We start from the raw sequence: 123472 nt of genomic DNA on the forward strand, positions 1-123472 counted from the left end.
GGAATGAAACACAGGCTTTTAAACAAGGTTTGTAAAGAATATGGCATTACATCCATGACCTTGATTGGAACATTGAATTAAAATGAATCTTGTTTTTAAAATAGACGACACAAGTTCTTAACGTCCTAGGAGGGAAAAAAAAAAAGAAGACTGTTTAGCTGAGCAAGCAGTTCCTTCTATCATAATATTTCACAGTATAAAAAGACAAAAGGGCACCTGGATGAAGTGTGTTCTTGAACAAAACCATTTATGGTAGAAGGGAAAGATTTATGGCACTGACTGCTGCAAAAACACTGAAATCACCTCCCACAACCTGTCATAATTGCATTTGCTTTGCTGCCTCTTAGATAATTTCTTATAAGTGATCTTTATGGCTTATTTACGTTTCTTATTGGCTTCAAAAATGTAAGTTCACTGTAACTTTTTGAATGTGATGTTCTTGAGCAGATTGTAAACCTTGGAGTCTGAACCCAAGAAAATAATCCAATCTAAAAAATAAAATTCAGTTTTCACTAAGTCAGTAGCAGAATCACTGCTGTAGTGAAGTAATATTTTGCCTAAGGGGGACAAAAAATTGCTGTTAACCTTATATTCAACTTCTACCTACAGATATTGTTTATTGCTTTTTATCATTGATAGCGATGTTTGTATCCTTTTTGTCACTCTTGCCCCTGTTTTCCTCAAGTAGAAGCAAAACTCAAAAATACAGACACAGCTGGAAAACATACTCGTGAAGTTTTCTATGTATCTTTCTTCCCTACATACCTCTTTTCCACTATCTCGAAAGAGAATAAAAAGATATTAGTTTTTGCTTTTCTAATATAATTAATTTGGATCATGCTGAGATGCCTTTGCACCACATGTTGCTCCATGGAGAAGTGGGGCAGCTGTTCAAGGTAACATTTTGTAAAATTAAAGTCTGTTTTCAACAGAGACTACCACCAGCATAAGGTCTCCAGGAGGCTCTTCTAAGTATCTTTGCTAAACTGATTCCTGATGACTTATATAAAGTCAGTTTTAAGAAGATGTATGCATTTATTTCTTAAATTGTCCATACTAGTAGTTTTTTCTCGCCCCACCTTAAGGGGAAATTTCCATGGAAAGGTGGACCAGATACTTTTTAGATCCAGATCAGAATTATGTGTTTTATTTCAACAATTTTTTTTTTTTTGCATTACATGCAAAACTAAAATGGAGAAAGTTGTTTTTTTATTCAACTATAGGAGAACACATAGTAATTTATTTATTTTTTACCTGTAAGTCATTCCCTTGACAGCAAGTGCTTGCGAAGGCATGACTTAAAAAGTGCAGATGTTACTAGGGGTGTACTAAACATCTGAGCATTTTAAGAGTGGGTTTTTTTCAGTGCTTTGTTTGTGAAAAAGCCTAGCCTTACCATGGGACAGAGTTCAGAGCTGCCCACTGCGGTGGTGACCGCTTGGTCCAAAAGCATCACAGACACATAACCATGCTGTTGACAAATGGGTTGGGGAGCTGACCTGGGGATGTTGTGTCACAGCCCTGGGGATGTGATTCAGGAACACCAAAGAGCTCAGCCATCAGCAATGGTATACTCGTGGTAGGTGCAGGGATGCCGATGTGGGTTTTCAAAAGTCTGTTAGATTTTAATAAAGACTGTGCTTCCATATATAGGTATTTATAAAACCGCTGCTTGTTGCAATGAAAAGGCCAGCATGATTGCCTGTCTCAGGAATCAAGCTTGATTAGTTCTTACATACAATGAATAATATCATATAATGTAATTGGACACCAGTAATTAAAGAAAGAAACTGAGCTATGGTGTGTGCTGGAATAATTTGCAGAAATGTAGGGAGATCTGAACCTAGAAAAATCTTCAGTAGGCCTAATTTGATGATTTGAGTTATGAAAACAGGCAAAATAATAATTAAGGCAGGGATAACTGTACATCTACTATTCTTTCTAAGCCAGAAGCAGAATCTTAATCGGCTTCCAGAAATTAGCAAACTTTCCCCTGCATTGCAGGTTACCCACCTCGTAATCTCAGTCTCTTATGCGGCATGGTGCTTTGCATAATTACTGTTAATGAAGAAGTCCCTGGTGCAATGAGTTGCATTATGAATGGTTCTGTCTAGATATTATAAAAGAGAATTTGTTTTGATGACCTGCCTCAAAGACAGGTGACAGATGCATGCTAATCTGATTGGTGGCTAAGGAGGTACAGTTAAAAAAAAAATTGTCACTACTGCTTGAATTAGCTTTTTAGATAAAGTCCCATGGCAGAGCTCTTTGACAAAGGGTGTTGAGACAAAGTTTTGTTGCTGTCTGAATATGATAAATATGCAGTTCTTGTTTTATGGATTGGAAATAAGGAGAAGCAGTAGCTTACCCAAGACTCTCTGGGAAAAACCCTGTTTTAGTCAATATCTTCATGTTGTGATATATCTCTTTGTGGGGACTGACAGACAGGCACTTGAGGTATTCATTGTGACTGGATAGGCTTAATTTAATTCAGACCAGTCAATATGAACTATTCAAAGCAAATGATCCTGTTTTCTGAAAAGTGTTTGTTCAGGTATTTTGTGAAGCATGTCAAAGCAGTAAATATTGCCTATTTTAAAAAAGGCACAATGAAACAACAGTTTGATCTCTAGTCACAAGAAATCTGCATGCATTCCAGGGGCTCTGAAAATGATGGCACTCCTTTTGAGAAATAGCACTTAATAGTGTATTGAACAGTCTAACTGCTTTGGTATAGGAAATTATTTGTCACCGTGTAGGCAGCTGCCTGATTGGGAAGAGGTGACTTTCTACATTGCTTCCACCTCCTAAACTGAAGCAGTTTAGCATGGGGGGGTTGCAGTAATAAAGGTAGCTTGTCAGGACCTAATTCCAGCCATGACAGCCAAAGCTCTGAACTTGTAAGAAAAGTTGACAAAGGTGGGAAAAGAAACACGGGTGGTTATGAAATATTCCTTACAGTTACTGCCTGCTTTGTAGTTCATCAAGTATATTTTTTAATTTCAGGCAGTCCCATAGTCTAACAGAACTATGAGCAGGGTTCCAGATTTTGTTCTAGGCCTTAATTACAAAAATAAGTGATTCTGTCTAGGAGATGCAGGAAACATTTCAGGGTATATGCTCTTGTTATTTCCAATCAGTCTGTTTTACTGGCTTGCCAAGGTTAAAAAGAAGTAAGCATGTTTTTTGTCACCAATGATTGTATGTAAATTTGAGTGTTGGTGTCAGGCAGAGGCAAACTAAGAGTAAAAATATCCTACAATGATAGATATGTAGAATTGCCCTTCCACTGTGACTTTGCCCTTATCCTTTTTCAAGGTCTTTAAATGAAACTTTAGTGGCTCTTGTATTCTGTGCAGTAATCTGACACTGAGTCCAATATGTTTGTCAGGCAATAAGATTGTAAATTCCTTGCCTGTGTGTGTAATTCAGGAGCCTTTTATATTTGGGTAGATACAGACTGTCAAGACAGATGAAAATTTGAAGGGAATCATATCTGTGCTGGAAGGAACAGGAGTTTGTCCTCTGTTCTGCCTCACGGAGCTTCTGTTTTGCACCCTAGTTTCCTTGTTTTAAATTCAGTTGAAACTACATTTAACCAGTATGGTCTAGTTTTAAACTAAATATTCTGCAGCTTGCATAGAAAAATGTGTCATGAACTAAGTTCAAAACTAGTGTATGGCTCTACAGGACTCAGTAGATATTTATCTTGACTATTACATCACTATTTTGCAAATATTCAATCTTGGTTTTGTGGAGAATGCCACCATTTTCTCCCACACTAGAAAGTACTCGGGATACATCACCCTTATGGAAGTGTAATCTGAGCTGAATTTAGCTTTTCAGCAAAAGCCCCACTACCTGTTGTTGGATTTGTAGACAGCAGATTTAACTGATCTTATCCGACTTAGTCTTGTATGTGATTCCACATGTATACAACAATAACTAAACAGATCAAAACTCAGAAATACTCAGAATACATCTATTCACACATAAGCATCCCTGTGAGCTTTGATGTCAATGAAAGGGAGAATGAATGCATTTGATGCAAGTGTTGCTTCACAGAAATGACCTGGGAAATTAAAAAATTTAAAAAAATCCACCAGAATCTAAATAATTTAATCATCTGTTTAATCATACAATAAGCTGAGTATGTGCGTTTTGATGGAATATGGCAAATTCCTGTACTACAATTAAGTATATGCAGGAAACATATGCAAATGTTTGACATATAGTCACAGAATGAAAATAGAAAACTAACATAAAACCCATAGGTAAGCAGATTTGCAAAACCAAGTCTGTTTCTTTCCAAATGGTACTCTCTAACAAAGTCATGCACTGTGACAGGAGACTTTGTTAACTATGAAGAAGTGCATAGGTTCCTCCTGATGGGAATTATTGTGTACACATACTTTCAAGTGTGAAGAAACAAAACTGGGCTATTGCATGCTTCCCTTGCTATCTTCATGTATAGAATAACAGCAGCTTATATAACAGAATAGGTAAAATATCATATTCATTTGATGTAACCAAATGGATACTACAGATTATATAATCCCTGTGACAAAAAAATTTTTACATGTGATAATTGGAAATCATTACCTCTTGTTAAGTAACATCATAGAATATGCTGAGTTGGAAGACACCTATCAGGATTATTGAGTCCAACTCCTGGCCCTGCACAGGACACCCCAAAAGCCAGACCATGTGCCTGAGAGCGTTGTCTGAATGCTTCTTGAACTCTGCCAGGGTTGATGCTGTGACCACTTCCCTGAGGAGCCTGTTCCAGTGCCCAAACATCCTCTGGGTGACAAACCTTTTTCTGACATCCAACCTAAACCTCTCCTGACTCAGCTTTGTGCTGACCCTTGGGTCCTGTCACTGGTCATGAGAATGAAGAGATTGGTGCCTGCCCCTTTGCTTCCCCTCGTGAAAGTGTTGTAGATGACAATGTAGTAAATAGAAATTGATATTGGCTACTTGTCTTCCCATCTGTTCTTTTTCACATTTGCCTTTGGGAAGTCCTGGATTATATCTATTTTTTTTATTATCACATAAAATCATAGCAGTTAGGTTCGAAAAGACCTTTAACATCATCAAATTCAACCATTAATATAGAAGCATGTCCCCCACTGAAGCATATCCCTAAGCACCTTATCTACACATCTTTTAGATACTTCTGGGGCTTGTGACTCAACCATTATCCTGGGCAGTCCATTCCAGAACTTGACAACCCTTTTGAAGAAATTTTCCCCTAATATTCAACTTAAACCCCCACCCACTTCCCCCAGTGCATCTAGAGGTAATTTCCTCTCTGCGGTGGTTTGTGTCACAGGAAGAATGCAGAGGGGTATTCTGGGAGTTGTAGTTCCTGATATACCATTGCACCTGCTGTGTGGAGTACTTGGATGTGATTGGTTGAGGATCGTTTATTACTGTTCAAACTGCATATATAAGATGCTGTTGTTCTCAATAAACTTGATTCAGTTGCCTGGAACCCCAAGCAACTGGGTCCATGCCCTCAGTGTCATCACCTCTCCTCCTATTACGTGTAAAGAGAAGACTGATCCCGCCGTTGCTGTAACCTCCTTTCAAGTAGTTTTACCGAGTGATAAGGTATCCCTTGACTCTCCTTTTCTCCATGCTAAACAACTCCAGCTCCCTCAGCCTCTCCTCATTAGACTTGTGCTCCAGATTCTTCCCCACCTCCTTCTCTGGACTCACTTCAGCATCATAATGCCTTTCTTGTTGTGAGGGGTCCAAAACAGCATTTGAGGTGTGGCCTCACCATTGCTGAGTACAGGGTGACGATCCCTATCCTAGTCCTGCTGGCCACACTATTTCTGATACAAGCCAGGATGCCACTGGCCTTCTTGGCCACCCGGGCACAGTGGTGGCTCACGTTCAGATGGCTGCTAACCAGCAACTCTATGTCTTTTTCCTCTGGGCAGCTTTCCAGCCACTCTTCCCCAAGCCTGTAGCATCGTGTAGGGATGTTATGACCCAAGAGCAGGACTCAGAACTATGCTTGTTGAACTTCATACAGTTGACCCCAGAAGATAGATCCAGTTTGTCCAGATTCCTCTCCAGAGCCTCTAGCAGATCAACACTCCTACCCAACTGCAGATGGACTGAGGGTGCATTTGATTCCCATGCCCAGATCAATAATAAAGTTATTATGCAGGACTGACAACAGATATTCTAGAAAAAAATATGGATGACCTCACTACCTTGCATGTCATGCTACCTCTTATATTTATTATGGTAAGTAGTACACTTAAGACTTCTAGAAGATTTGTGTTTAAATGTTTCATATACAAAAGGTTTATTTTAATGTTGTAGATGATCCCCTGGTGTATTATAGTAATTCATAATTGTTGGTGCACTTTTTTGTACACCCGGTTAAAGCAGAAATGAGAGATGTGTGATGAAAAAATCTAAGACAGCATAACTCAAAAAAAAGATCAATCCTTCTTCCTTCTTTCATCACTTCTTACTTTATTATAATGACATTTTTTTTTGTTAGTTGATTCTTTAAACTTAAAACCACTCTGTATTTTTTTTATCACTAGTCACTGCATCTCTGTCTTTAGTGCTGAATAGCTCAGAATAAGTTTAACAGTCAAGAGATGCTTTGTAGAAACCTTTCTGTCATTGTTCTGATGGTTTCAATGAGATTGAAAAAAAGGAGTGCGAGAAGAAAGCTCCCTTCGATGCTTCTCTATAAAGTCAGTGGAAACTCCTGTTGCTTCTGAGTGTTTCATAGATACAGAACAGCATGCGAAACATGGGGGTCCTCTCCTGAATCTCATTGCTCTTGACTTCAACATTGAGTCTTCTTTTGTGTGTCTGTATATATTAGAGCAATGAAAAGTAAAAGGTTGTGCAAGCGTCTGCTGTGGCTCACTGTTTTTGTCAGAAATCTTCCCTGTAGTTGCTTACTGTCTTTTGCTATATTTCCATTACTTCTGACCTTTACGGATCTTCTGAATGCAGTTAAATAATACTTCAGCTAGCTGATATGCAAATGGTAGAAAGATCAATCCTACCCTGCAGTGTGCAAGTCATCAGTCCTCTTTACTTGGACTAGTTTACCTATCTGGTTTTTTTTGCTTAATATGTCATGAGAGATGGGAAACAAATCTGCTGGAAGAGCCTTACCGAAGCCCAAAACAAACTGGAAAAATATTTTTCAATTTCTTCAGCAATCTGAAATGCTGTCTCCCCTTTGATTTAAGGGTCAGCCTGCTGGTACAGTAGCTCTAAATCTGTTGAATATATGTGAATTAAAATGTGTTAGTATAGAATATCCAATGTGCTAAATGTCATGTGAATCAGATGTAACATGGAACTTAATGTATCTCATTAAATACAAGAGACACTTAGACAGGTGCCAGTGTTAAGGAAACTTCCCAGTCTGACCATTCAGGACCAGTCTGGCAGTCACACTCCCACCACCAGAAACTGTCACTGCTGAGACTGAGTCCTTTCACAATGAGTGGTTCCAGTGAGCCCACAAGGGCCCCACTCGACTCCCCACACATCCCACTCACACAGTCAGACCAGGTTTCCTTACCAGTTTGAGCCCAGGTTTCCCATAGCAGAGTCTCAGATGTTTCATTCATAAAGGAATTTATTCATGGCTCAGTAACACTGAAACAGCCTGAGCTGGTGTCTCTGAGGAGAAACCCCGAGCAAAAGAACCCCTGGGCTTTTATACCCTCACAGTCCAAATGAGCTCAAGTCTTGCTCTTCCTCTGGAGTCTTTGGCTCCTGCTGTGTCTCTCAGTGTCCAATCCCTTGGCTTGGCACCCAGTCTTTTTGCCCTTTTTTATGCAAAGGGTTGGCAGTTCATGGCCTCTTGTCTTGGGCTCTTACCCAGAGCTTAACCCGAGGCTTACAGTGCAGCTGCACACTGAGCTACCTGCACCAGATGTATGCCTCAACGCTAGAGGAAAACTTAGTGAGTTGTACTGGTATTTTTGAGTTGAACCCAAGTGATATGGTTTGAAGATGGCTCCCTGCCAAATCTCCAAACTTTACCAGAGGAAGTCCCCCCCCTGCCCAAACCTCAAGGAGAAGAGGGAGAAAAACAACCAAGAAAACCCGAAATGAGAGAGAGAGCTAAAGCAATATATATATAAATATATTTACACTTATGTTACAGGTATATATGATCTTTTGCGACTCATTTTCAACATTATTATATAAAACTATGAAACAAATTATTTGCCAAGCTGAGCTGCTTTTATCAAGCTGCTGGAAGTCAGAATAGGGTTGGCTGCAGGACCCCTCTTTTATCTGCCTTTTGAGTACCAAGAATGAAGACAAGTTTGTGTTGTCCTCCGTATGTAAAGGATGGTACCCTGTCATCTACAGATTCTTCATTTTGCCATTCCCACTGTTCTCCTCTCATCTTAAATGATGGAGCATAGCTGATATCTGGGGCACCGGTACAGTGATGTTCCAAGGTACTGCAATTGTTTGAAGTATTGTATTCTCATAGGAAATCTATGCCAGTTTGGAGCAAAATGCACGCAACCCTTAACAGGTGCACATTAGGTTTTGACATGCTTCTTCAGCACATGGTGAAGTTAGAATTACTAGAGGGGAAAACATATTCACCCTGCACCTAGTAAGCTCTTAGCACTGCCTAAGTAATTGACAGATTGACTTTACTTTCATTCCTCCAACTGCCATATACCAAGAGACCCAGTATCACTTCCCTTCTGTTCAATAGGACTTCTCTAAAATAATGAGTGCCTTAACCACACTTTTCTGCCTCTCTTTTTTCTCATTCTCATCCCTCAGGAGAGACAGAAACAAGTTAGTTTAAGCCAAGTGAAAAGCTGAGATGCTTAACTTATGCAAAAGAGTGCATTTCTCTTGAGTTTCTCAGTTTTTAAACTTTGCATGGTTTCAGTGATAATAGGTAAGAGGAGAATGGGGAATAATGTGTTTAAATTTTACATTTTTGAAATGATTATGTTAGTTCTTCTTTCACAAAACATTGAGAAAAATTATTTTGAAATTTACAGCTTTTTTTATCTGTACCTAATTTTGGTTAGTATGTACTTCAAAATTAAAGAGAAAAGGGGGAAGAGACAGTGGAAGAAAAGGATTTTAGAGTCAACTCAAATTAACTTTTGCTCTTGGGAGAAGATTATGAGGGGACTTAGTAAATTTCAACATGAGTTTCTCTCACAGTCTGGTCTGCATAAGGAAGAGGGCATCCTGGGGACTGGTGACTTACTCAAAATCACAGCAGGCTCTTCAGATAGCTTATCCTGCTGTTCAGATCAGCAAAATCTCAGACAAATGCTACCATTGCAAGACCTTTCCTTCTCTTCCTTCTTGCTGCCTTGGCTTTGAACTTCCTCTTTTTTCCTGCTACAGCCCTGTTGTAGAAGCCTAAAGCAGTAACCCTCAGCAGCAGATTTGCAGAGGAGTGCTGCAATGCTCTTGGAGGAGTGCCTGCTGAAGGCCAGGTGAGCAGAGAGGTGCATCCATCCAAAAATGTTTTGCTAATTTAGAGACGTGTCTGAATTTTCCAGGCTTTATCTCTCAGCCTTTCCAGTCCCTAGAGGTCTGAAAGCAGTTCTGACCGGGCCCTCCTTCCTCTGTACTCAACGTACTCCCACTTTGAAAATCATGCTGAAAGAGAAAAACTTGATTGTAATAAAATGCTTGGGAAAATGATTGCTGTTAAACACCTTGGAGGGAGCAATTCATTCTGCCACCATACAGAATAATATCACCTGCTGTACTGCTCCTGAAATAATTGAGCTATTTTTACTGCATGGTGGGAGAACAGGAAGGTAATATAAAGCATAGCAGACACTGATTAGTAAATTGATGTCTCAGCACCACTGAGCCTAGATCAATATATGAATCCATGGATAGGCTGGTTGCTTCATAAGCACATAAAAAATAGAAAATATAGTGCAAAATGTGTCAGAATTGGTGGGGCGAAAGATAGTCCTTCGGGTACTTTGTGCCAAACTCATATGAAATTAACTAGGGTAGTGCATGGTTTCCACGAGGGGCACTGAAGAATTACTGCTGATACTGAGTCTTTTATTTTTATTTTTTTAACACTCTTTCCTGCTTTGCCATTAGAATAGTTTAGTTGAGAAGAGGGATTTCATTTTACTAATAGACTGGAAGACTTAATGTTCACAACAGCCTCCAATCTGACACAAAGTTGCTCTCAATTTAGCAGGTTATGATTTTGTGTTTACCCTTACTTCAGATAGAGTACTATTAGCATTTTTATCTGGGTTTCTTTGGTTATTCTTTCACATAATACTTTTTAAGAGAGGGAGCAAAGGTTTAACAAGACACAAGGCAGCACAACAAAATGGTTTGACATAGACAATATAAGAGTTTATTCGCCTTCTAGTGACATTTTTGCCTAAAAAATAACAGAATGGATCACTTGAAGATTTCACAGATGAGATGAGAAAAGATGCTGAAGAATAGTACCATTGCTCCTTGATGGATGCAATTTATAAGTGGGACTGCTGACAGCAGGTTGATCAGTGTAGACTTACCTCTTTCTCTCAGAGCAGTCTTCTTACCCTTCCTTCTAGAAAGGCCAGCAGTTTCATTGTGGCCCAGTCAGAAATAACTCTCTTGACTGCAAACCTGATGTGCTTTTGAGTAATGCTATAACTTGTCTGCTGGAAGCCTGAAGTCTTGTGAAGAATGGGAAGGTCTGACTGCTGCAGTTGGTAGCCATGCCTGGGAAACTCTTTGCTAAGCTAAAATTGTGCTGTGCTGTGCTCTGGAAAATGAGAGCAAACAGATAACTACTATCCTGTTTGGTGGCACAATCTTTTTGTGACATGAAAGAGGTAGAGTATATTGCACTACATCTGTGAGCTGCAGAGAATGCAACCTGTGAGAAAATTTCAACCAACTAAAGAAGCTGAATATTACCAACAATAAACAGAAAACTCCAGAGGTTCAAATCAAACTTGAAAGCATAAGCTTTTGTATGAAAACAATTTCCGAGAGCCTCTTTAAAAGGATATTACCTCATATGTTAGGCTTACAGGGGCTTACAAAGTTTTATTTTAGATCTTATCTGTAGCAGAATGACCATGCACCTCTTCCCCAACTACTACATTTTCCACTTGGATACACATTAGAAAGGCAGTACCTTGTGCAAGGTAAAGTTGTATGAATTTGTTTAGCTCATCAATTTGAAGTTCATAAGAAATGAAGCAATTCTCAGTGTGAATAAACTATGAAATACAATTCAAAGAACTTATAAGAATTACAATTGACCTTTTGAAGAATAATTGAGACTGAAGGCCTCGTGCTATAAGAAATGTGAAGACAAACAATGTAAGTTGAAAAGTGAAAATATTTAGTCTGTTAGAATTAGGAAAATGGGTTTTCCCTTCAAAGGCTATTTGACTCTATATGAAAGTGTTATATTGGAAGAAGCAGCTGTCTATTTAAAACAGCCAATGAGATTGGCTGAAATTCTCAGCCCAGTAATCCAGCAGATCTCACTTGTACCAAGGAAACCTGGCAGAAGAGTAGCTATGGTTTTAATTATTGAAAGGTAGAGTTGTGCTTTTTATATTGGTACCAGAGCAATTGAAGAGTTAAGTCCTGAGGCCTGAATTTGTCCTTCTACAGATCAGAAATTAGATCAGTCTGCTGTAATTAAAACAATCCCCCAAAGAATCCAAGTTTTACAAAAAGGAACAAGGATTTTTTTTCCACCATGTCTCCCTCAGAAGGCAAATCTTGCCATTCTTGGCTTCAGAGGATTGAATTTACCTTGCCAACTATGAGACAGCTGCACATAGTCCTCTACAGCAATGGTAGTAACTGTATTATGTGTCTTGCTGACAGGGAATGGCATATGCAGTGATAATTCACTACATGCTAAAAAAATACCTCAAATAGACAAGATGCATCATACCATAGAAGTGCCTAATTCTCTTAATTACATGTAAAGAAAGACAAATTGGACATATGTAGATGTCAGTATTGTAAATACCTAAAGTAAGGGGAGATGTATCACCTTTGGACTGTCTGTTACAGACTCAAATTGATTTTACAATTTCGTCCAGTATTTTAATCATTCATTCAGCTGAATTATTCTCATTTTTACTTTCCAAGGATGCGGATCTATTTCCGAGACTCACTGGTTGTTCTCCCATAACCCTTTCACTCTCCAGAAGTCTGGAGAAGTATTTTTTTGTCTTGTCCATTCCAGCAGTGATAGAGTAAACATTTGCTTTGCTCCTTGTTGCTCAGCTCCTTCTTTTCTTCCTATTGTTTATCATATCCCTTCAGAAGGTGATTCCCTTCTGAACTAAGGGCCCTGTATGCTGACCAGACTCATCCTACAGGGAAGTCTGCTGCCCTTCTGGGGTCAGGGTGAGGGATTTTAGCAGGAGACTCCCTGAGCTAATTAATCCCTCTGATTATTACCCACTGTTGGTAATACAGGTTGACAGTGATGAGATTGATAAAAGAGGTACCAGGGCAATTAAAAAGGACTTTAAGGCTTTGGGTTGATTAGTTGATACGACAGGAGCATAGGTGGTGTTAGCTTCAATTCCTGCAGTAGCAGGGAGGAACAAGGGGAGGAATAGGAAAACCCATTTTATCAATAAGTGGCTAAGGATTGGTGCCACCAGTGGAATTTTTTTAATCATGGGGCAAAATTTATGGTACCAAGCCTACTGGAGTCAGAGGGGCTTCATCTATCAAGCAAGGGCAAAAGAACCCTAGCATATAAGTTTGCAGGGCTGATCAAGAGGGCTTTAAACTAGTTTTGAAGGGGGAAGAGGTTGAAGCCAGGCTCTCCAGAGAAGAGCCTAAGGGTGGAAAGCCAGGGTTAGGAGTGATATGAGCAGCCCAACTGAAGTACATGTACACTAATGCATGCAGTTTGGGAAACACGAAAGAGGAGCTGGAAGCCATCGTGCAGCAGGAAAGCTGTGATGTGAGCACCATCATGGAAACATGGTGGGATGACTCACATGACTGGAATGCTGCAATGGGTGACTACGTGCTCTTCAGAAGAGATAAGCGAGGTAGGAGAGGTGGAAAAGTGTCTCTGTATGTTAGAGAGTCTCTTGACTCTGTAGAACTTGAGGTCGGAGACGGTAAGGTGGAGTTCTTATGGGTCAGAATCAGGAGCGAGGCCAAAAAGGCCAACAGGGATGAAGGGGGTGATGAATTATTATGCAAGCAGCTGGCAGAGGTTTCAAAATCATCAATGCTTGTTCTTGTGGGTGACTTTAACCTGCCGGATGTCTGCTGGGAACTCAACACAGCGGAGAAGAGACAATCTAGGAGATTTCTAGAGTGTATAGAGGATAATTTCCTGTTGCAGCTTGTAAATAAAACTGCCAGGGCTGGGGCCCCATTAGACCTACTGTTTACAAACAGAAGGGGGCTGATGGGAGATGTGGTAGTTGGAGACCATCTGGGGTACAGTGACCACAAAATGATAGAGTTTTCAATACTCCGTAAAGGTAAGGAACAAACAACAAAACCTCTACCCTGGAGTTCCAGAGGGCAGACTTTGGCATATTCAGGAAGCTGTTTTGGAGAGTGTCTTGGAAACAGCCCTTAAAAACAAAGGGATCCAGGAAGGATGGGCATACTTCAAGAAAGGAATCTTGAAGGCGCAGGAGCAGACTGTCACAGTGTGCCAAAAGGTAAGCTGGTGGGTGAGACAACCGGCCTGGCTGAACAGGGAGATTTTGCAGGAAATTAGGGCAAAAAAGAGAATCTATCGCCTTTGGAAAAAAGGGTGGACAACTCATGAAGAGTTTAGGAATTTAGTTAGGTCACGTAGAAAGAAAATTAGAGAGGCAAAAGCATAATTTGAACCGCCATTGGCGGCTCGGCCGTGCCACTCAGCACCGCCGGGGCGTGGGCGGCGGCGGCGGCGCGGGGCCGGGGGGAGCCGCGGGGCCGGGGGGAGCCGCGGGGCCGGGAGCGGGGTAGGCTGCGCCCGTACTTAAGCGCGCTGCCCGAGCCGCTGACGTCTTTCGAATTGGAGACGGGCTGTCCCCCTCCCGCCCCGCGCTCCCGCGGACACGGCCGGGGACGGAGAGGTACAAGTATCTGTCTAGATGTCCAGGCATGCACAAAAGCTTAGAGATCACGGTATAAATCCATGTGTAGCGGAAACAGATGCCACTACAAAATGTCTGAATGAAAACAACTATAAGAAGGATATGTGTACTGCTTATTTTTTGAAGTACAAAAACTGCAGAAAATTCTGGCATGCCATTATGATGCAAAGGAGAAGAAATGGTGTGAAACCAGAGATGCCCTCAGCAGACGAGAGAAAGAAAATCTTGGAATCAGTGGGGAAGCCCTACTGACTAGAAACTTGTTTTTCATTTTTTTTGAGGATGGTGCTATCGTCAAAATTTTGGGTTTTTTGATCATGGGGCAAACTCCATGTTGCCTAGTCTTGTTAAACCAGATGGGCTTCATCTATCTGGGAAGGGCAAAAGAACTGTAGCCCGTAAGTTGGCAGGGTTAGTTAGGAGGGCTTTAAACTAGGTTTGAAGGGGGAAGGGGCGGCAACTGGGCTCTCCAGAAATAAGCCTAAGGGTGTAGAGCCTGAGTTGAGAATAAAATCAATGGCCCAGCTGAAGTGCGTGTACACCAATGCACGCAGTATGGGAAACAAACAAGAGGAGCTGGAAGCCATAGTGCAGCAGGAAAACTGTGACATAGTTGCTGTCACAGAAACGTGGTGGGGTGACTCACATGACTGGAGTGCTGCTATGGGGGGCTACAAGCTCTTCAGAAAGGACAGGCAGGGTAGGAGAGGTGGAGGGGTGGCTTTATATGTTAGAGAGTCTCTTGACTCTGTTGAAGTTGAGGTCAGCAGTGACAAGGTTGAGTGCCTGTGGACCAGAATCAGGGGGAAGGCCAACAAGGCTGACATCCTCGTGGGTGTCTGTTACAGACCGCCCAACCAGGATGATGAAGGAGATGAATTATTCTACAAGCAGCTGGCAGATGTCTCAAAATCGCCAGCCCTTGTGCTCATGGGTGACTTTAACCTGCCGGATATCTGCTGGGAGCTTCATACTGCAGAGAAGAGGCAGTCAAGGAGGTTCCTGGAGTGTATAGAGGATAATTTCCTTCATCAACTGGTAAATGAGCCTACCAGGGGTAAGGACCCACTAGACCTGCTGTTTACAAACAGAGAGGGGCTGGTGGATGATGTAGTGGTTGGAGGCCGCCTGGGAAATAGTGACCACGAAATAATAGAATTTTCAATCCTCAGGGATGTAAGGAGAGCCATCATTAAAACCTCTACTCTGGACTTCCGGAGGGCAGATTTTGGCCTATTCAAAAAACTAATTCAGGGCATACCCTGGGAAACACCCCTTAAAGGCAAGGGGGTCCAGGAGGGATGGACATGCTTCAAACAGGCAATTTTGAGCGCACAGGAACAGGCTATTCCAGTGTGCCGAAAGGCCAGCCGGAGGGGAAGACGGCTGGCTTGGTTAAATAGGGAGGTTCTGAAAGAAATCAGGGATAAAAAGAAAGTTTACAGACTGTGGAAAAAAGGGCTGGCTACTTAGGAAGAATTTACGAAGAGAGCTAGGTCATGCAGGAAAAAAATTAGGGAAAGAAAAGTGGAATTTGAAGTTAATTTGGCTAATTCAGTTAGGGATAACAAAAAGTCCTTTTATAAATACATTAATAGCAAAAGAAGGGGCAAGGAAAACCTCAATTCGCTGTTGGACTTGGAGGGAAATATAGTTAACAAAGATAAGGAGAAGGCTGAGGTACTTAACACCTACTTTGCCTCAGTTTTTAGCAGTAAGACAGGTGGCCCTCAGCACAACTGGCCTCTAGAGCAGATAGACAGAGACAGAGAGCTGAATAGCCCTCCTGTATTCCAGGAGGATGTAGTTAGCGACTTACTGAGCCAGCTGGATCCTAACAAGTCTATGGGACCAGACGGGATCCATCCCAGGGTGATGAGGGAGCTGGCAGAAGAGCTTGCCAAACCGCTCTTCATCATCTTCCAACAGTCCTGGCTCTCTGGGAAGGTCCCAGATGATTGGAGGTTGGCGAATGTCACCCCAATCCACAAAAAAGGCTGCAAGCAGGACCCTGGCAACTCCAGGCCTGTCAGCCTGACCTCGGTGCCTGGCAGGGTTATGGAGCAGATCATCCTCAGTGCAATCACACAGCACCTTCAGGATGGACAAGGGATCAGACCCAGCCAGCACGGGTTTAGGAGGGGCAGGTCCTGTCTGACCAACCTGATACCCTTTTATGATCAGGTGACCCGCCTGGTGGATGAGGGGAAGGCTTTGGATGTGCCTATCTGGACTTCAGCAAAGCCTTTGACACCGTCTCCCACAGCACACTCCTGGAAAAGCTGGTAGCCCATGGCTTGGACAAGTGTACCCTCTCCTGGATTAGGAGCTGGCTGGAGGGTTGGGCCCAGAGAGTGCTGGTGAATGGAGCTGCATCCAGCTGGCAGCCGGTCACCAGTGGTGTTTCCCAGGGGTCTGTGTTGGGTCCAGTCCTGTTTAACATCTTTATTGATGATTTAGATGAGGGGATTGAGTCCATCATCAGCAAATTTGCTGATGACACCAAACTGAGAGGGAGTGTCGACCTGCTGGAAGGCAGGAGGGCTCTGCAGAGGGATCTGGATAGACTTGAGAGATGGGCTGATTCCAATGGGATGAAGTTCAATAAAGCCAAGTACCGGGTCCTGCACTTTGGCCACAACAACCCCCTGCAGCGCTACAGGCTGGGCACAGAGTGGCTGGAAAGCAGCCAGGCAGAAAGGGACCTGGGGGTACTAATTGACAGGAAGCTCAACATGAGCCAACTGTGTGCCCAGGTGGCCAAGAAGGCCAATGGGATCTTGTCCTGTATCAAAAATAGCGTGGCCAGCAGGAGCAGGGAAGTGATCCTTCCCCTGGACTCTGCGTTGGTGAGGCCACACCTTGAGTATTGTGTTCAGTTCTGGGCCCCTCAGTTCAGAAAGGATATTGAGGTGCTGGAGCGGGTCCAGAGAAGAGCAACAAGGCTGGTGGAGGGACTGGAGCATAAGTCCTATGGGGAGAGGCTGAGGGAGCTGGGGTTGTTTAGCCTGGAGAAGAGGAGGCTCAGAGGTGACCTCATCACCGTCTATAACTACCTGAAGGGAAGTTCTAGCCAGGTGGGGGTTGGGCTCTTCTCTCAGGCACTCAGCAATAGGACAAGGGGGCACGGGCTTAAGCTCCGCCAGGGGAAATTTAAGTTGGATATCAGGAGAAAATTCTTTACAGAGAGAGTAATCAGGCATTGGAATGGGCTGCCCAGAGAGGTGGTGGATTCACCATCCCTGGAGATTTTTAAACGCAGATTGGACATGGCACTGAGTGCCATGATCTAGTAAATGGACTGGATTTGGACCAAGGGTTGGACTCGATGATCTCGGAGGTCTTTTCCAACCCAACTGATTCTATGATTCTATGATTCTATGATTCTATGATTCTATGAACTTAATCTGGCCAATTCTGTTAAGGACAACAAAAAGTGTTTTTATAAATACATCAATAGCAAAAGGAGGGGCAAGGAAAACCTCCATTCTTTGTCAGACACAGAGAGGAACATAGTCACTAAAGATGAGAATAAGACTGAGGTACTTAACACTTTGCCTCAGTTTTCAACAAGATGAAAGGTTGCCCTCAGGACAGCTGGATTCCTGGGCTGGTAGACAGCAACAGGGAGCTGAATAATGTGATGTCAATCTACAAGAAGGGCCGGAAGCAAGATCCAGGAAACTACAGGCCTGTCAGCCTGACCCCAGTGCCTGGTAAGGTTATGGAGCAGATCATCCTAAGTGCAATCACACAGCACCTACAGGATGGAAAAGGGATCAGACCCAGCCAGCGCAGGTTCAGGAAGGGCAGGTCCTGTCTGACCAACCTGATACCCTTTTATGATCAGGTGACCCGCCTGGTGGATGAGGGGAAGGCTTTGGATGTGCCTATCTGGACTTCAGCAAAGCCTTTGACACCGTCTCCCACAGCACACTCCTGGAAAAGCTGGCAGCCCACGGCTTGGACAGGGGCACTCTGTGCTGGGTTAGGAACTGGCTGGAGGGCCGGGCCCAGAGAGTGGTGGGGAACGGGGCTGCATCCAGTTGGGATCCAGTCAATGATGGTGTCTCCTAGGGATCAGTGTTGGGCCCAGTTCTCTTTAATATTTTTATTGATGATCTGGACAAGGGAATTGAGTCCACCATCAGAAAATTTGCAGATGACACCAAGTTGGGGGAGAGTGTCAGTCTGCTGGAGGGTAGGAAGGCTCTGCAGAGGGACCTGGACAAGCTGGATAAATGGGCTGAATCCAGTGGTATGATGTTTAACAAGACCAAATGCCGGGTCCTGCACTTTGGCCACTACAACCCCCTGCAGTGCTACAGGCTGGGGACAGAGTGGCTGGAGAGCAGCCAGACAGAGAGGGACCTGGGGGTTCTAATCAACAGGAAGCAGAAATGAGCCAGCAGTGTGCCCAGGTGACCAAGAAGGCCAATGGCACCCTGGCCTGGATCAGGAACAGTGTGGCCAGCAGGTCCAGGGAAGTGATTCTTGCCCTGTACTCAACGCTGATAAGGCCACACCTGGAGTGCTGTATCCGGTTCTGGGCTCCTCGGTTTAGGAAGGACACTGAGGTGCTGGAGACTGTCCAAAGAAGGGCAAAACAAGGCTAGTGAAGGGATTGGAGGCCCTATGAGGAGCAGCTGAGGGAACTCATGCTGTTTAGCCTGGAGACGAGAAGGCTCAGGGGAGACCTCCTCACTCTCTACAACTCCCTGAAAGGAGGTTGTAGCCAGGTGGGGGTTGGTCTCTTCTCCCAGGCAACCAGCAGTAGGACAAGAGGGCATGGTCTTAAGCTCTGCCAGATGAGGTCTAGGTTAGACATTAGGAAGAAATTCTTTACAGAGAGAGTAATCAGGCATTGGAATGGGCTGCCCAGGGAGGTGGTGGAATCACCATCCCTGGTGGTATTTAAGAAGAGTCTGGATGTGGCACTCAAATGCCATGGTTGAGTTGACATGGTGGTGTTGGGTCATGGGTTGGACTCGATGATCTCAGAGGTCTTTTTCAACCGGGTTTATTCTGTGATTCTGTGATTGTGTGAAACAAGGCAGATGATATTTCATTTCCCATTCATATAATTCATATTATTCCAACTGCACTACAGGTCTTACAAGAGTTCTGTTGACTGTTGATACTTCCTTAAGGTAAAAATAGAACATATTTTCTAATCTGTACTAAGTGTTGTTGTAAGGGGCAAAAAAGCAACTTTTGGAATAAATCACAAGAGCGTGCCAAGATGGGGCACTCCGTACTATTGAAGTTACAACTGTGATATGAGAATGAAGTTCAAGTTTGAATGATAGTTACAGCTGTGGTGTATCTGTGTACCAAGGCTCTACCTGTGTCCCTGCTACATGCAGTTAGTCCTCACTTCCTTCTCTCTGTGTAGTTTGCACACCAGGCTGGTTCAAGATGATGGGCCAACATGAGGCAAAGTGGTTATTCACAGCAGAGGAACTGATCAACTGGTAAAGGAGCTTGTGGGGAGCAATCCTGGACCACTCCCCACACCGTGGAGCCCCACTGTGCTCAGGGTCCCTGTTAGGCACTTTTTGTATGCTGAGGTGCATTAATTAGCCTTCTAAGTGGGAATATTTGGGATGGTCTACAGCAGGGATATCCCCAGGCTGATCCTACTGTGGAAGAAGATTGTGAACAAGTCATATGGAGATTTTAAGTACTCACTAGAAACTGTCTGTGCTTATGCAGACAGGGTCCCATAAGACAGTCTTCTACGTGAAAGTGGAGATAATAAATTTCAAAGGTCATGTGTATGCCAGAGGAGTTGCATAGGGCCATAGGGTGAGCTGGGTCATAAAAATTGACCAGAGTGACAGTTTGGCACATACTGTTTAATTCTTCTGAAGATGCTGCCACTTGGATGCTTGTGATGGAGTTTCCTGTCAGCATCTGGGCAGCAAACAGTCCATGTATTTGAGAGCTTCAGTTTACCATGTAAATATTACCCTATAAAAATGACCTTACTAAATTAATTTTTTTTTTTACAACGGTTCTGTCTATGTGTATCTGTCCAGCACAGGAGAGATACAATAAGGCCCAGTCTGACCCTGCATTTTCCTCAGGAAAGTCAGTATAAAACAGTAAGAACCTTATGATTTTTTTTTCTATTTTTTCCTCTTGCGATAATTTGATTTGGTTGCAAAATGGTGAACATCATAGAGGAAGAGTGGTCCACATGTTAAGGTGTTAGCACAGAAGCTGTTGTCAGTTGTTGACTGCTTTATCAAATTTATCTTTTTGACCTTGAGCATATTCTTCTGTTTCTTGGATAATGGGGGCTGGATAAGTACCATCAATAGAGAAGTACCTCTACAAGGGGAAGATAAATAATATTGAGGACACTTTAATTTCTCAGACAAAAGCAAAATGAAATCTAGTGGCTGGAAAAGTTCAAAGTATGAAAGAATGATGGAATTATTGGGAAGTTTTTGTACTGTCTCAAATGATACATGTGATTAACCAACAAAAAAGTCTGTACATATTATTTTTTCTTTCCTTTCTTTTTCTTCCTTTTTTTTTTTTTTTTTTTTTTTTTTTTTTTCGTCCCCCAAGGAATATATTCTACTCTCATAAGAACTCATACTACCATTTATTTAAGTATTTTAGTGAAAGGCTTCTTTAATACTGGATTTTTCTAAAGCCGATGTTGTAGCCACTGGAAACTTTCAACCACTTTAAGAATAGCTTTGTTAAAAAATCCATCTAAAGTGACACAATGAAGTCAATTTTGCTGAAAGTAGCAAAAGACCATTTAAATCCTTTTTTCTACTTACATATTCCTGCTCAACAGTTCCAGTTAGGCCTAAGTTTTAAATAAACACAAGTGCCTTCCCACTGGCACTCTGCAGAGCATAACTTTAGACCTGTTCTTATGCAAATTCTGCCTTTTATAAGTTAGGAAGGGGGACATCTGAGAATGGATCTTGATAACACACAGGAGTGTGTATTTGTGCTCATAAAAGATACAGCATAAGCTGTTAATCTTATTCAATTTAAATAAAACCCTATACATTTCTGGTTTATTCTAGCATAAACAAAGTAATTTAAAACAGGTGGCTTAGAATGTGAGGTGTATGGACAAAATAAGATTATTACTATATAAATGTAGCTTTTGGGTGTTTGACAAATTAAAGGGCCTGGCTTATGTAATCATAGGCAAAATAACTATACATGTAAGTGTTTACTCTTATTAATAAATGCATCACATCTAGTTAACTCTAATTTTCATGCAGCAAAATGTAGCAATGATACAGATGAAGGTGGGATAGGGACAATGCATACTGTGTTGAGGCTCAGAAATTAATTTGATAAACAAAGTAAAAGGGGAGAAAGAGTGAGATTTGCATGTTGAATATTTTCAGTTTAAGGCATAGAATTTTTCAAGAAATTAATGCAGACATTGGTTAGCGAGTAGCATGCATGAAATTCTTCTGACATCCAAAAGATGTTGACCTAGGGTTACTAGCTTGAACAGAAAAAAATGCCCACAAGGAGTCACCTTCTCGACATATACATGCAAATCAGTGAAAGATATCTATATATACGCATATGGAAAGAGAAGGCTACCTAAGGCCACTGTATTGTCAGGTACATGGGAGGGAGACAACAGCATAGTTAAAGGAGAGATGGCTGGCAAGACGAAACTGACCACACAAATAGTCACTGTAAATTTGCATCTTAGTAACTTAGTTCAAATTTCTAGTCATGAAAGATTGAGAGCACTTCATAGTGGGCTACCTTTCCTTATCTTGAAATTTACTCAAGAGGAGAGAACTCTTTGTAAACAAAAAATATTTTTCTGCATTGTCTTCCTCATATGTTTTGATGGTCTGCAGCTTCCTCTTCCATGGCCTCATGGATTTGTTTTACTGTACTACAGTGCTGGTGTGTGGTGGGTCACGTTCTCAGAGGTTGGGCTGAAATTTTGTGGACGTAGAGAAGAAAGGAGATGCACAGGAAAGGTGTGACAGATTGTGAGCTGGCATATTCTGCAGTGAACTGTCTTCACTGAGAAGGCTTCAATCCAAGTACAATAATGAATTTGGGGGCTGGGTTTGCATTTATGTAAAATCAACTGTCATCATTCCAGAAGGTTAAAGGAGCCTTGAAGGGAGTACAAATGTAATTTATGCCCAACTAAAAACCGTAGAGTATGCAGGAGCTTTTAAAAATGGTATCTACATAACTGGAAAACCTGGCCCTTGGTATATAACTGCTAATTTAATCTGTGAAGTTGTACTTTAGTTGGTGAAAAAAGCAAAACAATCTACACCTTCTGTCTGTAAGTGTTCCTGAGTATCTAAACAGGAGGATTTAATTGAAATTGACTATTCTGCACAAAAATAACCCTTTTTGGTGCCATAAGCAAAAAATCTGCAAAACCAAAAAAACACTAACAGAAGAGATCCTGGGGTTTGGGGCTTCCAAATGGCCTTATTTAGACCCTCTTCTTTATTGTTCTGGAGTTTTCTGTACTATGACTGCTACATACTTTGAGGATATAATCATGATCTTTCAGCTGGATAGATTTATTTGTCTTTTCCTCACGATAGAAAAAACATATCTATAAAAGATATATCAAACCTTCTTCTGAAAAGTAGACTTTTCAAAGCAGTTTCTGTGTTAGATGATTTATAATTGTAGAGTAATGGAACAATATCATAACAAGAGCTTTATGACTGTCCCTTTCTTTTTGCCCAGCCCCTTCAATAATGGGTTCTCTTTGGGCCATCTTGGGCAGCAAAAAAGAGGAGAGCTAAATATTTTGAACGTTTTCATCCTTGCTGAAATCTGCAATCTATAAATAAGCCAAGCTTCTGCCTTCAATCTGAGAGCTCTCAGTGCATGGTTTTGAAAGTTTTTAATGTGGTGGGTCTGGGAAACAGCATAACAGAGTCTTGAAGCCTTTCACACATGCATTTTGCTGTGAGTCTGATTCAGTCAATTTTGCATCAGCTTCATGTGTCGTAGTAATATTCAAAACAATACTGTACATGTTTTCAGACAATTTCAAACTTTGATAATCCTCCTTTTTATTTAACTCCTTATGCAGATTAATGGCAGTTTTCTTTGGGAAAAAAGGCACTCGAGTATTACATACCTTTCCCAGGTGTTCCTGCTTTTGTTTAATTTTGTATCAAAAGTTCTGTGAGAGAGGAAGTACTAGAAAAAGCTTTTGGCAGTAAGAAAGCACTTTGTGATTTTTTTGTGTTGTTTTCCTCTCTTCTCTTATAACTGCAAAGTATATAAATCACATTTCCTCTACAGGCAATTCAACTGGCTATTTTCTTTTATTCAATTGCATATTTCTGAAATGCTGAGTTACACAAAGCTATGCCAGAGTACTAGAAAACATTCTGTGGACCAAGGTAACATTGTGCTTTATTTGTCACTGAAGAAATTAAGTATGAACATGATTTTCTCTCGTAGAATCATACCACAGAATCATAGAATGGCCTGGATTGAATGTGACTTTAAAGATCATTTAGCACCAATCCCACCGGTGTAGATGGGGACACCTTTCACTACACCAGACTGTGCAAAACCTCATCTTATCTTGCTTAGAACATTTTCAGGAATGGGGCATCCACAACTTCTCTGAGCAACCTTTTCCAGTGCCTCACCACCTCACAGATGTGATATTTCTTCCTGATATTTAACTTAAATCTACTCTCTTTCAGTTTAAAGCCATTTGCCCTCGTCCTATCACCACATGCCCTTATAAAAAGTCTCTGTCTTTCTTGTAGGCTTCCTTCATGTACTGGAAGTCTACAATTAGGTCACCCTGAATACTTCTCATTTCCAAGCTGAACAATACCAATTCCCTCAGCCTTTCCTCATAAGAGAGGTGTTCCATCCCTCTAATGATCTTCATGGCTCTTCCCTGGAATCTCTTCAACAGGTCGATGTCCTCCCTGTGTGGAGTACCCAAGAACTAGACCCCAGAGTGTTTCAGGTAGGGTCTCACCAGAGCAGAGAAGAAGGGCATAACCACCTCTCTTGCCCTGTGGGCCACACTGCTTCTGATGCAGCCCAGGATACAATTGGCTTTCTGGGCTGCAAGTGCACATTGTTGGCTTATGTCCAGTCTCTCACCCACCAGCACCCCCAAGTCCTGATATGGGGGATTTCCCCCACCCAGGTGCAGCACTGTGCACTTGGTCTTGTGAATCCTCATGAGGTTCCCATAGGCCCACTTCTGGAGCTTGTCTGGGTCCCTCTGGATGCCATCCCATCATTCAGGTGTGTCAACTCAACTGCACCACTCAGTGTGGTGTCATCTGCAAATTTTCTGGGAGCGCGCTCTATCCCTTTGTCTATGTCATTAATGAAGGGACAATATATGTCCCTGAGGGACAGCACTTGTCAGTGATGTCTGTGGGGACTCTCAGCTGTTGGCCATTACCCTCAATGTGACTGTCCAGCCAATTCCTTATCCACCTAACAGTCCACCAATCAAATTCTTCATTCTCCAGTTTAGAGAGAAGAATGTTGTAAAGGACTGTCAAAAACTTTACAGAAAGTCAGATAAAGGACATCTGGATCCCTTCCCTTGTCCACTGATGCAGTCACTCCATCACAGAAGGCCACCAGGCTGGTCAGGCAGGACTTGCCCTTGGTGAAGCCCTGCTGGCTGTCCCAAATCACCTCTCTGTCCTCCCTCTGCCTTAGTATAGCTTCTAGGAGGATGTGTTCCATGATCTTCCCAGGCGCAAAGGTGAAGCTGACAGGTCAGTAGATCTCAGGGTCCTCCTTTTTACCTTTTTTAAAGATGAGTACAGTGTTTCCCCTTTTCCAGTCACCCAGAACTTCACCTGACTGCCAGAAGTTTTCAAATATCATGCATTTGTACAATTGCTACCATAATCAATATAAGTTTAAATTGTTTCAATTTATAATAAAATTCAGTAAAAATTAGAATGTATTTAGCATATATATGTTAAAAAGCACATTATTAAGCCTTTAATATCAAAGCAGTGCATTTCTCTGTTAGAATTTAGGGAGATGCAGGTATTTATATATTCCATTCTTAACAAAAATACGTTTTTGAAAAATAATTTTTAATACATTTTTTCACTGAGAGTTATGCAACTTGAAACATTATATTTTATGATTTTTTAAAATTCCACAACAAATAAAACATTATTTCAATGTCTTGTTCCAAAGAAACCCAGGAATAGCAAAAAAAATTAATTAGAAATCCTCTAAAATAATTTTGTCAAATATTTCAACTAGTTTGCACAGAGTTTACTGCAGAGTTTAGTAACATTATCATGGCACTGTAGGCAGGTGGAAATTCTGATCTTGGACTCATCAGGGTCAGAAGTGCTTTTCAGATTATCAAACTTTACCACAGATGACTTTCTGTTCAGGTGCCAGGTAATCATCCCTTGTCCTCTCTGAGTGCACACATGTTCGTAAACACATACATTCATCACCTTATGTTTATGTGAAGTTAATAAAAGTTTGGGGTAGTTCCTTTATGGTAACCCTGCATGAAATATTACTTGTAATAGAGTCTGACACAAAGAATAAAATAAGTCTGTATTTGGGACTATTAATTCTAACATAAAGAGTGAATTGATTCTAGTTTCCTTAAGAATAGTTGTAGTCAATCTTTCAGTTTTAAACTGAAACTAAGAGAAACATGTCTCTCTGTGTCCTCAAAATCTCACCATAGATGCAATATACACAGGAAATAGAAGGAAAAATAATTTGGAATGAATAAAAAAATGCAGTTCTTTTTCCAAGAATTTCAAGAATCATAAAGAGATTGAGTTCATCTTATTAAAATGCATTGCCACAGACTTGGCAGGCTGCCTCTTATTTTTGTGTCTCATTCAGTCTTCAAAGCATGCTTTGTGGTTTTTGCTATTTTGTGATGAGCTGTTATATGCAGGTCCGTGGTGATAAACCCTATAAGTATTGCCTGATGGATTACAGTTTGCAAACAATTTCCCCTGTTAAAGTCCATTTGGCTTGACTAAAGATAAGACATCAGTGTCTCAGGGTATATTTTCTCCAAGATATGTTGCTATTTAATTAAATCTTTTTCAACTTCTTTCACATGTGAAATATGAGCTTCCTGGTATTAAAAAGGAGAGATAGCAGAGAGAGAAAGCATCTTCCTGTAATTACAGGGCATAAACCCTGTCAGAGAAAAGACAGAGGCTTCTTATTACATCGCTTTTCCTTTCCTGCATAACTATCTTTTTGCAGTCTTTTTCTGTCTTACTGATAGCTATCAAATATCATGGACACATTTTTTCTACCTGCATAGCGTTCAAGTAAAATGTGGGTCCCATAAGATAGGTTTAAATGATTCAGGAGGCATGTCATGTTGAGCAAGAGATCACAGGTGAGATAAGGCAGTCAATGCATGTACAATAAAGCCAAAGTATTAGTCTTGCTGGACAGATGAAGGTCAACTACACAACATCTGATGCCAAACCTACTATGTGCTTGCAGCTGGGAACCAAGTGTGTGCTTAAGTGACTTTGAGCCCAGGTGTGGGCTGCACTAGTATTAAAGACACCCTTACGTGGCAGTGAATATAAACGAGACCCTCTTGGGATGCTGGAAAATGGAGAGTCCTTTATTAATGGCTGAACAAGTTCTTATATTTGAAAAAGGCGCAGTAACAAAACGTGGGGGGGCCAGTGCAGTCCTGTCCAATCACTTTGAACTTCCTGCTGGGACACTTCTAGTTGGTCATCTTTTCGTGGGCTTCCATCAGAACTTCAGCTCCCAGCGTACACCGTGACCATTACGCAAACAAGCATCCCGTATTAACTCGCTCGTAACCCCACACCCTTACATGGTAATTTGAACATCCTTTTGTTTGAACTTCATCCTGCTCAGCCTTCAAAACTTTTCTTTCAATAGGAATGTGGGGGATTTTTGAAACTCAATGGCCTTTGTTCCAGTCTGACTCATGTGGGAATGTGCACACTCTACTCTGCACTGGTGCAGCCTCACCTTGAACATTATGTGCAGTTTTGGGCACCTCAATATAAGAAAGATATTAAGCTGTTAGAGAGTGTCCGAAGGAGGGCAAGGAAGATGGTGAAGGGCCTCAAGGGGAAGCCGTGTGATGAGTGGCTGAGGTCACTTGGTCTGTTCAGCCTGGAGAAGAAGAGACTGAGGGGAGACCTCATTGCAGTTACAACTTCCTTGTGAGGGGAAGAGGAGGGACAGGCATTGATCTCTTCTGTGTGGTGAGCAGTGACAGTACCCAGGGGAATGGCCTGAAGCTGAGTCAGCGGAGATTTAGTTTGTATCTTAGAAAGAGGTTCTTCCCCCAGAGGGTGTTTGAGCACTGTAAGAGGTTCCCCCAAGGAAGTTGTCCCAGGACCAAACCTGAGGGAGTTCACAAAGTGTTTGGACAACACTCTCAGGTACATGGTGTGACTGGACTCAGTGATACTTGTGGGTCCCGTCCAAGTTAGCATATTCTGTGGTTCTGTGGCTCTGTGGTTCTATGTTCAATACTCTTGAAGTAGTTGCTGCCAAGATATGTACATGTGGGTGAAAAGACTGGAAGAAGAGAGTATTAGTGAGGAAAGAAGAAGGGTATTCCATTTGAATAAGAAATTGAATATAACATCCTTTACCTTGTGCTGTTTTATAACTTTTTTGATGAATGAAAAAGAGTACCTCTGAGACGTATTTTTTCTTCAAGGAGGATTAAAACCTGCAGACACTTTTTTCCTGCTTTCTAAAATCTTTTTTTAATGGGAAATTGATATTCTTGAAATACAGATTTAAATTGTAAATAGCAAATTGTGATTTTGCAAACCTTTTGTTCATTCTATCTTCTGTAATGTCACATAAGCTTACACTGATCTTCAGCAGGACTCTGTAGGAAGATTTGCTGAAATGTTGTATAGGCTTACATGACTATGTAGGTATTGCCTATGCTTCAAGAAAGGTACATCTGGCTAGATGTGTATGTGCATTACTTCAGGGTATGAATCCATTTAGGTACCTCTTACCATGCTTATTTTTCTTACTGACCTGTACTTTAGCTTTTCATAAATTGTTTTATCTTCCCTGAAGATGACTGGAAAATAGATTTACCAGAGATCCAGAACCTAAGAGTTACAAGCCTCAGTGTCATAAACCAGAAGTTTTCCCGGGTCGCATGGGATGTGATAGTTACTGAGGGTCTGACCTAAAAAGGTGCTGAATGAGGTACATGCTTTAGGACTAGGAAGTTGTGCTCTATGATGAAAATCTCTGCCAGGCATCCTCACATGGATGGGCTGCCTGACTTTCCTGGAGATTCCTAGGCCATCCTACAACTCTGTGGATGCCCCTTCCCAGCAGGTATGTTGGCATCTTGCTGCACGCTGTCATCATGAAGCAGGCTAGCCTCCTGAGAGCATACACATTCTTTGCAGGTTGGAAACATCTGTAAAACACAGTGAACCTGTATTGTTATTTTTCTTCACTAGTGTTGTTGCTCTGTGATCCCGTTGAAATAAGGATACCCACTGTGCTTAAAGCAGACTGTTCTTATGCTGTAAACAGGAAACACAAGTAAATGGAAAGTTTTGATTTGGAGAGATTCATACACCTGTCCAAGGCAAATGAATGAATGTCCTGATACTACTTACAGCTTGATGTCTTTTACTTTTGGTGGACACGCACTGAATCCTAGCAGTTGATTTCAGTACCCAACCAGCTAAAGCTGGATTTCTTTCTTACCAATATATAAACAACTTCACAGTGCTACAAATATAGTATAAAAAATGTACTTACATGTCTATATATGCAGCTATACATACAGATAGATACATATAGTGATTACAGTGAATATTTAAAGAACCAAAATATTCCTGGTCACAGAATGGAAAATTTATCGTAGTCTAAGCCTTGGAACATGCCAGACTTGATATTTTCAGAAGCATTTCTAAGCGCTGAGAAACTTTCTTAACTCAGTGGATTTTTTCCTGCCAGTCAGCTGCTAAGACACTGGATTGTTGTCTCTTTCTGACCTGTTCTTTTAGTTCTTTTCCTCTTGTCCTGTCATACTTTGACATTCATAAAAAGGAAACTCTCTGTCTAAACCAGTGATTATACATAAAAAAAGAATCATGGCCTGTCAAGAAAATGACATTCTCTTTTCCTTATCCCACTTTATATATGAAGAGGGTTTTTTCAGGCCTATTTCACATATTAGTTTTTTTTATTATATTGAAAGATATTTTGCACTTAGTGGTTTTCACCTGAAGATTGTATAGTGGTTTGGAAGCATATAGAAATTCATAATACCTGTTATGTAACATCTGAGACAAATGGGCTAGAAATAATTTAAGCCAAGAGGAGGGGCAAATTTCCAAGTATTTTGTTCAGTAGCAGAAGGGACTTGATAGAAGGGTATTCAGAAATACATGAGCTGTTTTTGACAGAAGAATTCAGGCAGATGCTTCGAAGCATCCAGATCTGAGTAATGAATGTGTTATCCCGACACCTTCCCTTCCTGTCTCCTCCTGTGCATCCCTCATGTGCACCTTAATCTCTCAAAAGAGGAAACCGATAATTCCTGACCTTTCCAAGCTCCCCTGTATTTCCTGGACTGTTGATATGAGGCAAGAGCGTCAAACACCCATCCCACGGTTCGAATGATAATGTCAGTCAATGTGAAATGGTTCTATCAGAGCCAGGTGTTTCACCATCCTCTGTGAGTTAAAAAAAAAAAAAAGTGATTTTTCCTTCCTCTCTTTCCATCTAACAGCTAAAGCTTTGACTATGCATCAACAATAGGTTTGTGAGCCTGTTAGCACTGTTTAGTTACCAAGTAAACACAAGGACCATGCTCACACTGAGCTACCACGTGTGCATGGCTCAACGCTGTACACAGATGTAACTTCCTGCAGAAAACTGAAGCCTGAAAGAGAAAAAGAATGGGTAAACACTGCAAGTGGCTGGCTGATGAATTTTCAGATTTATTCGTGGATCTTAAGAGTCTGAAGCAGAGGCCAGGACAGTCTCCCAGTTGCACAGTTGAAAATAATAGTGAACCAGCTTGGTCTGATGTATAGCCCTTGATGGTGACTCTATATGTAGCTAGGGCCCTTGAGATCTCATCCAGGTTTTTGCCCTATTGATTTTAATGCAAGTGATGACCCTAAAAGAAGGACAAAATGTACAGACACAACCATATTTTAAAAATTCTTCCTCTATAAACACCTACACAAATACATAAATAATTTTCTTAAACGTGTCTTCTGTGCCTTTGTCCTGCTCACTCAGGGGTCTGGTTAATAATACTGTGTAAATACAAGACTGTGATTCTTTGATATTGAAAGGATGTTATGGTTTTCTTTCACTGGATTTTTTTTTTCAGTGTCTTAATTACAGTAAATTAGAATAATTAGAGTGAAACAATTTGAACCCTACAACTCCTTATGGTTTTATGCCACTTTTCAGAATGATAATGAATATTAATGTAAATCATTGATATATTCTTACTACCTTTTACTCCTTATAGACAACTTTCCATGTCACAATTTTGCTCTACATAGAATTCTGTGCAGTCATTACTAAGAACAATAAATGTAATATTCCAGCTGAGCAAAGAAAATTAAGCTTTTGGTGAACCATATTACAGATAAAAATTAGCAACGGGCAATTTCCTAATAATGAGTATCTATGATAACATAAAATGAATTTTGCTTCTGTAAAACCTCTCACACATAAATGTATAGTTTTTTAGTCACAGATCAATAAACCAAAATAAACTAAAGCAAAATGGAGTGTGCTCAAAGTATAATGACCATACAAAGGAGCTACACATTGCAAGAGTTATCATAGGAGCTGATCTTTTTTGTCCTTTTTCTGTTTAGGATTTGATTTTATTTCTTTCAATTAAAAGCATATGCACTGTCTGCAATAGTTCTTTTCTAGTTTCATTACCGGATCATTATTGTTGCTGAATGTCCTCTAGAATATGTAATGTGACTAACAATCTGTCACCTGAGATCAGCTTTCTATCTTGCTCTTTCCTGAAGGAGAGTAATTGTGTTCATAATACTGTTATATTGATAAGATTTCCTCCCTCACCATCTCTATTAGCACACACATTTTTCTGCATGTTTGTGTTAAAAGAGTTGTGTGTAATTTTGCTACTGCAACAAAATGTGGGAGGTTATGTGGTAGCTCTGTGGCTATTTGTAGAAGATGTTGGCATGGTCTTTTATCCCTCATTTAAAGGGAGTTTTTTCCCAGTGAATGTCCCAATCATACTTCAGTCATACTTTTGCCCAAGAGGTAAATAAGTAAAATAAAAATATGAAAGGGGAGTTGTAATAACCCCTTATAAAGGATAAAGGGAAAAGAAAGAAGCCCAAGAAGCTGGTTTATTTCCCCAGTGCACTTCAGTAACAGTCCCTTAAAAGCGCAGAGATGTGTCTGTTCCAGGGGAACTTTAATGGTATTTCTCAGATGTCATAAAAAATTGCAGGAACACAGTGCCAAATTCTTATATGTAGGCCATTAAACTATGACTGAGTCCAAACAAGTACCTCAGAAACCTCTAAGCCACATAATTTGCTTACAGCCTCATAAGAAGAAATTGCAAAAGAAAAGGATATAATATGTCAAAAATTTTCCTTTTCATGCCTTATCATTAACAGAACAGCAAGAAGATACCAAAAGTAAAAATCTGATGACCTGTTTAAATCTAGATTTAAATCTAGCTTTGGAACTCATTCCATAAGCTTTGCTGCCAGATAAATCACAAGTGGATTCTAAAAGTAGACAATCACGTAATAGTGAAAACCTGTCTGATAAAATAAGGAAAGGAAGGGAAATATAAGCTGAACTTCTTTGTAGAATAAGCCTGTCACTAAGTGACTGGGCTTAGCAACAAATGCCATTTGAACCACTATTATTTTGTATTGGGTATGGCACCATTTTTTCAGACACCTATTATTTGGACTGCTGTGGAAAAAAACATGTGAATGAATGGATAATCACTATATCTCCATAGAGCTGATATGTTTTGTTATTTTCTGTGCAAGCAAAAAAAAAGTCCTAAATTTAAGCTGGAATGTGAGGGAAGACTGTTTTAGTCTTCTGTTGTAGATGAATTTGGACTTCTTTCTTTGTATTCATGATAACGTTTGTTAACTCGACACAGAATTTTATTGGAAAGCTCACGGACTTTATGTAAGATCTAGTCACAAAGTAGGAAGAGGTCAATGGATTTGCAAGGTTAAAAATAGTTTTTCCTTTGTATGTTGGATAGATGAGAGAGGTCTTTCTTTTTAGTATGTGAAATATTACTGGAAATGCACTCAGCTGAAAGAGCAAACACATTTCAGTTGGAAAGTGGGGAACGGAAGGTTAAATACAGAGTTGGTTTCTGAGTCAATGTCCAGAAGACTGTGGGCTCTAACATGGCATTTTTAGAGCCATGAGAAACTTTGCAAGCCCTGTGGAGTACAGTAATAGGGATTTGTAGATTGGGTTTATGTTTTTGAACAGCTGCCTGGTATGCTTTGACTTCAGATGGTAAATGCTATCATGGCAGGAGATCCAGGAAAGAATGGCAAAGGTTGGCCTACTCTAAATTTAATCTGTGACTACTTGAGCCAGGATTTTGAGACATTTGTGTTAACTATTCTCAGGGCTCTTGTCAGTCAGGAACTAATAAGGGTATGAAGAACTAGTGCCCTCCAATGAGAAATCTCAGTATGGCAGTTCAAATCAATTTTGGGGCCATATAAAGAGCATATGGATACTTTATGTACTATAGCAGATGGTAATTATGATTGGCATCACTCTTGCCCTTTAAACAACATCAAAACAATGACTGCTCTCCTTACTCCCTGCTCATTTGCAGAACATCTGTTCCAATAAAATATGCTGTTGCTTCAGCTACAATGGCTAGTTTTAACATAATAGGCTACCTTCTATTAGTCAAGTGGTGTTACAAGACTTAAAGAAAAGAGTTTCTAGACATAAAACCATAATCCATGTAACAGTTACTCATATTTTAAATAAGCATAATCTCACTATCTATTTTGGTGTCAGTCTTCAGACCTCACTACCCGAAGACACTTCTGAGCATGGGAAGGCCGAAAATGTGCAACATGTGAATTCAAAAAAAGCACCAAATTCTAGGACTCCTACAATAAGGTAGGTTTGGGCTTAGTTTATGCAGATGTTCAAGAATAAAATGAGCTTGAAAAGCTTAAAAAGAATAGGCGGGACATGGGTATGGGCAATGCAGTGTTCCACCACTGCATGTATCTCTGGTTAACCACAAGTCTTGAGGAGATGATCTGTGCACCCTTTTTCTCACTTGTGTGAGCTTTATTTATATACCATTGTGATATTAGACTGAGTGTAGATAGTCATTACTGTATAAACAGAAGTGCCAGCAGAGATTTTCTAGAAGCAGTAGGTTTGGGGCATGAATGCTGGTGTTATACATTCTTGAATGTGCTTTTAATCCTGCCTGGATGTTTAGGCTGGGCACTACTGTCTGGGCTGCGTTTTGTAAAGGTTGCCTGGGTCTCATCAGGATGAGAGACATCTGATGCAGGAAGGCATGAAAAGCCAGTACAACAAAAAATCCATGTGCACAGACATGTAGTTCTGCTGAGAATTACTATCCAGTGAGTGCATGTGACATGGTAAGAGGAGGCTATGCTATTTCCTGAGACTTTGTTTCTGCCTCTCTTTACTTCCAAAGTTGCCTTATGTATGCCTTGTTGTACAAAATGATCACTGTTATTCCATCATGCCAGACAACTGGTGTTCCTGACCAATTATATCTTATAACCCATTTTAATCCTTAGCCAATACTGTTTTGTGATGCCCTACTGTGCAGTGTTTGTAAATCCTGAGTAGGTCTATAAGTATTGATGTCTGCTCAGATATAAGAATTACTTGGGCTATGCTCTTTCCTAAGCTCCTGATTTTGTCTTCTGATGGATGAAAAGGAGAATTTAAAACTGCATTCTATTTTGCCGCAGAGAACAATACGCCATGAAGAGATATTATCAGTTCTGACTTGTGTGCTCACTGCCTGAAGTGTGATTGATCACCAGGAAATCAAGGTATCATCCCTATACTTGCTCAGATGCGATGCCTAAGAAATACCCAGATTAAAACACTGGACCCTACCCCGCCCCAACTTCTTCTCCATCTCCCCCTAGCCTTTTCTGTAAGTGTCCATGATTAAAGAATGTAAGTTTAAGCAGATTCAGTGACAAAACTCTGCAATAGGAAATGCAGAGATAAGCTGTGCAAAAAAACCCCAACCCAAAACCCAACCCAAAACCCCCAAACCAAAACAACAACAGTGTTTGTAAATGTTTCCCAGATGAAAAGGGACATAATCTGGGTTTGGATCAGGGTCTGGAAAGGCACTGCTTCAAGCAGCATGTACCTGTCCATTTGTGTAAGTGTGGCCACTGAAGTACAAGCTGCCGAAACCTGGAGCTGGTTTTGCAAAAATGGGGCATGTGGTCCTGAAATTTTTAGATAAAATTTTAACCCATAAATCTGAGCCAGAATTCACTGCTTGACTGCAGGTATTTTGTTGTTTTGTGACCCTGGATACTATTAAAGGCAATGTTTCACACGGAAGCTATTAACTTTCTACCTCATGAAGCATATTCTTCCAAGCCCTTCTGGAAATCCATAGCATCAGTTAATTCTTAAGCCTTTAATCTTTGTATATTCTAGGTACAGAAACCTATTACTTATATATTATTTTTAGCTCTATCTTTGTACTAGGCCTCATCCTTCAGTAATGACTCTCCATTGTGAACTTTATTATTGTTATTGTTATTTTTGTTGTTGTTATTATTATTATTTCCATGGTTACAGTACCACTAGTCAGGTTCTTGGTTTTATTTGGTTTTAATGAATTAATTAATTTCATGTAAAGATTTTTTCCATTAAACTAGTGTAGTTATATTTGATCAACTGTGGATAATTGTAGATATTAATTAAATTCACACCACTCTTGGGCCTCTGAAATGTTGCATAAATTATGAAACCAGGCGGTGGTCTCTAGGTAGACCAAAACCTGTGTATTCCTGACCAAGAAGAAATCAGGTAGTAGAACGAAAAGTCAGAACTTGTTTTATTATTTCACAGAATCACAGAGTATGCTGAATTGGAAGGGACCACAGGGATCATCAAGTCCAGCTCTTAGCCCTGTACAAGACCATCCCTGAGAGTCACACAATGTGCCTGAGAGATCACCCAAACACTTCCTGAACTGTCAGGCTTGGTGCTGTGACCACTGCCCTGAGGAGCCTGTTCCAGTGCCCAACCACCCTCTAGGGGAAGAAGCTCTTTCTAATATCCGACCTAAACCTCCCCTGACACAACTTCAGGCCATTCCCTCCGGTTCTGTCCCTTGTCACCACAGAGAAGAGATCAGTGTCTGCCCCTCCTCCTTCCCTCATGAGGAAGTTGTAGATTGTGATATCTCCTCTCAGTCTCCTCCAGGCTGAACAGAGCAAGTGACCTCAGTCACCTCTCAAGGCCCTTCACCATCTCCGCTGCCCTCCTTTGGACACTCTCTAACAGCTTAATATCTTTCTTATATTGTGGCACCCAAAACTGCATACAATATTCAGGGTGAGGCAGCTCCAGGTCAGAGCAGAGGGGGACAATCCCCTCCCTTCACTGGCTGGTGATGCTTTGCCTGATGCCCCCCAGGACAGGGTTGGCCCTCCTGGCTGCCGGGGCATTGCTGACGCAGATTCAACTTATCAACCAGAACCCCCTTTCCTGTCACTGCTTTCCAGCATATCATTCCCCAGTCTGTATGAACAGCAAGGGTTGCCTCATTTGAGGGCACTTTTCAAGCCAAGTTCAGGAGGTATTCCTGAGATGTGAGAGTCTGGCCTGTCAGACCATCACATGACAAAACTGGGCAGTGCCTGCTTCTGGATCTGAAAACCTTTGAGGCAAGGAGCAGAACAGCATAATGGGAAGGGCTGTCTTCTTCTCCTGATGCTCGAGTGGATTCATGGACTTGAGCACTGAGGAAAAAAGGGCTTCATAATGTCACAATGTGGATAAAAATGATGAGTAAGAAAGGAAGCATGTCTTTAACAGAAACATGAGTGCTCTGGGAGCTTGAGTCAGTTAATGAGTGCAGGACTGTACATTATCAAAGAAAGAGTTATTTATGAGCAAAGAGAGGTGAGGAAGGAAACGTCTCCTGCATCACACATTTTCTTTTCCCATCTCTCTTGCAGTCTGCAACATCATGGCCAAGAAATATACCTTTGAGCCCCAGATGTTGCAAATTTTTCCCACTGCATTCATAGAAGCTGGCAGGAAGCATGTTCTCATGCTTACACTGAAGCAAAATAATAGCACTACTAATAAGAACAAACAAAAAGAATTCCCTCAACCAAAAAGTTGAAACTCAAACTTGTAATAACATAAAACCAACCCAGGCATATGGGAAGCATTAAACACAGCAGTTTCAGTGATTGTGAGAGATGAAACCAAGTGGTTTAGGTCAAGGGGAGTACTCAGTTGACAGAAGACAGATGTGGGGATGATGATGTTTAAATCCTCACATTTCCTTGGTACATCTCCAGATGTAGACAAGGTGTAAATCATGAATGCAGCCATTGATGGCTTGCCAGAGGTATGGCACAGAGAATAAGCAATAAGAAAACAGAAGGCTAATGCTTAGAAAGGGTTTTTTAACACCTATTGCTCACTGTGATCTTTTTTCTCAAAGACAAATGATTGGTTTTGAGGGGAAATTTTACTTTTTATCATCTGACATACTTCAGTTATGCATGGAAGATGTGAACCAAAGAGTGAAATGCCAGGCACAAAGACAGATGTGGAATGTTCATCCACGTTAGACTGTCCAGTGTGACTTTTCCACAGGACAGCTTTCTCAGGCAGCTCTCACTCCTCACCTCTGCTCCCCACCCTGTGCATATTCTCGGGCCTGAATAGCTAAGTTAAAAAAGAGGGAATCCTCTGGTTCCCTGGAATACTGTAATTTTCACCAGGAGAATAGAAAAGAAAAAACCTTAGACCCTGGAAGGCAGACAGCTCAGTCTTCTTTCCCTGAAGTCAAAAGCCTCTGATGAACACTTGCCATTTCCAGCTGCATAATGTGATTGTTGCATGCTCAAGAAGGTTCTGTTTGATCATTGTTCCTTAGAAAATATATCTCCCTCATGAAGGACAGGTTCCTGTGTTCATTCTCCCTGTTGCTGAACTCTGAAGAGAGCAGGGATTACAAGTGTGCTGCACCTTCCTCTCAAGGGCCAGTCTTTGTCAGGCTGTTCCCTCGTGGTGGACTGACAAATTCTTCACAGGCCTAAATGAATGTCTAGAATTAGATTCTGCTCATAAAACCACATTTTGACAAATATCTGGACAGATGGGAGGAACAGAAAATACCTCTCACCAATCTGCTGGGATGCTACAGCAGGATGCGAACACTCAGTATGCTTGTGTCTCTGTGAACCGGAAGAAAGGTACCTTAAACCCCCATTTTCCTTGCAAAGAATTCAGATAGTCACTTGTTTGGAGCTTCTCCTGTGTTTCCCATATTTAGATTCCTATGATTCTCAACATGTTGATCCTGCACTCAGCTGTGATTTTTTCTCATTCCCAGGTTTCTGTGTTTCAGTGGTTAGAAATTCACTTTTTAGGAAAAGAAGTAAACTTTGGGCAGCAAACTAGCTCATGGTTTATTTTAAAGGAGATCAATAACACTACATAGAATTAGAAAGCGATTGTTCTTTAAGAATGCTTTATTATGTATTGTTTTTCCCCAGAGAAAAAAAAAAAGGTGAGATTGGAATCACTATTTCCAATCACATTGCCAAATCACTACCTTTTTGAGAAGCATTTTACAATCTGTACTGTGTCTGTACTCTGTGAAGCTACTTAGAAAATACTGTATTGACAGTAAATTATGGTCAGCAAAGAAAGCCCATACAAAATAAATCCTCCTGTAGTAACTCATATCACAGTGCACTTCTGTTTCACTCAGTCATACATAGTCAGGTAGAGTTATTAGTCTCTTATTTCTTTAACTTTTCATATATTACTCCAAGGTTCTCCATGAAAAACTGTGGATTATTCATTATCCTGTTCTCTACTTGTTAAAGCAAGTCTCTTTCCATGTTGATAAGGGAAAGACCGTCTGATTAAAGCACTCAGATAACCCTTCTCTGATTTTGAGTTCTTATAACTTCTGCCACCTTCAATAAAACTGAAGGTATGCTCTTGTTCTATAATTTTAGGCTGGTTTTATTCAGAATTTTCCTTGTCTGTTGATGTTTTAGGTTGCATCTTAATGCCATAAGTATAACTTTGTGTCACAATCTACAGTTCTGTGACCAGTCACATCAATACTCTAATAGCATGTATAAATACATTTATATTATTGTACAGTATTTTCTCTTATACCAGCTCTAATGACATTTTTTAATAATTCTGAATACTTGACCTAATTTCTTTTGAGGTGAGCTTAAATGATAAAAAAATTAACTTTAATTCAGTAGACAAAGAAGAGGTTTTATGTCCTTATCTTACTTCAGTGGAAAAGTGTGTTGTTTCCTGTTTGTCTTTGAGGGCAGACTTTGCTCTCCAGAGTTGGAATAATGGCTCTGAATGCACCCTAATGAATGAGCTTTACTGCAAACATTTATCACCATACTATCTGAATCTTTCACCAATATTAATTAATCTATCCATTATTTATGGGTTGTGTTGAGACCTCCAAAGACTGAAAGCAAAAGCTCAAGTTTTCTTGCTCCACTCTCTTCCATAATGATGAATCTAGCCCAGCAGGGGAATAAGAGATCAGATGATAAAGCTGTGAGACTTTTTATTTCTGTAGAAAGCGCAGGAGACACAAAGCTAAGTCTTACTGCCCCTACTACTCTGGAAAGTGACAACGAAGGGTAGTGGGCAGAGCAGAAGATGTGACAGGAAATTGGGGCACACAGGAAATCAGGAAACACAGATCAGTGGGATAAGAATATATGCAATGGAGAAGAGGTAAGTTTAATTTTTGGGTTTATGCTTGGTAGTTTTACACTTTCACAATGAAGGGAAGAACTTACAAGCAGATTTGCATGTTCCCATCCCACAGAGACTTTTCCCCAACCTTTCACAGGAAAAATATCATAACCTTCAAAGATATTTTTTTTCTGAAGATCAGTTGATGTTTAACCAAGGAGATTTAAAGACTAAGAGATCAGAGTGCACTCCTTTAGCAAAGGACATTCGGGTGCTATTCTCTTCTCTTGGTTTGTGTTGATGCATCTCATGTAGCATGAAAATGACTCACTTATTCTAACAAATTTTATCCTCACAGACATTTTAATCAAAATCTGTATTTCTAGAAAAAAAATTGTATAAACAAACTTCATTTTTATCTGCATTTTTAAAGAAAAATTTATCAAATGTTTCCAGAACAACTGTATTAAAAAGAATCGGGAAGTTTAGGTACCCAAATATCATCCTGCCCAAAACTTTGTGTTTTTCCCAGAAGAAAAAGGAGGAGAAAATCTAAACTAAAAATCTAAAATCTAAACAGACTGTATGGAACCACTAGACTAGATCCACTAATCTGCTTTTTTATTTTGTATCCTAGTATGCCCACATTTCTAGTGCACCATCTGGTCTTTCAGAAACTGATCTCTCTTTTTTATGCTGTACCTGTGAATTCAATCATGTTTTGACCACTAACTGTGATAGAAACACAAATGCTTGTCTTCAAACTTATATAGTATCATTTACTTTTAAACTTTTTTTTCATTATTTCAAAATACCTTTTTGCAATATGTACCTTAAAGCTCATAGCCCATACATGGAATTTTTCCTGACTGAGGAGCAATTATAAAACTGGGATTTCAGAAATACTAAAACAGTGCAGTTCGTGTTTTTGACATTGGAGAACACTGTCACAGAATCAAGAATCACAGAAATAGTAAGGTTGGAAGGGATCACCGTGGGTCATTTGGTCCAACCATCGTGCTCAAGCAGGTTCATCCCAGAGCACATGGCACAGGATTGTGTCGAGACAGTTCTTGAATATCTCCAGGGAGGAAAACTCCACAGCTGCTCTGGTCAAGCTGTTCTGGTGTACGGTCACTCACACAGTAATGAAGTTCTTCCTCATATTCAGGTGGAACTTACAGTGCATCGGTTTCTGCCCATTACCTCTTGTCCAATTGCTTGGCACCACCAGGAAGAGCCTGGCTCCATCCTCCTGACACCCTCCCTTCAGACACTTTCAGGCATTGATGATGTCCCTTCTCAGTCGTCTGTTGTCAAGGCTGAACAGGCCCAGCTTCCTCACCCTTTCCTCGTAGGAGGGATGCCCCGGTCCCCTAATTAGCTTTATTGTCCTCCATTGGACTTTCTGCAGGAGCTCCAGAATTGAGGATCCCAGAATCGGATCACAGCACTCGAGATCTGCTTCACCAGAGCTGAGTAGAGGGGCAGGATCACCCTCCTCGACCTGCCAGCAGTGCTCCTCCTAAGGCACTCCAGGATACTTTTGGCCTTCTTAGCCACAAGGGCACACTGCTGGCTCATGGACAGCTTGTTGTCCACCAGAACCCCCAAGTCCTTCTCTCCAAAGCTGCTTTCCAGCAGACCAGCCTTCAGCCTATACTTGTGCCTGGGGTTATTCCTCCCCAAGTGCAGGACACTGAATTTGCCTTGGTTGAATTTCAGAATATTCTTCTCTGCTGTCATTCCATCATAATTTTGGTTGCAACCATTAAAACGCAGTCATCATAGCTAAAATGTAACTGTTAATGGTGTCGTGTTTTACTTGTTTTACTTTGTTCTCCCTAATAGTAACCAAATGTACCTGTCTTTAATCAGCTTAGACTCTTGCTGAAAATTACACTGTTGTTGAAAAAAACTAATAAGCATACCAGGAACCATATTCTTATTATTTTACAGACTTCATACAGAAACAAAGGAATATATCTGAAAAGTGTGTGTGGAGTAGCCATTACTAACTCTCAGGAACTTTTCTCAAACTTTTAGAGATTAGATTTCTTCCTGGCAGATGAACAAAAGTAGATATTAACAATTCATAGCACCTACCTGTATTTTTCTCAGTAGCTCCTCTATTCATACTTAACATGCAGAAGGTATATATTGTCTGAAGAGCAAAGCCAATATTAGAAGGAAATATAATGTCATTCTATACAATTGTTCTTCTTCAAAATGGTGCTATTACAGGTCCTGTTACAGCTGGTCGTTGAGGTATTTTTGTCTTTGTATTATCTGAGATCACTTTCTTTTCATGTCAGTTGCAATGTGTTACGATGGGTATAGAAAATATTTTAATAAGAATAGCATTTTATAGGTAGCTTTGGAGATGGAAGAACAGTGCTGGCTTTTTGTTCATTGTAATGTCAGTTCACTTGAATTCCTGACTGGCCAATTATTCCAGCTCTGCTGGAAAGCAGAGCAGGTGTTAGGGTAAAACTTTAGAAGTTATGTCCCCATCTGTCTGTAGTTCTCCATGGTGCCCTGAGGCTATACTGTCCCTTCATATCCACTCCTTACTTCCTCAGTGGGGACCAGTAAATGAATAAGACTCAGAGCATAGATAAGAACATAAGAAAGTTGAAAATATGCTGTATATTCATAGCTGCTATGGACTCAGGTAGCTTCTCCAAAGTCAAAGAAAAAATAGCTATTCTGTGAACAGAATACCTGATGTGTCTCCTCTTCTACTCAGACTTGTGTTTTTTGTATCTCTGGGAAAAAACCTAAAACAAACAAAAAAACCCAATCAAACAAAACTTCTAAACTTTTAAATTCTAAACTTTTTGCTCTTCAGAGAACATTTTTTGGTGGCAAGTCTGAGAAAAGCTCAGCAAATTCTCTTTCACTTCAGTGTTTGCAAGAAGGCTATTCTTATTCTTACTTAAAAGACATGAGTCAGGCTCCTCCTGCCCCTTATCTGGAAGATTTTTTAGTATCTAGATTCATAGAATAACAGAATTGTTTAGGATGGAAAAGACCTTTAAGATCATTGAGCTCAATATGTTAAGGAAACTTCCCAGTCTGACCATTCAGGACCAGTCTGGCAGTCACACTCCCACCACCAGAGACTGTCACTGCTGAGACTGAGTCCTTTCACAATGGGTGGTTCCAGTGAGACCATGGGTGCCCCTCTCGACTCCCCACACATCCCACTCACAAAGTCAGACCAGGTTTCCTTACTGTTCGGTCCCAGGTTTCCCATAGCAGAGTCTCAGATACCTTGTTCCATAAAGGAATTTATTCATGATGCAGTAACCCAGAAACAGCCTGAGCTGGTGCCTCTGAGGAGTGACCTCCAACAAAAGAACCCCTGGGCTTTTATACCCTCATAGTCCAAATGAGCTCAAGTCTTGCTCTTCCTCTGGAGTCTTTGGCTCCTGCTGTGTCTCTCAGTGTCCAATCCCTTGGCTTTGCACCCGGTCTTTGTGCCCTTTGTTATGCAAAGGGTCGGCAGGTTGTCTTGTCTCTTGTCTTGTCTTGGGCTTTAACCCAGAACTCAGCCTGAGGCTTGCAGTGCAGCTGCACACTGAGCTACCTGCACCAGATATAGTCCCCCATAGATCATTACCAGAACACTACCAAGTCCACCAATGAGGCATGCCACATCTACACTTCCTGGGATTTCAATTCTGTAGAAATTTGCGAAGTACCTTTTTCATCCATTGATTCTGTACTTGTTTTGCCTTTCATATCTTAACTGTGTTAGGCCAGAAGCTACATATTTACTTTTTATAATTTTGGGCTTTGAGTAAGCTTAAGTCTTGGGACAGTTACAAAGTGGATTATGCCTCCACAGAGCATAAGAAAAGTTAAATCTTTCTGAAGACTTTTTCTTGTGCTTCCTTCATGGAATTATTCTTCCAGGGACCAAACCTTCTCTTTACGAAGCCCTTCTGTGATCCTGTGATTCTGAACTGGCTAGGGAAGAAAAGGTTAGTGCAGGTTAGGCTGAGTTACAGTGCAGTCTCTGGATGATTAAAGAAATCCTTGTGGAACACATGTATTTTTATGAGGGGCAGACCACTGAAACTGCCCGTTTAATGTAAAAGTCTTCATAAATTAACTCACTGAATTTATCTATGCTTTTTTTACTCTGAACCTAAGCTTCACCACAGTTTTTATTTAAGGATCATACAGTTTTTTAGAAAGTCCTTTTGAAAATGACTGAGTGCAGTGTATACTTGGATATAGCAGTGTTCCTGAAATGGACTCTTGTCTGAACAGTGGCACCCCAAATCTGCTTCTTGACAGCTCTATCTCTGTTGAACTTAGTTACTGTATGCAATCGAATAAAGACCTAAGAGCTCTTTTCCAAGTAATTCGTTTCCTATCAAATACTCTTACATTAAATGTATGTATATGCATATATATATACATTTATACACACACATATATATATATATATATATACATATATACACACACACATACACTGGAAAAAAACCATAGTCCATTGTCTCCAATTAGCCTGGTCAATCTGAGTTCTTGTTTTGTGAAATGACATGTTAGTGCTTTCACTTACTGAGATAAAATATCAAAATCCTTTTGGTAATTCTTACGAAGCGAATTAGGTCTGCTGTTTTTAAACAAAACAAATTGATTACTTACTGCAGAAGGGATTTCTAGTCATAATCTCTCTTAGCATTCTCCCTTTCTGGAATCCAGACCCTGAACACCACAAATATTGCTAATGTTGACTAGAAAAATTTTACAGCTGTGCCACTTCCACTCCTTAGCAAAATCTTTATACTGCTTCTTTGCAACCATTATTTCGTTGGTAGAACTGATTGCTCTTCCTGACTGTTTCCAAAGAGGAAACAAAACTTAAAGAAAAAAAAAATTCTTTCTTCATACCAGGAAATAAAGGTAAAAGGGAAAACAGTAAAGATGAGAACTGGAAAGAGACAGCAGAAGAGGGAGAACTGAGAATTCAGTGTTTGGCTTGGTGGTGCTTCCTGCAGTCCTTAGTTGTTCATGCTAGTGTTATTGTCCTTCCTGTTCATTTTTGGTTTTGAAGAGTTTATTTTCTCCAGTGGTTTATCTTGTGAAGGCAACTCATCTGTTGGCCAAACTGAGAAACAAGGAGGGGACGGTAATGTACAGGCAGCAGAGGGGAAAGCAAAGGTCGTGGCTGCTGGCAACATCCTGGGTCAGTAGAAACTCTGGTGGCACTTCATACAACAAGAGCAGGAGAACACTGTCTTGGGTGGGTTGTGTTGCTGAGTTGTGTGCTAAGATCTGATATTTAATGAACGTAATTAGATAAATAATTCAGGTCAATCAATTAAATAGATCAATTAATTAACCAATGAATTAGATCAATCAATAATCAATCACAATTAGATGCCGCTTGCCAAACTGCAGAGGAACATTCTCTATTGCAATATGGCATGTAGTAATAAAGAAAGAGTGAAGGCCAAGAAGGTTACATACACCTCCTGGTGCACACAACCACGAACTAGTGACACAACCATGCACTGCAGCAGAGCTGCAAGTGGACACCATTTGCAAGAGGTTCAGGAGAGTTTAACACAATCTCAGTAGTCCTGACAGACTATTCTGTGTCAGACAGCAGAAACATTGGGGCTGATGGTAATCCTCTTGAGCAGTCTCAGTTATACATTTTACTACTCTAGGGAGATTGTCTAGGTTTGGAAAAGGTCATTGCCAGGGAAAGGTGACCTTGGGTCCAAGAGGAAAAAGTTGAGCCTGTCCAGACAAGGGGAATTTCTAGGGTGTTACAGGCTATGGTGGACAAGAAGAGGGTTAAAAGCAGACCTTGGAGGTCTCAACCAGGAAAGGTAGGGACTTCCCAGGCACCAGAGTGAAGAGTCCATTGTGATTGGGCTCAAACCTGCAATAGATCTACTGAAGAAAAAGGATCTGTTCACAGGGACAATGCTGGCAGAAGAGCTGCATGTGAACACTTCGTATTTCTACTGTCTGACTTAATAATTTTGAATTTCCTTGGAAAAGGAATTTTCCTAAATCATATTTTAACATAATCTGTCTGAAGTGAAAATCCTTTTGTACCTTAGGGGGAGTAGGTCGTGATGGGTAGTTTAGCTAGACCAGTCTCAAGGCCCAGGCTGATCTGGCATGCTAACATGATCCCAAATGATAGACAAGAACCAGAAACTCAGAGTTTGTACTAATTTTTACTTATGTTGTAATGCACCTTCAGGTCTAGTTTTCCAGTGATTCAGACCAAAGATTCACTAAAGCATGTACAGGTTCCCAGGCAGCCTGCATATCTTTTCCATACAAACCAGTAGTATACAGCATCAGGGTGTTTCCACCTAACATCTGGGAGACAGGTGAAGCATTCTTCTGGATTTGGGCTCTGGAAACCTGCATCTCCTTGTCTGGATACAGCCAGTGCCATCAGCAACACCTCCAGCTTGAGCAAAGAGGTGCAGTGGGGTGTGCACATGGTGCACTTCACATTACAATCACAAAGGCTCTTCTCTGGAAGAGCAGGACAGAACACTTCTGCGTTACTCAGGATTTTGGGGAGAAATTTTCCGCAACACAAAACCTGTGGGATATCTTACTTCTACAGCAAAGTTAAAAAAGCACACAAGCCAGAATTTTGCCAGAGGTTATGCATGTGGGGCAATTTCCCACGAGAAAAAAAGGAATCTGGTAGGTTGGCATGTGTAATACATAATACATGTTTCCAAGCTGAATGTTTTGCTCCAGCACTAAACAGTTTGCACAAGAAAAGGGATCATTTTAATGATACTGTTTTGCTCTGACCATCAAGAGGTTCTTTTGAGTTTAAAGAAAAACTGGGCCAGATGGTGGTTTTCTTCTTAAATTAAAAATAAATACACAGAAAAATAAATAAATAATCATTCTCTTGTATATAATTATCAAATAACTTCAATGGCCTTTTAAGGGTAGTTCAGAGTCTTTAGGCCTAAGACAATTTCAAACTACAAAATTCAATCTGGACAAATCAGACTATGAAAACAATGCTGTTATTTGCTGATGACATAGGAAAGTGAGCACTTTGAAATCTTATTTAAAAAAGAAGCCAGTATGCTTAAGAAAGGGAAGTTTAACAGAAAAGGAAGCCTTAGCCAAACAAAGAAAAACCTGTCCATCCTGCTTTTACAGTAAAGGAAGCCTATAAACACTAGTAGTTCATTGATGAGCTACTGGTCCAAGGAAAACTTGAAATACCTGGTGGAAGAAAGACTGATTTGGTAATCTCTTTTGCGAGAAAAGAAAAAAATCCTGTTATGTGAACAGATTTCAAAGCGAAAAAATTATCTTCAGTCTTTCAAGATAACCTTCACCTCCTGGAAAGCCCCTGAGTTTGGCTTGGAGAAGATGGCAATTAAGATGTGAGTTAGGTGCATTATTATTGTGCCCACACTGATTAGCAGTCAAAAAGAAATAAAGAAATAAAGGAAGTTTTTATTCTTACTAGCAGTGATTGAAAAGTGTGCTTAGGTTGTTGCCTCTTTTTAAGGCTGAGGGGTTATTGCTGCTGCAGCTAACCCAGCCTGTGGCAATGAACTTGCCATATACAGTATGGGAAAAGTCCTGTCAGAGATGGACTAGTGAGGAAAACAGCTCAAACCTTATGGAAACAGAAGGTTTTACTGTAGTTTAAACATGTCTCAACATGTTTGTGTATTTTCTGCAGTGTCACTGTCTCCCAGACACCCCCTGTGAAGCTATTGTCTCCCACACAGGGTGTCCTGAGGTGTTTCTCATTGGTCCCTTGTTAACCCCTTCCTATTGGCTGTTGACCCCTTACCTGATGGTTTTTTCTGTGTGACCCTGAACTTGTGATTGGTTCCCCTTCGACCCTCCTAAAAGCCTTATAAACCCCTTCCCAACAATAAACTCCCTCTTGCCTCCTCTCCACGCCCGGTGTGCTGTCTCTGTGCCTGCCATGGAGCCACGTGGGTTCTGGGGGGAGGGGAGGGCACCTCTCCCCTCCAGGCTTGGGGCCTGAAAAACCCTGTCGCTGGAGTTCCCTTCCCCGTCCACCAAGACGTCGGAAATGGTTCTTCAGATGGAGAAGGAACTAGAGCTGGGCTCCCCCACGTCGTGGGTGGGGAAAGGGATCCAGAACTGGTGCCTCGTGTGACGCCTGAGCTTGGACCAGGCTATCTGCTAATTTGTCATTAGGGCTAATATCTTTGCAAGCCTTTACCATATCCATGGGGGTAGGGTCACGAAGGTTTCTGAGTATTTGTTGACACTGTGCATTTGAATTGGAGATAGCTAGCTTCAAGAACAGAGCATCTTGTGCGTCTTTCACCTTTATTTGTTTTTCTATAGATTCTTTTAATCGTTCTGCAAAGTCAATAAAAGATTCATCAGGCTTTTGAATTATATTATGGAAAGGTGGAGTTGTTTCAGAAGCTTCAGCTACTGATTGTAGTGCCTGTAATGCCATATTTTTAGTAGCAATTAGGTCTTGTTTTGGAATTTGGGCCTGATCTGTATTTGCAGAATAAGGACCTTCACCAAAAAGCATTTGTATGGTAGTTTTTATAGGTCTACATGTAGTAGAGCTAGTTTCATGAGCATATTTTCTAATTAAAGCTTGCCATTCATCTAAAAACAATGATACCTGTACTTTATTTAGCAAAGCTCTCATGATATCTTTTAAATCACCAGCCCAAACTTGTGTCCCATGGGACACGCAGCTGCACAGCAGCCGAGGTCCTACCAAGGACCAGGGCAGATGTGTGCCCAGGGCAGAAGTGTGAAAACCAAGTTGCTCTGGTGCCCTCATATGTAAACAATTGGTGCATACGGTGAGAACCTGCTCGTGCATAGTAGGAGCTGAGGCAGGGGAATCAGAGCTGAAGTAAAGTGTTCAGTAACTGAACGAGGTGAACAAAACTTGAGATGGACAATGATGGGAGACCTTTGAGCACAAATACACTCATAGTGAAGTAATCTCCTTCATGTGGTTAGCATTGGCTAGGGAAAGGCATTGCTTTTGGTAGTGTAGCAAAACTGGAGGAAATAAGGAAAAGGCAAATAGGAATAAGCTGTTGGGAGGAGCTTGGAGGAAGACCAAGGGTGGAAGGATGGCAAAAATGTGAGTCTGAATTCAGAGAGCGTAGAGAATAAATTTTAAAATCATGAGGGAAAAAAAGTAAAAGAATGGATCCTTAACTGGCAGGAGTGTGGATGCCAACCGACAGCAGTGATGCCGACTTGCATGCCCAAGATCATCAGAATTCTGAAGGGTCATCCTGCCCTACAGACATGCTGTCCAGATTTGGTGTAAAGGGAAATAGATTTGCACTTCCATACTTAGAGAACTGTAATTCAGTAGTGCTCAGGTATGTGATTCATTAGACTTAAGAGCTGTAATTAATAACTTTATTGTCAAGCGTAATAGTCTGCATTATTATATAATTGTTATGATTGCCAAGATAATGTATTCTTTTGCTTCTCTACCAATTTCCTCGTGGTTTGCTCATTAATCAATAAACATCTTAATCAGTTGGCATCAGTTGCAGTGCAGTCTCTGAATTAGCTGTGGCAGTGTGATACTGTGGCTGCAAAGTACTGTTGGAAGGGATGTTGTCTTTCAAAGGCTAAATGTGTATCTGGGGGATCATAAGAGTCTCACAGAGCAACCATCTTCTGATGAGGTCCATCTTCACTATGGTGCCTCCCACTTGTCTTCTGCAGTCAGGAGCAAGTATAACCTCATATATATATATATATATACAAGCGAAGTAAGACTAAGCCTTCATCTCACTGTTTTAAAAATTTGTGCTGCTCTTAAAATGAAGATGTCTTTTTGCCATGAGCAAACTTCAGCTAATGATGCATTTGGGAGTGAACGTAAGCTGTCATGCAAGGCAACACACAAACAAACCCCCAGTCGTTTCTTGTTCCTCAGGCAACATTTAGCAGCATTTCATTCAACATCAGATGCTACATTATTCTAGAGACTCTTTTATCAACTGCTGTAATGATGATTGCCCCATGGACATTCATAATAGTGCCTAGAGAGGGGCACTCTGTTGTTGGGACATGAAGTGGCTCAATTGACTTCATCTGGCTTTTTCTCATTTGTGTTAGCCAGGAGATGACCTGTTCTGTCTTTACATATTTTCTTACACTCCTTACAGTCTCAATTATGCAGCCTTTGAGTTAAAATTATGCCACAAATACAAATTTGTGGTATCTGTGCTAAATGCTTCAGTTAGGTTTTAGTTTTCCGCTTTTAAGGACCGTGTTTTTTTTTTTAAAGTGAAGAATAATTTCAAATATTAAAAAAATATTTATAGTCTTTTAAAAACTTCAATATAGTCTTAAAGACTTACAATTTTTAAGAGATTGATAAAGACCACAAAAAATGACGCAATGACAAGGAAGAGAGGTTCATGAGAATTACCTGAGCAAGAAGCACAGGTGTATTTAATACAGGTTGGCTGCCTATAATTTCCCTTCTACTAGACGGTCTTTGGATTATAGGATCCTTAACTTGCTACATGAAGTATCTTCTTTTAATGCTACTTACAGTGAAATTTATAAATAAATACTTATTCAATGTTGACTTTAATGCATGCTTTTCCCTTTCTTTGGGGTACTGTTAATGATTTGCATGCAGTTAGGAAAAAAGCACCCCGGTCAGAAAAAAAAAAGGTGCATCTTTAGCAGCAGCAGTAGTCTTAGGTAAGCACATGTAAACTCAGACATATTCTCCTCTAGCCTCTGCTATTTGGAGTTTCTAGATACCTTGGTTTCTCATAGGCTGTAATCCAGCCACACCTCATTGCAAAGTTTTACAGCCAGACTTTGTGTCAATCCTTTGATACAAATTCATGGCACACTGACAGAAGTATTTCATTGGGAAAAGACTAAGTTAAAGTATTGATAAAGAAGAATTTAAACCTTGAGTTTATACACATCTTTTATGGGCAAGGGAGTGAAAATATCTAAACTGAGAGTCATAATCATTAAACAGCCAATAAAAACATAAACAGCTGGTACAAAAAGTAAAATATGAATGTGTGTGTGTATACATATAAACTGATTCAAAGAGTGATAGTAGTTAATTAGAGACTTTGTGACTTCATTTCTTTAGATCAGCTAATAACCAGTGGCTGGTAGAGATGCTTACCATGAAATCACATGAACAACAAAAAGACATAAAGAATTTCATCACATGTGTTGTCACAAAGTTGTGTAAACTTTTGGAAGTATTTTTCCTATTTCAGTATCCAAAAGAACAGACTTTGTGAAACAGAAGAAAAAAATTGCTTACATTTAAAAATATTTTTAAGAGAAGTGGCAACTTATCATCATCCTTCAACAGTCTGTCTGTTTTGCACTCAGCTGTAAAGATAAGTGTGGACTTCTGTAAGAAGAATGTCCCTTAATGAATGATATCATTTGCGTAGTGTGCATGTGGTCTTCTATAATTTTTTAAATCCTTAATGCAATTTTTTATAACAAAAGGGGATAGTTATTATATGAGAGATCACAAAACTCTCTGCTTCTACTATAATGAGGATCATGTATAAATTGTGTAAAGATTTTCTTTGTAGTTCTGCGTAATTTCTAAATCATATATGAAACTTTTTTTTTTGGGTGATAATAGAAGCAAATAACATTCTTGCCCTTTAATCCAAATGGTTGTCCAGAAGGCAGTAAACTCTGCCTTCAAGAACTGGATTTGTAACTCTTGCTTCATACTTTTTCTTACAAAAATACACATTCCATAAAATTCAGAGCTTGGTGTGTCTTCCTACAATGAATGAAATAGTTCAACCTCTGCATGACCTAGCTCTGATCTGCTATCAGCCTTAGGCAGCTTCTCTGTTTGTACCTTTCTCAAATATGTAAAAGAACATAACTGTTTCCTTTCAGTGAAACTGTATGTCTGAAAAAAACCCTAGTGCCTTCAATAAGCTCATTTTATCTTTGGATGGATTCATTTAGGACAGCCTTGTTGCGTAACAGCATCTGTAGCAGAAAGCTTGGACTACCCTACATAGAGGATGAGAGGCAGATGTTGAACAGTTGACTGGCTAGTAACAGAGCTGCATCAATCATCAAACCAAACCTGAGGCTAATTTGTAGGCTGCACAAGTTGACTGTGCTGACTTAGCAGAGCTAAGATTAATAAGCTGCTTCATATCCCCAGGATAGCTAGTCTCACCTTTTCTCTCATTTTTCATCTATCTTCTTGATCCTTTGGAGCTTTTTTTTTTTTTTCATTTCGTTATTTGTAGTGCCATTATAACCCACTCTTTTCCCACCTTTAATTCAAGGGAGGTTGACTTTCACCTCTGTCTGGGGGCTTCATTTTATCTTATCTCTTGAGACCTCCTGCTGGGGAAGCAATCACTACAGCAAATCAAGAGGAGATTCAGACTCGGCTGCTCTTAAGAAAACGGCTGAATGTACTGATCAGCCCTTCCTCTCATCTCTCATTTTGTGTTCAGATCTAAAGTGTCCTTTGTATTCCTGCTTTGAAATCCCTGCATGGGAACCACTGGACCAGTGCTGAAATCACCGGAGTTGGCTGCTTTGGACTAGTTAGCTTTTTGTCCATAGTTATATGAAGGTAAAGAGGAATGTTTAGTAACTTTCAGCTGTATATTATATTAGTTAGTTGGAAACACCTGTGTGACCCAGACTGGATTTGGAGTGGGGAGAGCTTGAGGTACTTGGGTGGGAGATGGGAAGTTCATAAAAGCAGCAGGGAAGAGGGAGCTCCTCTGAATTGTAAATGTCAGAAGCATTAAGGCCCAGGTCTGCCAAGTTCAAAGATAAGATGTAAACCTGATCTGTGTCCAAAACTACTGTTCTATGACTAAGGCAGTTAAGGGTGATCAGGGACCTCTACTTCCCACATTAGCCACGGTGACCATAACTATCCCATGGAGCACTATCTGCTGAGACCCTTGTTCTCATCCTTTGAGAAAGCAAAGTGTCCTTAAGAAGATGAAATTAACAAAATTATTTGTCCAGTACATTTTACACTAGTAAAACCATACCATGTGACTTAAAATCAGCTTTCCCAAAATCCTTTTGATTTCTTGTGGAGGAAGATTGATAAAGTGGGATTTGTTTCAGAGTACTGACTAGATAGCTGGAATCAGCTAAACAACTTGCATAGCATACACTTGCTGTCTTCAACGGATACCCTACAGGGCTGTTTGTCCCATGCTATGATAGATGTTGGAATTTATCTTTCTCTGTAAAAGCCTGATTTCTCTACTGATTTAAAAGGACCCTGGTTGACTAGATCAAACTAATTCATAACTCCTGGAAGTTTTCAGCATAAGATACTTCAATCCACTCCTAAAGAAAGCAACAAGTCTTAAGGAGACTTTTACAGAATACTTAATTCATGACATCCTGGATCAGCTCTAATTCAGTAAGTCCAGAGAGACTGGTTCTCCTCAGGATTCTCACCTGATTACAGGTGCATCATATAATCATAGAATCAGCTGAGTTGGAAGGGACCTCCGAGATTATAAAGTCCAACCCTTGATCCAACACTGCTGTGGTTACCAGACCATGGCACTAAGTGCCACATCCACCCTCATCTTAAAAACCTCCAGGGACGGAGAATCCACCACTTCCCTGGACAACTCATTCCAATGCCTGATTACCCTCTCTGTAAGGAATTTCTTCCTAATATCCAACTTAAACCTCCCCTGGCACAGCTTAAGATCGTGCCCTCTTGTCTTGCAGATAGTTGCCTGGGAGAAGAGACCAACCCCCACTTGGCTACAACCTCCTGTCAGGGAGTTGTAGAGAGTGAGGAGGTCTCCCCTGAGCCTCCTCTTCTCCAGGCTAAACAACCCCAGCCTCTCCTCATAGGACTTTAGTTTGAGTCCCTTCACCAGCCTCGTTGACAGAAAGGCACTTGCACGAAGAGGAGTTGTTTTTGTCATCTTATCCCAACCATGCTCAAAAGAGTACATTTTATCACTCTTTTTCTGCTTCACCCAGTTCATTCCCATCACACAGCAGGAGAGATGTTGAACCTTCATTGAGCAGTACTGGATTTAAAGAAAAGAAATGAAAGGTGAACAGACCTCTTCCCTCAAAATGAGCATTGACTGTTGCTTCAGCTAACAGAGCTGATGGGAAAATTCTTATAATATGTAAAGCCTCAGATATTGTACCCAGCCCAAAGCTGTTGTGAGGCATCGCCTCTTAGCCCAGCAAGCCCTTCTCCAGCAGATGGCATTCGTAGCTCGTTTCTCCCCTAGAATGCACCGAGATCACACTGATGTCAAAGCTCTCTTGTTTCTGATCAGTATGCACAACTGCCTGTTTCAGCTCTGCACTAAAAACTATAATCCAAGCATCAGTTTCTTATAAAATAGTAAAGGGAAAAAAGGCTATAAATAGCATCTGTTTTAATTTTTTTTTTTCTTAAAAGAAAAGCGTTGGGCTCTTCTCACTTTTATTTTCTCTCTATTATGGTACTCGCCAACGGACTTTTAGAAAAATAAAAACGGGTCATGAATTTAGTGTGTATGTGGGCACCTGTACTACTGTAAAGTAAAGCTATTTCACCCTTTCCCCCCATCTTTCTATAAGCTGAACATTTATATAACACATAAAGTTCCAGGAAAATTAATTGCCTTTGAAAAGATGAGGTATTAATCACAATACAATAATAATAATAAAAGTAGTCAGAGATTATGGTATATTTGCTCATTTTGCCTTGATAGATTATTAATACAAGGACCTTGATACAAGGTCCTTTCTGAGCTTCCATCAAGGTCTAATGTGCTGTATTTTTTTCAATGGGCTCCATGTTGATGGGATTGCACATACTAATTAAGAACTTGGAGTAGACAAAATGAATATTACTACTTTTGTGGAAATTTGTTTTTCTATTTCAAAGCCTCTGGAACTTGAAAACAAAGGACCAATCAGTGACAAAGACTTGCAGTGCATATGGAACTGTATTAAATTAGCATTCTAAAATATTTTGTGCTATTTGTTCCTATTACCTTCTAATGAATATTAATTTAGCCTTCCAATTTTGTGAGGAAAAGAAACACTTATCATAGGCATAATTCATACACACACATAAGCAAAAGCTCAGATCCCTGTCAGACTCAAATTAAAAACACCAGAAAGGATAATTTAACCAGAATAGCTCCTGCACCAAGTGAATACAGAGTGAGGGAAAAATTATCCTAATCTTTAATCCACCTACAGTTTGCTGCACCTTATTTAAAAATAATGGTGTGCACAAAGTATAATGTTAATTACAAATGTTCTTATCTATGGACTTTCAAAGTGTTATAGTAGTTTTGAATACTGGGCAAAAGATGCTCCCAGGTATGCTTGCATGAAGGAGTAATGCATGCAGGCAAAGTGCAGTGGTATTGCAGAGCATGGCACTTTGGTGAAAGTAATAGCCAATTAAAGAAACTACTAACATAATATGGGGACTTGCCATTGTTAACATTGTTTAAAATCTATCCCCCTTTGGCGCTGGCTGGGAACCACTGGCAGCTGCTGGCCATTCACATAATCTCTGTGAATTGAGTTGGCCTTAATTAAGTGTTCAATGCAGATGTCACACTCACAGAAAACAGCAAAAACAACTGACAGTGACCAGAAGTTTTCTGTCAGATGCCTTAGAGAAAGGAGAAGACTTGGGGAATTAGAAGCTAGACTGTTAGTCTTATGCTTGAAGGAGTTGGATGTGGTTCCTTTGTGTATTATTCAGCTGACTGAGGACAACTGGCTATCTTTCTTTGCTTCATTTCCTGACTTACAGCTTGTCCATATTAATACTTCTTTGCTTCTAAAGGATTCACTTAATGTTTTTTATGGTCCAAGCCACTGCAATACCCATTGTGAGTGTTTAGATGAGAGTTCCCAGCTCAGAGGGAAATTATATATGTGGTTATTATACTTAGAAGAGGAAGAGAAGACCTTGCTTTCCAAGGCTTTTCTGCAGTATTAGTTTTGCAAACTTGAAGCAGGTGCCTATTTTCTTGAAAAATATGAACAGGTTATTTTACATCATTTTTTCCCCCCACTTTCCCTTAATAATGAATACTACTACAGGACAATATAAAATGTTTGGAGACTGGAGGGAAATTTTCAGTGATTTAATTCTGGCTCAGAAGTCATCAATAGCCTTCAGCCAAATAATTCACCTTTTTTTTGTATATTTTCTATCTTACAAAAATGTAAAAGTGCACTGAGTGTTTTTGTATCTGGATATGGTGGGATTGTACACACAGTGGCTTTCTCTGTGTTGCAATCTGTACACGTCTTTAAGGCCTTCTCTAACATTAACAGCCCCTGATAGACATCAGAGTCAGTCATTTAACTGCTGAATGTTCAGAGTTTTGCCATTAAGCTTACTACATGCAATAGCCAACCTTTGGCTATTTTATGTGATTTTTTTTTATGATAAAGCAGGTAACTACTAACAAAACCCCAGCTCAAATGGCAGACTGAGGATGACTGTCATGACAAACTGGATGTAAACTAGACTATCAAAATCAAATGACTTATGAAACCTGGGAGCAATGTCTCATTTGACCCTTTCTGTCACAGCTTCTGACCTGCCTAAGAAAAGTTTTTGCAGCTGATTTAGCATGTTCAGTATCTAGCATGGAACTAAAGACATTTTAAGTCCAGTGAAAGACTTTCAGAGAGAAGTCAGAGAGATGCTTCTCCTCACATCCTTTTGTTATGTTGTACGAATTACAATTTAAGATTTCCTTCACTTGTTTTCTATTTGTTGTTTTTACGGAATATATTTGATTCATACGATAACTGAAATGTTTAACTCTTGTAATTTTTTCGCTTTGTGATATTTAATATTTCAAAAAGGAGATTTGAGGAAGACTGTAAAATGCTATTTTGAGGTCATTATCCTTGAGGGTCTGAAGAGGCAGCTGTCTTCCACAGTTCTGCTGTAGTCTTTGGGGTGAATAACTGCCCTACCTGTGATCTCTGCATACTCTGGCCATCTCTCTCAGCTTTGCATGTATCTTTTCCTCTTTTCCATGCAGTTTTGCTTTTCGAAAGACTCTATGTCTACAGGACACAGCCACCTTTGCAGCTGCTGCAGTAGTTGCAAATTTCTTGTTGGGATATTCTGATCATGATTAAAAGCTGGCACTGTTTGGGAGGGATTCCTTTGCTCTTGTCTGTACAGCTTTTTCAGTGTGAGTGAAGTGGTACAGAAAATGCTTTTTTTGCCAAGTCTGCTGTCGCTGCATTATTTTCTGTTGCTTTTCTGTTTTCATCAGTTCATTTGCAGTCTGTACTTCTGACTTTTTCCTAGATTCATGTTATCATTAAGTTAATTACAGTGACTGTCCCTTATTTTCTCAGAATTTGATGCTGAATGGTGTTTGTTGAAGGCTTCTCAAGAATGTTGTTATCTGCTTTATTGACAGGGGAAAGTTGGAGGCTTTTTGGCTGCACACATTTGTGAGAATTTTTCCTTCACTGATTTTGACTTATCCATTTCTTACTTTGAAATTTCCACGTGGAGTTTCACTCTTCCCATGATAAATGCTTTCCTATCACAGCACTGTTTGCTTGAATTTCTGTTTCCACTGTAGATCCATTTATTTCTTCTATCAGTCACTCCTTGAATTTAGTGCTTGCTCATGTATGTCTTCTCCTGATATTACTTTCCTGGTCTCAGCATGGAGATTTGTCCTGTCACAGCATTTGCTTTCCAGTGAGGTCTCTTAGCTTGTCTGATTCTTGCTCTGTGACTCTTGGTGTTCAGCTGTGCCTGCAGTGGTTTTGGTCACAATGGTTCTGAAAATTCTTTGTTTTTCTTCAGTTCCAAACATTTACATTTTCCTGCTATGATGGTATCTTGGACCTGTTCTATTCAAAGGAAAAATGTCTGTAATCTGTGTACTATTAATTTTGTCTTGCTTCTTTTCCCTGTTCTTAATTATTTATTTTTATACATGTTTTTACTTCATTTTAGCTGGTGAGTGTTTCCTAGTATTTTGACAGATGACAAGATTGGGACAATAGTATAACTGTAGTTCATACAATCACATAGTTTGGTATCTGTTAAATTCTGTGATTTTATTTTTTAATTTTTTTTTTTTTTTTAAATGAGAGGAAAGAGTACTTTCAGCTCTACCTTTTGGTTATAAAGCACAGATTAACAGTTCTTCAAATTCTCCAGATAATGATTCCTAGACACTGTTAGCCACATGTTATACCTTTAGTGGAGGATGCCAATCATGTTTCATCCAGGGAGATGCAGCTGGATTTTACCCTATAATTTTTGGTCTCCTCTAATTTTTAGCCCTAGCCATCTTCCCATGATGTGTTACATTTTTGTTCCTTTTTGTTTCTATGTTTTTGTAATATTTTTGTAATCTGATTTATATAATGCAGAAAAAAAAATTAATACTAAATGTCTTTAGTTTTTCTGTCAGGTAATCCTTACCCTTTTTCTAATTAAACAGCAAGAAACCAATTTTAGTCCATCATGTACAAATAGATTTCCCTGTATATCAATATAATTTTACTGCGACTCGCCACTTTTTTGGGAAAATGTTTAGAATACGATTACATAATAGGAATAATACTAAAAATAGTAATTATATTCTCTAGAATAGATCTAAGAATTGTGCATTAGCCTGGAACATACTGTATTTGAGGTTTAGAAAAGAAAGTGGAGACTTACGATTATTAGTTAAATTATTTATGCAGTTATAAATAAATCAATAAAATATCTACTCATTGGAGCAGTGCTGAATAAAAGAATTACAGAAGTAAGATGGGTCTGTCATTTGGCATATTAGCATCCATTTAGATGCTAAAAAACCAGCTCTAGCTTACCCATATCTGAGACTTGAGAACTCATCAAGTAATTGAAAAATACATTGAATTTCTGTATTTTTAATTGCTGGCTAACTGCTTACACAGCTATTTCCATTACTGATGCATATGGGGACAAGGACCCCAATATATGTCATGAGACACGTAGGTAAGCCACAGCTATTCCTGCAAAGCCAAATATATCTAACTGAAAATTTCTCTTCTGCAAAAACATAAATGTCCTGTGAGTATCTACATGACAAACATGCTACTGTGAAATGACTATTCCTAAATGCCATCTTAAAATTCAGTTGACAAATCTAGATAGGGGTTGAGAATATGGGAAACTGACCTCTAAGCACAAATCTTTTTACTAAGAGTTATGACACAGACTGAAACCTGATCCTTGAGAGGATGATGTTTATCCTGTAGTCTTCTCTATGGACTGTTAGTAGCCACCAACTTTAATAGACATATTTTTTTAATTACATGAAGCCCTTCTATAAGTGGGTAAAGAATAAATCTGTACCAGTGTTGCTTTCCATCCTTGGTTTAGGCGGCAGCACACTAAAAAAATTCTGAGAAGAAAGGAAAAGCTGAGAAAATAGTACCTGTTTAGAACTTCATGAACCTGTGGGAATGCCAAAACTGAATTTAAGGTCTCAGATTCCTCGCATGACAAAACAAGACGATATCAGACTTTCCCTAGTGTCTAATGTCACTCATTTGCTGCTGATCTCTCCTTTCTATTCCTTTCTCTTCATATTCCCTTGTTTCTGTCTACATTTTTAAATTCAATCTTTTCAGAAATGCACTTTTCTGAGAGCACGCTGACATTTTACTTATTCTGTAGAAAGCACTTTCTAGAAAAGAAAAGAAAAAGAAAGAAAAACAAAAGGAAAATGAAAGAAAAAAGGGAAAGAAAGAAAGAAAAGAAAAATGAAAGGAAAATGAAAGAAAAAAGGGAAGGGAAAAAAGGGAAAGGAAAGGAGAAAGAGAAAAGGGGCAAGGAGGAAGGGGAAAATGGAAAGGGGAAAGGGAAGGGTAAGGGGTAGGGGAAGAAAAGGGAAGAAAATGCAAGTGTGTTAATTTAAAACCATAAAATTTTGGAAGTTTTCTGTTGAATTTCCTTTCCACTCTCAACCTTCTTATATTTTCTTTCCTCTCTTTTATAATTTTTTATTACTCTTTTTCCTTACATTGATTGTATTTACCTTGTGTAGATTTCTGGGAGTGCACAATGAAATTTTTATTGCTAAGGACAAATGAAGTTGAATCATTCATAAAGGAAGTCATAATAACAGTTAACTGATGGAGTTTTCCTTTCTAATGCTACCAGTCCTAATACTCCAGAGGCTGTGATATTGTTTTCCTTCTCTGGTGTGTGCTGAGGGGAATGCCACATTCCCCTCAGAATTTGCCTTTAATCAGACACGATGAAGAATAATGCCTTCTGCATAGCAAGGTGTAAATTTCATAAATATTAGACACTAAATGTATCCTTTTAAAATAATGTCACATAATGTATGTATGAATAATAATTAGAAAACAAACCAACCAGGATTTGTGAGATTCTATATTAAATCATAATGTAGTCCTTCCCAGGGCTGTTCTTGCTGCCAGCAGATTTAGCTGCAAATTTACACAGCAATACTGCTATATTTTCTGCTTTGTAAATCTTGCTAACTTGTAATGGGGATTGTCAACTATTGAGAAGACACTAGAGCTGAATTTAGAGTCCAGAAAATTTATCTAAACAGATATAGATCAGTGAAAGCAGTTACTGAGTGGGTATTGTATTCTCATCGAGACAAAAAAGTCACCAGTCGGATAAATGATTTTTCCTTCAAAACTCAACATGTGGGCCAGGAGAAAGAAAAAAAAGAAACTATTTTAAGGGAATGTTTTAATCACAAACCTCCTTGCAATTACAACAGTGAGTCAGCTGAGTGGGTCTGTATTAATGAAGTCTAAATAGGTGGAATTTCTCTGTTCTATGTACATTTAAAAAAAAAAAAATAAATCGTGGAATCCGGCCTCTGCATCTGGAGAGCATTAATAGGTGAAACACTCTGAAAAAACAATCAGGGAACAGGTGCAAATTAGGTAAGAACCTCAAGCAAGATACAGCTGTGTTTCCCCCTGCTGCTTGATTATTCTGTGTTAATCTGTTTCTCTCACTCTTACACACTAGAAAAACAATAAGCAAGTTTTAGATACCACAGCAAGTCATGCCAGCTAATGGTATTTATTGCCATATTTTTAAATGTTTCTATAAAAACTCAAAACACACATAAAACCAACAAGACTTTCAGAGAAACAAAGATTAAGTTTTCATTGCTTATCTAAGTGGTTTACACAGAAGTTGAGAGCACCTGATTGTTGCTCAGCAACTTTGAAAATACAGCAGCTAATTAGATACTTCTGCACATGCTTAGAGAACTAAATTTAGACAGCTATTTACTAAAGGCATTTTTTCCACACTTTTTCCGGTTGAGCTTTCTGCATTTATGAATGATAAACTGCCAATGTATTATGGTCTTTATTGTGGGTGTCTTTCAACCTTTTGTTCAAATAGGAAAATTTACTTCAAAACAATGGTTTTAGCTGCTTACTGAAGCCTGACAGAACACCTCAAGATAAATACTCAGCTGTTTCTTTTGTGAGGGCATATTTCTTTTCCTTTTTAATGATGATAATATTTAAATATCTCTGCTTAGAATTTCAACAGAACCTTGGAAATGCAGTGCTAGATGAAACGAAACAAACTGTAAGAAGGGAAAAAGTGGTTACCAGCGGTTTTGTGATTCTTATATCCTGGGATAATTCCATGTATCCTTATAGCTATAACAGAGCTGCTCTAGTTTGATAGTCTGTCTGTCTCTGTTAATGACTGGATCTAAATATTTTATGGGGAGATTATGAAAATATAATGTGTAGGCACTCTAGGATTCACCACTCACTTTAAAAATCCCTTCCCGGTCTCTTCATTTAATGGTAGACCTCTTCAGTGATATGTGACTCTTCTGAAATTTATCTGAAGTAATGAAAGCAAGGATCAGATACTTTCTGAAAGTAACTCCTAATCCTATCTTCAGCTTATTTTTTTTTTAATTTGAAGTTATCTCAGCCTACACTTATATACACAGCTGGGGGAAGTCTATCTAGGGGAAGAAATATAATTTTCAGCTGAATGCTCAAGGTTTCCACACAAATTCATAGTGTCTGCAGGTTGGCAAGTAACTCAGAAAAGAGTTCCTTAACAAGGGCAAGAGACATTTTCATGCAGCGCCTGTGCTTCGGAATTGCTGTGGTAGGCTATTAAAGTTATGTAAAGCTATACCAGAAGGAAAAGGAAATTTTTACCAGTCAAGACCTTAATTAAGGTACAAAGCTAAAATCCAAATAAACAGCAGTATCTTTTTTGCAGTGACGCTGGATATTGCGGTTTATTCCCAAGAGAATTTTCTAAAACATATATTATGTGTTAAGCTTCAGAGAATTTTCTTTCTTCATCTCTTTTTGCATTGACATCCAAGTTTCTGTTATCTGCTACAACTTTTTCTGCCTCAAACACCCCCCACCTCCTCCACTTCCAAACTCCTAACAAAGGGACACAGCTTGCGGTTTAGAGACAATACAACCCTTGGAGACATAAATTTAAAACATTTTTCTGAGTGCTCCTACTTGTCTGAATCAGACTGCATTTAAGACATTTTTTTTCTAAACTGTAACTTCACACACACCAAAAAACTACGCTTAGTTTCAAGTTATCTGGCCTTGCTGACAGTGCTTCTATCTACACTGGTACCTTGACCATTCTTGTACCTATTCTTAGAGCATTGACAAGCTTTTGCAATTGCTTCAGATTTATGCTCGTTGCAATAGGCTGTTAGTATCTGGCAAACTTCACATTCATTATTTAACACCTATTTACTAATAATTGTGTAGGTTTTGATTGGGATACCCTCGTGAGGAACTTTGTCTTTGGGAAATGGCATTTGTGGAAGAGGATTGTGACACTGCAAATTTTAGTGCTCCTGTTACACCTTTTCTGTTCATGTTTCCAACATTTACAGTGTGATGTAGGAAAAAAGTTTAAAGGTTGATTGGTGAGAAATGGTTAAAACCTCCTCATTAAGAGAAATTAATTCTACAAAAAGTCAGGAAATTAGAGTTATTTCCACCTGGAGTGGATGAAACTTTGCCACTAGCTCACAGGGTGCAGAATCAGGCCATAGGATGTGGCAACAGCACAAGATGTTTTAAAAATTAAATCATGATACAGACAATGCCTATTCTGGTGGTACAGAGCCAGACAGTTCTACAGATGCTCATCCTGTAGTTCCCTCTGCATGATGGTCTGTGAAGTGGCCTGGGGGGCATTCTTTGATATCCAAAAGGCACAATCCCTTTTTCACAAGGTGATATTTTTGCTCTGAAGTCATGGGTTGATCTTTCAGCAAATCCAGCTTTCAGATGCCAAAACCACATGAAATGCACAATACAAGAGGCCAATACAGCACGAACTGATATAGATTTATTTCCCCTCTTTATTTCCCCTCTTTCTCTTTGCCTCAACTACCTTACCCCATTTGAAGCAAAGCACAAAGCCCTGGAACCTGGAGAAAAACAACAAGGGCAGCAAAAAACTAGTTTGCTGTGTTCCCCCAGGCTTTTTGCCAGATAGCTCTCATCCATCCTCCTGCATTCAGCAGAAATCCATATTGCATCTTCCAGCTAATTTGTCAAAAATGCAATCTTGTGTTTGTAACTGACCTGGATTAAATTTGGATTGTTGATTGCTGTATTAATGGCTATGAAACTGCAACCTTGAGTAGCTTCTACTACACGTGCCCTCTCTCTTGTCTACATTTCAATTCTAACCATGAAATTTCCTCCCAGCTGTGGAAACCTTTCCATGGTGGGATTGCTAATAGAAAGATGACTTTGGGATGTCTACGTGGCATTATTCTCAAGTAGTGCAAATTTGGAATAGCCATGTTCCCATACATATAAACATGTGTAGAATAAGCTGGTCACACTCTGGGAAATCTGAACAGCTCATGGTTCTGTACTAACAAACGGTAGGTGTAAACCCCCGTAGTTTTATCTTACTGTTGGAAAATTAATTCTTATAATTCCCTTGCTTGGGAAGAAACTATTTTGTCGAGATATGGTTTGGTCCCAAAAGCAGGAAATTTTAGGACGGCATTATGAATTTTTGTTTTTGAAGTCACCCTAAGAAAGTAAACAGTTGTATTTCACAGACAGTTCTCTACCAAACACAATGACTATACATGCATGTACAAAGGTGGGTTTCAGGATAAAACTTACATTCCTGAGTGTAGTCTGTTGGATCTTGCTCCTTTTCTTTTATTACCAGCAGCGGTATCTGTGCACAGCCCAGCTGGAGGCAAAAAGATTGGCACCATGATACTGCACTGGTGGTTTTGCTGAGCCAGGAAATAATAGCCAGGAGGTTACAATTGTTTACCAGGGCACACAGAGCACTGCCAAGCTCTGTTGCTGTCAGCCTCCATCTCGCTCCAAGCAGTTCATGTTTCCTGACAGTCTTGTCGATGTTGAACAACAGTGATGACAAAAGGCCTTGTAACAGACTCAGCAGGACAGTGAAAACAAGCAAATCAAGGTGTCTGTATTAAAACAAATCACAAGTGCCAACAGCAAATGTGCAAGTGATGGCAGAGGTTATGAAACCACAAGTAGTCATGGCCAACACTCACCTAGTCTGTCTTTTTTTTTTTAAATACGTATGCAAGAAAGATGGCTGGAGTGGACTTAATAGCTCACCTGTTAGAGCCTGCCAGTCTCTGTGTGAGCTTACTCACTAACACACATAAATGGCCAAAAACATTTGGTGAATAATCATTTTCTGTCATATCAGTGATTTGAAATACCTCAGTGAGAGATCTGATGAACACCAAAACTGGTGGAAAGAAGCAGTTAGACTGCTCAATTAAGAGCAGATAGAAAGTGAAATCTTCCTCAGGGTAGATTGTTGAAGCTCTGCCCAAAAGGACACAAAACACAAGAGCTGCATGGTTTAAGAAAATCAAGAAGCAGTTTAAAACTGTTTTAGGAGAACATAATTCACTCATTTAACTTATGAAATAATGACAACAAGAGATGGTAAAAAATATATCTAAACAAATTAAATGTTTGAACCAGAACTCACCACAAACACCACCAGTGAGTCAGAAACACTGTGAAAACAATGGGCAGAAGTCCATTTTGATGCTCTGCTGAAGCTTTGAGAGAGCAGTCTCTGCAGAGAAGAACATTTATTAAATTCTTTTCCTCATATCCTGCCTCTTCTTCCTCATACATCCTCACTCTAAAAGTGTTTTTCTTTACATCTAATGGAATTTACTGTGTCTCAGCTTGTTTCTGTTGCATTTTGTTTTACCTTCATGCACCTCTACCTTCTTTGTAAATGCCATCAGGTGTTTGGAAACAGCAGCTAAATCTCCCCTTCCCCTTTTCTTCTCCAGGTTGAACCAGCCCATTTCCCTCAGGTTCTCCTTGTACATCCCAGGGTCCAGCCCCCAGCTATCCTGGTGGCTCTATTCTCTCCACATTCCCAGAATCCAGAAAGAGAGGTTCCTGGGTATCACCGTATCAGTCTACATTCCTTTCCCTATTACTGTCATGGTAGGCAAAGAATTACCTGAAACCCTTGCATAATTCTCAGGGTTTTTTTCTGGTTCAAGACATGGGAGGTGAAGTACAACTGTTTATAGTAGCAAAAGGGAAGACTTTTTTCCTCCTAATTGCCATGTCATACCAAGGAAAGGGAAACCCCTGTCCTACAAGACTGTCTTCAATCACGAAAGAGAAAACAGTTACACAGAATGTGTGTATTATTTTAAAAAAATTGCCTCTGTCTATGTGCTTGTACTATTCCAGGCAGAGTACAGGCATGTTTTCTTCCAGAGCTCTCAGCTCCACACTGGGGACTGTGTCACTGGTGAAGGGGACAGGCTTTCCCTGGAAATTGATGTGGTCCAGGCCCCATGGCCCAACATTTTAGGTGCAACATGTCATCCAATACTTATTTCAAAACATCTCATTAATATACCAAGAAAAGTTCATTAGTTGCTACTCCCTGATTTTTTTCTTTGTTCTGTTCATTCTTTATTAAGCATTCATTCTTTGTTTACCTGTTTTCCCAAGGAGTAATCCTCTGTCTCTGAGGTTTGGGGTTAAAAACATCCTTACATTTCCACATTTCAGCATGCCTAAATTTCCCAGGTTTGTGTTTAGGGTTTCAGGTTCGTTTCTGAAGATGATGGGCAAGCTAAATTGATCTCAAATGCTGTTCTTAAACATTAAAGAAGTTTTTATCTTTTTTTTCAGTATATTGAAAAGTCTTTCAGTGTCTTGTGGAAAAAAAAGTTCCTTTGAATACAAGACTTCCTGTATCTCACCAAACCGAATGCTGACTGAATTCTGTCATCAGCACCCAACCCTGAAGTTGTGGTAATCTTTAGTTCGTAGAAGGAAAATTCAGACTTGAAAATCTCCTCTATAAGCCTGAATGCAGATATCATGTGAAGCATATACTATCTTTGGATTTCAAATGTTGTTCCAGTATCTATTACCTTTGCATTTTGTTGATCCTTTGAGTATATTCTGCTTAATTGAAAGAGTTTGTTACATAGACATAAATAAATGTGAATATGCTCAGTGCATGTACATTTTTGTCCTGAACAGATGGAGCAATGCTATACTCAGATTATGTCATTGACATAAAAAGATTTAGCTGATGCAGAAAGACTTTTATGCTTATAGTATGTAAGGAATCTATTATTACACAATAACTGTAATAATTGGGTACAAATGGGGAGTATCTTTTCTCCTTATGGGAGCAGTAGCTGCCACATTATGTAGGTTTTAGAATGAGCTTAATTAGACAAATGTAGAGGAGTGTTTGACTTTTACCTCAACTGAATATAATTTGTAGCAGCACAGGGAAAAAAACCAACAAAATCCCCACCCTCAAATCCCACAATTATCCATCTTTGAAATAGTGTGAGAAATCAGAACAGGTGATTCAGAAAACAGCCATGAAGTATATGTCTAAAAACTAAAGGGAAGGTGCCAAGGGAATAAAAATGCAGACATATCACAGATTTTGAAGGAACTGGAGAGTTAAAGGACAGTACTAAAAGTGTCTTAACCCTCTTGTTCTTCTGATATACCATGGCATTAGACATGGAATGCAAGCAGGGGAGAAAATCCATCCACCCTTCCTCAAATGGTTAGTTTCCGTAAAGTTAAAATACTCAGGAAGATAGAAGCTGTAGAGAAGAGTCCCAGAGCCAGATTAGTGATTTCAGCAGAAGATTATATGCTGCAGAGGTTTGATTAATAATAAAGATCTCTACTTTTCCTCTCCCTTGTAGATAAGGATTGTCACCATTTACTCCAAGGGAGACAAAAGCTGAATTCAGCTAAAGAATCAGAACATAAAGGTTCATAATTCAGAAAAGTAGGCTGTTTTTTGGTTTAGACTTACTCAAAGTAACCTTCACTGTTCACAAAAATCCAACCTAATGCTATGCTCTTTCTTTATTTTATTGTCTCACTTCCTGAAATAAAAGCCATAAAATAATAAGGAAGTAAACTGACTCCTGTGAAGGGACTTTGTGAAACAGTTATATCAAAATAATACAAGAGTCAAAATAAAATATGCATGTTTCTATGACTCAGAAAACAAGGTAAGTTTTGAATACTGGAAGCAGACCATCTTATTCTTTGGATTCTTATGTTGCTAGGTATATATATTGATATATAGAAAAATAATTTAAACTAAAATGATTTTTTTTTCGGGATTATGGAATAAAACAAAACAACCCCCCAGCAAATATTTTATTCCTGAGATTGCACCAGTTTTTTACCATCTCGCATAGCTGTTCAGATAAAGAATATACAACCATTTCCAAGTGTTTATTTCTTTGTGGAAGAAGCTAATCAGGTTCTTCTAAGGGTCATTTAAAAAAAACCCAAATAAAATAAACCTCTATTCCTTTAAATGACAGTAACCCTATTTGTTTTTCTATTACAATGTGGAGTTTTATGTGTTCTTGCTCCAGCTGCAAAAAAAAAAAAAAAATAGACATCAGATCTCAGTGTATCATATCCCCAGTGAATCTTTCCATCTAATCTAGCAATACGTGTGCAGAATGGCAGTCTGGCTGTTTTCTGAGTTAGGTAAATGTTGTCCAACAGCACTATGGTGACTGTGTGTGCTTTTCTAACAGCAGAGTCATATCAGAAATACTGAAGCAATTTGTCTGAAGGTTAATCTGGACAGGACCAGACTGCAGGTATAGCCAGCTGCATATCCAAAGTGACACATCACAAAAATGGCGCTTGAACTTCTGAACTAATGTTGTATGTTCCTACCCATCTCCTTTCTATCTAGCTGTTGAAAGGACAAGATACCTGTAAAATGAGTTCAGCTTGGATGGAAACTTTTGAGCTGTCTTTCATGAACAGTATAAATGTTCTAGGAATTTTTGCTCCAGGCATTTCTATGTGAGGGGTCCCTAGTAGGTCCCATGTTTACCTATATTTGCAATAGATAGAGAGTGAAATTATACATATAGGTGCTGGAAAAGCAATTGTAACTGTGAGTGCACGCTTCTTATGGCGAGATGTGACAAAATTCTGTGTGAAAAACAACTCCACTGATGGCAGTAATAAAGCTGCCTTTTGTTATATTTTTATTATAAAATATATATTATTACAATATATTTATTATACAATCAAATCAATGTTATTTTTCATTCAGTGAATCTAGGAGTTCTGTTCTGACCTGCTGCAGCCTCTAAAGCCAGAGCTCTGCTCAGAAGTGGTATATCTTTTCATGTGTCCCTCTCTGGAGGCACATGCAGACACATACACCTGCCCTGTGCGTGGGCTCATGGCGACCATGCCTTTGCTCACAGACTCCTCTGCAGGGCAAGGTCATAGAATAGTAAAATACCAGGTTGGAAGGGACCCCAAGGACCACCTCGTTCAAACTTTCTTAGCAAAAGCATGGTCTAGACAAGATGGCCCAACACCTTGTGCAGCTAAATCTTGAAAGTGTCTAATATTGGTAAATCCACTGCTTCCCTGGAGAGATTATTCCAAAGGCTGATTGTGCTCATTGTGGTCTGGCTCCTGGTGCTGAACCAAGACTGGGCAACAACCACTTCTGAAGGGATTGTCATCCCTCTTGAACAAAGCTGTGCTTTTCTTCCCCATATGATATGGAGGATAACTGAGTTAATATTATAGACTGTTTTCAGATGTCTTGCAGGCTTAGAGACAATTCTTCGGTTATTCTTCTGGTGTTTGTAAATAGAAATTGTATTGGTATACTGAAATCCGTGGGACTGGACAGATTGTGGATAGGATGGTTAGACTGTGATTTAGTCACACAGACTTCAGTACTTCAGTTACAGAATGAAAAATACTGTTGTGCCGACTATTCAAAGTGTAAATAATATAATATGCTGCTTTGGGATGTTTGTTAAATATCAGCCTTGTCCTTGAGATATTTGTAATGGATCAAGTGTTGCCTATACTTCTGCAGCTGACATAAACTGTGAAGCCTAACTACTGTCCTCTCACGTCAATAGGAATGTGGTCATTTGGCCATCTCCATTTTCTTCATTTTGGAAATGCAAGGTGTTTGGCTGGAACTCAGGCCAGAAATAACGATAGGCTTTGATAAAAGAGAACTCAAAACCTTACAGAGTTGAGTATCCTAGACTATCAGACCTGAGTTGGAATAATTTGTTTTGTATTCTTATGATGTAGAAACTGTGCTGTGTTTATCTTCCTTTGTCTAAAGGCAAGTATATTATGAAAACTGAACTTGCTTTCTTCTGTCTAGCATTGCCAGTTGCCAGTTGGGTAGATTTTTGTTTACCTTTCTTTCCAGTTTGCAAGCATAATGTTTAAAATTTTTTTTCACTGCTGTCCAGTATTCTTGACCTGGAATTTTGATCACCTAATTTGAGAGACCAGTCTCAAAATGCTTTACTAGTCAATTTTTTGCAGATTTTAGGACTGATTTTGAAGTGTGGTCTGGAGGTGACTGTCTCTGTGCTGATCATGCAGGGAGTCTAGGGCCATCTATCCCCGAGTTTATTGAAGTTTCTTTTCAAGAAAGGCAAATTAGTTATGCTATTGCAATACTCATCCTAAAGGAACTAAGCTGACAGCAAAGAAAACACGTTTAGCTATAAAGAAAACTTGGTACTTCAAGCTGTATGAGGATTTCAAAATTAATATACCTCCAACTGAATACCACTTCAAACACATCACTTCTAAAGCAAAAGAGTTGTTTTGGTGTGTTGCTGCTGCACTAGGAAATCTAAGTTCATGTGCATGGTTCAAGAGTGCAGGTGAGGTATGCTGGGGCTTGGGAGCGGGAGTCACTGTTGGAGAACCTCCTTTGTCAGACTGAAAAAGAGAATCAATAGAGAGCAGAAAATACAATAAAGAATTAAGTAGAAAACCTATTGTAAAACATCCCATTGTCCCTGCTGTATTTAAGTGAAGTGGGGGGACTGGGGTATAACTGAGCTGTCTTTGCAGAAGATTAAGTGGTAGCCTGAACATTACCTGCAATGGATGATTACAATAGTTAAACAAATGCAACCCTTCAAGAAGTTTTAGGCTGATCAAGGTACAAAACAGAGAAAGGGAACAAAATAAAAATTTGTGGGCAAATAACTATAGAAAAGTATGGATGCTGATTTATCAAAAGTGGGTGAATAACTCTAAATGAGAAAATATATGGAAATACTCTCTGTTTTGCAATGACAAAATCACTGCCAGGTTTATCAGTCTTGTTTCTTCTGAGGAATTGGTCAGAGAATATTGCCCACAGAATATCTTCAAGAATGAGCAACGGCTGTGCTTGCAAGCCATTTTTCTACCACCAGTACTTAAATTCTGTGGCCTGAAACCATGACTGCATTATTATTTGGGATCAAATTTCCACTGGCTTCAATGGTGCAAAACACTAGCACCTTACTCAGTCCCACAGGGACACCCCTTGGGAGATGATTGCCCAGATTTTTGGACCATCCCTGTGGCACTGAGGTGCTCCTCAGAGAGTCCCACCAAGGTCCAGCTGGCTGAGCCAACCTTTGGGCTTTGTGAGCTGGGTTCAGGTACACATCACCATGGGTACCTGCCACGTGCAATGGGAAATAATGCCAGTTGCACAACACTTGGCTGCAGCCCTGCTGGTTAGTCCAGTTGTGTATCCCTTCTCTTTCTTTTTACAGGAGAGATCAGAATGAAAATGTTCATGGTAGACTACTCAAAATGGTTAGCAGACTGAAAATGCTCTGGAAAGCCATTGGTAATGTGTGGCCTATAGATTATTTGTCTTAAATTTTATTCTCTGAGCACCTGCCACTGAGAGAAATCTTTTTCTCAAAAAACTTCAGCTTACACCTTGATAATTCAGTAACACCAGGTGTGGAAAAATTTCACAGTCAATCATTGCCGAGGCTTGAGTCAAAGTTGTCAGTGAGTTTTACATTGTCATCTTTAATATTTTCCTCAAGATGACCTGTGAATTTTACCTCCTGAAAAAGACTGATTTTGCCCTGACATTTCACAGTAAACTTATAAGGAAATAAATAAAGGGCAGTTCCATCTCCTTTTTTCAGAGAAAAAAAATCTTTATCAAATAATGTTTTCCTCAGTTGAGATTGAGAAAGATAGAAAGCGCTTTACCTTCATATTTCTGAAACTCCTCTTCATTGAGCCTTGAAGGATTTTCTCTGTATCTCTTATCGGATAAGGAGATTACCAGAATCTCATATAGAGAGTCTGATCTGTCTGTACCACCAGCAGAGGTTCTGTCACATCTCTTTATCTGGAGGTGATCACCTTTAAACTAAATAACATGAAAAATACCTGTTAACCATAACATCAGAAGGATTTCGGAGCCCTTCTTTGCTGGTGTGCTACTCCCTGTGTGCTGACACTAGAGTATTTTACTAAGGATTTTGACTTCAATTTCAATATCCCTCTTCTCTGCTGTGCATAGATCATGTTATCTGTGCTTCAGGGTGACTTTTTATTTTTCTTATTTTTTTCTCTTTTTTTTTTTTTTTTTGGTGTGCGAGTGTAACTTCATGATAACATACACACCGTATTAGAGATTAGCCACCTTTCCATCTAGATGTTGCTTCCTCATCCTTCCTGACTTTAGGTGGACCTTTTGTTAGAGGAATTCTTCATTCAGTCCCTAGGAGTGTTGTGCCTAGAGACTATTTCCCAGAAGTAAATACCGATTCCACTGAAGTAATTTACCATACTTAAAGCTCTTAAACCCCCCAGGATTTTCAGACACCAAAGCCATAAACACAGTTATACTCTACAGAGTTTCTAAAATGTAAGTGTTTTATTCTAAAACACCATATCTGATCACTTGTGGTGCAATCTGACTCTTCTGGCTATAAGTGGAAAAACTCCAGTGGTGCCCAAATTTCACTCTTGGAGGCATGTTTACTAATATTGCTTATTTTGCAAATCACTTGGGCATGGGCTTAAAAGTGAAAATGTATCTGAGAGCTCCAGGGCATAAAGGTGACTACGGTCTTTCCAGAAACAGACCTTTGCCTGATCAGTAACAGAAATCTCTTCTGTGCTCCCAGTCATCAGCTGAATGAGAACTCATTTATGGTGGTTAAAAGCTATCATGAAACATCTAGAGGTGACGTGAAAGCGTGCCCTTTAGTAGTTGGAAGTAAATGGAGGAAAGAAAAAAGATTCTTGCCCTTTAACTGTTTCAATGAAGCTGGAAGGTTGTAAAAAATTGTCAGGGAAAATCTTTCCAGTGTTTTTCCATGAATTGATTTAACAGAAAGAGTATTTCTGGAAGTATGGTATGAAGCGATGTTTTCCTCGGCATTCAACCATAGCAGCTTATATTGGTCACCCTCAGCTTTGCTCCCTGCTCCCTTTGGTCATGCTAAGCTACAATATAATGTCTACCCCATCCATGGACTATTTCTAAGCTCATCTGTTAATATTGTGTTCAGAACAAAAAATAAAAACACCCCTGATCTCTAAAGGAAATACCATAAAAAAAACCAGAGTGAACAAAAAATGTCTAGTGAAATACTGAAGACAAAGGAAGAAAAATCTGGCACACTGCCATGCAAGATGAGTTTAGGATTTCCACTGTACAATTTATTTAATTATCAGTGCCAGCTTCAAAAAATGCTGCCATCGGAAAGTGAATAGATTGCAGGTGTGTTGAACTGAGTAGGTTTAAAATGTTGTGACTGGCTTAATGGCTACATATCCTGTAAAACACATTCGTTTTCAAGAGGGTGATTATGGTTTGCTTTTTATGTGCCATTATGTCTAATTTGTTTTATGCTCCAACAGAGAAAATTATTTTCCTCCTTCCAATTTATATGACAAACACAGAAGAATAATCAAGTGCAAAATATATTCATTTAATATGATCACACCCAGCTTCCCTGTATAAATATATACCACTCCTGAACTACACTAGTGACAATAATAACTGTATATTTTAAACATATACAGTTCCCCATTATCTAAGGAGCTGATTTTTAAAATAAATTAATCTTGTAATTAAAGAAGTGAAAATGGTAGTTTTTAGGAAACAAAACTGAAGGTCATACCGACTTCAGATAACTCTTAATAATGGATCAGTTTTGCTGTTTAGACTTAGGATTTTTGTTAAAAACACACAAAAAAGCTGTCTGAACATTTTTGTAGTAACAGTCAGCACAATAATGTTTCTTGTAATTCTGGAAGAGAACTTTCAAATGGCTTGATATAACTATTTTAAAATTTCTAGAATTTTTAATAAAAATATTTTTACAGATTAAATATTTTTCATATCCATAAAATGAAGAGACAAATAGTTAAATAAAGAAAAAGTTTTTTGGTTTCCCAGTTCAAAAACTTGTCACAATTTTGAAACAGAGTCAGCGAGCCCATGCATACTTTTAGTGACTGCAATTTGAAACCCAAACTTTTTTCTTTTTTTGAGTCATTGAATGTGATTTTTTTTCTTTTTCTTTTTACTATGTTAGAAGTAAAACAGTAGTACAGTGATCAGTTTGAGGTGATGACAGCAGAATTAGTGGTGGCCTCTGTGGATGTAATTCCTTTTGAAGATGCTACATTTGAGAAGCTGTTTTCTTCTGCCTTTAGTAACCTCCAGAATCAATTATTTAGTATTTAAAATTGCTACAGTCAGCGGATGCAGTGGATGCAGAAAAAACTCAGTTTTAGCATAAAATCTTCACCCCTACATTTCAGGTGTCTTCTCCTGGATGAGAAAGGAAGAAATTAGCTGTCATGGAAAGAAACAAGGTAATATCCACACTAAGAAATGCTTTGAGTACAGTGGAAGAAAACAGAGGCTGAAAGAGAAAGAAGATCAGAATTGTGCTGCGAAATGGTTATTTTAAAGTAAAGAGAATTTGCATTTCTGCTCACAGCATCACATGGTCATATACCAAGATGCCCTTCTCTTTGGGGTCATTTCTGTTTAATAACAGCCATTTTGCAAACAACAAGGTGGGTGGGAGTGTTGATTTGCTGGAGGGTAGGATTTGCTGCAGAGGGATCTGGATCAATGGGCCAAAGCCAATGGTATGAGGTTCAACAAGGCAAAGCGCCTGGTCCTGCCCTTGGGTCACTACAACTCTATGCAGTGCTACAGGCTGGGGTAAGAGTAGCTGGAGAGCTACCCAGTGGCAAAGGACCTGGGGGTGCTGGTTGACAGCGGCTGGACACAAGCCATCAGTGTGCCTGCGTGGCCGAGAAGGCCAGTGGCAACCTGGCCTATATCAGAAATAGTGTGGCCAGCAGGATCAGGGCAGGGATCCTTTCCCTGCACGTGGTACTGATGAGGCTGCACATCGAGTTCTGTGTCCAGTTCTGGGCCTCACAATTCAGGAAGGACATTGAGGTGCTGGAATGAGTCCAGAGAAAGGCTATGGAGGATATACAGAGTAATTCCTATGAGGAGTAGCTCAGGGAGCTGGGGTTATTTCAGCTGGAGAAAAGGAGACTCAAGGGAGACCTTATCACTCTCTACAACTCCTTGAAAGGAGGTTGAAGCCAGGTGGGGATTGGTCTCTTCTCCCAGGCAACAAGTGATAGGACAGGAGGAAATGGCCTCAAATATCACCAAGGGAAGTTTAGATTGGATGTTAGGAAAAAAATTTTTTCACTAAAACGGTGGTCAGACATTGGAACAGAATGCCTTGGGAATTGTTGGAATTGCCATCCCTGGAAGCATTAAAAAAACTTATAGATGTGGCACTTAGGGACATGGTTTGTTGGTAGACTTAGCAGTGTTGGACCCAATGATCTTAGAGGTCTTTTCCAATCTTAAGAGTTCCACAAGTCTATGATTCTAAGATGTTAGTTAGCTGGCATGCGGGGAAGGTACTGGGGTTTTGACAAAGCTGAGCGAGTCGGCTTGCAGTACTGTTCAAGCTTAGTCAATGGTACCTGGAATAGACACAAGGGAAAGGAAAATAGGAAGAAACTGTTAAAAGAGGCCAGATGAGAAACAACATCTACATAACCAAGTAAACAATACACAGGAATCAAATGGCTTTCAAGTCCATCTGATGTAAATTGTCCTCAGATTTTCCTCACCTAATTTATCAAGCATCTGCATTCTGTTTGGAGGGATAGTAGCGCCCTATTCCTAGAAGATGGGGATTTGAAATTGAGTTAGATAAATGTACATTTCTTTTTTCTCAATGGGAGCTATGATATTATTTTCAGGCTCTTAATCCCAATGTCTTCCACACACCATGAACCTGCTACAGAATACAAACCGTAGTTCATCTAAACTCATATTATCCCCCTACACTTCTGCTTATTAGAAAAATACCTAAGCTTGTTTTCTAAACTATTAAGTCATCATTCCATTAATACAGTGAAATCCATGGTATTGCATTTGTTTTTAGTGAGGTAAATTATTCTTCCTATGTCTTTAATCTCTTCATAATTCACGCAATTGTTGTTTCCCTCCCAAAGTCGCTCAGTCACCTTGGTCCTGCCAGTTCTTTAGGTAGTATAGAAGTGACACATATGCTGGATACACATGCTCACCATGAACAACCTTTGTTTTTGTGCAGATGGCCTGCCCCAAAACCCCTTGAGCAAACAGTGTAAGCAGAAATAGCATATGTCATTCAGTACAACCAGCTGGCATCTTTACCTCCTCCATCCTTCTCTAGAAACTGGGTTTGTGTGATTCATAGCAACCAGCCTGAGAAGCAATCCAGGAGTCATCTCTGCATTTCTGCCCATCATGGTCATGGAGCTGCAGTGCAGCTGCAAGTTTTTCTCTAGTGGGAGGATTCTAATTGTACTCTCCCCATATCATTATAAGAAAAATAAAACCAGTTGCCTTCATCAAGTTTTTCTCACAGCTTTGGAGACCAGTTCAGATCTATCAGTCTTGGAAGTACTTTCCAGGATGTTATTCATTTTGCAACCCTTTTTGTTGTGTCGGGAAATGGGTCAGTGCACCACAATCTGATAGCTGTTTTACCATTCCTGTATTTAGAAATAATGTCAGCACCCTATTGTTTTCGTTCCCCCTTCTCAACTAAGCTTCACATTAAGCTTTATTGGAGAAGGGAAGGTGTCTTAAGCCTTCTGGCAGGATGTGTAGAACAAATCAGGTCAACTGTGCAAAAAAGCATTTTACTCTTGCCTAAAAAAAAAAAAAATAAAAATCTTCTGATTCTTTCCATTGGCTAATTATTCTGCTTGATCCTAACAACACGTAAAGGCTCCAATCTTTCACCAGTTAAGAGAAGGGAAATTGTCCACCACTCATATCAGTAGGCAAAGAACCAAAGGCTTTCACATATCTGAATCTTCTGCATGGGAGAGTGTGAAGTCAGAAAGGCAAGATGTGAAAAAAAAAAATAATGAAGCTGTATGAACAGGATACCTTCTGCCACTAGAAATGCTTGTTTGATTTGTCCATTCCTCTGTAGAAGTAACCTTAAATTAATATAATGTATTTTGACATCCTTGCAGAGATACACCCATAGAATTAAGCCGCATTTAAACATTTTTTAGTGACTTCTTTTCTTGTCCAAAATTGCAGTAAGATCAGGATTAGACACTACTGTGAATTTCTTCTCATTAGATTACTTTTTACTTTTTTCAATAAGACTCAGAAACAGTAATATTTCTATTAACCTACTCCAATTAACAGATATAAAAATAGTAATGTTATGATATTCTTTGAATGCCAGAACAAAATTATGAAGGGCATTTTATTTTAGCATGAAATTAAAACATCTTACAAAAATTCTAGAAAACCTGAGCCTTTTTGGCGGTAATAAGAGAAAAATATCAGAAATGTTTGGAGGGAGGGAGTTCCTCTCTAAATTAAAAGAATGTATTATTTGTACTCTGTGAGAACCTGAAAACTAGAGAAGGAACAAATATAAGCTTTTAAGTCCACTGAACTGTATTGGGAACTTACAGAGCTCATATATGAATATATAAAGAACATATTTCTATACTATTAATGAAATTCCATGGTTTCCTAACTACATATTCAGTATCTTCTATGAGGGTAGCCTTTGGTCTTGCAACATGTCCATGAAGTCAATAGGAAAGGATTCAGTTAAATGGGACAAAAATAAGACTGGCTCTTAAACATATATAGAAGGTGGCTGGTAACAGAGGGATATCGGGGTTTTCTACTTCCATACTCATACTGCTACCTGATAATTACCCAGAAAAAATGAGACCATCCTGGTTCTTGAGGGAGGGACAATATAAGTGATTCCAGACATTACAACTTGGATCTAATACCAAGAAAAACTAGAAACTGCAAGACCTATGAAATAAATTTATGCAAGGAGAGAAGGAAAAAAACTTCCTGTGACAAAGAAAAAAGAAAAGTCCTAGTCCTTATGAGATGAGCAGTTAAGCACTTTGAAAACAAATGCTTTTCCATGGATAATTCAGTAGTAGCCACTGAGCTAAAGGATAGATTGTGATGCTTGAGTGATTATGCAGAGAAGATCAGAGATACTATCTAAATGTTTCAGTGATGGTAGTAAGGAAAGAAAGCACTGGATGGGGCTTATAGTATGCTGGAATTCAGTACTGTCCTGTTTCTTTCAGATGTTCAACTCTTAAAGGATTTAATACATCGTACAAAATTTACTTATTTGAATTTATTTGAAACTACATGGCAAGTTATTAATATTACATAGCATATACAGTTGACTTACATGGCCAGTAATGATTTTCATTACTGGTCTGTATAGTATGTTCACAGGAAGGAATTTACACTCTTTTAACAAACTCAGAGACAAACAGTTATGCACTGGTCGATACACTCAGCTGATAATAACCTGATTCATTCATCTTACTCAAATGTTCATTCGGCACAGATCCATTAAAAAAGAGGTAACACTTTCATCTCAGAGTACTGACAGAGCTAGAGGATGTTATGGTGGGACCCTCTGTACCTGGCACTGGTGAGGCCACACCTCAGGTACTGTGTCCAGGTCTGGGCCCCACACTTCAAGAGAGATGTTGAGGTGCTGAAGCCTGTCCATGGAAAGGCAATGAAGCTGATAAAGGATCTGGAGGCTAATTTCTGTGATGAGTAGCTGAGGGAGGTGGAGTTGATTTGCCTGGAGAAGGCTCAGGGGAAACCTAAATGCTCTCTACAGCTCCCTGGGAGGGGATACTAAGATTATTGCAATCTACAAACAGAGCATGAGGGAAGATTCAAAGAACTACAGACCTGTGAGTCCAACCCTAGTTCCTGAAAAAGGTATGGAGAAAGTTATACTGGGTACTATTGAAAGGCATATAAAGAACAATGCAATCATCAGACACACTCAACACATGTTCACAGAGCTAAAGTCCTATTTAACTCATCAGACACATCTGGCTGGTGTCTGGCCAACAGCAGTGTTCCTCAGAGCTCAATTCTAGGACCAGTTCTGCTCAGTATATTTATCAACAATCTAGATGAGGGAGTTGAATGTACCATTAACAAGCTTGCTGTTGATATCAAATTGGAAGGTGCTGTTGACCTCGTGAGGGTTGAGAGGCCTTGCAGAAAGGTCTAGATAGATTGAAGTACTGGGTAATAATCAATGGCATGAAATTTAACAAGTACAAATGCCATATTAAGCGCCTGTGATGCAGTGACTCTGGACACAAGTAGGAACTGCGAGAAGAGTGGTTGGGGATCAGCCCTGCAGAACAGGAGCTGGGAGTGCTGGTCAACACACCCTTCCCTCCCCTAGAAATAAAGTAATACAAGTTCTTTCTAAAAATATTCACATTAAATAAATACCACTATATCTAGGAAACATTTCAAAGGACTAGTAGATATTTCACTATTTGACTAGAATCCAAAAATTACTTGCTGATTGCTATTAATTCTGGTTTAAAATAAACGGTTGTTCATAAAGGTCAACTTTGTTTTGATAGTCTACATCTGTGTGGCTTTTATTTTTTGTCCTAATATTTAAGCATATTTTTCCATCAGAAAATATTTTTCCATCCTACTTTTTTCAATGAGGAAGAAATGAGAAATCATTATCAACAAACCATATGTGCAATTAAAGGCAGATAATGAAAGTTCAGCAGTTTGTTGCCTCTTAGATCCCTTGTGACTTTGTTTTTCTAATACAAATATGTCCTGCATATAAAAGCATAAACAAGAGAATTGAATAGAAATGTTCCAGTACTAAGTGGGATTGAAGAACTGTTGTGAGATATACCTATGGCATTTTTGGTCTGGGAAAAAAATATCTAATGGAAAGTCATATATAGAAAGGAGAATATTGAGGTTATTCTGTAGTTGAAGTAAAAGAGGAAGAGGATATCAGCTCTGCAGTTCCTACACCGCTGCTTAATTATTTTCTTGGCTGAGATTTGTGTTTAATTTAGTGGTGGGAGTTTAAGAATGTTTAACATATATTTCTCATTTAAGCATTTAATATACTTGTCTTTGGTGATCTCGCAATATCTGAGTTTTTTGGTTCTGACATATCTGGAAAAATCAGACCTCTCTTCTATTAGAGCAATCTTGTAGTCAAATTATCTGGCTCACTGCAGTTTGATAGCACACAGTTAAAGCAGTAAAACTTTCTGGTTTTTTTTTTTTTTTTTTTTTCCTCTTTCCCATCAGATTGGATAGAAATACTTCAAGTTAAATTTTGCTACAGAATTCTCTGCTGTAAGATGTGAGTAAATCCAATGAATGATGCCACTTAATTATTTCCAAACTTTCTCTTCAGCTTTCAAATTCTTTAAGCTAATATCACCACCCTAATCTTAAAATGTGCATGACAGAAGTCTTAGTCATGCAAAAGACTTAGTCACACCGATTAAGAGTCCTCAGAATTTCTGTATCTGAATCCAATACTCTAGTGCATACCACATGGAGTTGCTCCCTACTAAATAATTAGCCTCAGTGTCTCTCTGCTGTTTTTGTAATGAATATGTTGCATACAGAAAACCCAGAAGACATCTATTTGACTCTAAAGTACTCTTGAGGAACAAGCCTGAATAAAGAAAAAGTGAATCAGGTAACAGATTAGGAAAAGCAGCGAAGTTAGAATGTTCTTTAAAAACTAAAAACTAAAACCTTCAGAGGAATAGGTATGTTTGTGATTCACAGTACCTTACTCCTTATCTCGCTAGAGACTTTTTTTTTGTTTGAAACCCCTTCTGGACTTGCTTTCCTGAACAATGAGACTGAGCAGCAGATGATGTCCTTGGGTGACCTCTCCAGGGAGGTATGAAGCTCAGGAAAGTAGGGAGGCACTAGTTACATGTTTGGTGGAGGCTGAAGAAGTCTGCTGAGAAGATAACCCTATTGGCATGCACCAGTTGATGTTTAACAGCTGCTAACGCAGGAGGGTCAAAGAACACTCAAGTGCTAACACTCTGCTTTGGTTTGCAGAACTCATAGGAGAGCATCCTTCAGGACTCAGGCAATGAGGACAGAGAGAAAAGACCCAAGGGCTAAATAAGGAACTAGACCTTAGGGACTGCAGACGTCTTGACTTTTGCCTACTTGAGGTGTTTGTTAATCATGGCACAGACTGCCCTGCATAACTTGTGAAATGGGACTAAGACAGCAGTGGAGAGGTTCCAGAATGTCAGAATAAAGAATTGCCAAGGGACAGAGGATATACTAGGCAGAAAGGAAAGGAGATTTGGGGTTGGGAGCAGCTCAGCTTGGAGACCTTAGGAACCTGGTCCCACCTCTGGGAAAGCTGTTCATGGGTTTGGTGTGACCTAAAGAACAAACATACAAGGGTCTAAAGAGGAGCATCCCTGGATGCACTGATCGAAAGCAAAAATGCAGTGAGCCTGGCAGCAGGTCTAGCATGTAGTTGAACAGATAAGGAGAAGATGTGCCATGAATTAAAAAGTTTGTGATAGTAATTTTCACTCTTAACCTGCAGCAACTTTATTCCTCAGTTCACTTGCTTTTTTCATTTGTGGTGCAAGTCGAGACAGACATTCTGCCCCTTCCAGTTCAAGGCAACAGCAAATAGCTGTAATCTCACTTTCAGCCCCAACCAAGAGAAACGAGGCAGTTGAAGGGGGAAATAATTTGATGCTAGTCAGTGTACCGTGGTTTGCTCCTCTCTTCCTGTGCAATGAAGTGTGCTGCTCTTTCCTTAGGCTTAAATGACATCTGGGTCTCAGGTGTGTTAATTTCTTGATATAAACTTGTGATGTGTTCTGCTGACACCTCATTGGGACTCACCTGCTGCGCTGAGCAGGGACTCACCTGCCTGCCTGCTCAAAAGATGCTTCCACTAAATTCACTAAATTTACTTAAACTCATATAAGCCCCATAAGCTATGGCACTAACTATGCCAATACCTGCTTTTCATACAACACTCTAGGAGACTGTGTATTTTGACTAAGTATATTCAGATTTATATATATATAATCATATTATTAATGTGCGTACAACTGTTCTGCTTCTGAGTGGTAGAGTTTAGTGTAGATTATGCTTAATATAAATTTCCCGCTGTGTGATGGTGAATGAAGAAAAATAATGAAGCTCATAATTCCTTGCAAATATAGGTATCCTTGGATACTGCTGACACAAATGACTGTAGGGATAATAAGAAGAGGAAGAGACCGAGCTCAACATTGACTTAAATTGTGACTGAAATACCAGCAATACATCTAATGGATTGGTCTGCCATTTCTTTATTGCTAAGAATGGAACTATCCTCACAGTCATATGGCCAAGTCCAATTAAATCCTCATGATTAATTTACTGCTTGTAGAAGGTGAGAAACTGTCAGCCTAAAAAATAGGTGTGTTTATACTTTGCCACATGGCATACATCCCAGAGGCACAGCCCTGACAGCACTGACTCCCAAACAGAGGGTAGAGGGGGTCTCACTGAAACACTTGATAGGAGCTGGAAACAAATTTAACATCTCACCTCCCTATAACTCTGCATGTGTAAGCCTTCTTTCAAAATAGTAATAGCTAATTACACAGTTTCTAAAACTGTTCAATTGCAGCACAATGCAGGAACTTTCTTTCAAGCTCTTTTGACATTGGCCAGCGTATTCCCACTTCAAAGTGGTCTACAACCTGCATTGCTTTTAAATTAATTTGTTGATTTCTCTGCAGTAGAAACAGTTTCTGTTCTAGTTCCGAGAGGAATGTTAGTGAATTACACAAACAGCAGAGAGTAGAATTACTGGCTGTAATTAGACTAAAAGAGGTTCCTTCTTTGGTTAGTTGAGAAATAAGCTGTATAATTTAACACTTACAAGGCCACTCACACAATAAATTCACTTTCTTTGGCATATCCAGGGTACAACAAACTAGAAGATCCCTGTTTTAATGGAACTAGGGGAGTGTGAGAGACAAAATAAGTTACGAGAGATATCCTAAGGGTTCTTCTCTCATGTTGGAGAGCAGGTAACAGCTTTTCTGAAGTAGTCCTTGCCTTTAGGGAGGCACAAATTGTATTATTCTACTTAAGAGTAAACTCCAGGTTTTAGTTAAGGTAGTTCTCCAACTCATTGATCTCAGATATCTCAGTGCTTCTTATGAACTTTCTTCAATGGCTTACCATCTGTGGAGGTAACAGGTGTCAAAGGGTTTGTGCTAACTACATCTTAGTTTCTCCTGCAAACTTCCTGGGTCTGACGTCTTTATGCTGAAACCATGACAAGGCAAAAACCTGCCAACTTTAAGACAGGATCAAAGATGCCTGACAATCAATCTGCATACACTCACCAAAGAAATCTCTTGAGAAGAGCCCAGGTCTCATCATGGTATTGAATTCTCTCTCAAAACAGATGTTAAATGTTTTCCTCAATCATTTTTTTAATGCAAGTCAGACAAGCTTCTCCCCATGAGCCATGCTTCCTGGGAATACTTGCAGATGACAGAAAACAACCTCTCCTGAGCAGGGCTGATAGTTTGGTCCTTATGTGTCGGTGGCATTCTGTTGATTCATACCAGCTGAGGAACTGACACAGGATAAATCTAAGCTTTTCCCATTCCTCCTCCTTGTTGCTATATATAGAGTATGTAACATAAACTACTGTTAGGGAACTGGCAGGATGCCTGGTTGCAGCAATTACAACTAGTTAGTCTCAGTTTTCCGGCTGACTTTTTTTAACTATTGCCTGCATAAGAAGGGATGTTGCACTTCCTAATCATCTTGAATACCTTCTGTTAAGATGTTCTTTAGGGCTGTTAGCACTGAATTTGGATGAGATGAAGGATTAAAGAGGACAATGGAAGAGTCTTGAGATAGAAAATTATTTGAGACAATGTAAGTATGGGAGAATACTTTTGTCTACCTTGTGCTAGAGCTTTGAGCTACCTAATGCTGTATAGAATCAATCAGTGAGAAGTTTTCATCTAGTAAAGAGCATGTAAAAAACAGAAGCACGTGAACACTGCACTGTAACCTGGAAGAAGATTCCTTCTTTGACAGAAATAGCCAGGAATTTTCTTCCAGGAAAAAAAAAAGTATGTGGAAATATAAAAGCTTTGAAAAACCTCGTGAGGGCTTTCTGATTCTGCATTTTTCTGAGCAATAAAAGGCTAGTATTTTGATGCTGATTAGATTCTGCTACACCCCATGCAAATTCACAGTGCTGTCAGATGAGGAGATCACCAAAGTGCAGGCATCAGTGATGGATGTTTTAGTTGATGGTAAGATTTGTATCTGTACTGATAGGCCTTGGTAGATATCTATCTTTAGGGTTATGTATGCTGTTAGGATTGCAAGCAAATGAATAGGTGCTGACCCGAGGGTAATATAATTGAACAGAGCATGAGATGCCACAGGACATGACTCAGAAAATTGCTGGCTGTGATGATAACAGTCAGAAGCTGACAAAACTTATCATGAGCACTGTGAGGTGGCTAGATTTTGCAGATGGGTAAGGGGAATTTTGTGACTGATTGCCAAACTGCAGAGAAGTAACTGAGGGGACCTTCCAGGGAGTGGAAGTGTACAAGGCAGCAGTGCCAAATCTGGGTGAAGAACCTCTTTCTAATATCCAGCCTAAGCCTCCCCTGACTCAGCTTCAGGCCATTCACTCAGGTCCTGTCCCTGGTCACCACAGAGAAGAGTTCAGTGTCTGCCTCTCCTCTTCCCCTCATAGGAAGTTGCGATGAGGTCTCCCCTCAGCTTCCTCTTCTCCAGGCTGAACAGACCAAGTGCCCTCAGCTGCTCCTCACACAGCTTCTCCTCAAGGTCCTTCACCATCTTCATTGCCCTGCTTTGGATGCTCTCTAACAGCTTAATGTCTTTCTTATATTGCAGTGCCCCAAACTGCCACAATATTCAGGGTGAGGACAACCCAGTGCAGAGCAGAGCGGGACAATCCCCTCCCTCCACCATCTGGTGATGCTTTGCCTGATGCCCCTCAGGACAGGGTTGACCCTTCCTGGCTGCCGGGGCACTGCTGACTCACATTCAACTTGCTGTCAACCAGGACCCCCTGATCTCTTTTCTAGCACTGCTTTCCAGCATCTCATTCCCTACTCTGTCTGTCCCAGGTGCAGAATCCCTCACTTCCCCTTGTTGAACTTGATATAGTAGGTATTGCCCAGCTCTCTAATTTGTCGAGGTCTCTCTGCAGGACCTCCCTGTCTTCGAGGGAGTCAACAGCTCCTCACAGTTTTGTGTTGTCTGCAAACTTGTTTAATATCCCTTCCAGTCCTGTATCCAAGTCATTCGTGAAGGTATTGGAGAGCACAGGGCCCAAGATGGAGCCCCGTGGAACCCCACCAGTGACAGGTCTCCAGTCTGACATCACCCCATTCACTATTACCCTCTGGGCTCCACGCACGAGCCAATTGCTGACCCACCACATGATGTGTTTATCCAGCTGTGGGCTGGAGAGTTTGTCCAGAAGTACTCTGGGAGAGACAGTGTTGAAAGCTTTACTGAAATCCAAAAAGGTGACATCACCTGGCTTCCCTTGATCAGCTGTGTGGGTTACCTTGTCATAAAAGAAAACCAGGTTGGATAAGCAGGACATTCCTGTCATGAAGCTGTGCTGGCTGTGACCAATGACTGTCTTGTCTTTCAGGCATTTTTCAATACCTCCCAGAATAATCTTTTCCATAACTTTACCAGGCACTGAAGTGAGACTGACAGGCCTGTATTTCCTGGGTCCTCCTTCTTGCCCTTGAAAATCAGGAATGTTTGCCAGCTTCCAGTCAGCTGGGACCTCTCCAGATTCCCAAGACTTCTCAAAAATCATTGTGAGAGGTTTTGCAATGACATCAACCAGCTCTTTGAGGATTCTTGGATTAATCCCATCAAGACCTAGAGATTTGTAGGGATGTAGTTGGAGCAACAGATCTTTCACACCTTCAGGGTCAACTTGGAGTTGATAATTTTCACAGTCATGGTGATGGTGGACCCCCTCAGTCCATCATCCATGTTGAAGACAGAGGCAAAGAAAACATTAAACACCTCTGCCTTGTCTCTGTCCCTGTTTGTGAGGTGACCATTCTCATCCTGTAATGGGCCAATGATATTTCTATACTGCCTATTGCCATTAATGTACTTGAAAAAACTCTTTTTATTGTCCCCCATGTTTCTGTTCAGCTTCAACACCAGTTGAGCTGTGGGAGCACGAATTTTCTCCCTACAATTCTTGCCATGTCACTTGACTTGGTCTAGCTGATAAAACAAAGGCCCTTTGAACTGGAAATTGCACACTGTGTTCTGAATACAGCCAAATGGATAAGAAAGTGAATTCCCTGGTGCTTCTTCTGAAAGCCCTCCCTTCTGCTGATTAGAGTGTTGTGTTTACATTTTCTTCTGTCCTCATGTGAGAGCCTAATTAATTGTTGGTTGCTTACAAAGAGATGCCCAAGAGAAGAATAACTTTGTATACTAGCAGCTTCCAGCTTTTGAAGGGGTAAGAGCGAGTTTGGGAGACAATCTTTAGTAAGCAACAAGAAGAATCAATGATAGTAACTATAATAACTTGATTCAAGACAGCCAGGAAAATAAAGCCATTTAAGAAAAAAAAAAATTGTATCACTTTTACTAAGAAGATACCTCTTCACTGGGGAAAAAGCAACCCAAACCATTAAAAAACATGCCTACAGTAAGCAGAGATTTTTCAGGGCCTCATTTCCTTTGGCACCATCTCTTATAGGTTCTAGCTAGGTAACATAGCTGAACATATGGCACAGATTTCAACCTTCTGTTGAAAAAACTCACTTGAATCTTTTCCTTCATTTGTCAGAAACTTGCAGCACTGCAGTTTCTCTCAGTTCTGCCCCTCTCTATCAATTGTGACTGAAATTTGTCAGTGAGTTTGAAACTTTCGGAGGAAGGTGGGAGAAAGGGTGGGAACTGGAACTCACTACTCAACCAAATAAGTCTTTATTACTTTGGATGCTTTTCCTAATTGCTATAATAATTTGTAGTAAGATGCTTGAACATGGCTGCACATTTGCTGCTATATAACATTTCAGATCACTGCTGCAAAATATTCTAGTCCTGCAAATAATGCCAGTTATCTTGCTTTTGGTTCTCTAGTCCATCTATCTAAATGTCAGGGACTGACTGTTCTGCTTTCATTTCTATGATTCTCTGAGGGGTTATGGGGAAAATCAGCGAAACTGGAGCTTTGTCACTTATTGGCTCTGAAACTAACTTATCTGTGCAGAAGAGAAATTACACGACCATGTCCTCATCTTATTTCATCATGACATGAGAAGCCTTCTTTCATTTCAGAGTCTACTTCTCAGGCTGTGCATTCTGTGAATTACACTATTCTGAGAATCGGTGCGAATAAAATACATCTCTTCATGTCCATACCTGACATCTGAGATTACAGCATAAAGAAAAAGAGGGTAAAATTGCAAAGCATTTCTAGTCTCAGAAATTCTGTTCAGGCCTCAGAAACTAAGCTGTTTGAGCACCACTTAATAAGAAGCCATTTATTTCACTGTCAAACTACAATTCCATAGAGAAAAAGTTTTGTTTTAGGAACAGCCTCTCCTTTACATAACATTGAGCAGTAAATAGTCACACTAAGTGGCTTCTTCTCTTACAGAGAAATGTTAGCAAAATATCATGCAAGGTCCCGCTTCAGAAGGTCATTACATGCACTCCTTTCCTCCTCGGAGCCAGTGAGCTCCTACCAGCATGAGCTCTGAGCCTGCATGATAAAGGTTCCTCCCCTCTTCATCTGTGAGCCTCTTGTTCAGCACAACTCTCAGTGGACTTTCAATGAAATCAATCTTGTATTTTATGGTTCCCATCAGAAATATCTAACTTTATTTTTTTTTCAGTAAGCATACAGAGGTGGAAATAAAAGCACCTCGTCATAATTTTGCTGGTTCAAAATAAAAACTACTCATTTTCCTGTATTTAGTCAAAGGACCAAGAAAAAAAAACCCAAAAGGCTTGGAAGAAATAACCTTTGGAGTTACTTTCCTGTCAAAGACAACTCATTTCTAGGTTACAATAAAAGAAACCTAGAAGAAGGAAGAAAGAAAATATAATTGCAAAGAACTGCAGTTATATCTGGAAGAAACAAACCCCAAAGTATGGATGCATAGGACATATTTTAGCAAATCCTAAAATTCACATTTGACTGGCTGCTGATACTGCAGCACAGTAACACTACTGTGAATACTTCACAAAACCTGAAAGAATTAGCAGAAATTTTAATTTTTTTTTTAACTAAAAAGAAACATCAGAAAATCTCTATTTTTTATGTTTATGGTCACTTATTGAAAATAGGGGGACAGATGAGTGAATAGCAAAGATCATGAAAGAAAATAAGCATGGAAAGCCTGTTCTGCCATCTTTTAGTTCACAGAATTTTTTGAGATTCCTTTTACTCGCTGGATGCATGTGTATACAATCCAAATCAGTCTCACTGTGAGACTTATTTTAAAAAACACTTTGTGAAATTGAACTTGAACACAGAAATAATGTAGTTCATTAAAGAACTCATCTGGGTACCAGTCTTGTTATTAAACGAACCATTCAGTTTAATTTTTTTTAATTTACAATGCCATTTTGGGATAATCAGAAAATTGAGCATTGCATACCACACTGCCATATGTACACTTTAAGATAATTAGATGTTCAATATCGAGATTCCCATGAAGAGGAGTAGCTGTGAGCCATATTCTGTTTTGAAACTTGAAAAAGTGTGATTGCATTTTCACTACTTTTTCTAACCGCTCTCCTCTTGTGGACCTTCTTCATCCTAGCTCAGTTTTGGATGTGTGTTGCAATTTGTGTTTGTTGTTGTTTGAATGCAGGGTCTGTGAAAAAGGTGCAAAGACACTGGTAATATCTGCCAGACTTGTTTGCGCTGTTTCAGAGAGCAAGGAACTGAGTGGTGACAACTCTCTGTATTCTGCTTAATCTTAGTTCGTTTACCTAAGGATTTTAAATGTAAAAAAATGTTGTTTAAATCAAAACACTGTCTGTACAACAAGAAAAATGTAGCATGATAGAGAAATAAAATAAAAACTGTCACAAAGTTCATCTACCACTAACATCTGATTTAAGGGTTGTATATCACAATAAATTATACCTTAAAAATAATGCATTTCCGCTGGCCAGTACAGCCATCAACTAGAATTAGATGGAGACCTGAACTGGATATCTAATTGTTCATTGCCTAATACTCTAGGAAATTGTTATACTTTTTCTTTCATTTCAACTACCCTGCAACATGAATTCAGCCAGTGACAATTTGATTCTCTTAGATCTGCCACTCGTCCACTGGTTTTAAGTTTACTACCCAAGTTACATGGGAGAGTAACTAAAGAAATCAGTGGGTTTTCCTGAATGTACACACCTTCCCTCTGCATGTTCCCGTTGCCACATCTACCTCTGCAGGTCTCTGCTGTGGTGGGACAGCTGTGTAAATTCCTGCTTCTTCAATCAGACCCTTTTTGCCTGAAACAGGCAGGTTGCACCACCACAAAAAAGGACACACAAAGCACAGAATGTGTAAGAATAAATGCATACAAAGAAAATTGTGCTCTGCTTACATGGGAAAGAACCCCTCCAGAAATCAAACCCCACATCTGCTGTGTCCCTACCAGCAAGTCAATCTGGGAGGCAGATGTTGCCTGCTATGAATATGTCTGGTATCCAAATGAAAATGAGGCGTGTTTACCTGTCCTCTTCCTCTGCTCACAATTCAGAAGGTGTGCAGGAGACTGCTAGAGGGTTTGAAATGGTTGATAGTTTTAATGACACATCCATCCAACTGAACAGCCAGGAGGTTTAAACTGTGAGGGCAATCCCAGAAGATTTTGTAAACTTAGTGCTATCTTGACTTGCAAGTAAGAGTCTGTCACACTTACCAAAGAGCATATCTTCTCTCTCACCAAAAGCATAATGTGTTGCTTATTTTCTGTCCTACCTTGTAATTTCTTTACCTCATACCTGAATTTCCTACTGTGTGTTCAAAAAATTTTGTTTTATCAGGAATACGTATTTTTACAACAGGAAAACATTGATGAACTATTTAATTACTTAATTGTGAGTTGCTTGAAAAAACAAATCCTCCTTACCCAAAATTCTGAAGTGGTTCAGCACTAAGCCGTGTTTTGCTGTGATGCTATACTGTCTTCATGAAAGCTGTTGTCAGGTAATCTGATGTGCTGATGCTTTGCAGGACCCAAATCTCCTGTATGAACTGTGCCTTCTCTGGAGTCTGCAAAATCTCCCCTGGACAAGCCACATAATGCAAAATGGGAAGCAAGAGAGTGTGGCTCACAGTGAATAACATAACCAAACAAAAATGCAGGTCTTATCAGACACTGTGACACAATATCCATAGGGATCTTACTATTGAGCTGACCTGACACAAGAGATTTAGTACCAGTTTAAAAATCAAACTGTTCTGCCCCTTTTGTAGTCTGTTTTTATTGCTTGTTTCTTTAAAAGACTTTGAAATGCACACTCATTTTTTTCAGGATCATGACAAATGGTGTAATACTGGTAAAAATGTAAGAGAGCTGAATAACCTTAATCCTTTTCTTTCACTAGTGTCTGCCTTTTTTAGTTATTTATATAGAGCTATAAGCCATCTGAGAGCAGCTGGTTCATTGTTATTTGTCTAAGGACCAAAAATGTGGTAAAAGTGTAAAAGAAATAACAAATTACATGCAAATTGTCAACAAACACACAGGCACACAGGTCCTGGAGGTTGTGAGGTTTGGCAGCTCCTGCAGTATCCACAGCAGTTTGGATTTAAACTCCCTCTGGAGAGATCCCATCTGGTTCTGGAAAACAGATAGTATTAATAGCAGCCAAAAGTGAAACTCCCCTTAAGATTCTAGGATTAAAAGAGCATGGAATGGCTACTAGAGGAAAAGAGTCTTACCTTGATAACAAACACAAAACAACATTTACAGCTTGGAAGGAATATAAAAAATTACATTTAATTTTGTGTTTTGGTACCAACAAGAATTCCTCTGCTACTTAAGCTAGATAATATGGACTTTCAATAAAATCATTTGACTCATAAAATGTCTCATTTAAAGAGAAAAAAAATCAATAAGTCCAACTTCCCACGTACTTTTACTTTACTGTCTCTGTTTAAATCAGTATGTTGACTACACCACTGCCAAAGAGTACCAATATAATATTTTCTATAGAGAGAATTGTGGAAAAAAAATTGGAATGTTTTGAATGTGTAGGAGACAGGGGAAGAGGGGAGGGGACTTCTCAACCATTTTTAAAGGAAATTACATTCTCTAGCTGCCAAAAGAAATGAACTTTGCAGAAATAAAAATGTGCTCTTGATCAGATTCTGACTTTGAAAGCGGTATGAAAACAGCTTAAAATTGAACATGCACAGAAAAAACTAGGCCCTGGTATTAAGTAGTGCATGTCACAGCATTCATTGTAAGTTTGCATCTGTAAAGCACTCTAAAGGCAGTAAAAAAACTTAAAGGAAGTACAAATTAATTGTTTCTTCAGTTTTGAAAGCTAATTCGGATAGTGCATGTCACATGACTCCTCAATAATGTTAGTTATTTGTAATTTACTAGGTACTTGAGGAATCCAGGATCTGAGAAAACATTAATAGCATCTGAACATTCAAACATTACAAGCCCAGGCATAATGCAATAGATGACAGTTTGCAAAAAATACCTGACAGAAATAATAAAAAAAATGAAATATACTGAAGTGGCCAGCAGTACTTTCTGCTTATTATAAGTCCACCATCTTCAAGATTCTGGTAAATAAACTGAAGATGTCTTTAGAAAAACAACGAGGTGGTTTTGCGTATATTTATAGGGAATTCTAGCTTGGTACACATGCACTGTCCAAATTTATATGGGATGAAAGGACCTACATAAGCACTGTATGCAATTAAACACCCTTTTTAATGTAAGGCTTTTCTACAATGACCCTGTTCTCCAAGACATATTATTTATACCCTTTATTCCTTCATCCCTGTTCCCTACCTGACTGTCTGCTAGAGGCCCTGTGGGGGATTCTGCCAACCAGAGAGATAAGACAATTAGTGTAAGACAAGTAGTGTTTGCTTGCTGACTGCAAAATATGACCTCTGTGACTAAAACTCCAGACAAACATAAATACTGATGGGAAGGCAATTATTTACAGCTGAAGTGTGACTGAGGTACTCAGAAGACTTCAAAGTTGGTGCTTCCCTGGGCTCTGCGCTATAAAAACCCTCAGTACTCAGAAGGAGATTCAGAAACATGCAAGGTCAAATCCCAGGCAGAGGAGCCCAAAGAGCTTTATCGGTTTCCACAAATTGTAAGTGTGCTCATTGTCATATGCTAATGTGATTAAGTGCTCCAGTGATGAAACTCTTCAGATTTTCAGAAGACGTATTGGAGCTGAAAGAGCAAGGACAAAATCCAGCACTGTGACCAACAAAGTGATACAAAAGAGGTTTACAGAGAACCCTGAGCTGAAACACAAAGGTCTGAAGTTACTTTTTGTGCTATGAGTTGGTCATGGGCAAGCTAGCCACCGTGAGGAGGGAGCGGAGACAAGACACGGGGTGTGCTGGACCTTTCAGCAACCTGCATGTGACATGAAGCCCTGATTTAACCACCTGCCTCCTCACTGTGGTGGAGGGTTGTTTACTGTACATGTTGCGCTGTGTTGGTCCAATATGTAGAAACATTTCAAGCACCTTAAATTAACTTAGGGCCTTGCCTGTGTGTTCATAAAGCATGCTGCAAAGCTGCAGCAGAGGCTTGGGTTCTGCTGTGGGGTGAGCCCTCCCTTGGTTGTACCTCCTAAGTGGTATCTTTTTTGTCATTTCAGTTACTCTCCTGAGAGTTTCTGCAGATTACTCCCCAGCCTTCCCTCACCCTCTGTGCTGCTGTGCTCCTGTGGGACATGAAGGTACTGGCACAGCATGAATGAGACACAGCCTAGCCCATGATGTGGACGTTTCGAGGGTGCTCCCTTGACAGCTGAACTCCTTGAGGGTGTATATCTGTCTGCTCCTGCTCATAATCATCAGTCATTTCAGATAGTTTTCTAATAGTTGGGTTGTGGTTTTTTTTTTTAATTTTTATTTTGTTTTAGTTTTTCTTTCTTTTTTTTTCAGGATGATCCTTTGTCATGAGGTTTTTTCTTCTATTTCAGCTTTTTCATCCTTTCTTTCATTTGTCAGAATCTTACGTGCTTTCCTGTCACATATTTTGTTTCATTTTCTGAAGAAATGGCATCTCAAGGTATTCATCCAGTCTGTAAGTGCCAGTTTTTCAGATCACCAGTAGCTTCACAGACCGTGAACAAAAGGGACTAAAATGCCTCAGCACAGTTCACATGATTCAATTTCACTTGAATAAAATCAGTCTCTGTCCAGTCGTAATGCAGGAGATAACCACTTGATATGTTTATTTATTGGTACATAAGAAAAGTCTGTCTTGAAGAAAAGCTACAGACTTAAGGATAACTGGAAGAGCAGAGAGAATAAAATAAATGCTGATTATTTGTTCTCAGCACGTTGGAGTGATTCAACAGCCCTTCTCTGCACAAGATCTGCACACAAGGAAGAAAGTGCTAAGACTGACAGATATAAGCTGACTACTTATTGGCAGGTTTTGCTCAGAATATGGGTGTGTGATATATCCACCCACATTAGAAGCCCAGCCACGACAGAGAAGCTCTGTTACCCTTCCAGGTAAAGCTTCCCCAAATATTTGGAAATGTAAATACAGCTCTTCTGACTATGAGTTTTAGTTACCCCTACAACTGCTCACTAGAAAAAAAACTAAGTAAATGACATTAATCTAACAAAAAGCAGACATGAAGAGCTGTGACAAGAAAATAAGATTTTTCTAATGCTACCATTTTTAATAACCTAAAATAATTAAAGGGAAAAAAAGGAATAAAAATTGAACATATTGAGCAAAATATATTTAGTTTGTTGACCATTTCAATAAATCAGGAAGTGACATAGGTTGATAACTAGAACTTGGCTACTTTCAGAAATTGAGAATTTACTTATTTTACTAAAAAAGAAACTTACCTTAACCTTTAATTTAACTTTGCAGAAACAAAAGAAGAACTACATATGGAAATCTAATCCTGATTGTGATAAACATGCAGGGTTTTTCTTGTTTGTTTGTTTTTTTATTTGTCATGCTGTTCAAGTTGGCTACTTGTATATTCTGAAGGAACTTATATCCATGTGAATGTTATCACTAGTCCATTAATATGCAGTACCTAGACATTTTTTTTCATGCTAATGAATGCTAACATTATGTATGGATTGTTTTTTCTTTTAATCCAGAGTGGATCATTAGATTATCTAGCATGGGCTTTTATATAACCAAATAATAGTTATCATCTACTTATTCTTTCCTTCAATTTATAACTTAATTAATCTTCTAACTAGAGGAAAAGGCTAAACACAAAGACAAATATTTGCTGGGTTCACATTGCTGCAATGATACAACTTAGTGATTTGGTTTTTTAATTAAAATTGTTCATCTGTAATACTTGACCAGGAATTTTTATTTTGCATTTTTCAATGGATTGAAGATCTTTCTGCAGGTATGTCACCATGGTTTAGTCTTCTGAACAGATAAAAAGATTGAGTTCCTTAACTTTACCAGGATTCAGTCTAGTATTTGGATTTTTAAGGAGACTTTTTAAAAAAAAATTACTTGTGACTGCAGGTGGTACCTGAGAATAGGTCTTAGGAGTGTTATAAAGACATGTAATATCACCTTCTCAATTTTTTGGTCTCTGTTTGGGTGTAGACAGTGAGGAAAATATTAGGGAGGAATTTGCTTTTGAAAGGTGAAGATATTTCATCTTCATGAAGAACTACACAGTAACTCAGCCATTCCATCTCCTGTGCAAGAAGCAGCAAGGAATTCTCTCAGGCAAAAATCCTCTCAAAATTTGCTTTGGAAAATGCCTAGTTCTTCATGGCTTTCTGGAAGCCTTATTAAAATTCCAACTAATAATAATAATAATAAAAAAGTTAATTAAATATGAAGTGAATTAAGTCTTCTAGTGGCCTATTCCAAATGACAAATAAGAGATTTTTCTGAAATTAGCAGAGGAAGCTGAACCTGTTCTGTGGAACTTCAAGCTGAATATTCGCCTGAATATTCACCTTGTCTACAAAGCATTGCATCACCAGGAGCACTGGTTATATTTTCCCTAAGAAGGAAACAGGAATGAAGTGTAGAAGTTGAAAGAAAACAAAGGCAAAATTATTTTCTGCCTTTTAAAGGACCTCTCTAATGCACTGAGAGGGTATTTATTCTCTAACAATTCATTGTATACTACAGAAAAATCACCACCAGACAGGGCATGATTCCTGTGATATCAGTGAGACTTTTGCCATTGATCTCAATGGTACTGGAATCTCACCTTGCTGAGAGATCAGTTTTGTTTTTTCTTTTTTTTTTTTCCCACTCTTAAAAACACTATTCGATGAAAGCAAAATTAGAAATTATTTGGACAAGGGAGCTGTAGATTTCCTTCTAAAATGCTTGAGAATGCAGTTACCTATAGCACAGAAAGTTCCACTATCAGAAACATTTCATGAAAGTTTTTCTATTAATTTTATTTTGCTGTAGTCAATTGCCATCTTAAATCAACCAGTAAATATTGTACAGAGTTGTCTTGAAGAAAAGAAGTCAATATTTTTCATCCCTAGGAATATTGGAGCTTTAAGGGAGACTCTGAATTGCATGTACCTAAATAATGTGTCTTTGTTTAAGATGTAACCAGTTACCAGTAATTTTACAAACTACTTAATACTAACTCAGCTTTACTGAGTTCCTTTTCACTATTGGGTTTTCTTTAGGACACAACTAAATGAATTATCCAAAAGACTCACATGTAAAATAAAAATGTTTTAAAAATTCTCTCCTTAATTCCATGGCAAAAATTCTTCATTATAAGGGTCATGATACATGCCCCCTAAAATTGTCATATAAACTTTGACCACTTCATTTTTAAATATACAAATACGTAGTAAAATCTTGTCTGTCGAAAATAGGTAATTAATACAGAGACTGACATTCAGATGCTTTTAAAAAACAAGAGTTGATTGAGATTTGAATGTGGTGGAGACCTTGAACTCTTCTCCCTGCCAACTGCTACAAAAAGCTTTTGCAAAAGTTTCAAATAGTAACATTATATATTGCAAAGTCTGACTTTCAGTTTCACAGGTTAACCCTTTAACATACAACTGTGCCTCCAGGTCTGTGTCCCAACACGTGTGTGTATGTGTGCACCATGATGAACCTTCTGGTATTACAAAGAGGATTTCCAAAACGCTTTGGCGACATAAATTAACATGTCCAGAGTCTATCAGAGCACAGGCTTTCATATAAATCACAACCCTGTGTAAGACTCCAGTCCCGGAAGCTGCCAGCTCACAGACTTGGCTAGGAGTTTTATTTTATATATCTAGAGTTCTTTAATATCTCAAGATAGCATCAAGAGAATAAGCCACGGACTTGTTCCCAAGACATTTCTTTATTAATTTAGGAGAGTAAATAAGGGAACTTGGTCAAAGGGACATCACACAGGCTAGACAAAAATGTTCCACCACAATACTGACTCAGCATATACTATTAACCCACAACCCTTATGTCAAAATCCAATCAGTCCACAACCCTTAAGTCAAGATCCAATAAATTCACAACTCTTAAGTCAAGATCCAATCCCTCCAGCTCTAAGCCACCCTAAGCATCAAGAAAGGAGTAAAGAAAGAGAAGCAGAGGGAGCAAGAAGAGAGGAGGAGAAAGAGGGAGAGACAGATAAGACAACTTTATAGAAGACCAGCTCTCAAGTTCAATGGCAGGGCTGCAACATGAAGCAAACACACGTCTGTGGTTTTATCTGCTCTGGTCCCTATGGCCAAACCCTCCAGGTGAGGCCTCTGACCCCCTGGCCACTCTGAGGTTCCAGGCCAGGGTGAGGGGCAGTGTTATCACTGTCCCTGCCAATCTGAGCTGGCTTAGGGGCTCCAGGACAAGTGGTGTGGTATAGTTTTCCTGGGCTGTTTGTGACTGACAGCTACTCCAGGGCTTCCCACGTGGGCTCCAGGGGCTGCCATGAGGGATATGGCACCACCCCACCTCCCTGGTGTTTGACCCATCCCTTCCCACTCCACACACCCACACACTCCTCACAAGGTAGTTCTGACCCAATAATTACTGATCTGGTGCCTAAAAGCCTCTAAACGAGAAACTAAGATCTGAGTCAGCAAATCTGAAACATCAAAGCATAAAATTCTACTATTGAAGCAAAGGAGCTGCATTTTTATCTTGTACACAGCCTGAAAACAGAAATGGAGATGCCACTAGGCAAAGATGAGACTTTGCATGTACCCCAGATGGAATTTCTTTCGGATTCAATTGCAAATGGAGAAATTTGTACTTTGGCCAAAAAAAGTGCCTGGAGAATTCAGATTATGCCCTTTAATTATCTGAGGAGTAGTCCAGAAGAAGCTGAGTTTTTGACAACGTTAGAGATAAATGCTTGATACTCACATAATGAGAAATATTTTCTAGTGGTTTAGCTTCAATTCCATGATTATGCTATTTTGTATCTCTTCAGTCAAAAGGCTGAAGAATTGTTCTGCCAATTACCCATGATTACTGGAGTTTTTGCCTGTCTCTTTCTGTCACTAATTTAGGTCAAGTTTTCTGAGTAAGAGATAATGCCTCAGGCTTGCTCCTGAGATGGAAGGGATAAGGTATTTAAAGTTTATCTTGACCCTCCAGGTATTACAGTAATCCACTCTAATGCATCATTGAAAGCTGTGATTGCTTCATTCCTTTTGTAACTTAAGTGATATAATATTACTTAATGGAAGTATTTTTATCTAACTTTTTCTCTGCTACCAAAGGTCAAAGAATGCTAGACAAAGTCAAAAATGGTAAGAAGAAGAAAAAAATATTACACATTTTCCATGACACATGTTTTCATTCTCTTTAGAGACCAGATAATTTTCCTGTGGTATACTTTATAATAGTTGAATAATGTACCCAAATAGTCTTCTGTGCTTGGTGCTTGAACAATAGAGAAAAATCAAAAGGAGAAAAGTAGAGCAAACGTGTAGCATGGGTAATGAACTATCCCAGCTCTTATAAGTCCCTGTGGAGATTTTTGCATTTGGAAAGAAACAGACAGCTATTAAAAAAACCCCAAAAAAACAAAACAGCAAAAAACCATCCAAATCCAAGCCACTGATATCCAAATGATGAAGAAACATGGGGTGGCAGGAACAGGAATTAAGAAATAGTCATTGTCTCTTCCTCACTGAGCCCCTGGCTGTACTGTGTAGGCTGCTGAAAGAATTGCCATTAAAGAAGACACTTGAAACAAAAAAGGGAGCATTTTCAATACAAATATTTAGGCAAATTAATAAATGTTTGTTATAAGCATTTGCAAGAAAGAACATTTAAGGTGAACCAGATTGGTGGTAACAAGGGCTGAATGGCATCCTGCTGTGACTTGGAGTGAAGAGGCATACAGGAGACTGGTGACTCCGAGAAGTTGCATCTGACAGTGTATTGATTTTGGCTGGGGTTAATTTTCTTCAGAGTGGCTAGAATGGTGATATGTTTTGGGTTTGTGCTGAAAACAGTGTTTAGAGTATAGAGATATTTTAGTTACTGCTGAGCAGGGCTTATAAAGAGCCAAAGTTTTTTCTGATTTTTGTACTGCCACAGTGGTGAGGAGACTGGGGGTGCATGGGAAGTTGGAGGAGACACAGCTGGGACAGGTGGCCCCAAACTGACCAAAGGAATATTCTATATAATATGACATCATGCTGGGCATATGAAGTGGTGGGAAGAAGGAGAAAGTGGGGGACCTTCAAAGTGATGGCATTTGACTTCCCAAATCACCATTACGCATGAAGGAGCCCAGATTTCCTGAGGATTACTGAACACCTACCTGCCCATGGGAAGCAGTGAATTAATTCCTTGTTTTCCTTTGCTTGTATGTGCAGCTTTTTCTTTCCCTATTAAACTGTTCTTATCTAACCCACAAGTTTTCTACCTTTTACCCTTCTGATGTTCTTCCTTATCCCACTGTTGGGGGAGTGAGCGAGTGGCGGTGTGGTACTTGGTTGCTGGCTGGCATCAAACCACAACAGAGAGCTATAGCAAGAAGAAAGGGTTCCTTTCTGTCATTTTGGTGAATCAAGAGGAATACGCGATAATTTTGTGAAAAACGCTAGTAAAAGTGCATTGTTCTGTCAAGGCCATGGTGTGTAAGGCTGACTTAGTAAAGGGTGAGACTTTAATATGAATTTTGGTAGTGAGGGTGAATATTAATTATGACAGAACTACTAGGATTCAGGATGGAGTTTTTCAAATGGACAGTGTCACTAGTGATTGCACAAAGATTTCTCTTTGTTCACATTTGACACACCAGAAATAGTAGGAAAAACCAATGTTTGGATTAGGATCAGTGTTTCTAAAGGAGGGAAAAAACTCTATAGAGTCTCCCAAATCAATGCTGATTGCAGAAGCATTTAGAGGCCTTACCTCTGGAGACACTTGGGATGCAGATGCAAGTTACTGCAAGTAGCATTATAGAAAATCTTCCTTCACGTACATGATGTACTTACATAATTGCTCGCTTAAGCATTTAGACTAAACAGTTCATAGTATAAGCTGTGTCTTAGTTTGAAAAAGCTTCCCCTCTGGAGCTGGAAAGTAGTTAACCCCAGGGAGTGGTGTTGAGCCAATCAGGCTGCCCCTGAAAAATTAACACATTACACAGACTGGAAAAGGAGACCTGGAATTACATAGCTGGAAGGAGAGGCAGCCATGGCTTGAGACACCACATGTTAGAGCTGAGGGGCCAGGCCCCAGTGCCCCCAACTGGGACTACGAGAGACCTGGTGTAGTGTTAAAACTGAACTGGGTGCCATGACCAAAGGCTGGGGGAGTTTCTCCACCGTGAGTAGGCAGCAGAAGATGCTAAAACAGCAGCATAGGCAGCACTGAATAGAGAGCTGTGGCTGAAAGCCAAGAAGATAACTGGTGAGCAGCAAGATGGCATGGAGCCAGGCTGAGAGATGCAGAGATGTCCTGCAGAGAGGGAGAGCCGGCAACAGAGCATAGAAAGCTCAGCAGAGACTGTTTTGGGGTAAGACTGAAATTAAATCCCCAAAACATTTAGACCCTCCTCGGGAGGAGGGGTGGGCTTCCATTTGAAGGGAGTTCCAAAATGCAGGAGCAGCTAGAGAGAGAGAGAGGAGCTGAGAGCTCGGAGACGTCCTGTGAGCTGGACCAGGACGATCAGACCAAGGAGTGCGGGGGAAGTGGCCCTCCCCTGCCACGTTTGTAACTGAGAAGGAGCGAAGGAGCTCTGTTAGAACGCTTGGGGCAAGAACTGAACTGAGAGCCCCTAAACCATTCTGACTTGGGGGAACTTGACCCCCTGAGGAGAGGGACTTTCATGGAATGCCTTGTACTTTGTGATATGACTGTGGTGAAGCAAGCTTTGTCCCTGCTTTTGCAGTCCATGGGAGAGAGAGACCTTCATTTGGAGCCGAAGGGCTGAAAGGAGTGAGAGAAAAACTCCTGCATTGTAATGAAAAGAGAGAGAGAGAGATATTTTCCAGCTACGACAAATCGAAACTGCTGCCTTGAAGATAAAGGAGAGACTGTGTTGCCCTGAAAGTGGAAAATACTTTTTCTTCTTTCCTTCTGGACATTTATAGAGGGAAAGAGGAATGACCTATGTATATATATTGCTTTACCATAGGAGAAATAGTTAAAATTGTTGTATATATATGTATTATAGTATTGTGTTAGTAATAAATTTTAATATAATTTCCCCATGCTATTAGTTGTGTTATGTCTGAAAACTTCTCTCACATTGAGACAAATTGTGGAAGATTTGGAAATTGGATTTTTGGGGAGTTCAAACTACGACAAGCTGTCATATATGTTTGTGCATGTGTGTGCACAATCTTTTGTCAAATATTACCTAGGTTTCAGTTAATTTTCTTTATGTGAACCAAGTATGAAATACCATTTGCACACTATTCACTGAGGACAGTTTTGTGTGCTTTGCAGACACACTGACGTCTCAGTGACACACAAGAGACTTTTCACAACAATGTGATTGTACAGAACCAGCAGAGCTACCATATATGTGCGATGAAAATGTGAACTCAAGGAAGGATTTATAGCTTCCATTTACTTAATGCTACCTGGAATTCATTGTATCTGGATTATAGGTTGTGTTAGTGCTAGAGTAATGGTAATAAAGCCAATGTCATCATATGTTTTTCAGACAAAAAATGAGCAAAAACTAGGTATAGTAATCCCCAGACGAAAGACACTAATGCTATGCAGAGCTGGAACCATGAACACCTGAGTGTATCTATGTGACTTGTGCCCAGCCAGTTTGTTCTTTCTGTACCAATGCCATTGCTTATGTGAATATAGCATACAAGCTGGCATGTTTCTGACAGCCTCCCCACCAAATCAATGTGCTGCAGAAAGCACTGTGTCTGCATGACAACTGAATAACAGTCTGTGGTTCATCGTGTTTTTACTGTCAGGGGAAAATACACACACACTGTTTTAGCAAAGCATTGAAATTATCTTGCCAGTAAGACCAGTAAAAGAAGCAACCAAAAAGCAATTAAAAGCAATTACAAAGTGTTAATCCTCTCCCTTTATATTGAGTTAGAGGGCAGCAGGTACTTTCCATGAAGTAAAGAAAGAGCTTAGATATATATAATTTTAGAGCTTTGTGGAATTGCAAGCTGCCTCAGAAGACTGTTACTTGAAATCAGTTTTGAAAGAAAAAGGGAAGCTGGGGTACCCCATATACCAATTCCTGCAATGAATGTGGCTTATTCCAGAATCTGAGGGATTCAGGAAAACAGTAAGAAATGTGCCTGTTTAGTCTGGCAGGCTGCTGTCTCATTATCATACTTCTGCTGGAGTTCCTAAAGGGAAGGTTTCTCTCTCACAATTGAAGGTAAGACACTGGCCCTTGCAAAGCAAAAAATTTTAGCAACTGCAACAGGATAACTTCTCAGCCTTGGAAAGCGAAGATGATCCTATGGGGAGGGAGCGTGGGGAATGGGCTGTGGTGGGTGGGAAGGAAGCAGCCTGCTTGCAATGCATCATGTCTATTTTACTATTGTAACAACTGATGAATCGTACCTCAGAACAGCAGATGGGGATTATCCAACCTGAAAAGAATTTATTGCCTTTGTCATGGAGTAAAGACTACACAAAAGCAACATGCAAGTGAGACCTTCACTGTATCTGTCCATCTCTTGGGGACCATACACACACGGAAGCATGCAGAATTGTGAGTCCACAGAGAATTCACTCATACAACCCCAAGATGCTGGAAGGTCAGAGCAAGCACCCAGTCACCAGGGGCCATGGCTCTAGTGGGAGCTGGAGGGGAAGGTGAGGCACTGGGCTGGACTGGGGTGACCATGAAGTCAGCAAATGTCACAGAATAGAGGTGTAAAGCTCTAGACTGAAATTTCTATCTACCCACTACAATACTCCTACTTAATAAATAAATTGTAAATTTTAAGTCCATAGGTGGTGCACATCTCTCCTTTCAGTGATCTCACTTCTAATTTCCCCCGTGAAATCCTGGCTGAAAAGTCATGCTGTGACATTCATTATGCTGAAAAGATACATATTTATTCTGGAAACTGCAAAACACTGGGGAAAACTTACAGAGTGACTGGAAACTCGTTTGAAGAGAGGAAAGCTCTGACAGAAAAGCAGAATCTGTCATTGAAATAGGGAATTACAATAAATAAGTGTTCCTTTTGCCAGTCTAAAGCTACTCTACCTCAGACTTGGGAGTTTCTCCATAAACTTCAGAAAACTCAGTGTAGTGGGTGACAAAAGGAACAATTAGTCAGTTATTGGGAGCCACAGAGGGCAAGAAAGTCTCTAATGTGCCATTTATTTTTTATGGTCGAGTATAAGTTTATACTTTATTTATCACCTTGATTTTTTAAGGAAATGAATTATCAATCTTTAATCTACACTCTTTTATACTTACATTTATTTGAAGAACATCTTTCTGATTCTTCTAATTTCCTCTTAAAGATACTTATGGCTTTAACAAATGCTTGTGATTCTCTTTAAAACACGTCGCTTATCAAAGCAACTAAGGCAGATATTTTGCTAAAAGATATGTAGAGGGATTACATTAGATGAAGATAATCTCTGAAAGCAAGAGAGAACACTATATAGTGCTGAAAGAAGAAGATTTACCCTTCATTTTATGAATACTGAGCTGAAGATAAAATCAAATGAGATCTTGGTGACTAAAATGTGAGTTACATAGAAGTATTGCAAAATCCTCTGTGAAATTTATCAGGAAACATTTTATGTTTTCTACTAAAACATGTTTTGCGAAGGTTTAATGCCCAGATATAAAAAACTGGCGTCTATTTTACTAGTTTAAAATTACAGTGTCTATCTCAGATCTATTTTTAGATATAGAAAACTCCCCACGTAATATATCTAAGGAAAATTAATACAAGAATTCTTCATTTTCATTGAGAGACCAAGAAATTTGAAGTTAAAATTTCCAACTTTACTTATTATGAAAGAAATTTATACAGTAGTAAATTTCACTCTCAAAATATTTCTGTGTGGAAATTGTTACCCCTAGAGACATTACATAGCTCAAAAAAACATAGAAAGAAATACAAATTAATCTTTATAATCACATATCAAAGCTTATTTACAAATCCCTAATTCAGTAACATAGACAAAAGCAGTCATGCCTCACTTCTCTCTAAACACTGATTCTTCAAGATTCTAGAATTCCCACTTAGCATTGAAAAGCATGATTAAATACCACAAAACCTTAGCTTCTTGATGAACAGTAGGTTCGTTTCCTTTACACATTGACCTTGGCTCAGATCATAGACTTATTTCCTTCTTATGGAAAAAGTAACTGATATTGTCAACCCAAATTGTTATACCTAGTTTCAAACATGTAGAAATTCATAGAGAACAAAAAAAACCTCTTATATATATTTTTTTAAGTTCTCAAAAGAAAAAAATGTCCTTTGTTCTCCTTTCCTTCTGTAACAGATTTACCAGTAAATTTAGAATATGTCACTTATGTGCCCTGTCCTAGTAATCAGCCAATACAGAAAAGGTGATTATAAAAAAGTTCATTATCATGTGAAAAGGTCTGAGAATTTAATTGAAAACCATCTGTTTCCTCTGTATTTCTATAGGGTTTATCACAGTTGACTTTCAGACCATAAGATATTCCTAAATGATAAAAATTGTCACTCACCATTGTTACATTTTTTATTTTCAGGGCTTTACATGTTAAAAACCTACAGCCAAACATGAAACATCAGTGGAAATGTACAGGGCAAACACTTTATACACTACATTTCACTGCAGAGTGAGGTTTTCTGGTTGAGTACTGAACACTAAACAACAAGTTTTATGTTAGACACACTGACATACCCTTCATTGTAATGTCATGGGCTGTTCCTAAGATGACCAAACTCAACAGCAAATAGCGTGTAGCACTCTAAATTAACTAAATCCATATTTATTTATTTATTTGAAATGAAAGTCAAATATTGTTGCATTTACAGTAAATCTCAGATCATGCAACTCATTCCCTTCAAATAAATAAACGTTTACAATGAGATTGGCATCTTTGCCAACAGCAGGAACTCACAGCTTGCAAGGGTGAGAAGTGTCATAGCTTTGGTACAAGTTTAGGCCTTTAAGGTCCACATTCGGAATGTAAAGATGCTGGCATAGTGACTAGACAACCACGGGGCAAATTTAGACAAAAAAATAGCACATTTCCCCATAGTAATTCTGTGATGTGTGTGGTTTATGTTCTGCTTTCAGATATTTCGCTTGCAAATGAACTTTTGTGAATGACAAGTTCCAGGTTGTGGTCACAATTGCTCATTAGAAAAAGTATCTCTACATCATACCCCATTCAGGCAAGCAGATTGAATGTACCTGTGTCAGTTAAATCTAACCTAGGGAATCAAACTCTATATTTGACCAAAAATCTTTCTTTTTGTGCTATAGTTTTCATGTTGTTGTATTTGTCTTGGGATGTGGAGGAGTTTTTGTCATGTGTTTAATGCTTTGTAGTGGGTAGCTGTGGGGGCGATGGAACAGGAAAACAAAGGTCTGAGCTGATAGGATTACAAATGCCTGAGCTGCAAGCTAGCTGTATTTTTGCATGCCACTGGTCCTTCAGCAGAGGCCTGTGGGTAACAGACATTTTTCAATCATTATCCCAGTTAGATTCTCGGGAAAATTTTATTTTTAATAGCATACTGTAACCAGGCCTCTTACAGTGACTTATTATGTTTTAAAAGTGTTAATTATGCTGTGAAGCCTTGTGCAAAATTAAGTCTCATCCTTAGCATTGTTTTGATTTCTCTGGTGTCAAAATAACAGTAGGTACTGTTGGAAATGTTTGGTAAGTTCTGCAGGAAACCTGACTGAATTTAGAAAAGAGCTATCATTCTGCTGTTTAGCTGCCATTTATTTAGTTCCATGCTTAGTCTGACTTCTTGGAAGCAGAAGACTATTCTTTCAGAGACAACTCTCAGGAGCAAAGAACAGCAAATATACCTGGGACCTGTCACTTACTTGTTTATTATAGCTGTTCCTAATGTGCCTACTGAATTGCCCCTCAGAGCACCTTAACTGTGCTGAGCTATAGCACTGACATATTTAGAAAAACTCCTGATGAAGGGGACAGTGGTGGCAAACAGGACATCCTACCTACATGTATGCTGCTGAGGATACAGAAGATCTTTCAATTCCAACAAAAATATATTCTGATTACAACTGGAATACTTGCTACTTTCCTAGTAAAAAGCACAATATTTTCACCTGCACCTGGGCATACAGTGTGAGTCAAAATCCACTCTTGGCATTCTTTCCTAGCATATTGTAAACAGAAAATAACGGTATGGAATGATTCCTACCCTTAACTATCACTTAAGTGGTAAAACATGAACAAATTGTCACATTTCCTACAGATAAAATTATATCTCTTATTTCATACTGTTGCAAGCACTTTTGGGTCACCATCCAGAAATAAGTAAGCCATAAACGAAATAATTGATTTTTGTTTGGAGAGTAACAGTTTCTCAAGGACAGTTTATAGGGAAATCCATTTGCATTTCACAGGTCAATGGGCTTCAGAAATTTCACAGCTCTAAATAAAATAATTGAAATGAAACCCTGATTATATATTCAAGATATAGAAAAAGACCTTGATGATAGTTTTATAGGACCATATTTCTTGAACTCTTGGGAGGTTTTTTGGTTTTTTTCTTTGTAAATAACTATAACTATGATGTGGTAGACTTGAAGAGAGATGACTTGTAGTTCTATCACAGCAGTCTATCCATAAGGCCTGTCCTTCAGTTCCTGGGGCTGGTGTTCTCAGAGCAACCTTAATCCCTGATTCAGTTTCTCATCTGTGAAATGGGGGTGATTTATTCCTTCTTATATTCTTTATCCACTTGGTTTTTTGAGCTCTGAAGAATAGGAAATGTCTTTTTCTTTGTGGATAAGCAACATGTTGTACAATCCAGTCTTGAAATTGAATTAAATTCTTGCAGCTCAGGAAGCCCTTGTGAAGCGAGGAAATTCACTGACAACTGCAGTGTACAATCTTATAAACGGAAATTAAAAACATAACTGTAATACATGGTATCAATACTGTTTTACTGCATTATACAACAATGCAGTTCAACACACCACAGGATTTTTTTATTACTGCAGTTCAACTTGGTTTCCACAGCCAGATGATCCTCTCCACATGCAGCTTGTTCAGCATAAAATAATTTTTTTATAACATTGCTTCATGAGTGAATTCTTTTCTTCATATTATGGATCCCACTAATAGATAAAGTCAGGTTCAGCACAAATGGAGACAACAACTCAAAAAATAAATAAATCTGTTGCTACAAATTCATGGATCAGAAGAGAAAAATAATCTGAACTTTCTTTATTCTTTTGACTTTCCATTCTTTCTTTATTCCATATGTATTATTACTCAAGGGAAAACTCTTACCTTTTTAACTTAAGCTCCCTAGAAAAACTAAGTGCTTTTGGACACTGCTGTGTGAGTTACAAGATTAAAGTTTGCCAGTGGCTAACTGGTATATAAATTTCAGGAAATGGAGTATACATTCCTAATTTTGTCTTAGTTCTCTTTACTAGGGTTCAAGACTTTTCAAAATTGTTTTGCCATACTCAAATTACAGATTAGATTGTTTGACTAATAAAACATTAGAGGGTATGAGGTGAAAGTGATTAAAGAAACAGGATCTATTTTACAAGAATGTATCTTATCTCATGAAAAAATTTTACAATATGAATCTCTAATACCACCAACATAAAATCTAATGTATTAACACAGAATAAACCTGTAGTTCAAGTTGGTTGTATGGCAGAAGAATGGGACTATTTCAAAAGTCAGATATTTAAGTATCCTATAGTCTAAAAGCAGAGTAATGCAAGGAACATTATGGAATGGGATTGCATATTATCTTAGTAGGGAAATAATAAAAGAAAAAAGAGAATCGGTCTTATTAATAATAAGCCTATATTTTATGATACAGATTTCAGAGTACAAAAACAGTGAGGACATATAGTTTCTTCCCAGCAAATGGGACATGGGGAGTAATCATCAAGCAGCAAAATCTATCAGCAGTAGGATATTTTAGATTTTGTATCTGGCATGCCTGGATATGTCCAATTACAAAATAAACATTGTTAATAAACAAGACAAAAGTCTGTAATGTTTAAGTATAGAGCAACACCACTTATCAAAATGAACAGGCATGTAGAACCTTTATGCTGCAATTTTATTTTTTTTTAGCACAGATCTAGATAGGGGACTCCTTTATGTTTTAAGTTGTTATCAGTCTGGGTAAAAAGGGAAGGTGACTGATATGAGCATCCTGTGTGCTGGACTCATCTGTTGTTACAGTTCTTTATCAGGAATGAAATATTTCACTCGCTCTCAGCACTGTTCTCTGAAAGCATTAAAATTAATGCAGAAATTTTACTCAATGAAACTTTCCAGCCAGGAGACTAGTTGTTATCAGCATTGCGTTTACTGTTCTTCATATAAATGTTCAAATTGAATAACTTGGGGACTTACTTTTTCCAGCATCTCAAATGAGCATATTCTGTATAACAATTTTTCATATGTTCTTGAATCAGCAGACTACCTGCTAATTGCCTGAAACATTCCCAAATTGGCCATTAGGAAAATGAACCTCTACAATACTTTCATTTTTCCTCTCCCCTCTCTCCATGTTACCAATCCTCACCTGAGAAATGAAATGACAGAATATTCTCATTTTGTGGCACCTTTCAGTTCTCCACCTGGCAGACCAGACATCAACAGATTCAGTGCCTTGAAAATACTCTCTAAAATATTTCTTCCCATATTTGTCTGTAAAAAAATGTAGTGCCTTGCTAGACATTAGTATTATCTGCCACGTAACTGCACTGCTGAAGTTTTCCAAAAAACATTACCCATATGTTAAGGTATTCCCTTAGCTTCCCGATTAATAATAAAATTTCTAATTACATCTCTGCTAACTGAGGATGCTGTGCATCAAATGTGCTACCTGCTGGAGGTACCTTTCAGGGGCAAACTTCAAGTAACTTACTGTCTGCACGTTCTTTCTGCTTTCGCTAACATTAGCTGGTCCATGCTATAACCTTTATATCCCAGCTACAGGCTTTAAGTCACTTTAGGGACAATAACTATTAGTGGCCCTTTGTCATTTTCCTCAGCAAAGGAATTGTTCCAGAAGAATGCATCTTGGCTGAGGTAACCTGATTTAAGCACATTACCTCCAACACACACAGGGTTACTAACATTAGGGTCTATTTACAAAAAAACCTACAACAACCAGAACAACCATCTTGCTACAGACAATATGGTGTAGCTTCAGTATGAAATAAATGTTATCATTAGGAGAGGTCAGTAGCTGATTCCTCTCACCCTACAAGCAAACTACTTAAAATCAGAAAAAGTTATATTTCCACATGAGGACCGCAGCCGGCAACCCTATGACTTTACCCAGTTGTTTGAAGAAGACCTATTCTACCTCATCTTCCTGGTCAGGAGGTCTACAGCAGATATCCATGACAATACCACCCATATTACTCTGCTTCCTGACCCTCATCTGTGTAAATGGTTGAATTATAAGTCTCTGAAAAGTTTTGTTTGTGCTTTCTGAGTAGGCAAAGGTTACAAGCTGCACTGAAAGTCTGTTTGCAAATATGTTTCTGTTACTTAGGTTTGACTTTCTGGCTTTGCAATTTTAGTATCTAATTATTGGGTTTGGGAGTAGAGAGATGGCAGATGTGTCATTTCTGCTAAACTAGAGGAAGGACCTGAGCAAAGAGATGCTTATGAATCCAGACATCTGTTCAAACAGAAATTGAGTGGTTCCTCTTTTGCAAAAATTTTCATAAATATTTAGCTACATGACAGGTCCTTTTTTTTTTTTTTTTCCTTCTAAATTGTGCCAGTAAATATAGAGTCAAACAGCATTGATCAATAGTTCAGAGTGGTGTGCATAAAAAGCATGACCTTGCATTTATTACTGAAATTTGTTCTGCTATCCTGGGTAGTTTCTACAAAGTCTTATTAAATATTGACTAACTTGCTTCATGCTGCTGTTTCTGGCATCTCAGTCATACCCTTGTTTTCAGGGTTTAATTTCTATTTGTATAAGTATCCTGTACAAAACCAATCATAGCAGAGATGCATGGACTACTGCATTCTGATATTTTTGCCAAGTTGGAAAACCACCATTCATTTCCACTGTTTTTTTCTGGCTAAATGCATAACTTTACAAAATTCAATGACAGAACTCCTCTCACCTCAGTAGCTTTCAAATTTCACCACCTGTTTCTAGTCCTTGGCCGCACTTTAAGAATTCCACTGTACAAGGGAGCTCATCAAGGTTTGTTAGAAATCCAAATAAATAATACCACTGTTATTCTTTTAGATGTATTGAGAAGTCTTTGCATTTATTTTAGTACCTTTTTTTTTTATTTTAACCAAAATGTTTAAATGCTTACTGTCAAAGACATAGTTTAATCTTCCTGTTTCTGAGATTACTTAAAAAGAAAAAAAATGCTGATGTTGAAACTTGAGTTCTGTGCTCTCTCAGAAGTTTTTCTGTCCCCGAGTTCCTTGGAACTTTTGTTAATCTTCTGTGCCTCCATTTGTTTCAAGTCCCCTGCATCATACAAACTGATTTTTGATGCGTACAGAACAGATGTTGCTTTCAAGCTGGCTCATGGCCATCTTTCAAGACGGTTATGAGGGAAACTGTTCTCCTGCAAACATTTTGATGGCACCTTTGCTGCACAGATTGCAAACTTCAGTGCAGACACCTGTTTCTTTGTGCATGGGGAAAAGGATGCTGCATTGTTGTATGAGAATGACTTCTTCATTAGAGATAATAAGTGTGTGTGAGCCTTTCTTATGTTCCAGGCATGCACTGTGGTGGATGCTGAATACGCAGCCAACAAACTGAGTGGCCTGTAAATCAATATGATGGGACTGAGAAAAGGGAAGAGGAGAAATACAAGTGAAATCAAATCACCTGGGCTTAAACAGCAGCTCAGCAACAGATTGGGATCCCAGGAGCTGTTTTTGACACTTGTTCTTGCATCCCATCCTCTCTGCTGGACTGTATTCTGTTCTATATGTGGCAGACATCCAAATTTGTTTGCACCTTCTCTCTATAACCAGATTGTTTAGTACATATATGCTACTAGAGACTGTTTTTCTTGTCTAAGACTGTCAGGACGGTTTTTGTCTACTGTTGCTTGCTGTTTCCTGTTTCTCGTCTCTCTTTACTTGCTGTACTGTTTGTTGATGGTATTTGGGTATTTCACTGAAAGGTGTGCCAATTATGCAAGAAAGAGATATATTGGCCCTCCATTTGCCCGTTCAGCTTTGTAAAGGGACAAAAATTCTACTGTATACTTACTCCTGCTAGAACTTCACCAGCTCTGTTTTTATCTTTGAGCTGTGTCACCTTGAATTTATCATGCATTTATAGTGAAGTTTTATGTGTCCGTGATGCAACTCAGTTATTTGTGTTGTTTATACCTTGTTCCAGCATGCCTGTCTAAAAGCATTATTATAACATTTTTTGCTATTACATGAAAATGCTATAAATTCTCCACTTTAGATTCCTGCCAGTAGGTAGGCTGACCTCAATGTGCTCCTAAGGTTTTTGTACTTGTGTATGCCAAAGGACTATACATACTCTCTACAGCAGTTACTGTATTTTTTATCGTCAATTTGTGGTATGGAAGAGCCTTTCCTTTTACAAGTGAAGAATGCCCATTCCTCTAAAATAATCTCCTTTCAAGTATCTCCAGGTGTCAGTCCAAACCAAGGTTAGAAATGTAGTCTATTATGCTCTGAAATCCACAGTCCAAAGTATAGAACTCAATCTTGTTACACAGAATCTCACAGACTGTGTTGTTTTTATAGTTAAAACTTACTTTACTGGGATATGGACACAGCATAACACTTATATGAGAAATGAAATCTCCCAGGTGAGGTGACTAACAAGTGCATGGATGGCAATAGGAATCTCTGCTTTAAGGCCCCCTGTAGGGCAAGATAGGAAATACTTCCCAAAGCCTTTCTTGCCTCAGCTCTTCAGCTAATTGTGGGTCTGTATAAGCACCCCAGCACAAACACGCTTCTTCCTTGTTGATATCCCTCATTATAGTCAATCTGAACCACATGAAGAATTAATTTTAACTGCCTCTGTACAAAAGACTCTCCTACATGATCATTTCTGTATCAGCTCCAGTTTCAGAATACTTTTGACAAATATTTTATAGCTGTTCAAACTGACCAGATTTACAGCAGGAACTACTGTCTCTGGGAGTCGTTTTCCAGGTTGAGTGTTACACAGCCTGGAGGAGTCTCCAGAATCATTCCAATTTCCACCAGGAGAGCTTCTGCACCAGCTGGTCAGGTTGCGAACTGTGCAGGTGGCCAAAAGTTCAGTCAGTCACGCAGTTCCAAGTGTGTCCGTTGTCTCCGGCCAGATCATTGTCTCACCTCTGCTGATCACCTGCTGGGGAGCTCCTGGGCCACCCCCAAATTAGCGGTTTGGATGTACTAGGAGTACCAGAGACACAACCCTGATTCCCAGCTGTGCCACAGACATCACAAAATGACAGGCTTGATTTTCATACCAGTTTCTCATTTACAGTCTAAATTCCACAGGTCTGGCCACGATATTTTTGTTAGCATCATAATTTCTCCTCTTTCTGTGTCTGTGCCACGTCCTGATTTTGTATGGGGAGCCTTTTAGAAGTAGTAGTATTTAGTTGCTGTTTTGAAATAACTTTCTGGGTGTTTATGCTTCCTCCATTCTGTGTAAACAAGGTTGTACTCCACACTTGCTAGGCTCATCTTGGTATTCCAACCATGTCTGGCTCTGATTTAATCTTAGCTCCTTTTTCTAATTTTATTTTCAGATTTTCATTTGGCATAAGTGATCTCTCATCCCTTTTAGTCAGCACAGGACTCTTCTATCAATATCCATGGAAAGTTTTACCTCTTCCAGGATTATGCAAGTCCTTAGTAGTAATGTTGTCTCATAGTTTATTACTATTGGGTGTACTGTTTTTCAGTGTTAAATGTCACACGTTCCATTAGATGCTGCATTCCTGTAATATAAACTGAATTACTTTCTATCATTTGTGTCCTCGGTCAACTAAATTTGTTGCAGCATTACTTGGGTTTCAAGGGATTTTGCATTCAAAAGTTTGTTTTGGAATACTTTTTCTTGAGAACCCATAGTCTGGAAAAGGCTTTCTTTTCAGAATGTCATTTCTAGCTGAAGAGGTAGGCCAAACAGGCTGAGGTTTTTGTTGCTTTTTCCCATCAAAATGAGGGTGTAGAAAAACAACTGATCTATTAAACACTACTGTCTTCCAAATCTATAAGACCATGGAGCCCAGTCTTCATGCATGAGATTTTGGCACCATGCTGTGATCTTGTGATCTAGATACCTGGTATGTCTTTATTTTGTCCCTCTGTGTTTTTTTTTTGTTTTGTTTTGTTTGTTTGTTTGTTTTGTTTTTTGTTTGTTTGTTTTTGTTTTCATTTACATATATCCTACTCCTGCTGATTTTTTTTCTATAAACCCTTCTACAAATGCAGCAAAAGAAGAATTTACTGGGCAAATATATTTCTATTTTAAGTCTTTTCAATGATGTGAAACTCTGTAGCAAGTTTAATCAGCTAGATCTGCCTGTTACTCTGCCCTTTTTAAGCTTTGAAAGAGGGTGCTAGTTCTAAATGTCAGGATACATTCTTGTACAAAGACCTCACCCATCTGCCCACCATACCTCCTTTGTATTATTGCTTTTGGAGAAACGATTCATTCCCATTGATTTATCTTCAGTACAAGCAAAAATGCTGCAGTTAATAATATACACTTCAGTAAAAAGCTATATTTTTGAGTTCTTGACTGCAAAACAGAAAAAAGAAAACAAAAGGCAACAAAAAATGAAAGCAGGGAAATGAGGTATAGTCTTTCAGGACACCAGACATTTTAGTCTTTCCTTGTATTCCACCACAGGTCTTTCAGACCCAGCTTAGTCATGGACTCTGATGACTAAACTGGTCCTGTTCATCTGGCTGCTTTTCCTCTGAGCCTGTGATGTGGAACTTGGTTTTATTGTTTTCAGGGCACTCACTGATTTCAAGTGTTTTAAGGAAAGTTCACTTTGTGACAAGAATACATCCACTCAATTCACATCTAATTTATAGACCTCATTGTACCCAAGTTTTCTTCATTTGTTTGAAGTTAGAGGTTGCAAATGAGGTGTTTGAGAATGATTCTGCTTTGATTTATATGAAGACTGTTCATTCATGTTTGTCTTGTTTTCCAGGGGGTCAATTAAATTTCACCTGTAGGCTTATGTCAGGAGTATTTCTGAATTTGTACCAGATTACACAGTAAGTTATCCCTGTACAGAAAAACTTATAGACACCAAACATGCACTGTAATAAAACAAATGCTGGACTGAGTTATGGACTGAGTCCTGAAATGAAGAAATTTCTATTCCCTCCATTTTTACCTAAAACAGGGGCTGTAAAACATCATGACAAATCAAATAATAATAGTAATAAGAACAAGAATAATAGTTCTAGACACTTAAATATAATACTGTCTTCTCTGTTTCCTCCAGATACTGTTAGCAATAGTGAAGACATATCCTCAGCATATCACAATCTTGCACAGTCACAAGAGACAGAGATAGCTTGTTATTTGCTCTGCTTACATGCTGAAAGGTTTAGGGAATTCTTTTTTTTTTTTTTTTAATTCTTCACCCAAGATGGGGCCTAATCTGAGACTATATTTCTCCCCCCTCTTACATATTGCTGAAACTGCTATACCTTTTCATTCTCACAGTCACAGGAATTACCCTCTCTCATTACTGAGATGATTAGGTTTCTGATCTGGAGTTTTCCACACAAAGGAATAAAATTCAGTCTTGTTCACATCACTGACCAAGGCCTAAAGTGTGTGCAAGTGCTATGTTGGACACTGAAGTGAAGAATAGGTTGTGTGTTACTCTTTTTAGAGCAATGAATTTCACTCATAGTGCTTCCCAGCTCTCAGAGAAGTCACTTATGCTGGCTAGTAAGGGCAAAAGTTCCCTAGACTATCCCCCAACCATAATAAATATAGTTTAAGTTAATTTTCCTGCGTGTCAAGCTACTACACTGTACTGCAAAAATAATTTCTAGAATAATAATCAGGCAAAATGAGAGTAATGCAGTCACCCTATTACAACCTCCTTGACTGTGACACTGAGAGGTGTCAAATGTCATTCTCTTTGCATGCTTAAAAATTCTTTTATGCTGCTATAGCTTCTCAAATAAAATAAGTTATACTTGTCAGAAAAAAAACCCAGTATGTAAGTCTTTTTGATGTTACTACTGTGTTGAACTACAATTAAACAAGGGAAGACACATCGTAATTTTACTCTTAACCAAAGTATTTAAGATAACAAAATATTTTAAGTAGTGAATATGCCTGAGATGAAAAGAGAAGCAGCGCTGTAAAAAAATTCTGGTATGTAGAAACCAAATCTTTCTTATGACATCGTTCTTAACAGCCAAATGGCTGTCAAAGGACTGTTTGCCATAAGATAGCTTATAAAAGCAAAAAAGTTTTGAAAACTCTTAAACCTAGACATTGTAAATGTCTATCTGGTATGAAGACTAAAATATCTAAAATTAAAGACACACTAATCCTAAAGTACTTTATTTTCCAGGATCTTATATGGACAAAGTCTGATTAAGTAGCACGTAAACGACTGATTTACAGCAGCCTTCCTCAAGGTCTAACAGACATTTTCAATTTTTGTTCTTTCTGTTCATGGCAGGCCTGTGATAATTTAAGTTCCTCATTTGCACGAAAGCAGTATTTGGTAGCTTTGCTTCTAATGGTAGTCGGTTCAGGCAAGTGGTAAAAAAAACCAACTCAAAGTAATCTGCGGCTTTTGCTTAAAGCAGCATGTGGAGATACATAGAAATGTTTATGATTCTGTTTTTTAATTCTGTGTGTTTAGCATGTAATTATTGTGTGTGCTTGTTCCTTTTGACTGGTGTGTTGGATTTCATGGGCCTAAATGTACCTTCCTATAGGAAGAGTTTTACTTGAAGCAGCGCCAAGCACCCACAGATGTACCCACAAGCCAATTCTGAGCAGCAATTATGGTAAAGGCTTAAATTCTTTCTACAAAACTATACTAAATATAGTTGGCAAAATTTGTCTTCCTGAAACAGAATTCCTCCTTTTAAGGTCCACTTTCATTCCCTGTCCTATACAGTAAATAATTCAAGCCTTTAAGCATAGTTTTTCATGTTTCACAAATGTACTTCCCAATATTCCCTGCTCCAAATTTCCCACTGCCTCTCTCATTTAGATTCATAAAATTAAATTTATAAATCCTTCATTCCCTCACTAGGTAAATGAAATCTAAATGTGTTTATAAAAAAAAAAATTCTAGTTGAAAGGTATGCTGACATATATGCCAACAACTAAGCAGAGGGAGCTGAAATTTTAATATATTAGGAGGTTTGTTTTCAGTAGAACTTTCCATGCTAGCTTTTCTTTTTCTACTGTTCCTGTATATGCTTTCATTTCCCACACTAATTGACTTCTTTTCTTCCTTTTACACTGTGAAATAGTCCACAAAAATTTTAATTTTAGCTTTTTTCAGTCATTTAGTAGAATTCAAAAGAGATTCATAACTCAACTACATAAACACAGAGGAAGAATTTATAATATTTGTAAAAAAAAAGTCCATTTGCTATTCAGGTGTGGTTTTATGTATTTATTTTTAAATTTATTTATGTGGTTGTTTTGGTTTTTTTTAATATATAATTTCATTTAATCTCACTGTTGAACTCAGTGGAAATTTTCATTTAGGTGTTTCATTATCCACACATACATAAACAGAAGTTCTAGATAGTAGAGTTTACATTTCAATTATATTTTGCAATACACACTGGATTTTGCTAGAACTGCTTTCCCTTTGTCAGTAGATTCTGGCCTGTAAGATCTGATTTATGCTTGTCTTTTCTGCCCACCTAAACCAAGTCCCTCTTTTTTATTCCTTTTTGCTCTTTTTGATGATTTATATCTGTTAACTATATAATGCATTGTCTTTTACAGCAGATACAGGAGCAAGAATGAACTCTGAAAGTTGAGCTGTCTTCTATTAATACTTTACATAGTTAGCAGACACTATGCTTATTTTTTGACTAGCGTCTTCTTTCCTGTCCTCTTGCCTGCACTGGTCATCACCATTTTTACAGCCTTTCTGGAACTAATTTTCCTGTTTCTCCTGGTTTACAGCAGCATCTGCATGAGACAAGGCTCTGTGTGAATGCGAGGAAGGACTTTGTGGGACCAGGAAAACAGTGCTAGAAGAGACTGGTGATGAAATCTTTCTCTTGAACACCTTAACCTTAGAGAAAAGAAAGCCTCATAAAGTAAAACAAAATAACTGTTTCACTGAACAAATGCCCTTCTAGTCTCACTTCTTCATATGCTTATATGTATTAAAATTTAATGGATCACATAATTTTAATGCCCGTAACTGCATTTTATTTCTGCTGCTTAATCAGAGTATTGACATGGTTTCAGTGACTGCTCTGAGAACCGTTTGTTTGAACAACAAAAAAAAAGTCTTATGAAATCCATTTTTGGAGTTAAATTCCATTCTTCTTATTTATTTCTCTTTGAAATCACTCAACAGATAACAATCCAGGAGTATTAGTTCAGAAGGTATGCATTTTTGCAAGTGAATGAAGCTATATGTAAGAAATGAAAGAAGATATTCATGAGCACATTCAGGAACTGATTCTTGGAACTTTTGTGATATAAACTCTTCCCAGACAGTTTGTTTTACTGATTTACTAAGAATTCATGAAAATTTCTTTCATTTACTTTCCACACTCCCACATCTTGCTTTTTTGCTCTACCTATATCTTTTACAGTTGTATCTGTGGGACTCTGTATGGAATTTCAAAATGCTGTTCAGATACTTCATTAAGTATAAATTTTTCACATACACCTGCTTAAGGAAAAACATATACTCATTAGAAGAATTTAGCAAGTCCAGCTAAAATAACAAATTCTTTGTAGAGCAATGTTATCTGGATTATAAGATATATATCTGTCATAGCTATCTGTCAGCTTCCCAGAAACAGACTGGCTATTACAGATGAAAAAACTGTTGAACTTAAAATAATTATCATACTCTTTGCATGCCATTTTTGATGAGCAGACTCAGCATAACTATGAGGCCTCATTCTCCAACTAGAGTCTGGCTGTGCCTTAGGAAGTGCTGGTCATCACCAGCTTTAGGAAGTGCTTTAGGAAGTATTAATTATATATATATATATATATATATATATATATATATATATATATATATATATATATATATTCCATATCCAGACTGTGTGCCATTTGGTCCTCCAGGTTTTTAATCCACCTTTATTCTAGCAACAGGAATATGAAGGTTCTATACAAAATGAAATGAAATACAAAATATTATATTGAGGTATCCTATACTTTTCTACTGTGCTATCTTTTAATTTTCTTAGATCTTTTCCCAAGTTGCTACCAGTGCATGACATGTTTCCTTGGACTGGAGGCAATGCTTAAAGGTTGCTTGAGTTGTTAAAGTTAGGCTAAACACAAGCAAATAAACATGTAAGAAAACGTGGAGAGTTAGACTGGGAGCACATTTATAGTGAAGAAAGTTTAATTTATTTGCTTGGTTGTTTGCTTGTTCATTTGTTTAGTTAGTTTGCACAAGCAGCTGTAGACTACGGGGAAGTGACAGAATACGCAGGATGGCAAAACCATGCTATCAGAGCAGATATGCAAGTCTGGCTTGTGTTAACAGACTGTTTCTGTAGGGCTGTGCACAGCCACTTCTGTGGACTTGTCACGAGGGGGAAGGCTTCCTCTAGACCTCAAGTGCAGGCTCTCCTCCATATGTCTCCCTGCCAAGCAAAGAGAGAGGTGATGAATGAGGTGGTGGCTTTCCTTGTGGATTCTCTTAGTCTAGTTGCATAAGTTCTGAGGAAATTAAAAGACTTCAGGATGTAATTTTATTTATAATTTTTCTTTCTTTATTCTTCCTTGTTTTCTTACTCACAAGGTGTCCAAGGAAGAGCGTAACATTCAAAGGCAATTGTTTTCTGCTACAATGGGCAGATAAAGGATGTTAATTTGCTTTTTCCTTTATTGTTGCACAGAAACCCACTTCAAATACAAAACACAAGCAGAAGAGCAATCAACATTGTTGAAAACAGTAAAATATTCAAGTTTGAAAAGAGTCGTTGGATTTCTTTTTTCTTTTTTTTGTTGCATTACTTTTGCTCTTGAGAATGTGTATGACTTTAAGTCTACACTACTGTTCTGAATATATGATTTCTGGTGGAGAAAGTTGTGAAAGGGGCTAAAATTTTGCAAGGGGCTAAAAATTAAATCTATTAATAATTACTTTATGTTGAAATTGTAAAGGCAGACATTATGATGCCAACAGCAGTAGTTCAGGGATGCCACAATCCCCGTGTGCAACAAGTTCATAGCAGCAGATGTCGGAATTCAAGACACTTAATCAGATACAACTTACTTTTCTCCATACATTACTTTGTAAATCCTAGCTGCACTTTGCACCCATCATCTGGATTTGATGTTTTTCAACAACTCCATTACTCTGACATAAGTGACAGTGCACTTTGTTCTGCCAATATGCTGCTTTTTGTTTTGTGTAAGTACACAGATGAAGCTTTCACATCACCTGTATTCTCTAATTGTAAAAAAGGCCTTACGATGAAACGTGAGAGATAGCAAGCTTCCTCATGTCACCACAGAGTAGCTAATGTCATTCAAACGACAGCAAAGACTACTTACAATATATGAAATCTACAGTCCTTCTGCAAGGACACACATTTACATGAAAATGCTTTTCAGTATATGTTTTCCTAACAAACAAGGATACTTTTTCAAGGTCATTTTCATGGTGATAAGAAGTGCATGTTTGATTTTCAGTTGGAGAGCTAAATATTACATGTTTTTAAAATTTTGAATTCTTTTGGATTTATTAATACCTTGACTATCCTCATTCCTCTTCCACCCAAAAATGTGGAAAAAACCCAAGACCTCAAGCCTATATTAACTCTAGTATTTCCTTGGGGGAGAGGACAGGACAGAGGGGCGTATCAGAACATTACTATATTTCTGTCACTAAATTTTTCAGTGTATATTTTGCTTTGGTTAGATGGGCCTCATTTCCAGACACCCGAATTTTTTGCATCATCCAGAAAACCTGCTTCACTTGCATTTTTCTGGGAAAATAAAGAAAGCAAATAATCATAAAAGCTTCTTTGTGCTTTCTGAATTTTGAGTACAGTGCAGTGGTCTTTCTTAAGAAGTCAAATCTAATTTTCTGATGGTCATGCCTGTGCAATAATTCATTCTCTAAGAGGTACCACATACTTTCCATCAGCAGAGAGAAACTGTCAGATGAGTGTATTTAAAAGTCTTATCTATTTTCTTTCTCATTAAAATGTGGATGTTTTTTAACAGCAAGAATAGTTTCACTTTACATTAGGAATGGAAAACATAGGTCCCTGGTATGGATGTATACATATACATGTGTGTGTATGTATAAATGCATATAAATACACGGATATAGGCACAAAAATAGGTAGGAAAGAGAAATGTAATTTGAAGAAGGAAGTTAGTAAACAAGAATGTCAGGAGTATTTCAAAGTTTACAAAGGTGCTGTCAGTTAGCCAGTATGTTTTTATTTTTCCAAATGTGATTTAGTGAGTATTAGAAAAATAATCCTGTAGTAAGGATTAGATGCTAAATAGCTGAAATGAAAAGAGAGGAAGAAATGATCCTGAGTGGCCATTTTTATGTAGATCCCCACATGTGACATTGCATCCTCAAGGGGGAAGGGAGCACCCAAGATTTGTAAATGTTTATGGTTGAAAGGAACGACAAAATTCAGAGGGTCTCCAAAAGCTTACCAAGTTTTATTGCATGCTTGGCATGGAAATTGGTATGTTAGCCCCTCATCCTGGTATAATCACATGGAAGTGGGTTTGGGATAAAGGGGTAGAATGAAAGGGAAGAGAGACAAATAGAAATTAAATAGGAGGAGGAAGAAAGAAAAGAAGGTAAGAGAGGAAAAGAGATCACCAGTCCTGGCTCCAGTGTTGATCCAGCTGATGGGCTGTCCAGCCTGTACATCTGGGCTTTGTGGGGGTACCCTTTTATAGATACATGCACAGTCCAATTTTCTAGACCTTTCTGGAAATGGACTGGAGGGTTTGAGGGTCTTTGGTGGTCTGGATCCTCTCCTACAGTCTAGATCAAGTCCCCTTCTCAACCTTATTCCTGTGCTTGTGCTGTACTGTGTTGTGCTTATCTCCAGCAGCTAGAAAAAGGATGTTTGCCCCAGAAAAGTGCTGCCCTACTTCCCGATGGCTCCTTTCTCCTACATCCTGTTCTTTCTCACAGCGTGTTATTAACAACAGTCCTTGGTTGTTATTGCCAACAATCCTGGGTTGGCTCCACAGCCATCCACGATGTTTCAGACGTGTATATTAGCCCCTTATCTTCTGGACTTCGACACCACTCTCATGCCTGATCTTCTGGTCCCTGGACAAGCTGCATCACGTTGCCAGTTTGCCATTTCATATGGTTATTTATGAAGTGGCTGAAGATTTCTTAGATGGAAATCCTTCATGTGTTGTTAAGTTGGCCGATCTAGTTTAACTCCTTTGCCTTAGATTCACCCTTGCACTGCAGTATGTCCCCTGTAGACTTGGGGGATATGCCAGAGGCAGGGAGATAACAGTGCTACTTTGAGCCCTCCTCACTCTTGACCTCAGTGGTCTCAAGATTTTAGCTTCCATATCCCACAGTAATCATTTCATATTATTCATACATTTTGTATAGTCTTGTAATGTGTCGTCTTAATTTCTCCCATTTGCTCAGAGAAATTCACTTTTTTCAAGTACTGTCTTTTCTGGCAGATTCTTTCATTTTCTTTGCTTGAAAAGTAAGTTTTCCTTAACTAAAGCAATGTATTTACAAATAATAATTTTTGAGGACATCTGGAACTTTCTGTCTTCTTGCTGAAAACTTTATTTTTCTAAAGAATAAGAAGCATTTTTTCTAAAGAATAAGAAATGTATCAATAGCATTACCAGCATCCTTATGATGAATAGCTTGAGAAGATATTCCAGTCACATATTACTGAAGAACTTAACTCAGATGAGGCTTTTACCTTTACTGAGAGAATACAAGGGGATAACCAAGGAGTTTTGGCCCTCTTAAACAGGTTACAGGTCCCTCATGGACTTGGTAAATGAAGTAACAGGATAGTGTTAATTATTCATTTAAAAGATTGTCTTCTACACACCACCGGGTAACACCATCACTGCAAGGAGGTATGTGAGCAAGGCGAATATGTATCTGCTGACTGTGGAAAAAAGTGTAGCTGTATGTACACCAGGCAATAAAATCAGATTTTATAAAGACAACAAAGACTTTTGTACATTTGCTGCAGGAGCTCCTTTTCAGATTCAAGTCTAGGATGCATTGCTTTCTAGCAATTGTTCAGATTTCTAACTGCATGTTCTAGAACTTGAATTGATGCTTGAATCGATGAAAGAAAAAAGTTCCAACACTGACATATTTCATGAAAAGAAAACTATTTAGTAGTCCAATTGAAAGGCATGCTGAAATTCCAGCAGTGCAGCACATTGCTGGCTAGGCTTTTCTGCATGGGGGACCTTATCCCTGTGGGTTCTGACTGTGTATTTCTCTGTTTTGAAGGCTCTTTGTGTGCTTGAACTTCCCCTAGGATACTGGCAGCTACTCTTTGTGCCTGAATCTTATCAGTGTTTAGGCATTAAGCAGTTGTAACCTTAGCACTGGGAAGTCTGAACTGTCAGTTGCACAGCTACAGGGACCAGGACATCAGTGGATGTCGGAGATACTTGACAGCTGTCTTGAATGACACCATCTGAGACTGGAAATACTCAGATCAGTGGTGAATATGTCTGTTGCAAAAAAATTGGGGGATAAGGAGGCCCTGGTCATATGTGTTTGGTATTCCTGAGCTCAGCTTAGAAAGATATTGTGCTGAATTCGCTTCTTCTGAAGACTCTGTCATGCATTCCATGAGGCTTTTCCTTCCCCAATCCGCTTCATTAACACCAAAAAGAGTGACTTACCACACTGTTTAGTATGAACAAAAATGCACTCTGCTTGAGGAGAAAAGACCACATTTTTTGCAGCTTGGCCTGTGTTTTCATAGTTAACCCTGGGCATTTCGGAAGCATAGCAGTGGTATTGACAGTGTCACTTGAGACAGTGTTTTGTGCTGTTCTGAGATAAAAGGCATTAGTGGGTCACTGTGTAGATTTAAAACACAAAGACTATCATAGATTTTATTGAAGCTATAGCTTCTGCCAAGCCTAGACCTTGAGGCATAAGAGAAAATGTGATCAAACCTCTCTAGCCATAAACAAGTTATTGAAGATAATAGTTGCAGTTGCCTAAAGCCTGGTAGGTCAGAGCTAACACAGTACATTAAACAAAGACTTTCCTCAACAAAGGACAGAAAAGTTATTAGCTGAAATTTATGTTTGTTGGATTAAAACGTCAGAATTGAGAATTGCATTTGAGAGCTTGAAATGAATTTATTTATTTATTTATCTATTTATTTATTTATTTATTTATTTATTTATTTAACTAGAATGATTCCTCCAGAGAAACCATTTTATGGACAAATTCAGAAATATTTTTCATTTTCACTGTATACAGGTCAACTTCATGGATATGGACTGGGATTTTTTTATTATTTATTTTTTCTTTCCTTTTTTTTTTTTTTAATGTATTTTTATCCCAGTTTATCTTTCAGGAAGTGAGCAGGAATTTTGTTATATGAGGTGGTCTTGTTGTTGGAATGTGTGATGATTTTGCTTTATTTTTCACGGCTTACTGTGATACTTTGAGGGTATTTTACCATCTCTCAGGACAGCAGGCATCTCTGAGTAATTTGTTCATTGTATAGGCACTACTGATATTTAAGCATGTTACCTAGGTGAGTGTGTATATGTTTCATTTGAGGAACCTGTCACTGACAACAGCGGTACATTAGTGATATCATTACCAATAACTAAAGAAAGGTACTTGAATACCTATTATAAAAGTCCACACCTATAACAGAGAGATTAAACAGATTTTCAGACAAAGATACCAGAAAATATGGTAATAGGACTCTGTTGGTCATTTTGCTATTGATTTCTTAGGGAAGAATCTCAGACACTTTGCTAATGGTGGCAGTTTAAAGTCTTAAAAAGATACATATTTGGAGGGGTACTCCGAAGATATTGACTTTACTACCTAAGCCTGTCATTTGGGACTTTATTGAAGTGCATCTATTGAAAACAGACCAGGTATGGGTCACTGTAAAGCCTGCTTTTTAATTGTTCATGGGCTTTGTTTGATTTTAAAATCCATTTTCACCCACAGTGGATGCAGCTGGGATGGCAAAATTCCTAAATACCTGGAAAAAGCCGCTGTTACTAGGAGCATTTTGTTGAGGATATTCACCATCAACATTTTTTCTGAGAATTTGTTCAATTAAAACATACTTTACAGATTGTGGCTTTTCAAGTCAGTCTCTGAGGTCTGTGTTTTCCATCTCTGAGCAATACTGTGGTGTTTCCAGCTATAAACACTGAAAAGTGTGCATCAGTGTCACCAGGCCCAGGAGG

At 39.1% G+C, this 123472-nt stretch overlaps 1 protein-coding gene and 1 long non-coding RNA gene across 2 annotated transcripts; both read left to right on the forward strand.

Moving 5' to 3' along the window:
• The first annotated feature begins 13962 nt into the window (after positions 1-13962).
• Positions 13963-14374, forward strand: LOC113992918 (coiled-coil-helix-coiled-coil-helix domain-containing protein 7-like). Its single transcript, XM_039389182.1, has one exon. The coding sequence runs from the start codon at positions 14115-14117 to the stop codon at positions 14367-14369; it is 255 nt and encodes an 84-aa protein (XP_039245116.1). The 5' UTR covers positions 13963-14114; the 3' UTR covers positions 14370-14374.
• An 18859-nt stretch (positions 14375-33233) lies between these two features.
• On the forward strand, positions 33234-91980 carry LOC120324806. Its single transcript, XR_005566414.1, has 3 exons — positions 33234-33290; positions 34133-34216; positions 91861-91980. It is a non-coding gene; the product is annotated as an uncharacterized LOC120324806 (long non-coding RNA).
• The last annotated feature ends 31492 nt before the right edge of the window (positions 91981-123472 follow it).

This window comes from Pipra filicauda, unplaced genomic scaffold (genome assembly GCF_003945595.2).
Source record: "Pipra filicauda isolate LSUMZ 115617 unplaced genomic scaffold, ASM394559v2 scaffold710_size265825_pilon, whole genome shotgun sequence".
Lineage (NCBI taxonomy): Eukaryota > Metazoa > Chordata > Aves > Passeriformes > Pipridae > Pipra > Pipra filicauda.

What these genes read in the sequence shown, in the direction of transcription:
- LOC113992918 (XM_039389182.1), top strand. Translation starts at nt 14,115, where the DNA reads ATGTCCAGGCATGCACAAAAGCTTAGAGATCACGGTATAAATCCATGT.